At 42.1% G+C, this 121,896-nt stretch overlaps 3 protein-coding genes across 11 annotated transcripts; 1 reads left to right on the top strand and 2 right to left on the bottom strand.

Annotated features, from left to right (window-relative positions):
* Positions 1-7,711: 7,711 nt before the first annotated feature.
* LOC105933289 (dual specificity protein phosphatase 19) lies at positions 7,712-36,575 on the bottom strand. Of its 2 annotated transcripts, none has more exons than XM_036126781.1 (5): positions 36,475-36,575; positions 31,963-32,202; positions 24,755-24,801; positions 17,688-17,840; positions 7,712-8,772 (listed from the first exon to the last, which is right to left on the bottom strand). In XM_036126781.1, the coding sequence occupies exons 2-5, from the start codon at positions 32,189-32,191 to the stop codon at positions 8,590-8,592; spliced, it is 612 nt and encodes a 203-aa protein (XP_035982674.1). In that variant the 5' UTR covers positions 32,192-32,202; positions 36,475-36,575; the 3' UTR covers positions 7,712-8,589. The 2 variants fall into 2 exon arrangements, with proteins under 2 accessions (XP_035982674.1, XP_035982673.1); XM_036126780.1 differs by lacking the exon at positions 36,475-36,575 and adding an exon at positions 36,303-36,444.
* On the top strand, positions 35,528-86,898 carry nckap1 (NCK-associated protein 1). 7 transcript variants are annotated; one of them, XM_036126773.1, is made up of 32 exons: positions 35,528-35,852; positions 52,322-52,339; positions 60,125-60,235; positions 65,743-65,829; positions 66,770-66,826; positions 67,074-67,216; positions 67,442-67,532; positions 67,704-67,841; positions 67,971-68,019; positions 69,215-69,371; positions 69,526-69,582; positions 70,048-70,144; positions 71,994-72,100; positions 72,243-72,375; positions 72,614-72,695; positions 73,621-73,679; positions 73,801-73,946; positions 74,077-74,242; positions 74,609-74,728; positions 75,533-75,672; positions 75,886-76,017; positions 76,930-77,148; positions 77,387-77,517; positions 77,599-77,696; positions 79,064-79,157; positions 79,438-79,520; positions 79,624-79,704; positions 79,788-79,881; positions 79,961-80,077; positions 81,319-81,428; positions 81,980-82,069; positions 85,551-86,898. In XM_036126773.1, exons 1-32 carry the CDS (start codon positions 35,745-35,747, stop codon positions 85,665-85,667), a joined length of 3,432 nt encoding a protein of 1,143 aa, XP_035982666.1. In that variant the 5' UTR covers positions 35,528-35,744; the 3' UTR covers positions 85,668-86,898. The 7 variants fall into 7 exon arrangements, with proteins under 7 accessions (XP_035982666.1, XP_035982665.1, XP_035982667.1 ...); XM_036126772.1 differs by having other exon boundaries at positions 65,737-65,829; XM_036126775.1 differs by having other exon boundaries at positions 35,529-35,852; positions 65,737-65,829; positions 74,077-74,209.
* A 6,544-nt stretch (positions 86,899-93,442) lies between these two features.
* LOC105933290 (protein phosphatase 1, regulatory (inhibitor) subunit 1C) lies at positions 93,443-109,894 on the bottom strand. Of its 2 annotated transcripts, XM_012872764.3 has the most exons (6): positions 109,742-109,894; positions 107,192-107,249; positions 104,552-104,589; positions 103,118-103,172; positions 99,193-99,396; positions 97,688-97,948 (listed from the first exon to the last, which is right to left on the bottom strand). In XM_012872764.3, exons 1-6 carry the CDS (start codon positions 109,820-109,822, stop codon positions 97,893-97,895), a joined length of 492 nt encoding a protein of 163 aa, XP_012728218.2. In that variant the 5' UTR covers positions 109,823-109,894; the 3' UTR covers positions 97,688-97,892. The 2 variants fall into 2 exon arrangements, with proteins under 2 accessions (XP_012728219.1, XP_012728218.2); XM_012872765.3 differs by lacking the exons at positions 97,688-97,948; positions 99,193-99,396 and adding an exon at positions 93,443-94,898 and having other exon boundaries at positions 109,742-109,882.
* Positions 109,895-121,896: the final 12,002 nt, after the last annotated feature.

Below are 121,896 nucleotides of genomic sequence, written 5' to 3'. Positions count from 1 at the left end.
AGGAAAAACTCCCTAACTCCTGCACCAGAGTTGCAATACTTTTGGCTATTGGACCGTACATATTTTATGTAATTTCATCAACTCTCTCCACCCTCACATTATCAATTAGAATCTGTGTTACGTCTGTGTAACTGCGTCACAGTTACGTTTACAATTCCCAAACAGCATATATGTGGTTTTATCTCAATTTAATGATAATTTAATATCAAACCAATTTTTCCAATTTAACTAACTCTAAATTGATTTCTACCAAGATCTGCTGTAAATTATCAACCAAATAAATATGTTTATATCATCTACAAGCAGAACAAAATTAAGTATCTTAAAAACCTTATGTATATATTTACCAATAAAATAATCAGTTTGGTTCCAAAAAACCAGGGGAATATCTGGTGTCGATCGTATGAGTGTTTGTCTACATGTGAAAAGCTCCAACGCAGCAACAGTTGATTCTTTTTTTTTTCCTGTCTAACAATGTGGCAATAAGAATTGATGTCCTAATGCCAAATAGAGCTCGACAGATTTTACTTTCACAAGTGGAGCAATCAGCTTTCGCCATAATGCTCCGCTTGATTTATGCATGTAAATAGTTTTATTGTGATTCCTGCGGGGAGAATTTCAAATTATGTGGACCTACAATGGGAAAGTAGGAGAGTAAAGGAAGAACAAGAAGAGAAAAAAAAGGAAGAGAAGAGGTGAAATAAAGAAGAGATAAAAGGGAAAGAATGATAAAACGTCTTCCGTCTGCTTCATCACCTGGAAAAAGAGATGTAAAAAGAACAGTACAACCAACAGACATAGTGTAAAAAATACAATAGAGTAACAAAATCATGCTAAATCATGTGTATTATTATTTAAGCTGACATGTATAAAGTGATACCTGAGAAAAGAAAGTGAAAAATAAATAAATAAATAGATAAATAAATTACGGGCTTTCTGTATAGAAGTGAACACTTAGAACCTGGACCCCAGCACCTGTGGGTGTTTGTGAAAGTGCACTTGTGTATGTGAAATTAATTCAGAAGAAAAATGTTCATAGTGGTTGTGAAGAACCAAAGGCCCGCCGTCCCTGAGCACTGAGGCAGGCGCCAAAGGACCCATAACCCCAGACTCCCAAAGGGGCCCCCAAAGCAGGGCGCCCAACAGGGGCCAACACAGGATATCTGCAACCCCCTCCAAGGAAAGAGGAGAGAGGATCCTGAGGAAATCCCCCAGCCACCGCAATGCCGAAGCCCCCAGGAGCTGCGGGGGCAAGCCCGTGGGCTCCGCCGGCAGACAGCTACGCTGAAGTGGTCCCGGCCATGGGCCCCCGCCCCAGGGGAGCCCCGCCCCAGACCCCACGAAGCAGTCACCAGGAATGGGCCGACATCCACCCGGGAACCCGCCCCAAACCCGAGGGCCGCCAATGCGCCAGCGGGCCAGGGTGCCAGCCAGCGGAGGGGGGCAGGACGTGGGGGGATGGGCTCCGCACCTAGCGGAGACTTGATATATTCTTGGGAAAGGGAGCGGACCGGACCCGAACCTGGCAATAAAATAAAATAAATAAATAAATCTCATTCACACCATCCCACCCTAGTGCCCCTAGCAGCAGTTGATTCCATGAAATCAATTTTCTCATCAAGTTCTCAGTTTGTGAACGGGGTTTTCCCTTTCAATCTCTGACTGAAAAGGAGACAAAACAACAACCCAGGGCTCCCTACTGTTCTACCGTCCGTCAGTAGAAGCCAGCAGAAAACCATGTACTACTTCAGCAGAAACAATTCCACATCCTGCATGTAAACTACCTCTCTGTATTCCCAAGCTGAGGCCTGCACAGACCGAGATGGCTGCTGGACCCGTGGGAGCCTGCAGATGGGACAGCTTGTGCCATACCGAGGGCCGTCACATCCAGACGGTAAAATGTCACAAAAATGTCAGGGGAGCCCGAGTTGGCTTCAGAGCTGATAGTCCTCAGTGATACACCATTGAACAACAGCAAAGGAAAGGCCAAACTGCCCTACGCTCAAGTGCTGTCACAGACAGAATATTGGCTCTGCTGCCATTAGTCAGACACTGGTTCAATACTTGATTTGCCCGCTTTTCATCTGATGACTATTAAAAGCAGAGTTGTGCATTTATTGGACATTTATCGGGAACGGCAAAACAAGAGGCTCCTAACATTCACTTCTTTACCGTGATGAAAGCTTGATCTTTGTAATCAGTCCACAGCTTTAAAGGGGCGCTAAATAATCTCTGACCTTTATAGGACCAGGAGGAATAGCAACCAATTTGGCTGAACTTATCTCCTCCTGCAAGTGTCTGGCACATAACCAACCTCCACCTCTTCGTCTGCTGAGCGACAGCCCTCTGCAGCTGAATCCAACTATAACGCTGGCATGTGGAAATGGGGATGAATGCACTGCTGGGTGTGGCCAAAACTCTAGCACATTTCTTCTTTTAATGAGGTAGGACAACAGGATCCAAAACTGTGGAATAATATGTCTGATCTTGTTTAGCAGTAAACAAGACCAAATTCCAAGCAGTTTTGCTTGAAATGACATTACTGAAATTAACAAAATCATGGCTTCAGTGAGGGAAAAAAAATGTGGCAAAATGTGGCTTACTTGTCCGTCTGTCCATTTTATTGCAAATAATGACTTTATGGTTGTCTTACCTGACCTTGTTTTTGGATTTTTTTAATCACCCAGTTTTTTTGCCATGTGCCATGAAAGAAGACTCAAAACAGCTCAAAACTTTGCAGAGTTTAAGTTAAACAGGCGCACAGGAGAAAATTGGGCAGGCCATTCTCAGAAACAAAACATAAAAATGTAAACTCCCACTAATATATCTTACAACTTTAGCATGGTAAAATCTAAAACCTCATCACCATGTTGTGTACCAGCCTTGTGTGGAAAGCCGTATGAAAATATGCAGCTTTGAACACATAATACTGCGGCATTGGCTTCAAATCCATTTGACACTGTAGTTTTTGAATGCAATGTTCCAGCAAATGCTCCAGCAAAGCCAGGATGAAACACACTTTTTAGACATCTCAAAACGATTTGCTGACAAAGCTTTCTAATGTATCGCTCATTCATAATACTGCCACACAAATATTGCAGCAAGATCAAATAGTAGCGGAACAGAATCACATGTTGCACTATGCAGACACTCTGTCTGTACCGATGAAGATGTATCAGCTTCTAACTTATGGGACTTTAATATCAGACAAAGAATCAGTGCCGGTGCCAGGGGGCGCTATAGCTCCCTCTGGAAAAGTCATAGCACCCCAATAGCACCCCCAAGAAAATGTTAGATTATTTTATTTTTCATCTAAGATAATATTACTTAACATGTTATTGTTGCGATATTTTCCTCACAAAACACACCCAATTTCAATATACAATCAACTATTATATATTGAGTAAAAAAAAACTATCACACAACAGGAATTGAACTCTGCATGTGTTATGGCAAATATTGCCTCAAAAGAAACCCTTGTTTAGGCGCACAACGCTTGTCGTATGTTCAAATAGCTTTAGGTGTTTGGATGAGAGGAAAAGTGGAGGGAAATGATCACGGCCATAATGTTGTCCTAGCTCAAGGGCTCAAGAGGACCCGAACTGGATGATAAGAGGATGTCTGAACAGTCTTTCATTACAAAAATAAATTGAGGTCGGACTCTGCAAGCTAGCATTAGTGCATCTAATGGGGATCCTGATGCTGCACAGAAGCCTGTATTTAGCTACAGAAAGAGAAGTCAACGTTGGATAAGATGATCCTTTGACTGTTAGTCAAAGGATCAGGTGCAGGACGCTGCTGATGAGAGGGCTGGAAGCACCAAACCAATAAAGACCTGCTGGAGACTTTTTTTAAGTCAGCTGCTACCTTAATTCCAATGTAGGTCACCATCGTTATTTTTAGATGAAGACTATTGTTTTCTAACTAATTATTAATATGTAACATTTTAACATTGTACTGTATGTGCAAAACCTGCTGTTATATTTCAATTATTCAAAGTACTAAAACTGGCACTCATGATTCACATTAATGGCTCATGTTTTCTCCTCCTTTTTGCTTTATCTTTCAGCTTCTGCTATCTTCTATCCATATCTGTTCCTGTGTGTGATGGAAGTGGAGACAGCTTGTTTTTGTTCTCCTCCAGTCGACTGCACAAGTTCAGGCCTGGTGACATTTTAAATTTCACACTTTCTTTATACAGTTCATGTTACCTGTTGGACAATTTGATATTAAATATGATTAAATATTTAAATATGTCAGAGTATGGCTGGTACATATATTGAGTTTTTGAAGGTAGTCACATATTTTTAGATTAATAGTATAATATTGCTAAAATGACATGGGTTTGTTGAATCCAGGCACAGCACTGAAAGGAAATATGTGTTACAGAAGGAAACTGTAACCGTAATAAGCTTATTGAAATCTTAAGTCTAAATCGTATTGACTCTTTATGTTTTTAAGGATTATTTGTTTTAGATTTTTAGGTTATTTTTTATGTTGACACCATGAGGCTTGAAGTTAAAAGGGCCTTCATGATACTTTAAGTTTGGTTTGTGGATTTGATTTGAACTTTGTTCTTTGTCACTTGAAACTACATATCTATAGATTGATAGATCTATATCAAAAGTATTATGTCTCTGCCCCATATTTGTATAATATTAAGGGGAGTACCGACACTTAATTCTTTCCATTTAAAGCAAAGAAATGTGTGATGCAAAAATGTATAATTTTTTTACTGCCTAAATTTCCATCCTTCCACTGCTGCTGACGATGCTAACTCTACTATCAGTGGATGGTTAGGAAGTCAAGATGGACCAAGAACAGCACTTCTGCAAAAAATGGCCATCTTGCCTGTTTGGAGCAACAGCGAAGTTTCAACAAAGGCTGACTTGTTCTATTCAATTAAGGCGTTCTGCTTTTGGTATTATGCCACTTATCCACTTAATTGGTGACTGCTGAAGATGTCAGAGTGCTGGGTGCACTTGTGCTTGCTTCTGTGCGTGTTGAGAAATGTAGGAACAAATGATCCTTTATAACATCTTCAGTAAAATGCTTAGCCCCCCTTCCCCTGTAGCACCTACAGAAAAATAATCTCAGGAGCCGCCCTTACGAAGAATACCCTGAGTTGACACAAAAATACATGCCTCAATTGATTATGTCATGTAATAGAGGGAAAATATGTTAAACCCAACCAGGCCCTATGTGAACATGTAATGACCCCTCTCAGTAAATTGTAAATTAGCTGCAATATACCAATTCTTCCAAGTCGGGTTCACTGGCAGCATAATAGCCTGATTAGTACCTTAAAATTAGGAGTTTTGTTAAATAGAGCATGTACGACAACATGAGGTAGGATAAAGGTTCTATAACAAAAGCAATGCGTCATGCTGAGAGGTGAAGAGATTTAAGAATCTGGAAAAAGGTTACAGAGACATTAATAAGAACCCAAAAAGGTGAGTGCCATTATCCACAAATGAGCGGACCGTCCCAGGAGAAGCTGCCCTACAATTTTATTGAATTCAATTACATTTTTATTTATATAGCGCCAATTCATGAAACGTGTCATCTCAAGGCACTTTCCAAAGTCAAATTCAATCAGATTATACAGATTAGGTCAGATTATACAGATTGGTCAAAATGTTTCCTCTCTATGGAAACCCAGTAGATTGTATGAAGTCTTGACAAGCAGCATTCACTCCTCCTTAAGGAGCGTAGAGCCACAGGGAGAGTCGTCTGCATTGTCCATGGCTTTGCAGCAATCCCTCATACTTAGCATGTATCAAGCGACAGTGGGAAAAAAAACCTCCCTTTTAACGGGAAGGAAAACCTCCAACAGAACCGGGCTCAGTATGAACGGTCGTCTGCCTCGACCGACTGGGGTTAGAGAAGACAGAGCAGAGACACAACAAGACAGACAAAAAAGCACAGAAGCACACATTGATCCAGTAATCTGTTCTACATTAGATGGCAATAGCGGGTGATCTGTCTTCTCTGGATGATGTCACAGCTAACAGAACGCCAGACCAGGTGTACCTACTACAATTATATCTTCAGTAAATGTAACACTGTGTATTAGAGAAAAAGAAAATCATATTAATAGTCAAACTTTGTTGTGGTAGTGTAATGTCTGGGCTTTAACATCTGGAGGACTTTCATTAATGGATGGAACCATGAATTCTGTCTTCTACTATAAAATGGTAAACGTAAAAAGGAGTATCTCTGTCTATCAGGCACTGAGCTCGAGCTCTTTGTTTATGCAGCAAGGCAAGGATCAAAACTCACACCAGCAAGAATGTGCAGGGGCCTTGTCAAAGGCTGGGTTGAAATTGAGATGCTGTCAGTTGGCCTTAAAGAGGCTAGTTCTGCTGGAAAATCCTCCAACGAAGCTAAATTAAAACAATTCTGCAAAAATGAGTTAGGCAGAATTTATCCACGTTGATGCAAAAGACTTATTGTCTGCTTGAATAAATCACTGACAGTTGTGGCCAAGGGCAGCACAAGCAGCAGTTGTTAGGTTTGGGAGCAAGTACCTTTTCACATCGAGTTAGTTCCCTTAAAATGAAAGGATTGTTTGAAAAACACTACTTGAATTTATTCGGGTCATCTTATACTTATATTTAGATTTGTTTTGTGATCTGAAACATTCAAACTAAAAAGACAAAAATCTGCAGTGGGGCAAATACTTTTTCAGTATAATGTTCTTTCTGGCTAAAGGAGCTTATTACTCTTTGAACTCATTGAAAAAAGAAAAAAAAATACCCAGATGATAATGTCAAGGCAAAACTGACAAACTCCAACTTGATTTAATTCTTCACTCTTTATTGCACTCCACACAATATACACAAAGGGGCGCATCAAAAGTGACACAGAAACTGCGAATATGTGACAGAACTTAATGTTCCACAAGATGGACACCGTTCTCTGTCGTTTAGTAGCACGGAACGTGGGAGGATAGCAATCAGCGTGACAGGAGCTTTAGGAACATCAGGGAAGAAGGCATGCAGGTTTTCTTCCAACAACAGACAAAACTTAGAAAACCCTTTAGAGTTAAAAAGCTGAAAATCTTAATTATGTTTGTGTTATGATTCTGGCCTGTCTGCCTGCTCTGCTCTCCCTGTGAGCAATCAAGTCCAGCTGCTGCAGTGCAATCAGCAGCATGCCTCTCAGCTGCTCACAAGCAGTTATAAGTCAGCCTGTGGCAGGCAGACAGGGCCAGATAATTGCAAGCCGACAAGCCAGCAGTATCCAGCACTTCATGTACCTGACCAAGTTTTTGACCACGCCATCGCCTCACGGATTTTCCCTTTTTGCCCAGCCCTCGTCGGATTTCTCTGCCTTTTGGACAACGACCCTGTTTCTGCCCCATGACTTCTGCCTCTTGCCAAGTCCCCTGAATATTAAGCCTGAGTGAGGCTTCCAGGACCTCAAGCCTGCTTCTGTGCTCCACGTCACTATCTGTTAAAGGAGCAGTCTGATCTGCTAAAACTGCCGACCCCTGCTGAAGGAAGGACGCTGAAAAGGTTAGTGGCTTTTTGACTTCATGCATCTCCTCATTGAACTTCAAGCCACTAACCTACGTCTCCCTTCAGTTATCCCTGGTCCTCGGCGGATGCACTCCTGAAGTCCAGAGTTCAGAATAAACTTTTTAAGTCCTACTTCTGTGTTTCTGGCTGAAAATTTTGGGTCTTCTGTCCAGTTCATTACAGTTTGCGTATCAACAATCTAATTTCTCTTCCTTCAGTGTCTTTACACTCGTTTTTTTTTGGCAAAGACTAGTGTTTAAAAGAAAGACTGTAATGAGTTAGTATTAAACAAAGACGAATTCAAAGGAAAAATGCTTCTGAACAATTAAGTGAACTTAGAAAAAAATTTAAATGTACTCAAAATTGTTTGATACCTTAACTTTTAAAGGGGTCTCCCTTTTACAACAATTGTGAGGTTTCCCCAGACTGTTCGATTCCAGGTCTGGACTTGGACTGGGATGTTACTAAACCTTGAGGCCTGCTGCTACAGAGGTGGTCACACTTCTGATGATCAGTTCATCAGGTGCATTTGGTTAGTAGCACCTGTCTGCTACTTCGCCCTTATTTTCAGGTGAAATGGAACAAGGCTAAGTGAGGACACTATCTGAGGACACCTAGAAGCTGACGTTATTAGATGAATGTACACTAAGATAACAATATGACCAAACAAAATAACTAAAGCTGCAAAAAAGCTCAAAATATGGAATAGAAAAAAATCCCAAAGCTCAAGACCGAACCAGTCGTCTATATTTAAGTTGTGTTAAGTTCTCATGAATTGTGTTGCTCCTTCATGCTGCTTGTGACCCTTTAAAAGTTTGTTTCTCTCAGATTCCCAGATAAAAAGATATTTATCTCACTGAAGCAGCAGAAAAAAAATTTTATGATTATTTTTTTAACAATGTAGATGAATGTGACAGTAGGGTTTACATAAAAAAGAAATGTTATTCATGGTCCAGCTGCAGTTTACAGTTTATGGCTAAAAAATAACTGTATCACCATAATGTTTCTATTGTCAACATGCCATGAAAGCTATTTATTCAGATAGAACAGACTGAGCTGTTGTCCTTTAAGGCTTGTAGTTCTGCAGCTGCTGATAGAAGCCGGGGTTTGGTCGAGTCGACAGTCTCGCCAGCTTCACCTGGTTGTAGGCATCATCAAACGAAAGCCCCTCCCTTAGCATAAGGTAACCAATCACAATGGAGGAAGAGCGCGACACGCCAGCATTACAGTGGACCATCACCACACCGTCCTGAAGAGGGAGAAAAAAAACAGAAACAGGAGGAAAACTAACATTATTACAAAACATTGTTCGAGGAAATCAACTCTTGTGTTTCATCATGTTTAGTTGTTAAGACAGTGTGATTTCTGACAACAAAATTATGAACGGTTATTGCTCTTGCTGTTCCATCCATCGTCTATACCCGCTCATCCATGCAGAGTCACCTGTCTCCTGCAGTCATTGGGGGAGAGGCGGGGTCCACCCTGCACAGGTCGCCAGGCCATCACAGGGCAACACGGAGACATGCAGGACAAACAACCACACACACATTCACACCTAAGGGCAAGTTTGAGAAACTAATTTTTGGACTGTGGGAGGAAGCCGGGGTACCAGCAGAGAACCCACGCATGTACATTTGGCTCATGCAAACTCCATGCTGACAGACCCCAGGGTGGGGTTCACACCCAGAACCTTCTTGCTGCAATAGCCCCATTGTGCTGTCCACTCTTGGTGTTGTTTCATGGCAATAATATAAATTATATGGTGATTATAGAGTAAAAAGTGCAAAGAAAGGCCCCAAAATAAAACGTGCTGTCTAACAATAGAACAATTACTTTTTCCTCACTGAAGACAGTAACTTACCCACAGAACAAAAATTATTGTCCTTAGGGGGTTTTACCAATTTTACTTATTTTTACCATCCAGATCTGTTCTGAGGATCTGGATGTGACTTATGACCAAGACCCCAGAGGCATTGTGTGTGGCTGCGTGTGGCGTTTACACCTTCCAGCCTGATTTTTATTGTAAATGCACGGGACCTTGTGCGTAGCTACGGACATTAGGGTGTCAGCCTGAGGACTTCAGGTTCTCATCTCTGCTCCGGTCGGTGGATGGCGCTCCAAGATGCAGTAATCCTCTGTGTCCCCTAAGTTTGAGGTCTTGGGGAATGGTAGAATGCTCCTTGCGTGTTGGGGATGTGTCACTAAAGATGTGCATTAAATACCTTGGTGGCAAATTTGTTTAGTCCTTCTTCTTCATTAGGGAGGCCTGCCTTCAATGAAGGGTAAAGAGCTGTGTAATCTGGGAGAGGTTTGGTGTGTAATGCTGCTCCTTTGAATTAAACTGAGCCAGTTGAATCAGTTAAAACCCCAGCGGAAGAGACCAGAGGCACACTAAGAACTCAAGATAGTCAATTGGGAAAACACTTGAAAAATTCCTCATTATTTGGACAATAAAGCCATTTCCTGTGATGTGTTTTAGTTTTTCCTTCCCTCATTTTGGGGATGTTTTCATTAACATTTTAGGTTTGGAAAAGTGACATTTGGTAAAAATGTCGATATCTTACATTCGGTTCTCATAAAGGATACTTAGAAAATAAGTAACAGGAATAAATTCACCCTGAGACACAGACATATTTACCTGCCATGATTTATATATATAAAAAAACTTCCATTAAGCTAAATTGAGGCAGGAAAACCATAGCCTGCTGTCCCGCCTGGCTAGATACAATAAATGTTAGGTGAGTAAATACATTTGGTGTCATTTAGAAACAATTATCTCTTTCTAATAAATGCTTCCCATGTTTCCCATGGTGACACATTTGGAGAAATCACAGCTGGAAGCATCATTTGGCTTCTCTTTGTTCCTCTAGAAACCTGTAATTTCTGCTTTTCCTACAAAAAAAGTCTGTGAAAACAGCATCAGACAGACCCCATCAAGCAAGTAGAGGAAGAATAAAGCTGAGTCCGAGGCTGTGCGCAAAAGTCAACATTTGCAAAATGATTAATATTAATGTTGTTATTTTTCCGCCTAGAGTGGCTGAAAGGGAATAGATTTTAGAAAATCGAGCCCCGTCGTTAAACAATGCGCTCAGGTCCCCATCTCTGGGGCTCAGCGTATTGACACGTTTGTCTCTTTTGTTCGGCCTCCCATCACAGGATAAAGTCGCTTGTTCAGGCGGAAATGGAGCGGAACTGAAACTCTAAGCACATTTTTGATTTTTCTGTGTCAATCAATAGCCATTGAGGGACGGGGAGATTTAAATTGCCTCGCTGGAATTGATGTGCTATCACTGCTGCCTGCGTTTCGCTTAAAAAAAAAAAAAAAATCAATCAATCAGCTCCTCTGGCTAAAACACAATTTAATCTAATGAAGCGTTGCAAAAACAAAACAAAAACAACAACAACAACCAAAAAAAAAAAAAAACAGCACAGTTATAGTGTTTTTCAAGTTTTCACCCGTCGAGAAGTCTCCTCTGTTTTTTTTTTTTTTCCTGGATGTCTGGAAAGGCGTCTGGAGTCAATCCAGTTACATATCGGGCCTTGTTTTGCTTCTTTAGAAATAAATAAAGTTTCTACAGATGGAAAATTGCCTCAGCAGCATGATCCATCACGGCAAACACAGAGACTTAATTTGGTTTTGTCAGAGTTTCTTGTTTTCCTGTTATTTCATTGCTCTTGAGTTGAGTGTTTTCATATCAGGGCTCCTATCACATTATGTTCTGCTTACGGTCAATCTCCTGACACACACACACACACACACACACACACACACACACACACACACACACACACACACACACACACACACACACACACATCCTTGTTTCAAATACATAGTGAGGACGGTGCCTTGATTTCTTGAAGCCATAGAAGGGCTTCAAGATGAACGCTGACCCTAACTCTAATATTTACCGGTTTATACCTCACCCCCACCTAAACCTAATTGAGACCTTTGTCCTAAAACTAACCCCTAGCCCAGAAACAAAGAAAGGACCAATAAAAGGTCCTCACTTTGCAAAATGAGCAAACAAATGCTCAGCTGCAAGTAGAAGAACACACACACACACACATTATTGTTTTAAAGACTTTCTGTGGACCTTCCATTCATTTTCAACCTTTTCTATGGCCTGTCTCTGGCTCTAACCCATGCAGTCACACCGCACGTCTGTTCCACGAAATGCATGCATTAGTAGGAAATAACTAAAAGACAAAATGGAGCAGGAAAAGTCGGAGCCTTTTAATAAGTAATCAGAGCGCCGTGCTCACCTTCGTGCTGACTTGCAGATAAGCGTGTGCCGTAGACGTGTGTGTAAAGGCATCTCAGCGAGGGAGCCGAATAGCTGTGTGCGCATGCTGACATGTTCAATTAGGAGACAGATATGAAAGGAGGCATTTCCAGGTTGCACCAGCCTCCTGAGAGAAGGTGGATGCAGATATGTTTAAATCCATTTCATTCAGTGGATGTTCCTTCTCCTAGGCGGACGCAGATGAGTGTGTTTGCGTGTATTTCTGTTGTGTTCGGTATCAGAATACTTAAAGCTCCTGCCCCTTTTTACTTCTCGAGTGGAAATATTTCCATTCCCGTCTGTTGAATGAACAGATAACACTGATGATATGAACTCTGATCCTTTTATAATGCCGTACAGGTGATTTACCGTACATGACTCAAATGTTGTACTGAGTGAAAGAAAAACCTGTAGCAGCGATCCAACACTACAGAATGTTGAAGAAGCAGAGATGACAAAACAACCCATTAGGAGACCTGTTGAAGGGGAGTTATCCTTTAAACTGTTGCTGTATGAATGCAAAAGTCTCTACAGGCTCATCCAGGAACGAATGCTGCAAGTCAGTGACTCGAAGCGATCTGCTGGGTTTCCTTAAAGGGAAAACGTTGGAACCAATCTGCCTGGACGACTTGATAGGATCGACTGTAAAATGCCTTGAGATGACGTGTTGTCAATTGGTGCTATATAAATAAACTGAAATGAATTCAGTTTGGATAAGATCTATAGCCAGTAGGAGCAATTCAACAACAGCAACCTTTTCCAGGCAACAGGTTAGTTTTCTGCTGGTAATGATGATATCCAAACTGTGTGCACATTAATTAGGCAAGTGAGCATTTAGAAGATATCATCATATTTATGTGTATTCTTCGACTCCGAGCAATATAAACTTGAATGCTTGTTGGATATCAAGTGAAATGTAACGAGGCAGGCGGTGACCATAGTCGATCAGCCCCTAATGTCAGGGGTGTCCAAAATGCAGACTGGGGGCCATGTGCCATTTTGAGAGGCCTCTGCCTGCAGCTCAAGAATGGTACAAATTTGGCCTTCCAGGAAATGGAGCTGATGACGATGTACGCTTGAAATTTTTCAGAGTGAGATCTGCAATAACAACTTTAAATCTTCTAAAATGGGAATTATGAACTGCAACACAAAGTAGTAGTGAAGAACAAACAAGGTGTTCAGTGCTTAGAGACATGGCCAAGGTATGCGCGGCTGAAACCCTACCGCCACTGAACAAGACAAATGGGCAGGAAGAAGGGGTTTTTCTCAAAGCTTCTATGGATTCATGAGCAGAGAATGAGTCTTGATGGACCAGATGGATGAGCCTGTGGCGGCGTCAGTAACGGGCACAGAGCTAGAATTTGAATCAGACACCAGCTAGGGTGTTATTGGCTGGTAACATTAAAGATGAGCTAGCTGGACCTCCTCAGGTTGATTGGTCTAAACGCCGCTCACAAGCTTGCTGGCAGTTTTTAGAAGACACTTTCTTCAAGCGGTGCCACAGGAAAAAGTTTAGATTTTTTAAGAAGACCAGGGTTTTAACAGGACAATGCTCCATCACAGACCTCAAAGCACTCCACGGCTAGCCAGTAAAGGCTTTAAAGAGGACATATTTTGCAAATGCCACTTTTTTAGTCCTTAAATACATTTTGTTGTGTAGGTGGAATGCAGAAGTTGTAGTTTGCCCAGGTGTAGCATAAACGTGTTTATAATCATTTTGTGTCATATTTTTCAAATTGTTAAATTTTTTCTATTCCCTGTTACATTTTTTTAACAATTACATCTCAGTACTTGCTGTGGAGCTGCTAAACAAGGTCATGGATTCCTGGTTTACCAATTTCGCAATTGCCGTATATATATACATACACACATATATATATATATATATATATATATATATATATATATATATATATATATATATATATACATACATATATATATATATATATTAGGGCTGGGCAACGATTAAAATATTTAATCGCGATTAATCGCCCTGATTAATCGCGATTAATCGTGATTAATCGCATTGTATTTACAAACTCCAAGAATGAATTCAAAAGTAGTGTAAAGAGCACTTTTATTTTAATGTTCTGCTGCCATATGAACAAAAGTGTTGTAGCACTTATTTTATACTGTATATTTTCAACCCATCTATTGAATTTAGTGCACTACTTGATCTTTTCTTCATAAGAGAACAGCAAGCACTGCAGCCAAAATATGGCCTTTTTTGACCTGCTGTATATTAGCCAGTCCCTAAGCTTGATGTATCATGAAACTGTTGACCTTTTGGGTTTTGTGGTTTTTAATAATAATAATAATAATAATAATAATAATAATAATAATAATAATAATAATAATAATAATAATGTTATGTTCAGTGTTTTTTCGCTAATCCACCTCTTATATATTTCAATCCTTATGTAATTTTGTCTGTGTTGTGTGCACCTGCCTGTTGCTTTAATCCTATAAATTTCCCCGTCGTGGGATAAAAAAAGGATTAGCTAATGTTATCTTATCTTAAATAACACTTTTTAATATATGTACTGGGTTCTTTCAAGGTCTTAATTACATGTTATGTGTGGGCTCCAGTAACATCCATCCATCCATCCATCCATCCATCCATCCATCCATCCATCCATCCATCCATCCACTGATCTACCTGGATGTTCCCTGGAGGACTGAAACGCCTCAGTCAGAGACGTCTGTGGGTCTGTCGGGGCAATGAGAGAAGTTTCGTCTCCTCTCTCCGTTTCTGGGGCTCGACGTTTTCATGTTTTTTCACGTGCTTAGATAAATTTGTTGTGTTTCCACTGAAATGAACCGGCTTTTTACAAAACATACAGCTTGATTTCATTTACGATATTAAAATAAAGCCAAACGGTGCTACTTCCCCAGTTCATGTTTTTTCGCTGCTGCGGTCTCTCTCAGCTGTTGGTGTATTAAGTTTGTGTGAGAGCTGAGTGGGCGGGCCAGGCTGAGCCTGCGTGCTGATTGGCTGGCGCCGCTGAGCCATGTACGAGAGGGGAGGGGGAGCGGGAGAGTGCTGCCGTGACAGCGCGCTGCAGTCAGCGCGTGCTGACTGACACTGACTGAAAGCATGTGAGCAACATGCGTTAATGCGCGATAAAATAAATATCGCCGTTAATATTCTAATGAATTAACGCAAAATTAACGCGTTAACTTGCCCAGCCCTAATATATATATATATATATATATATATATATATATTTCTATTTTGTAGTCCAAGCTGAAAGATGCCAAAGCTACAAGTTGATAAGTGAAAATGTTTGGTCGTTTTGGTGTATTAACCCACGCAGTTCATTTCACTGGGCCCCCGCATGCTACAAAATGTCTGAACAGGGTGGAGTGGAAACGCTCTGCGACCAGGAGGATGGCGGGGTGTGAAGTGCCTCATTTGCATTTAAGGAAAACCACATCAAAACCAGTTGATCTCAGACGCACCTCAGAACAGGGGAAAAAGGGGGAAACGTGGGGGTAAATTAATGAGGCATTCAGACCAAAACATTGCAATTCCACTGTATATAGACCACAACTGAATGATTCAGAACTTGAAAAGGAAGGTTTTAAAATGTATATGTCCCCTTTGAAGGTGAACTAAACCCTGATCAGCGTGTGGAAGCCGGTGGGAGCTGATTTACAAAACCTTGATCTGCAGATCAAGAAACTTACAGACTATTATTTGAAGGCTTGTGGCTGTTATTGAACGGAAGAGTTCCAGTGTTAGTCCCTGTTTTCTTAGTTTTCTTCTATCAATTTTGAGTTTGTTTTACTATTCTCACTTCGTCAGATAATAGTAAAAAAAAAAAGGAGGAACGAAAGGAACTCTTAATGATTCAGTATACATAGTTTTTTGGATAATTTCATGCCCTCGCTTTCATGAAAACAATTCAGGGATGACGGCTTCCTGTCCAACATGACGGATTACCAGTATGCAAAACAACATCAAAATACAAAAATCATTATACATGGATGAGCAAGTTTTGGGTGGGAGAACCTGACAGCCATGCACAAATTCCTGACCTCCACTAAATCAAAAACCTTTACGATGAATATGTATGGAAACTGACCTTCTTGTTCCACATCTGGGTCTGACCTCACAAAAGAGCTTTTGAGAGAACGGTGAAAAAAAACCAACCAACTCCAAAACCTTGTGCACAGCCTTCCCAGAAGAGTTGAAGCTGATTCAGCAGCAGAAAGTAGGGCAACATCATATTAAATTCTATGGATCTAGAATGTGATGCCACTCAGGTTCATGCGTGAGTGCTAATGCAGTCTAGGTAGCACTAGCTAGCAACAGCTACCATGTAAATGGCTAATGTTATCTTAAGTCAACAAACTTGTTCTCCACCATGCCCCTGTAATGCTATCATTAACATTCTTCTACAGTGTAATTATACCACCTTACCGTTTTATATTTCATCCCGTGGAAGAGGCTTAGTGAAATTGAAAAGGCAGCTGGTGAAAAATGCAGAGACTATTTCTGGATTCTTCTTCAACCCAACAAACTGGGTCACTCTTTTTGCCATAGTAATTGATTAAGACTACAAATGTTGGTCCAACGGCACGTTGGGTTAAAAATAACTACCCAGCACATGTTTGTGAATAAAACCTGGACAGAAGGTAACTCTTAATGTTTGCATAACCTCAATGAACTGAACTTTTCAGCTGATCTAAATTACATAACAGGAATGCATTATGTGCATGTAAGGTGCATCAGTTGAAAATGATTTAAAATCAAATATGGCTGAGAGAAGAGAGGGGTCGCATGGTGGAGCAGTCTTAACTACTCTTCCCTTGCAGCAAGAAGGTCTCAGATTCAAATTCTGCCCTCGGGCCTTTCTGCATGGATTTTACCTGTTTCGGGTTCTCCAGCTTGCCCCCTCAGTCCAAAACAATGCATGTTAGGTTAAACTGTCTCTAAATTGCCCTTAGGTGTGAGTGTGTGTGCGCATAGTTATGTTTGTCTCTGTGTTATCCTATGATGGCCTGGCAACCTGTCCAGGGTAGGCCCCGCCTCTCACCCAATGACTTCTGGAGATAGGGACCAGCCCCCACAGTAACCAATGCAAGGATAAGTAGGTATAGACAGTTGATGGATGGATGTATCAATAGTAGAAGCTCACCAAAGCTTCTTAAACTAACATAATGTCTACTATTTTGTTTGAAGATTTTCACTAGCATCAGTTTAAATGTACAGTTTTACTGTAAAAATCAACCTAAATCATTCTTATTTGTCACCTGGGATGGGAGTTACATTCCCTTTAAGCAATCAGTCCTCTCCATCAACAATGTCTTTGTCAAGTTTTTTTTCCTTTCAAACCTAGCGGTACGGTCCAGAACTACTTGGGTTCAGAGTGTAGCCCGTGTGCAAAAGAGCAGCAGGCTGCAAAGATGGAAGCCAGTAAAAGAAGCGGACCACAAATAGAACAAACCACAACTTCATATACCTGTCCTGTGTACATAAAACTTCAGTGCAAGAACGGACCATTGAGTAAATGGCGGGTCTCCGTGAAAGGCATCGTGTATGTGTTCTAAATTTAACCACTAGGTGTCATTATTACATTTTGTTCCTTTAATTAACTTGAATTGATAATTGGTCAAAATAATTAGGCCCGAGCAGCGAAGCGCTGCGAAGGCCAATTGTATCTGTAGTGTTAATTTTATTTGTGTTCCTTTATACCTTGTGCGTAGACCAAAGTTTTACAAGCTACGAGTCTCTTTTTTATTTGAAATGACAAACAGAAGGAACATCTTTACATGAAACCACCACTGTGTTGTAAACCCTAAGTATTACTCAACATCTGTCATCTTTGTGTGACAAGTGGGTGCGATGTTGCGTGTGTCAGATGGGTACCTGCTCTCTGGCCTGATCTATGAAGGAGCTGCATTCCTCCAGATGTGACGTGATGTCGGTCTCTGGCAGGTCCAGGATCTGAAATGTCTTATAGACCATCTGATCTGGAAACAGGTTGGTGACTCCATAGGCCACATTTAGCACATGGGACACCTGGAAAAAGGACAGAAACATAGAAAGTAAACTGTGTGGAGGGCTGGCGGGTAAAGAGACATGAAAACCCTTGAAGAAATGACCCCTGAGCATCGACTTGCTTTGAAGGCTCTTTTTGCTTTAGCCAGAGACAAAGAGGGCTGCTTGGTTAGCCATACTGATGACATGAGATGAGCTGAATGTGACAGAGAGGGGGCTGGAAAGAAAGAGGAGAGTAGACAGGGAGGGGGCAGGAAAGATGAAAAGGAAAGAGTCGTGGGTTGGCAGGAAAGGAGACAGATGGCTCCAATTCATTTTGCAGTATCTTTCTACTCTCTCTTAAATTTAGCTCACCTCCGAGGGCAAAGTCTTCTCCTGTGTTACATCTTGGCATCACACTAATGTGCTTTCAGACTTCTCGTATCGTCTAACATCCCTTTCCGCATGTTAGGGGATATGTTGAGCACCGCACAACGCTTCCATTACTGACAGCAAATCCCATTAAAGGCCAAACTAACAGCGAAGTCTTCCTGCTGACAAGTAATGTGGCCGAGGCACAAAACTGCTTTGTGATGATCGATGGCAAACACGGTCCGTATTTTGACCACATGTCACAGGGGTAACACCTGCACCAATATGGCGCCGAATGAACAGCTGGTTGTTCTGCAGCTGAAGATGGTCCGGTTTTTATTGGGGGTTTTTCTGTTGTTTGCCCCTAATTTTCAAAATAAATTTGGATGAAGAATATCAGTGAGAAGCAGATTTTAGGTTTTGCTGCAGATTCTCATTTGGGTTTAGGTCTGGACTTTGTCTGGGACATCCTAACACATGAATACACGTTGATCTAAACTAAACTGGCTCTAGCTGCAGGACCATCTGCCACAGTCTCAAGTCTTGAAGCCTTTAACATATTTTCCTCCTGGATTGTCCTGTATTTAGCTCGCTCCATCTTCCTATTAGCTCTAACCAGCTTCCACGTCTCTTATGTTCTCTAGCAAACCTCTAAGGTCTCCACAGAACAGCTGGATTTCTACTGAGATCAGATTACACACTGGTGGACTTTGATCTAATCAGGTGTGTTCTGAAGGCAGTGGGTTAAGCACTGGATTTTTTTAAGGGTTTCGGAGCAAATCAGAACAAATTCCAAAGCACCCCACAATTCTTCGATTTGATTTTGTATACAATTTCATAAACAAATCGTTTTTCTAGTAGTTTGTAATTCTATGCTACCTTGTGTTAGCCGATTGCATCAAAGTCCCAGTCAAAAGAAAAAACATTTATGTTTGAGGTTGTTTTGTGATGCTGTCAAAATTGTTCAACGGGGCATAAAAATGTTTTTGCAAGGTACATTTTTAGGCTAACAGAGTTGGCTTCCTGGCGGAGGAGCTACATGGTTCCTACCGGATCAGTTGCTCTGAGATACATCTAGGCTAGGCCCATGACCACTGACTGCCTTACACTGATAAATTGATTTTAAATTCTATCCATTTCCAAACAGGTGTAGGGACCACTGTGATATGCTCTGTTTTTTTTTTCTGGTGTTGCTCAGGAAGCTGGCAGCAGAATTATGAATGAGATAAACCTGACACTGTTGCTGCAATCTAACCTACCGAAAATAAAAGCATGCACTGGTTGATCTGTGTCCTGTTTTGACAGGAACTCATTCACAACACCTAGGTTTTTTTTCTTGCTGTAGCCTCAGTGGTTTATCAAACGGCACATGGCAGAAAAAATGGCTGCTCAGGCATTTTCACACAAATGTCAGGTTTTATCAGTTTTAACCTGAGTGCAGGATACGTTCAAATCACATGGCAGGTCTCAGATTGTGCGCACCAGTTTATTCCCCACTGGATCCGAGGAGATGAACGTGTGTTAGGTGTTCAGCAGAGCAGGTTCCTGGTACATTTACTGTGAGTTATATTTGATGGACGGAGTTTCTTCGTCAATTTACATTAAACATTGGAGAGGCTAACTGTATAAACGTGCCATATACAGTGTAATTTTTTTTTCATTACAAGAACCGCCTAAATTATATGCTTAAGCACAAGTGATTAAAACCATATGTTTACTTACTTATTGGACAGAATGAAGGACATTGGAGAGAAAAAGAAAGCATTTTTGTTTCGTTGTAACTAAAACAATGTTAGCGTGGGAATCTAAACTCCAGACTAGAATCTAGAATATGTATGAGTGATTAACTGAAGACCGTTTTCACTAGGATGTGTTGAGCCGGACATGAGTCATGGGAGAGGGCTGCTGTAGTGAAGTGAAAGGGAAATGTGACTGCCTTTGATCGGCAGGAGGAGCTTTGCTGTACCTGCCCAGGGAAATGTGTGGCATCATGTTGGCGTCTTCAGTTCTGTACAAAATTACACAGAACAGTCACATTTCATGTGGTGCTCTGCAGGGGTATGCTCTGATAGGGATCTTAGAGCTGTTACACAGTACCTTATCCAGCACTCCCTAAATAGGAAACTGGAGACTACATTTGAGGCTTTAACAAGATCTGTCAATACTAATATTGCTCACACACACACACACACACACACACACACATACATACAGTATATATATATATATATATATATATATATATATATATATATATATATATATATATATATATATATATATATGCTCCTTTTTCTTGATGTTTCCATCACTCGGGATGGCCACATCGATCACAATGGCTGTCCTCTGCTGCTTATCAATGATCAAAATGTTGTTGGCCATTACCATTTTGTCCGTTTGTATCTGAAACTCCCACAGGATCTTAGCTCTGTCATTCTCCACCACCTTGGGGGGTGACTCCCATTTTGACCTGGGGGTCTCCAGTCGGTATTCTGAACAAATGTATCGGTACACTATACCAGCCACTTGGTTATGGTGTTCCATGTATTCCTTCCCTGCTAGAATCTTACACTCTGCTGTGAGATGCTGGATGTTTCATGGGCCTCTTTGCATGGCCTGCACCTGGGATCTTGCCTGGTATGGTAGATCTGGACCTCTATTGCTCTGGTGCTCAAGGCCTGCTCCTGGCTGCCATGATCAGTGCTTCAGTGCTGTTCTTCAGTACAGCCCTCTCTAGCCACTGAAATCTGTGATCCTATCTCAATATGGCTGAACCTAAAGGTGTGACACCTTCATTTTAAAATCATAGTTAAAGTAAAACTGTAAAGGTTAAAAAAAATTATTTTCTCCAAAGGATCAATCAGTTACGGTTTCTCTGCACGCACATATCATCATCAGACATTCTTCTTCTTCTTCTTCTTCTTCTTGTTTTATGGCGGTTGGCAAGCAACTTAATGATGTGCATTACCGCCATCTACTAATCATCAAACATTGATTTGGTATGATGTTGTTATTATTCTGGCCTGGCTGTCTGTGCGTCTGCCTCAGCACCCAGCAATTATTGATCATCATCTGCACCTGCTCCCATCTGACACTTCCTAATTAGCTGGATTCAGTTCACCTGGAGCTCCGCCTTTAGAAACTGGGTTTCCACAATCAGCTGGCGCCAGATAACTGAAAACCATTTAGTGAGGTTGTGTTTGCCGTTCATCCTTGCCTCCCTGTCATGTTTCTGATCAGAGGACTCTTTCACAATGGCAGAATTTAGAGATCCAGGATAAGCGACAGAGCCAGGCTTGACCCAGTGTGATCAGTGCGTCCTGGCTTTGTCCATTTCACAAAGGCCAACCCAGGCTGAGGAGGTGTGACTATGTCAAACCTGGTTCCGCCTCCCCCTTTTTTCCACCTTGAGGTCAATCAAGGATTCAGTGTTGCTCCAATGGACGAGACCAATTGTGCTGTTAAAAACTGAAATGCTGCAGCGGGAATTTCAAGAGAGCTGGACAGAAATAAATGTCTGCAAACCCTAGAGGACCCGAAGGAACGTTCTCAAGAAGAGTGGGCTGAATTTCCCCCACATCAATGATTGAGAAAGTCTTTCAATGTAGTAAAATTAGTGCAGCCCATAATCCTAACTCAGTAATGTTGCTCATGCAGAGGATCTTTCTGATTTGAATTTTAAATAAAATCATCTAAAAAAAAAGTTTTAGCAGCGCAGACGCAGCGAGCATTGCTAGATTATTGTACAGAACTTGAATTACAGCAGAATTTAGTATTTCTAAGAGTTTTCTGAGTTCTCTGTCTTTTTCTAAAAGCACAGGAATGAGCTATGATAACCAGGATTTCTTGGGGCTCTTTCTTCTAAAGCGATTGCAAATGGCCAAAATCTGCTCCTTGACAATTAGGGTTCTGGATCAGATTTACAATCTGAACTTTCAGCAGAGATTGTGCGCCATCATCTGATATCATCAGATAACACAGCCGGATTTATGAGAAATCATTTGCTCTGGGATCTGGATTCTTTCTATTACGTTTTTTTCTACATGGACACTGCATCATGTGAGCTACTGAAATACATTTTAAACTTAAAATACCAAGTTCAACACTTTTCAAATGACTGTCTGACCAGAGCATGTGCTTCCCTGTTGGGATGGGAAATAAATCCAAACCAGGTGAATCTTTTGTTCATTCTGCTCTCCTCTGATAGTTTGCCAACAGATTCAGGAATCAGCGCTTTTAGCGTTTCAGTCAGTGACCACTCATTCGTCAACATGACTGGAATCACAGACTGGAAAATAACACCAACAAATGTCCTTCGGGCAGTTTTTTTCCTCTTATGTGAGACTGATGTTGGACCAGACGCCACCGTGACTCAAAGAGTACAATAAGAGCGGGCCAGACTAAGCCGGTGCATGACCTGCAGAAGGACCAATAGACCATACCACTACTACCGTCACCATATTTTACTGTCGGTAGGCATATCATTATGTTCCTTAAATGCTGTGTTAGTTTTCATTGTTGATTTATAAACACTGACTGTAATTTCACACATTTCACATGGGCCCAGGTTAGTTTTGGGTAGCTTTGCTTCTTTAATAAATGTTGTTTTCTAAAGACTGCCTCATGCATTTACTCTGGTTATCTGTGCTTGATCATTTGTTTAATTACCTGAAACATTTCAATGTGAAAAAATAAAAATTTAAGGAGCAATACGTAATAATGACACGTAGTGTTGCAAATCGGAACAACACATACACACAGCCTGCCACGGAGAACAGCCGTTTCCTCAACGGTCCATTGCTGTCGTGAAACCCCACTGAAGTTTCACCTACTCAGGACAGGTATATGATGCTGTATTCTGTTGTATTGACTAAGACACTGTTAATGGAGAGGACCGATTGTTAATAGGGAATGTTTCTTTCATCCTGGGTGACAAATGAGAATTTTGCAGTAAATTTCATTCTCCTTTAGGAGAGTAAATGTTTTTTCAATGAACTCTAACCTTTGTCAATACAAATGTAGGGTTAACAAGTAAATAAAACAAACATTAATAAAACTAATTTCTTATTTCTAGCTCCCTATAAGCCACTTTTTAATACAGATGAAAACCAGGTCACCAAATCAACTAAAACTCTCTCTCGAGTAAAAAACAAATAATCATAGAAAGTAATTTTATGAGCTGGAATTGCACCTCAGATAGCATCTTCACTGCGCTGTGAGTTCATCAGTGTTGGGTATTAGGCTCTGGTTGTGGAAGGTTTGCCGACTGAGTGAGTTTGTGCATCAGATTGTGGGATTAATTTGATTATGTCCATCACACCTAAAAGTTGCTACCACGTATTTGCTCTGTAAACATAGAGAGTGAAACTGGTGCATTGTGTCAGGGATACTGTGCCACTAACACACAGTTATCTGCTCAGTGGTGAAGTGGCTGGACTGAGGGCCTGTTCTTCTAAGTCTGAGGTCCTGGTACTTACCCACAATGCTTTGGGTACTGTCAAGGTTAAGGCAAGAAGCAAAGCTCTCGATTTACTGGTCAATCTAACTGCCAATTCTCAACTATGGTCAAGAGATATTTATCCTGGCTGTAAGAAAGAGGCCATGGATTCAAACAGCTAGAATTAGATTGTTCTCCAGCGGGGCTGGACTCCACTATGAGGAACTACCGGTACCTTATTTTTTTCTATAAGCCTCCAACTGTGAGTAGATACAAGCGCAGAACCAGAACTTGCTGGTTGGACAGAATACCTCTTCTAGTCCCAGAATGCCTTGGGATCCCCAGAATGAGCTGGGGTGGAAAAGATGTCTGGGTTCCATCGTGGACCTGTCACCCCTGCAACTCAATCTCGGATGGATGGATGGATGGATGGATGGATGGATGGATGGATGGATGGATGGATGGATGGATGGATGGATGGATGGATGGATGGATGGATGGACAGTTCTTGATATTAAAGATATTGATAAGATATGTGTGCAGGTGCACAGAAGCTTTTTCAGGACTTTGAAACTGCTTGTTGATTAGCATGAAATGCTCCTGAAACAAAGCAAACAAGTTCCAAAAGATTAAGGATTTGCTCAAATCATACTCCCTGAATTATCCAGGCAAATAATTTCTGTTTAGTTTTTCACCTCTGCTATGAGAATATACCTCGGTTCAGATATATTGTTTGACTAGTAGGAAAGGATTTGTGTAAAGTGCCTGTAGGCCAACCGTCACATCTCCTGTGCATTAGCAGCTAGCAGAAAAACCTACTTAAGGCAGCCAGGGTTTCATCCCAGAAACTGGAAGGGAAAGGTATTTGTAATCTTTCTAATTCATCACCCTGAGACTGCACAGGCAGCAATATGCTCATGCCTGGGAGCAGCCACTGCAGAGAGGAGCAGCGCTGAGACATCCTGTAATCATTTACTCCCTCTGCTGAGCTAAACTGTCACTGCATGAGTCATGAAGCTCCTCAGGCAATTCGCAGGGCTGCAGGAGGAAAGCTCGTCTACATGGCCCACTCTAAGCTCATGTCACTGCACATGCTATCCCGGCAAAGGCAAGGTCACGCCCGCACTATTGATCCTCTTGTACTGACCTTAAATCTCTGCAGGGTGTCAATGTCGTGGGCTGCATCCTGAGAGGCTGAAACGGCAGAAACAGCTCGATCAGAAGACAGACAGCAGGGCATGTTCCCTTAGCAGCATATTCATCAGCTCCTAAACATTTAAAAGCTAGGCTAAATCTGATTACATTCACTTAAGAAAGACAACATTTATCTGTCTCTGCTTCCTCTGTGGGATCTTAAGCTCCGTAGACAGATGGATGGAATGAAAACAAGGCTGGGTGCAAACATCATGTTGGTTTTTCTATAATCTTCTGACAGTTTGAGATCAGTAAGGCAACAACATAGACTCAGAAATGATGAAGGACGGTCTTTGTTTTCTATTTTGTATTATCATAAACCTGTAACTGATACTTTGATAAAGGATCCTTTGGTTCACCTTCAGCATTCAGTCTTCTCTGGTAGGAGTTAATCAGCATCCAACATGTTGAACTGGTAAATATTTGCCCACATGCCTTTGCAAAAGTTCTCCAGATCTATCAGACAGACAAAGACTTCCTGTCTGATGTAGTCTTATCTTACTAGTCACTCCATTTTCCTCTCAAGGAGGCGACTTACTTGTATCTGAGAATGTAGTTGCCCTCGCTGTGATAGTGAAAGTTAAAACCCCTGGAAAGCTGTATTTTCAGCTTTCCAGCGGCCAGCTGATGATTTTAACTCCAGGTATTGTGTTGTTTTGGTGATGCTCAGTGTTGTTTGTGCAGAACATGCGATTTGGAAATGTGGCTTAAACCTTCAAGTCAGGTTTTATCTGCCTATAACGCATCCTCCCATAACGCTTTAGGAGATTGATCTGAATGATTTCTTTGACTAGTTGCATTGGTTGGATGGGCATATGGAGAAAACCCCCTTCTCCTGACCTTTCTACAATGAGACCCTTGTAAACTTTTTTTAAGCTCCCTACAAAATATTGCTTAAAGAGAAAAATGTTAAAAAATTTGGAAAGTACAACAAGTGACATTTACTTAAGATTAATTGTAGTAGATGTGAACTAATGAAAACCGAATGATGAAACGGAAACTTCAAAGAAAGCGTAAGTTTAAGGGCAACCCGCTTATTTACTTGAGTTGTACAGGATGAATGCTGCATTATGTGTGCTAGAGGTTTTGAAAAGATCCATCTTGGCCATATTTATTACCAATAAAAGGCATTTTTTAAGCGTGTTTCAACTTTAAAGACTCTATGTCTTTTCACTTTTAGGGAAAAGTAAAAAAAAAAAAATTCAATAAAATAAGTTGGAAAGCAAAAACTGCAGAGTATCAGCAACATTATCCCTTAGTGGGAAACATCCAGACACAAAACCCCTTCTGCACAGCTGCAGCTGCAAGCGGGGAAGATATCGGTCAGCAAAAACCAACAGTGAAATAGCTCAAAGCTTCTGGGAGGAGAAAAAAAAAAGGGTTAGATCTGAAATTAATTGTATAGTTACACCAAACGTGGCTTATAGGAAACTGCTGAGATAAACATTCAGTGCTATCTACAACTGCATAGCGGCACATTGGTTGGGGGGTTTTTTTTCCTGAGAAGACAGAGCGGACGCATTGTCACGGCGGCGCTTGAATGACTAACGCAGCCGGGGAAGAAGGTCACAGAGCAAAGGAGGAGGTGAGGTGAAATAAACGAGTGAATATTTCAGCTGAGAGGCAGAAAATCCCTGACAGCTAAATAGAAAGAGCAGCTCTTTCTCCATTTGTCAAACGGCTCATCATGACAACACCAGCAGTAGTCCTGAGTAGTGAAGCTGGAAGGAGATATATGGGCAGGAAACAGAGGATGATGGAAGGAGCTCCTCCAGGTCTCCTGCGTGGATTCTCTGCGGCAGCTTACGTCTTCAAAGTGCAACATTTGCACTCTCTACATAAGCCAAGACACTTTGACATAATGCCAAACTCCTGGTGCCGGGAAGTAAATCTAAACCCAAGTGATAGAAAGGGAGCGTGGAAATAAGCCAGCTGTGTGTCACCAGTGGAGAAAGAAAAGATTTAAAATGACATATCTGTGAAAAGATGCGAGGAGGCCTTTAATTCTTCTTAACTGCGGAACACAGACAGCACTTACTTTATTTTTATTATTCAGCTTGAGAAGATCTGAAAAAATGTTTTGGCTCAATTTTAATTTCTTTAAGAATGCTGACTCGGCCTGAAACCTCTCGAATAAAAGCTGCAGTGCATGAGATTTGATCGATTTAAGGGCAGGAATCCAAGATGTACAGTCATTAAAAGGGAAGAAAGAAAGTGCACCCTTGGCAAATTCCAGGCTCTTATGTATTGGAATATAATAATTAAAAACAATCCCTTAGCAGGCTCAAAATATATTCAAATCTATTCTAAATGAATAGAATACTCAAAACATTCCACATTGTCATTAATTGTTTACCAAAGATGACCGCATCATTGAAAAGTTAAATGAAAAACTAAGTACACCCCATGATTCAGCGATTTTTCCCCCCATCCGTTAATGGTTGCGGACATTTGATTGTGTAGAGCCAGGTTCCACCGCAGTGTTTGAATCAGGTTGAGCTCCATACTTTAACTAAGCCTTTACGACGCCTTGAATCTCTTCTCCCTCAGTTATTCTGTGATAGTTCCGTCATTGTCCTGTTGAAGAAACACAATTCTGCAAAGTTTCAGCTGCTGGACAAACCGCCTCACATTTGACTCTGGACTACTTTAGTATAAGCGTGGTTGAATACTTGGCTTTTCTTCAGCAGAGACAGGAGACGTGCTCCGAGTTGATGGGAAGACGGGTGGAACTAAATACGTGGGCAATCCTGAAAGGAAACCTGCAAAAGGCAGACGAGAAAAGACTTGAGGCTGGGGTGGAGGTTCAGTTTCCTGCTGCCTCACAGCAGGAGGTCTTGGGTTCGAACCCCGGGTTTGGCCTGAGGTCTTTCTGCATGGAGTTTGCATGTTCTCCTTGTGCATGCGTGGCTTCTCTCTGGGTACTCCGGCTTCTTCCCACGGTCCAAAAACATGAGGATAGGTTAATCGGTTACTCTAAATTGCCCTTAGGTCTGTGTGTGCATGGTTATTTGTCATGTGTGTCTCTGCGCTACTGTGTGACGGACTGGCGACCTGTCCTGGGTGTACCCCGCCTGTCTCCCTTTGACTGCTGGAGATAGGCGCCAAAAAGAATTTTTAAGGCTAGGTATCATTGTCCTCCTACGATCATGCATATTATGTGCCGGTCTGGCTTATCAAATCCTAATAAAATGCATTCAAGTTTGGGGCTGCAGTGTGACAAAATGGAAAAAGTTTAAAGGCTCTGAATATTTATGCGAGTGGCTCTGGGTGGTAACCTCACAGGCTTTTTTAATGAGGTGAACTAGGAAAAATAAACGTGTTCTGGTATTCAAATGGCGGGCTGTGAGGTCACCATTATATTAACCGCATTTTCAAAAAAAGATGGCTGACACGGTGGTTCATCTGCAACCCCCTTTGCAAGAGCTGCTTCTTAATGGCGTCATCACAGATTGCTAATATTTGAAGCAATGAGCAGGCGGCTACATTACCGTCGGCTCAGACAAAATGAACATTTTGACTCCATCAGTTGTAATGGCCGTATGAGTCACCTCCATGAGCCAAACAGACGCAATTTCTCCATGAATCCCTGTTGAGGGATTTGCTCTGTGATTCTTGCTACGAGGTCAAGCGTTTGCACCTGAAGTGAGCAGCACTTCAGAGCTCGTCCGGGATTCAGCGCTGAGCTCAGGGACACTTCAGAGCGGATGGATGCACGCTGACACCTTGAGACATCAACCTGTGTCCTTCAGCGGCAGGACAGGTCACTGTCTCCCTGAGACAAATTTAAATTTAATGACATTGATTTATTTGTCATTAGGGATATATTTATTTAATACAGAGACAATGACCTTTGTGGACTTCAAGGCTGAAGATTTAGAGTATCATTAAATCTCAAGAGTGACCGCGAGGCCCTCCCAGCATGCAAAGATTTTTTTTTTTTTTTTATAGACGTACTGCTTGTGTGGTAAATTAGTTGCATCAAGAAAGGGAGTTACGTGCACACCAGCAGGTAAAGGTGCAGGGCTGAAAAAGCTTCCAATAGATAAAGAAAAGCCTGCACGCTTGACGGTCACAGCATTAATGGACAGCGCCTCGGTCCTGCTCTGGTCCTCATCCAGTCAGACGTTTCCATGTCTAGACACTCCACAGGTTCAGGCTCAAAGACATGACAACGATGTAGATTTCAAAAATACCTATCCGTATCTCATTTTCATCACGCACCTCAACACAATAAAGAAACTAAATACAGGCAGATAAACCGCGGGCTTCTCCTTTTTTACAAAGCTCATTGCAAAAAAGGTACAAAAAAGGTGAAATGGAGATACAATGACAGAACTCTACGTGCCCTCAAATTAGGAATACTTGGTATGGTTTATATAGGTTTAATCATTTTGTGAAGTGTTTTGTTTTAACTGTATGATTTTTTCCCCTAATTATAAATATTAAAAAACTTGTTTTTATGTCATATTCCTGATCTCTGTGTTTGGGGGTTAGGCTCTGCGATTTGAAAATGTAAAAACGGTCTCCTGTTTTCATATATATATATATATATATATATATATAAACACATACATACAGATAGATAGATAGATAGATAGATAGATAGATAGATAGATAGATAGATATAGATAGATAGATAGATAGATAGATAGATAGATAGATAGATAGATAGATAGATAGATAGATAGATAGATAGATAGATAGATAGATAGATAGATAGATAGATAGATAGATAGATAGATAGATAGATAGATAAAACAAGAATACTGAGGTCTATACAATATTTGTCTCACACAAGAAATACAAATACAAAACAAATTCACATTCCCTACTATTACAAGCATGGAGAGTGATTGCGATCTGTAGATTAGACTAGTTAATTGTTCATATTTAGAGCATAAAATCTGTTCAGAGCAAATGCCAAGCCTAGTATGTGAACTTTTACAAAGTAATGACCTACTTGAGGAGTTTCAGTCAGGCTTCAGAGCTCATCATAGCACTGAAACAGCTCTGGTGAAGGTCACTAATGATATTCTCATGGCCTCAGATAATGGACTTGTGTCAGTACTTGTCCTGTTAGATCTCAGTGCTGCGTTTGATACAGTTGATCACAATATTCTCCTAGAAAGACAATTTCTGCGACTGCAGGCATGTCTTGACATCAAAACCTAGATGACTTTAAAGTTTCTGATTTTAAATTCTGACAGGACAGAAGTTTTCATCTTCAGACCAGTCCTTAAAAAATAAAAATCTTAATCAATCACTTAATCTGGATGGCATTAAATTGGCCTCTGGTAATAAAGTAAAAAATCTTGGTGGTATTTTTGACCAAGACATGTCATTTAAATCTCATATTAAACAGGTTTCCAGAGTTTCCTTTTTTCACCCGCGGAATATTGCCAAAATTTGAAATATTCTGTCCAGGGGTGATGCTGATACTGTTCTCCAATTTGCATTGCTTGATTGTTATTTCATCTTTTACCTGTTTGTTCTCTGTCATTTTATTTACTTCATAGTAGGTACACCTGGTCTGGCGTTCTGTTAGCTGTGACATCATCCAGGGAAGGCAGATCACCCGCTATTACTATATAACGTAGAAAAAATTCCTGGATCAGTGTGTGCTTCTGTGCTTTTTTGTCTATCTTATTGTGTCTCTGCTCTGTCTTCTGTAACCCCCAGTCAGTCGAGGCAGATGACCGTTCATACTGAGCCTTGTTTTCCTCCCTGTTAAAGGGGAGTTTTCCTCTCCACTGTTGCTTCATGCATGCTCAGTATGAGGGATTGCTGCAAAGCCAAGGACAATGCAGACGACTGTCCCTGTGGCTCTATGCTCTTTCAGGAGGAGGGAATGCTGCTTGGAGAGACTTGATGCAATCTGCAATCTACTGGATTTTTCTTACATAGGAAACTTTTTGACCAATCTGTATAATCTGACCCAATCTGTATAATCTAATTGAATTTGATTTTGGAAAGTGCCTTGAGGTGACATTTATCATGAATTGGCACCATATAAATAAAATTGAATTGAAATTGAAATCTTCCTCTGTTGGGTTTTCAATAGTTGCAATTTAAGATGAATACCAACACATAGGAGTTGATGCATTGCCATGTATTCAGGAAAAATTTTAAAAATGCTGCTGCTTCTATGTAACAAAAACTTTCTGCAAGTCAATATAAGAAATTTAAGGGCTTTTTTTTTATAAAAAGGTTTGCGGTCCCCGGCCAGGTCTGAGCATCTTGCCCCTGAGCTCCACTGTGTACCAAAGTATTCAAAAAGCCAAATATGAGGCTAACTGATAACAAAAGCTTGGTCCATGTTGGGTCATTGATGAGATGCAGCAAGAAATCTACAACAAAATGGCTGAGAAAGAAGAGAATCAAGGTAACACCATGAAATGATGTGGTGGGAACATAAGACAGCTGTGCACAACCAGATATATTAACGGGCTGCACGATATTAAGAAATGATGTAATTGCATTATGGTTGTTTAGTATTGCTCCCTGAGAGGCCATAAACTGGCCAAATATAGTATTTTCGTGCAGTGTTATTTTGAGTGACTTGAAATATACCAACCTGCAAAATATTACACCAAGCTGTCCTTTGTGATTGGCATAATACCCACACTGATGACTGTGATTTTACATATTTTGCTCCCACACATCAATTTGAGAAGAAGAGTTGGTCATATTGCTGAAAATTATTTTTATAAACCAAACATCTATTTTTTTTTTTTTTTTTGTATTTTTAGGAGAAAATAAGATTTACTTTCTTCCAATGATTTGTTATTACATTTTCAAATAGTTCTACTTTGAAGGACATCCGAGCATTTCTCATTTTCTGTCAGCTAGGAGTAGCACCTGCAACAAATGTGGAAAATGTGTGGAATAGTGGCAACTCGTTCAGCTTTATGGATGTTTTTCTTTTTTCATGTCAGTTCTTGTTCAGCAAGATTATCTGGGATTCACAGTTGTTTTAATCATTAAAAATATATTCAGGAAACATAGCTTTATCCAAGATCACACTGCAGAAGCAGAAACCCCAGCGTTGTAATGTCAATAGGACTGTGCCATCTCTTGCAGAAGCTAGTTGGTAGTGAAATGGGAAAAGCTTTTATAAAATGCAAGAATTAAAGCAGCTGTAATAATCAAGAGTGTTACCTAGCAGCAGGAAGGGTCTGACAACACCAACTTGCAGATCAAGGCTGGTGTCTTCTACAAAGCCACATCCACTCTCCTCTGCCAGCACCTCAACCTCCTCCACCTCTCCTTCTGCTCCATCACTCCTCCTTTCCAGCAACGTCTTGCCAGTCACTGTGGTCACGCGGGTCGACTGCTTCTTCAGGCGTTTTTTGGAGAAGCCCTGGATTTCCTGAGACAGCGAGTGCATCACACCTGGCTCTGCAGGGAGCAGGTGGAGACAGAGGAAACATCAGATTTACAAAGGAAAGGTTATCTACCAATGAAGGCGACATAAAGGTTAGAATGTCGTTGGCAGACAGAAAGACTCACTCTCTGGTTTAGTGAGGTCAAGAGAGGTTTGACTTACATTAAAGCTGCTATGCTAAAAACAGTTTGAGCAAGTCCAGATGATGACAATGTCATGGTTTTGTAAACATTCTAAGCTTGTCTTACCTAACTGGACCCACAACTGTGGGTGTATATCAAGGCAACACACACAAACACACAGCTTCTGAGTGGGACAGCTTGGAAAAATCTAAAAGAATCAGCCAAGATGTCAGGAAGGAACTCCATGAGTCTAGTTCATCTCTGGATACAGTCCCCACATGCCTGAATGTGCCACATCCATCTGTTAAAATGATTATATGTATAATCTATCTCCCATCCTGTTAAAGAAGACCGATTGTGCTATTAAATAGGTTAGGATAGGTCTATAGGCTATATAAAACATGCTCATAAAATTTTTTTTGCACATCATTCTCAGATGATGAGATTTCACCTCCCTAGTTTCACCTATTTTGAGCGCCTTTCAGAATCGTCTGTTTCAGGACTTTAATGCAAATAAGCTGTTAGCTGGCCACGTCCCACATCTCAATATTTACAGTCACCCTTTATACACGGGAAAATGGCTGCAAATGGATGCACAATGACACAGCCGTACATTTTTGACCTAGAAGCAGAAGAAGCGGAGCCTCCTGCTCAACCAGCAGAGATGCATCAAGAGGTTCTGCATGGTAGGTTTCTACACAGACAGGGCGATCCGTAGCCTATTGTTAGTGATAGCTTGTGTTAAATGACGAATCCTGTTCATGTCGAGCAGCTACTGTACACCATATAGAGTGGTAAAACCAGTAGATGAAGTGGATGGAGCACGCTTGTGTTGCTCGGTGAGTGGTTGGGCTCGGCTGTGGTTGCTAGATGCCCGCCGATTGTGACTTAATAATTGGGAGGTTTTTGAAACGACTCATTTCCTAGACACTGACAAAACATTTACCTATTGCCAAAAAAGCTCAATGTTGTTGTTTTTCAAGCCTTGGACTGCTTCTAGAAGAAGTACAGAGTCAAATGGAAGTACAGAAACATGCAAAAAGTGAATTTTGCATTATAGGTCCCAAGAAGAGGGCTGATGTTGAGCGTGTGTTAATGAGGAATGTGATCATCAACCTCAGAAATAAAGCAAAAGGCCTTTTGAAGTTGCTGCTCAGAGTGTAATTATCCACAGTGAACCAAGTCTCGTATCACTATGAGCTGGAAGGACCACCCAGAGAAGAAGAAGCAGTTACTCATAAAGCCATGTAAAAATCCAAATTACAGTTTCCAAAAACTCAAGGTTAGAGACTTTCATTTTTGTAGACATGTCCTGTGATCTAATGCAGATATAATTTAAGTGCTTAGCCGAAATGATCATCACCACATTTGGAAACTTTAAAAAGCTTGAAGCCTGAGAACATCATCCCAGCTGTGGGGTACAGGGGTGGCAACATCATGTCAGCGGCCCTATCATTTCTATGATGCTGTAAACGTGCATGAAATTGCAAAACTTAACGAACAAAAGGGAACCCACTACAAAAAATGAACCCTCACATAATTCTCTGGTATAGGCAAGTAGGGAAAGATATACAGTTGTTTCTAAAGAATTTTGGCCCCTGCAGCTCCTTATTCCTGTAGTTAACTGGTTCGACAGGGGGTAATCTTGCCTGTCCTTTCCAACCAGATGGAAAAAACACAACCAGTCATGGTAAAAAGACAACAGAGTGCTCCCAGAAAAAAAGTTAAAAACAACTAAACACAAAAACTATCAAGGTCTCTAAAGGAAGATATTCTTTTTAAATGTGTTCTCTCCATGCAATTCTTTATTTTTCACAGGATGTTTTTGTTCTTTATAAAAATTAGGTGAATACCTGAAAATGCCTTGCAAAAGCACTCAATGTCCTGCTTAACCTCAGCCCTTTGTTACATTTATGAAAGTTGAACAAATGTGGAACTCTGGCAATTAGTTATCTTCCATTCAAATTTCAAATTTTTTTGGGTTGATAAAAATGGTCATATTAAACAAAAGTGGAATTCAGAAAGATTAAAAACAGAAAAGGCAGATTTGGGGAGAACACAAAAAAAGGCTACATGTTGTGCTGTGTTTTGCTGCAGGGGGTGGGGAGGCACTTTACCTTGAGAAAATAACATTATGTGGAAATACTGAAGTAATGTCTTAAGACATCAGCCAGAAAGTTAAAGTTTTGGTACAAATGGGTCTTAAGAGGACAACGCCTGATCACACAAAACATTGATCTCTATCCCAAGGAAACTTTACAGGCAGGTCAAAAAAAGGTGTGTGCCAGCAAGCCAGATTACAAACCTGACTCACTTATACCACTTTTGTCAGGAGGAATCGGCCAAAACTCAGGCATACCGTTTTGAAACGATTGTGGAAGAATACTTCACAATGTTGGACCCAAGTCATACAGTTTAAAACCTAAATCTCCCAAATATTAAATGTATAATATATATGAAATGTATATTTCATATAAACGTGTTCTGGTGTATAATATATATGAAATGTATATATATATATATATATGGAAAATGTATATATATATATATATATGTATGTATTTTTTTTCCCCAGACAGATATTTTTCAGACAGATATGCTATAATGTGTATCTGTATTGCCACCCAATGGCATTTCGTTTAGTTTTTACAATATAAACAAGATTTGGTCCTTTGATTAATTTAAACCTTAATAAGATAATTCTTTCATTATTAGGTGGATAATGAAACAACTGCTTTTTAAATTTCACAGGCAACATCCAAACAGGGTCCTTGGTTTATTCATCTTCTCTGTCATTGTAGCTATTCGGTGTCTGGAAATTTGGCTACCACTCCTCTTATTTAGACCACACTGTCTCTCATTTATTTTTTAGAAAGGTCTTTGTAGTATAATGTACCATGGTATAGGCCTACGTGTAACTTTGGCCAATATTTCTCTATGTGGGTATATTATATTGTGTATCTTCAATGCCACCTCGTTTTTAAGAATCCATCATAATTCGTGCCAATTTTTTACACTACAGACGGGATCGCGTTTCTCTTTTTTCCGTTCGTTGATGAATCAAAATCTTAATCACAAACTAACTCATTCATTTGGTAAATAAAATATTAAATCGACTACTTTTGAATTCTTGACGAGAACACGATAACCCGAACTTTACGACGGTCAGTGAACGCACCACGCACCAGTCTCGTAAAAAACCAGGACAACTCCTCATCCCTGTGACCGAAAAAAAAAAACAGACAGGGAGACAGAGGGGTGGAGTACAGGAAGCTGCTGTGCCTGAAAACCTAGCTGACCATGGGCGAAATCTAAACACTACAGAAATCACGGCTTCGCTTTTTCTTCATTTTTCGGACCCTGCGGATATTTTCCTTTTTATTTTAGTTTTTTTCTCCCCCTCTGGATCAGGATTGGAGATTTAAAGCGAGAAGATGTCTCGGGGAGTGATGCAGCCCAGCCAGCAGAAACTGGCAGAGAAACTCACCATCCTCAACGACCGAGGCATCGGGATGTTGACCCGTGTTTACAATATCAAAAAGGTTCGCACACACATACACGGATGTGTCCTGGTTGAAGGTAGAAACATGTGAACAGTCATTAAATGGACTTCACCTGTATCCCAAACTGCTGCCACTGTTAGCCCTAGCAAAACAGGAACAGATATCAACTGAGTTGGGACTTTCCATACAATTGTAGCTTTATATATAACATCAGTATTTTCTAATTAAGTGGGTCATTCAAAAATAAGGATAAGCTTGTATTTACGGAGACTCGCGCTCCTAAATATCCCCTCCCATCATCCCTGCTTGTGGGTACAGCTAGCAAAAGCCGTCGCGTTAGCTTGCGGTAAAAGTTGTCCACCGGTTTTCAGATTTAAACTGGTTTTTAGGTCGAGTTAAACTCAAATATAAACTGTTATTGTGAACATGTTTTCACCCCCAACCCATTAGACGCCACAAATAAAAGTGAAACGAGCGTTCTCGCCAAACCTTCAGGCCTCCGCTGGTGCTAACAGCTAGCTAGCGTCGGCTGGTAATGGCGGCGGCTCCTGGCTAATCCAGCAGTCGGGGCGTCGTCTCTGCTCCACCGAAACCCCAACCACGAAGCACCAAAACACCCAGAAACAAATCCCCCCCCATCCGTCCGCCTCACGGCTCTGACCTGGGAGGTTGAAAATGCCGAACCCGTCAGCTTTTCTCGGGCCGAACCTGCAGCTAGCAATATTTAGCTTGCTATACCAATTAAATAAATAGGAAAATGAAAATACTGCACTGCCAATGTTTTTGTTTTTAATTATAATTTTAATTTCTTAACCTCATATTTTTTCTCAAAGTTCTCTGCTCACTTTGACGATAAAATACATACATCTCATTAAGTATTTTCTTTTAATGTTTTGGTTGAGACGTGTACGGTTTTCTGAACAAGTATGTTTTAACATTTGGCAAGTACTCCATTAGGTTTTAGTTTAAAATAATGGATTGCATCGATTAGGTAGGATCATGCATTTTATACCACTTGTATTAAAGTTGTTTGTTGTGAAATATTAATTGACTCGGAAGAAAAACCAATACAGGTGTTTGGCTGATCACCAGTAAGAGCCAGTCAACAGGGTTGCCAGATCTGACTGGCAGTTTCCAGGCCAAACACCACGTAAAACCCGCCAAACTCCAAAAAAAAGCTCAAATCTCAACCTCTTTTGAAAGTATGCTATAGGTGTAGTGTTATTGTACACACAATAAAGACCATACATGTCATTAGCAACAACTGCACCTAAACAAAGAAAAAAAAACCTGCATATACAGGCTCCCCACAAAATGTGTAACCAGAAAACCAAATAGGCTAACCTGCACACAAATATCACTTTCCCAATCATGCCGTTAACCGCAAAAAGTTAGTATTAGTCTACTAACATAAGTTTTACATCTAACTAAATACAAAATGTATTTATTTCTGTTACAGAGTATAGATCAATTTAACATTTCTCTTTCTTAACCCCATTTAGGGTGTTTAAATGGACAATGACCAAAATCTTTCATAGAGACACTTGACTAACCAATGATCATTAACCATTGATGCTGTCAGGTTCGAAATTAAATAATAAAGTGATTGCAAGAAAATGGCATTTTGTGTTAGCTTTTTACTTTTCTGCCACACATTGAATATTTAGCTATAAACGGTGATTGTTAAAAACCCACCAAATCTTGAGAAAAGCTGCCCAAATTTTAACTACCTGCCCAAAGCTATTATTTCCAGCCCATCGTGTGCGAACGAAGCCCAAACCCATCCAATATGGCAACACTGTCTAGCTGATAGATTCCAGCCCAAAACCAACATAAAACCCACCCAACTCTAAAAAATAAAAAAAAACAGCCCAAATCACATCCTCTCTTGAACTCATGTTAAAAGCGAGTAATTATTTCACACACATTACTATTACACAAATAATATAGAACAAGCTATTAGCAAACCATAGCACTAAAACAAAAGAAGAAGAAAAAACATTGCACATACAAAATGTGCAATCAGGGAACCAAGTATCACGTATCATTGCAACGCAAAAAATGCTTTCAACAGCCTCCCGACATGAGTTGTAAATCTAACTTGATATATAATCTATCTTTCTCTCTCATGAGTAACATTTCTCTTTCACACGCAATGGAAGCCATGAAACGAGTTGATCAGTGGAAATCTTATTGGGGTGTTTATAATTTAACATTTAGATCACACATAAAAAGGCCTTTGACCATAGACAATGTAAGGTTATGCCACTGAAACTTTCTGAGCACAAAAGGTTACAGCTGTAGAAAAACTGTTTGATAGTATGTCTGGAGCCCCATAATATATTTTATCACAATCATCATCACAGTATTATCCACCCATTGTCTTCCACTTATGAGGTCGGGTCGTGGGGGCAACAGGTCCAAGACGGTACCCTAGACATCCCTCTCCGCGGCGTCGGCGCCAGCCCTCTGCTGTGCCAAAGCTGCTCCTCTTAGGCTACGTTCACACCGCAGGTCTTGATGCTCTATTCAGATTTTTTGCTGAATCTGATATTTTTTGGGGTGTCCGTTATTAATAAATGCGACCGCCATCATACTGCTGTCTGAACGGTTCATGGCTGCAAAGCTACCCGCTAGGGCAGATAACCAAAGGAGACGTCACACATGGGCGCGTTGTTCACGGAGGTAATGGTTAATGTAATCCTTTCTAGAAGTGTTCAATACGGCTGCAACTAACCGTTACTTTTGTCAACTACTCTATATGAGTCGGCTAATGACGATTATTTTTTGTATGCACGATCATCACTTCATCATCACTTCAGTTGCTTGTAAAACTATTTTGACGCACCTGTTCTTGTCAACGCACCTTTGAACTCCTCTTTATTGCCTCTTGTTGTCACTCTCCTTTATTAGCTTTATAAATGATCCTCCATAAAATGTTCATTTTAAATTTTAATTGACTTAGTTTATTTTTAATATTTCTATCAAAGTAGATTTTCTTTTTTTTTCTTTTTTTTTTAAAAACACACAACCTTTCGACCCTCAAGCTTTTAACGTTGCTTTATGTTTAAAAAGATTTTAAACTACTATAGTTTTTAGATTACCCAGAATGGCATCCATCTTATTTTGAACCAACAACGTGAACTAGGCCTGAACGATAAACAAAGTTTCTTCTAGGATTTTTACTTTATTTTTTTAACCGTGGTGGATGGTCAATGGGATCACTGTCCTTAAAATTTCATTGAAATGCAACATACATTAACCTTTATGAAATAATGTAGGAATTTGTATACATCGCTTGAATGCCCACTATGTACATCTAATTTGACCAAAAACAGTATTCAGAGGCGCACACACATTGAACAAGGTACGTGATTCAAGCTGGGAGGTAATCTGGTAATTATTTTAGTGCAATAGTTCAAGAGAAAAAGAGACTAGATCAAAAACTATATTTATTATATTTATACCCGTTTTTGTAATCCAGGGCGGAGTCATCATCAGCTTTTGACACGCGTTATACATTTGCATTCATTTATTTTTGTGTATAACGTTTGCCTTGGTTAAAAGCACTCTCAGTACAATCTAATAATAGAAATAGCTCAATTTATTCTTCATTTGGAAATTGAATGTAAAGGAATTTCAAATTTTTTGCATAAATTGGTACTTGCAACAGTAACTAGCTCATTTTAGTTAAGTAACTTTAACAAAGCTACACAACCCAGTCTTTCACAAGTCCTTTCCTTAGTTGCGTCAGTATTCCTGATGTGAATGTGATCCTGCCATCGTATAGCAGTAAAAGCCGTAGTGATGCCAGTCAAAACTGCATGATATTAGCTCCATTTCAAGCGTATGAATAAGGTTGTACACAGTGTCCGAAATTAACTTTGTTATTCACCGGCCAAGTTGGCCGGTAGATGTAAAAATCAACCGGCCAGGCATATTTTTTACCGGCCAAAATATTAATTTTGACCAGACCTCAACTTTTATAAAAATTAAGAGTGAAATTATGTTAATTATGGGGGGCGTGGTTGGGGGCGTGGCTGACTGGAACCTGGAAGAGAAATCTTTGTTTCCTGAATTAAAAAAATAGATATATTGTAGTTGATTATAAAAGACACAATATGAATTATCAGATTCACATCCAGCCGATAAAAAACACTACAGATTATCATTATTCTATCCATGTTGGTCTTATTTGTGAATGAGGCAGAGTTTCATCAAGCCTGTACGGTCAGTGGGGGTTCTAGACCAAATTTAGCAGGGGGGGCCAGGGTGGGGCCAGTGTTTTTTCACAGGGGCACAGAACAAAAGATTGGGTGGGGGGGGGACTTAACAGGTCAACATTTCATCGTTTAAAATATTAAGTAAGCCAAAGAGCCAATTGTGGCTCTGGAACTGCAGGTTGCAGACCCCTGATCTTTTCTCAATACAGCGGGAGCTTAACGTGAAACAGCTTGATTTTAATTATTGTTATTTTTTTTATATTTATTTTTTAATTATTTTATTATTGGGTAAAACCATAAACGAAAAAAATGCAACTGATCCAAATGACCAGTCAGTCACGTTATCTTTGTCAGCATTTATCATCCTAAGAAATTTAACATCATGTTTTTAGTAAGGGGCCATAACAGGGGCCAGGAACAGTTCTACAAGGGCATAGGCCCCTGTTGGCCCCTGTTCAGAACCGCCCCTGTGTCTGGTTCAAATTTTTCCCCTCAGCTGCAACACTTAAAGCACTCAGGGTTCACGCTGCGTCTTTACGCTGATCTCGCTGCTGGATTTTACCCTCGTGCGCTGCGCCCCCGATGTTACAGGTTACATGTAACGTAATTTTGCACACCTGAATTCAAGCGCAACGCACCACGCCCACTGAAGCACCGCTGGTTCTGTGTCGTTAAAAACAAAAGAGCATGAAAAACAGTTACCGACTCTCCTACTGACTTTAATTGGGACATTTTGGTACGAGTGGAAGGACATTAAACGTAGTGATTCACGTTTTGAAGGCTGGCCGCTGATAAAAGCACCTTGCTCTGAAAGGGGGGGCAGGGGAGGCGCAGTAAGAGCGGTGAAGCACAGAGCCGCAGCGCAGGTAGTTAAAAAAAAAAATCTGAATAAATAAGAACGAAACTTATAAACAGACTAATTGGCGTTTTAGACTGTATCTGGTTAGCAGATCTGTTTTCTGATCCAGCGTTCAGCCATGACTGGTTCTGAATGTGAAAGAAGCTGAACCAGCACCGCAGAAGGCGGGTCTAGACTGAGCTCTGGATGGACAGAGCTGTGAACGGATCGTATGGGTTTTGTTATTTTTATGCTACTTTTATTTTATTTGGTACAAATATTTACTCGCCATGTGGCAGCTAGCCCTCTGAAATTCACTCGCCAAACGGGAAATTTACTCGCATTTGGCGACTGGCGAGTGTTAATTTCGGACCCTGGTTGTACATGCGCAAACACCCAGGATGGCATTTCTCAAACTTTGGTAATTTAGTGCTGCACTAACATAGTTTTTTTTTTTAGATGCTTTAAATTAAAAAGCCTGCAGATGTGTCATCATTCAAAAGATGACATGAAGACAAAACATATATTTCTTTCCTTACAAAAATGGACACTTAAGGAGCATTCAGTGTATTCTGTTTAGTTTTGAACATCCAACGTAGTGTCTTTGAATTTCATAATAGTGAATATCACACCTCTTCCTCTGTCCATCCGTTTAAAATACAATAATGTTTCTCTCAACCCCACAGAGTTCATACAGCAAAGTAAATTCTGGACTTTGACGTCAGATGTAAATGCGCTCTCACTCTCTTGCTGTGTTCTACATGCACCCAGGCGTATAATCGTTATTTTAGCAGGTCTGGGTGTGACACAAAGCCCAAACTATTGTTGTGTTGGTAGAAAAGTGGGGACAGGCAGACGTAATTGCAAAAACCGCACAGCAGAGAACATTTGGGAGACATTAAAAACCTTCACCTCAATCAGTGTTTATAATAAAGCCGTATTCATCTGCCAAAAACAGTTCTTCAAGACGTATATTGATAACAAACAAGTCCATATTGAGAATAGAAGAAAAAGTAGCTCCGTCTGCAATATTTAAAAATATTTTGTCATCGATATGCGGTTGTACTGAGCGAGGCGCGTTGCCGCTACAGGGCAGCCATGCAATTCTGTGCAGGTATGCGCTTTTCAGCACAAACTCCGGCTGCTCTCATCAAAAAACGAGCCAGTCGCCAAACTTGCCATTGCTACTTATTTTCCATGCGTCGTTTAAAATAACGCCGCTAAACTTTGGGTTCTTTCCTTTGCTCCTGAGAAACGTTTTTGTTGTCTGCTGTCTTGACACGATAACCTCCCATTGCAAAATTTACTGCTTAGTTTTTCTTCTGTTACTGTGTGAATACATTTAGAACAGGCTAGCTGCAACACGGCCACACTGCTGCCCCCAACAGGCCAGTTAAACAAACTGAATGCTGTGTTTTCTGCAAACTCCGCCACTTTGGCTGATGGATTCTTCAATCTTAGCCACGAATTTCCATCCCTGCTGCTCTCTTTGCTCTGACTGCATGCAGGGCTTTCAGGATGAGGCAGCCGCCTGTGAGACAGCGCTGAGGGAAGTAGGGATAAATCACACAGGTCTAGCAGCTGTCACGAGACAGTAACGATAGACAGATTGCTGACTGAGAAAAGTCACTAAATTGGTTTCTACTCTCTTTTTTTAATTAAAAGTTGTTAGAGGGGTCTGAAAAATCGCCAAATACAGTTTGGCAACACTGGACTGTCCTTTGTAGTTTTCCTTCATTACAGAGAGCAGCGCAGTAGCCACCTGTAGCTTCATACACTGACAGTTACACAGCGAGACAGACAGGAGCCAGAGGGGTTGGTTTTTCAAAATAAAGTACATTTTACCATTTCATGAAATTTAAATTCATTTTAAACTTTGTGGCTGTCACAATTCATTGAATGATTCAAGGATCTCAACTCATAAAATTCATTGAGGAAAAAGGATCTGCCTCGAAGCTTCGTTACATTATTTATTTAGCGCGCTGTGTTCCGGCCAGACGGCTAACGCTAACGATAGCCTAACCTGCTACTACATGGATGCCAAGTGTGGTTATCCGCTATGGAGACAGAAAGCAACGGCAAAAGGCGGCGCAGAGAAAGAGACCTGAAGTTTTAAAGGCGTAGGGACACTTTAAATTTACCAGAAAAGAAAACTGTGTAGCGAGCTAGCAACATCGACTGAGTTTCTAGCTGCCGAATATTAGTGCTTCTAGTCAATGCTAACCTCTCACATTTCCTCTCTCACCTGAGCTTGATTTGATTGGTCAACACCAAACGGCCAATCACGTGAGGGCCATACCATTATGTGAAACCAGTGAGTGGTGCATCTGTGATTAGAGGTGAGTTTGTTAGGTTAAATAACTATGAGCGACAGGAGGAAACAAAGTGTCTGGTTTTTAGTTTAAAGATGTTAGAGACAACAAAGCAGAGCTGCTTCACTACAGAATGAAAATAACCTTTCCAACCCTGCACAGACCTACCAGAGCTTTTAGAGGATGGGTTGGTTCTGGTTCTGTTCAGGGGATGTTTTTGCAGTTTTTAACTTGTGCAACAAAGAAGTCTATTGCAAATATTGCATCATTCTGTAAATCACCTGATGTTTTATTCTTCAATTTTGAAGTTAAACACTTAATTTTTATCGGAATATGCTTTTTTCATAATTGCACAGTAGTTTTCTTTCACTTCTGCTCTACAACTTAACACATTTTTTTGTTTGTGACCATTATCACTGAAAAGGCACCGTATTGATGTTAAGTCAACCAGAAAGGGCTGAACTTTAAACATTTTGATCCTAAAACTTTTTTAGCTGCAGATTTATCCGTGTTATTCAAAAATAATTGATTTGCTAATTAGCATTTTTACATTTATTTCTATTGCTCATAAAATAAGCGTAGGTAATTATGTAAGAAAACGTCACAATGTGTCAATTTGTATCGATCACTCAATTTATCGTCAGGATAATCGATAGAATAATTGATTACTAAAATAATCGTTTATGACAGCTGTAATTATGATTTAGAATAAGTGCGCAAATATACAGTAGCTTTGCTATATCATATGTTTTATATGGTTTTAACATATTTATAAATTAATTCTGAAGGTGTGGCGGCTTTTATTTTGGTGTGGTGGTGCGCCACGATCAAATGCATGTAGCAGAAACCCTGCAACACATGATATTTATGACAATAACCTACGTCATTCTGGCCATGTTGGTATTTTAAAAAAAAGTATTTTTTTGGCTGTGTATAGGTAGGCTATGCTCATGTCCCTGCAAACCTGTAAGGTCCAAAGTCCCGTGACCCACCCCATCTCGTCTGTAACCAGAAGTGAAAGAGAAGTTAAGCTTGAGATAATGGAGGAAATTTTAAATGTGTCGGCGGCGGTAGAGTAGGTAGAGGTGGAATTGGAGCAGGGTGTTAGTGTTGTCGTCCATTTATGTACAGCTCAGTATACCATGTTGATTTTAGGCCACATCGCCTACGCCTACCGTGGAGAGATGAAATTGAATTCTCACTTTAGATATCTATACTTCAAATATTAACTAGAATATGTATATGAGCTATGGCCATTTTTTTTATTTGATGTTAAAACCGGTTGTTATAGTTGCTTGTTGCTCGTTGGGCATTGGGCTCAGCGGGCAGCTTGTTGTGCTTTAGCCTTCAAACATGCACTGTTGTAAGTCGATGGCATTGTCTCAAGGTGGTTTTGCTCCCTTTAAGAAGTGCAGTAAGAACATGAACCGAACCAAATGTATTTTTTTAATTATTATTATTATTGATATTTCCTGCTGGAGTGACCCGGCCCCTGGCTACCAATGCGATAATATCCTTAACCGTCAAATGCACGAGCAAATACAAAACATTTTGGGTTAGAATACTCCTTTTCTGAAAAGCTTCTGAAAAGTCAGGGATAAAACGATGAAAAATTGCTGAATTGCAATATGGTTAAATGACAAGTTTCTGGGCCGCTAATCTCTCAGCACGTAGTGGTAAAATGGACCCATTTTCAGATAATAATGTAATTGGTGTGAGCTACCATCTAAGACTGAAGTATTTGTGTAATTCTGGTGAAACCACGCAGTGTTTTTTGTCAGCGATCAGCTTATTTTCCCCAGCTAAACTAATAATCTTGCCCTTGTTGCCGGTACAGAAAAACCAAACACACAGTAAGACTACCAAAGTGGAAATCCTTTTCTGGAGTTTCTTGTGTGAGGAAGAGTGCTGCGTCTGTTGGGGAGGCTTTCCTTTCTGTTGGGGGATGGATGATGAGGGAAGGAGAACAGGGTCTGTCATGTCTGACAGTTTCTGGGAGTACAGAGTAAGAAGTTAAACTATCTGAAAGCTCATACTGTTTCCTAACCTCGCCGTTTGACTCATTCCTTATTCAACACTACAGTATTAGTATTTGCCACGTTTTCTGTCTGAATTTGTTCCAAAAGTGTCTAATATTTTTTAATCCTTTGGGAAAAGTCATAAAAGTTCTGTATGCTCAAAATAACTTTTTTTTTTTTTAAATCATCATAACGTTAGGGGACAGTATGAGCAGTCGGACAACATGAAGATTCAGCCTCTGATTACTCCTCTTATTACATCCTTCCTTTCCTCTCTCCTCCCTTCCTTCCTCCCTGTTCTCTCTGTTAGACTCATCCTCATAACTACCCTGACTTGACAAACCACACGTCTTCTCGGCATATTTTTCTCTGAACTCCTGATCATATTCTCTCTTAGCACTGAATTTTAAAAACAACTGTGACTATTGAACTCCCACTGCTTTTGCGTGGATGCTAGCACTTCCCCAAACAACCCTGGAGGTGATACGGGTGTGTCCAGGAGGTCCTCCTCCTCCTTAGTTGACAGTGTGCTGATATTTAGCCAGCTGGCTCTCCTACAGAGCCATGAGTCCCATGTTTCTGCCCATAGCTTGGTTCGCTACGTCACGGAGAAGCGGGCAGTAATGAGTTATGATGCACACCTGGACCCCCAGCGCAGCACCTTTCCACATCGTGGAAAAATGAAAATGCAGCTCCCATGAGGCCCGTCATGACCAGGTTGGAGCGAGTTTTGCAGCCCAACCTGAGGCGGAGGAGATGGATCATAATCCTCATTTGGTAATAAAGAAATCGCACTTCTTAACGTAACTAAAGTCCTGATGAAACATATTTGTAATTTGGTTTTAATATGTTAGATTTTTTAATGATTTTTAAGGAAAGTATTAGTCCTTTATTAGGCAATAATTGACATGCAGTTACAGCCTCACAGTGACTCTGAGTGACTGCAAAGTCAAAAAATTCCCAGTTATGTGGCGTTGCATCACACTATTGTTTTAGCTATATAACATTACGTCATGCACCAAACGTCAATGACTTGGTAATTAACTTGTAGGGTGGTTTGCAGGCAAAGTTCAACATCTTTCCTTCCCCATTTCGTCATCCTCATTTGACATTTCAAAACCGCGAGCTCATTTTATTGAGAAAGCTGTCAATTTTTGCACATTTAGCAGAGGCTGTTTTCAGAGCTTTCCTCTTTAATTTTAGTTGTCTCCGCCGCGACATCCTTGCCCTTTGTACACCTTTCAAACACCATTGACCAAGAGCATTGACATCATGTCAGGGTGCGCAAAAAAAAAAGCTGCCGGTGGAGGCAGAGGTAGCCCAGGGATGGGGTAACAGCGGAGCGACGTGATCCACTCTATAGTGTCATGACTGAACAGCGGGTCAAAAAAAAAAGAGACCGGCCCACTGGGAATTTTGGCTATCCCCCCGATTAGCCTCTCTGGGCCTGCCCATCACTGAACATGGTGGTGGGAGTTTAACAGCGTGGGGATACGCAGCTGGAATGTGACACCAGGCAACGGTTTGAGGGGTGTGGAAACTGGTACGGCAATGTAACTCTGTTCATGACGTGAAGCTAAATGCATTCTTCTGGAGCTTTCTAAACATGAATAACTTCTGCATAAGATGGAAATGTAAGTTGACATTCAATCTCAACCTTAATATTGAAGGAATATATTAAAGGACAATATCCAGGAACTTCCCTGCAAACTTTATTAGTCTAGCTGCATAAAAAAATACATATTTTCTATTATAAAGTAATGATAGAGGCACTACATAGATTTAAAAGTGAGTCTAACATATCTAACGCTGCGGGGATGTGGAAAGAATATTACAGTGGTTTGCATATAAATACCGAAATAAAGAAAAAGAGAACAGGCAGCAGAAAAAAGTGACCTTTGTTGCTCTTACTGACATGATTAGGGTTCCCTGTGCTGTTCAGGATTAGTCATTTCTGGCCTGCATTTCAGGATCTCGTGCCAAAACATCTTGTGATAATGAAACGTTAAACTACCTGCCAAGGTGAAGTCTTGTTTGACAAAGCGCTATCCAGCTGCTGCCAACATGATTTCATCTGGTTAGATAGGCATTAAAAAAAAAAAACACAGCTATTTTTTGAATTATGTGGCAGGTGTTTGCAACTCAGCAATATGCAACTTAAAATTTGAAGGAAAAGGACTATTTACATGTTCTTTGTTTACATTTTAAAGAATCTGGCTTCATTTTAGAATCCTTAGTTGAAAATCCCAAATACTCCCTCTGGTCGAGTCTGAACTAGAAGACTAAACAGATGAGCAATTCTGGGAAAGTTTTACATTTTTGAAACTGGTACCAGGACCATCTTTGATGGGAAACTCTCCAATGATTGAAGACTTCATAAAAAAACAATTCATGATTTTATGAAACCTTCACTTGATTTAAACAAATGTGGAACTTGTTAATTATTTAAAGGGTAACTCACCCACAAACTGACTTTTTTTTTTTTTTTTGCTAATAAACTGTTAACATAGTTGTGTTATAGTACTATCTGCATATCCTGGTCATTATTTTTGACACATTTTTGCATTTATTGAAATCCTACTTTAGTGTCTAAAATTGTCAGCGTGGCATTCTCCTAAGGTTTAACGAGTGTCTTGCATTAAATTTCTAATCTTTAACACTATTGGTTCAAATGTTTTTGTGACATCATCTGGAATAACTGACGTCTGTACTTCTACCACTGTGGAGTATAAAAGCAGCTCCGTCTTGTACGTGCCTCTGCTTTGTAGCAAGCACTGTTGCCAACTTAGCGACTTTTATGCCCGTCTAGCGACTTTTTTGAAAAAGGAAAAAAAAGTGACTAGCAACAAATCTAGCGACCTTTTCTGTGTTTTTGGTGACTTTACGTGAAGGCACCAATCGTAGGTAGTGATGCTACCGTGAGCTTCCCTATTTCCCTCAGCATTGTCTCACAGGCAGACAGCTGCTACCTCGTCCTGAAACCTGCCTGCAGTCAGAGCAAAAAGAGCAGAGAGGAGACCCACTCCAGTCCGTTTCAACATTGAACATTAATCTTGCATGCGCAAAGCTGTCAATAGTCCCGCCCTGGATTACAAAGCGGATAATAAATATGATGTATAATTGGACCGATCTTGAGACAGCAGCTCAAATTGAAGCAGTATAAAGAGGGGCGTGTTTTCACCGGATTTTCACAGAATTGCTTTGTGAAGCAGGCTAATAATTGTGGGCCTCGGACAAAAAGATGATCATTATCGCAAAATCACCTCAAACGGCTTTGGGTTTAAAGTAAGGATTCAAGTTATGAGTTAATCTAAAGTTGATTGAGCTTATCAATCTACTTATTTTCTTAAAAACCCTAGTTTTCGCTTGTATCAAGAGAGTCTTTCAATAACATGAAGGGCTAATATACTTAGGTTATGCTGAATTTTAAAAGAGGCACATCATTATATTTTAAGTTTGAGCCACCTGTATTAAATACTGACTGAATAAACAAAAATTGTGGTTTTCTCACACGTCATTAAACTTAGACATATTTACAAAATAGAACAAAACAGAAACCTATTAGGTTACTAAAGAAACAAATAAATTGAATAGAATAAGAAACATTAGTAATCCCCAGAAAGTTCCTCACCATCAACTAGGCTTTTGGTTTCATGTCTTTTTCTATCATTTTACAAATTTATTTCTTTTGTGGCGTATTTCCCTCCGCTTTTCTATTATCACATACTTGTCTTCTGAGCACATCAGTGAGTTTTGGTTGTGAAACTGATTCTGCTCCGCCAGGCAGCCCGGCCGAATGGGAGCTATTTAGATGACCTCTTAAGGAGCTTGTTGAGTGTTTATATTTAAAATCTGGACCACATAAAGAGCATTTTGCATCCTTGTCGTCTTTAAACAGTGCCAAAATAATCCCGTTTAGACCGCTTCAGGTTGCCTCCGCCACAATGTTCTGGCTCCACATTAGAATAACCAGTAGAACCCTCTTCTGGATGGCAGCCATACTACAACACAGAAGGAAGGTCCGTCTAAGTAGACGTTATCAGTTAAGTGGATTGAGCAAATTTTAATCTAATTAACCATTAACAATTAACTGTAAATCAAATATTTGTTTGCATCCCTAGTTTAAAGCTGCTAAGATGATGTTCGTATCCTGTTGAAGCATACTTTACACACACCAAAGATCATTGAAGTCATGCCCAGACATGTCCTGATTTAACTCATTTGCACAACAAACATACAAATTTCTGTCTTTTGCCTGGGCTATATCTAGTCAAACAATTTACTTTAACTGGGATCTGCATCACAAGAAAACAACACTTTTTTTCTATGATTTTAATTGAGTTCATGGGGTAAGGCTTGACATGTTTCAGCTTAGCAACTGTTGAGTTGTCCTGTTCTGCTGACAGCATCACCTTGTAAAGACTTCTCAACAGACCCTTTTATGGTTGCTGTAAGCTTTACGCACATACGTTCCGCTGGGAAATAAGACATGTGGACTAGACCTGCAACTAACGATTATTTAGAAAATCCATTAGTCGGTCGATTATTTTTACGATTAATCGACGAATAGACGCAAAAAAAAAACAAGTTGCTACATAGGTTTTGTTACAATAATATTAGGTAATACTTATTTTTGCTTCAATTAAAGTTTATGTTGACTAGATTGTTAATCAGTCCTTTAATAGTCAATGTTGTCTGTATGAACAGTGATTTAACACAACAAAAGTGAATGTAAAACTGGGGTGATGTTTGGTTGAACCTCATCCTCATACTCGTGCACCTAGGGGACAAAATGGGCATAACAATGAAACCAGAGCAAAAACAGCACTTCTGATAATTAAATAAACCACCGGCCCATTTCATAGACTGTTTCAACACAAGCTGCATTTAATGCAAATACTAAATGCTACATTTATCCTTCTACATATTTTTCTTCCAAGAATGTTTATTCCTTAAAAAAATTCTAATTGTTCTTTGAAGAGTCAAAAAGGGTGTTAGATATTTAAAACGTTGCATTTCTTCTGAGGGTTTTACATTTTGAGGGTGTCCTTTAGGGTTGATTATGTCTATCATTCTGAGTGTCTCACCAACATTTCATTATGGTCACATAACAACAATAAAGACTCTTGATTCTTGAAAAGTTAGCTTAGAGCCTGGCTCCTCTCTCCCATACAATACCTTCATTCAGACTTTGTTGGCAAATTAAAACTTAAAGCTTAATCAACAAATTATGACCATCAGAATTAAATTGTATTTAATTAAATTGAGTTTCTACTTTGAATAAAGCTTGGCTCAAGTAAATACACGTCAGGTTATTTGATTATTTGCTTTTAATCCAAACACATTTCCATCCGATCAGGGAACGTGGCTCATGTAAACAATCTCCTGTCATTAAGTAGCTACCAAGCTAACAGCCGTATTAGACGAGCTACCAGGCTGACATTAAGAGGTCTCCCTGAAGCAGGACTCCGCTCACAGCCCCAAACCAAGAGCTGTCAGCGTTTCCTCACTTTGAAACGGAACAAACGGCATTGACAACAGTCTGCAGATGACGTAAATGGCTCTGCGACATGGCGAGTGTCACAACAAATCGATGAGGAAATTCGTTGCCTACGCTTTTAGCTGTTGATTTCTATCGATTCATTGTTGCAGCCGTAGTGCACACACAATGACTGCCATGCGGCTCTTCCCCTGAACGTAGCACTTTTCTCCTAGACTGTAGAGGGCAGTGTCGCCCTCCTATGCTGAGTACTCTACACCCCACTACATGTAGAAGTAGAAAACAGTCCTTCAACATTATAAAGACTCTTACCGTCTTCTAAGAGTGATGGCGATTTCTGTTCAGGAATTGTTAACAATTTGTTGATCACAGTGATCTTTTTGGGCCAAATCATAACAATGTCTATATTTACAAACCTCCGCCAGAAGGAGCACTTTATCTAATAGCGATCTATATTGTCATTATGTAACGATAATTACATTTTGGTGAGACTCCGGCTCAGAATTCATAGTTAACATGCAAAACAAGACATGATGTTCAAGTTGAATGCACCAACAGCACTTCCTGAAAAGCTAAAAGTGTGCAAATAGTTCGTAGCATCTGCTAAGTTTTAAATGCTCCAGTGGAAAATCTGAAGCATAGTGGGAATACCACAGCTGGGTGGCCGTTAGCTGCTAACTTCGCTGAGGGAGCTTCCTGTCGACATTAAGCAACAATACCTGAATTGTTCATTTCTGGTTTAAAACATAAAACGTGGACATTGATCAAACCTGAACTGGATGAATCGACATAGAACAGTTTCTAAAACCCAATTACTGGTCCATACTTTTATTTGTGAAAACCACTGATTTAGATGCCCCCGCGTATTTTCACCCAAGCAATGCTGGCGCGCGTGGTTTGGACACCACTGTTTTAGGTGAATGTCTTAACCGTCCCCTGCCTCAGAGACAGACATGAAAAGAACGGACGCCATGTGTGAAAGGACATGGACGCCTCGGGTAGTTTGCCGTTACCACCAGGAACCTTTACAGAGGCCTATGTCTTCAGGGAAGGGGAATTAAAATCTGTAGAAAACGTAACCGTGCCGCGGTACGCTCAGGAATACTTCATTATCAGTTGCTAGGCAACAGCCATGACGTGCTGGAGATGGCGAACACTACAGGTGCCTTTAAGTTTGTCTCTGTCGGTGGGCGTGAGACGCCGCCACCGTCGCCGCTGCTGCTGCTGAGTGCAGTGCCAGCCATGTTATTTCAGGTTTCCCACACCCTCAACATGGATGTGATATTTCCCCCGTCTGTGTGCGTAGGTGGCGATTATACTCTGTGTTACTTTCACGACGGCGTGCATCCCTGCAAGTGTTAATGTGATAAATGTCGGCCCAGCGTGTCTTCTTTTTCATGCGCTGTGTTAAATACCTGCCTGAAGGGCTGTCCCTGTTTAAGCTATCAGATGTATAATAGCAGTGGTTCCAGAACCTGTGTGTGTGTTTCTGTTTGTAAAAGTGTGTGTGTATGTGGACTACTAGTGATGAATCCGTTTGTTCAGGTGGACTTTTTGTTTTGATTTTTTTTTTCTCTTCTTCTCTCCGTTCCAATGCTTCCCCCCTCTCCTATGCAGCAAGGACAAGTTTGGAAGGTTTGCAAAATTTATCACCTTCCACTGATAAAACCCTGTCCTCCTCCCTTTCACCCTTCCTCAACTGCCTCCTCCTCCTCCTCCTCCTCCCCACGTCCTCCTGGCTACCCGTGCTGATCTGTTGGTCCCCACCTTTGTACCCCACTCCTCTCCATGTTTGAATCTGTAATGTTGAGAGTAAGGCCTGAGCTCCATTCACCGTCACGTTGCTCTTCCACCGATGCCGATTCTTTTTCCGTTCCTCATCTGTTTCCATATTTGATTTCAGCACTGTTCCGCAGAGCCAGCCACTTTAAATTATATCCAGCAATTAGACCAGAAAATCTCCACATGTGCTTGTTGGACATGAATCAACTTTAATCTCTTATGCACTTCTTGTTACTGTGCACTATTTTATTTTTATATTTGTATCATGTTCGAATAAATTTCAATCTGAAATTATAAATCTCATCAATAATTTATAATGTTTAGCGTGACTTCCATTTTGTTAGATACTGATGTGTTAAAAATTGAATGAGTTAAATCTAAAAGAAAATATTGCTAACACCTATGATGTATTAATCATAGCTATCTTATTTTGGTGCTGGTTTTTTAACGCTGTATATTTTACAGCCAAGCAACCCTACAATGACACAGGGTAACGAAACGCTGCTTGTCTGTAACAGACCAGCAAGATGGAGGTCAGGATGCTTTGCTGCCAGCATGTCTACGTCTCTTACTTTGAAATCTCCATGTTTACTGCGTTTGGAGTAAAGACGGATAACTTGGGACCCGAAGGTTGCTGGTTCGCTTCCCGACCGGCCAAGCCAAAGATTCCTGTCCCTGAGCTGTTTTTAGTTTCAAATAAGTTTAAGTACATATAATTTAAGTTTTGCAGCATACCGTTGCCAATTTAAACAGAAGCTACAGAAGGAATTATGTCAGCAGGGAAAAAGTTTATTTCTGTATGATAGAAATGTTGACTTTCCATAGTTTAGCAATGGTTTTTATACCAAAATTCAAACAAAAATCATCCAGTTACTTTAATTTCTAGCAGAAAAGCATCCATTCTGCTACAATGTTTCTACATATTGATTATTACGGTTATCATTTTTAGTTTAGTTCTTAAGGTTATCTATAAAATAATTTTGCTCTAATTACTTTTGGTAGCAAGAAATATATTTTCAAATATTGGCTTTGGGTTTTCATTTACGCCATGAAAACGGATAACTGCTTTCTTTTGAAACAAATATTTTAAAACTATGGTGAGCCTTGATGGTGGTAACCAGCCCATACCATGAATGCAAGCTGGTTGTAGATGAATGTAAACCCACCTTCTAGCACTTTGCATCCTGGCTGGATAAATGAGGGACATTTTAAACACAAAGACAATCTTTGCTACAACACAGAAATGTTATTTAGGGAGCACAACAACGAAATTAGGTGGAAGGAATGTTTTTGATTCGAGTACAATTTTCTCTTGCTTTTTGTGTTTGGGTTTTAAAAAAACCTGGACTGTCTTTACAAACAACAAAGCAGTTTTCATTTTTTATATATATCACAAAATGAAAGGTTGACTCTTCGTCCACCTTAAGCATGGGTTACGTAAGTTAAGTACTCAAAATGTCAAATATGATGAGATTAAACTGCAAATAATAAAAATAGTTCCCCAAAAGAATAAATATTTTTTGTTAAATGGTAGAATAGAGACTGTAACTCTCACCCTAACCTAACCCAACCAACATATTGAGACAGCTCTGCTCTAGAGACCGTTCTAACATAGGACCTGAGGTAGTTTGTTTAAAAGTTGTCTCTTTTTCACACTCAGATGGTGCACAAAACCTTTGCATTTACCATTTTACTTCTGTCCTAACTTCTAACAGAGTGCATTTCTCTACCTGTTTTATTATTGGCAGGCCTTTTTCAGAAAGCAGTGTTTAGAACAAAATCAAAACTTCTTGAAATGTACATAATTTGATTTGAAAGAAGTCCGCTTTAGAATAAGTAAAGTAATGCCTTTGAAGTGGGACTGTTTTTTTTGTTTTTTTTAATTAGAAGAGATCCATTCTTTAGTTATTGTTCTTTTCTTTTCCTAGCCGTTAATCCAACTTTGTGAAAATGAGAGGGCTCACCCTGTGAGAAACAACAAATGAAAATGAATTCCTCTCAGGGAGGAGGAGGTTTGCAGCAGAATCAATAACTGCATCTAGTAATTAGCAGACTTAATTACTTTTCAGATGGATGAAGCCTGGCTTTCTGCTGTATATTCTGGGGTTCCCTGTCATGTCCCAGTCTGTGTATAGACCCTTTGAGAGACTCAGCTGTGAACCGGTACCCGGAGTGTTGAAATGATGGTGGAGGCCAGGATCAGATCTGTTCTGGTATCCAGGAAATCCCCCCCCCCCCCCCCTTATTTTCTCCTGGCCACTACTGCTTTTTAGTTTCCTCTCATACCCTGTCCCTCCATTCACTGCTCCCCTCCTTTCATCCATTTCTCCATCCCTAACTCAAATGCAGCCAACTTATCACACCAGTCTTCACCAGCACTAATGGATGAAACCGCACCATAACACATGATTTTTATCTCTTATGCCATGTGGCTAGGTCCACACTTCTGAAACAAAGGATTAGTAATGCGATCTAGGTCGAATCAACTGATGAGGAGCTGTGATTGTGTGTGCTAGTTTGATTGCACATAAAGTATTATTTGGGGGAAAAAACTATGCATTTTTATCCCAAGAACAACTTGTGCACCAGGTTGAGATCCAATTGAAATGTAACAAACCAGCACCATACCCTGGGATTTAAAAGCTCTGTGTGGCGAACGCGTTCTGCCTATAGACTAAGACTGCGGTGAAAGGCAGATTGTGACCGAAGTTCAGAAAAGTTGTTGTTTTCGTAATTCTGCTCTAATTTTGACAAACATTTACTTTTAACACACAAATGTTAGCGCTCGATTTTCTTCAATAGTATTCACCAAAACATTATTTATTTATTTTTTATAAATAAGTGGATAATGCAAGTCTTGCGTTTAGCAGGGAATGGAAACAGACAAAAGTCTCACTTAACTAGGCGTTTTCAGTCGATGAACTACCCGAGGCTTTGATTGTACTACAGAAATCTAGCTGTCAAAATGTTCTTCGTTGGGCAGCGTCTGTCACAGCTCTAACGGTCTGAAAGAACATCTACTGTTAGTTTTCTCACACCAAGTCATTAAAAAAAATCACTTTGAAATAGTGCTGCACATGTGGCAGTAAAGGGAGTCCGAATACTGACCATGTGTCATTTGGCTCAGACACAAGAAAACAATTTTTTTGCTGGAGCTTGTTGAGGATAAACATGCATGCGCAAACGTTGGATTGTGCAGCCATTTATTCTAATAACTTGATCCATGAATGATGTGATCTATGGCCATCACCGCACATTTTGTACAGAGACTTCTTAGCATAAGAAACTGCCCAGAAACCATGGTGTTAAAAGTAGAAAAAAGAAATCCTGTTTAGTGGGTGAAGAGAAATCTACCCTCATCCTTAATATACATCTTACTCTCACCCACATTACCTGTATAGGAGGAAATTTGCAGAAGGCGAGAGGGCTCACTTCATCACGTTTCTCTGCCATCGATAAGCATCCACTTTTCCAGGGTTTCCTCCACCGTATAATAAACCTGGCTGGCCGACCAGGCTGAGCGTCATTTGCTTATTTCAATTGCCTCTAAGTTTGAAAGCAACATAAAACGTTTAGTAAAATTCCCGTCTGGGAGAAAACCTTGCGGTCAACTTAAGCTAACGCGCTAGCTGTCATTAGCTTGACACACACTACGGTGCCTACGCAAAGGGCTGCGCCCATCCTTCAAGCTGCAATGCTCCTCGCACCTCCAAGCTCCACGGTTCTGTGCGCCCCTCCCACCAGGATTACCTCGTTTTCTGGGGGAAGCCCTGTTATCCATTTACCAAATTACCATTAGAAAAGCATTCGGGGAGAGTCAGCAGTCTATGTGTGCTGTTATGTCATCATCTGTATTAGCTGTAACTTTCGGGTTTAGAGTTTAGAGAGGCGGGTCACAGAGTGTCCAAAAACATCGTTATAGGGTTGCCTATCTGCTCTGAAAAACTATGGAAACGCCAAATGGAATCTATTTATTTAAATAAGTTCAGTTTTTTAAGACGACTCAAGTTGAATTAGCATTTAAACTATAAAGTCGCAGCACAGTTTTCTATTCATTATATTCACACTTGTACCACTGGTGCTGTTTTTGGATTTTTGTAATGGTGTCACCTTGCTATTGGCAAATCCTACTGCCAAAAATTAGATGAATAAGGTTTTGACAACATGGTTGATTGAGAAATTGGCTCAAATTAAAACATATACTTGTATTGAAAAGAGATTTTGCAACAAGTTTGTCTTGTTTCCAAACCCAAGACCAGCTACACATAAGTCAAGTATTTCCTCTAGTGGTATCTCTGTGTTGTAATTTCAACCTTGTCTTAATTTCTATCTATGCAAGATGTGAAATAAGCATTCTTTTTATTTTGGACAAAAATGCACAACTACAGCTTTTTGAATTACCCCTTGGCCTCATCAGCAACAGCACACTAATGATTGTAGCTTCAGATTCTACATGCCCCTTTTTTTACATGAGGGGCTAAAGGAAAAGTAGAACTAACAATTACTTAACACACAACAAAATCCCAGTTTTAGATTCAATATTGTAGCTTTGATACCTTCAATGGCTCCTTAATCAGTGGTTAAAACTCCCAACTTTGCTCCCACCTTGTCACATTTTAAGTAGAAAAGTCTGAGTTTTAGTTTTGAGTCATGGTTAAAGCTATCAAGGTCTTTATAGTGAAGATGCCAATGAATAGTAGCAGTCAGGTCTTTTTCCTAGTTTCCCATTGTGAGTCAGAGGGCCACTACCTTGTGATAACCAAAGCAAAAACACGCCTGTTGCGTTTAGAAAGGCTGAAAATGAACATTGATGGCTGCTGATTGCAGTTTTTAATCAGCTCTTACAAAAGCTAAGAATATGGAAACACCGATACTCAAGGTTGAGCCTTTCTGTTGTCGTCTCATTTCTCTGCACGTTGTGTGGGCCAGAAATGGAGAGCAATCAGAGTTTTGTGGCCGATTCAGGACTTTGGAAAGCTTTGATCTGGGGCATTGGAACTTCATTCTCAGTTGGTTGATTAGTTTATATGGGAAAATAATTAGGAGACCGTGATGTCACAGCAGCAATAACATAGTAAGTCAGGGGTCTTCAACTCCAGTCCTCAAGGTCCAGTGTCCTGGAACTGTCACATGTCCCTGATCCAACACATCTGAATCTGATGGATCAATTACCTCCTCAGTCTGCAGTCCAGTTCTCCAGAATCCTGCTAAGGACCTGACTATTTGACTCGACTTTATTGAAGCAGGGACGCAGATAAAAGTTGCAGGGCTCGACCTTGAGGACTGGAGTTGAAGTTCCCTGATGTAGTTTAACGTTGTGAATTCCACAACCTTGATCTTAGTAAACACATTATTCAGAATGGGAGCATAAAAGCAGAAGACATACTTAAAAGATGTAAACAAGCTTGGTCTGCCAGGAAATCCTCTTCATTTTTCTATACACAAACATAATTGGCAAGATTAAGATGTTACAATAACTTTAAGAACTATAAAAATATAGAAGAACAGCATCATAATTATTTTTAACCTCTTCGGGCTTTGACCGGCCCTTAATCGTTTTTAGGCAACAGCACGTCCCCGTGTGGGAGAGTAGTCACTGTTAAACATGATGTTAAACTGCTATAATATCAATTAGCATGGTTAGCGCAGCTAGCATTGTTAAAATCGCAGTTTTGGTGTGTATTTCCTAGAGACCGCATAGAGCCTTACCTCAACACTAAACTGCTCCCAAAATTTCACAATCCAGCATGTTTGCAGATAGAGGTTAAAAAGTCACAAGGATCAAATAGATTAAAAATGTGCTGTAACTCGGTTTAGCCTTTCTGTTATCTATTGAAAACCTTGCTCTCTCCCTGTTTCACCGCCTGAGTGAACAGCAGACAAGTGCAAGCATGGCATTGAAAACATCTTCCATTTACACAGCTTCACCAATAACTAAAGTGCGTAACTTTTAGTCTTCTCGCACTGACAGCTTTCCCACAGAACAGGGTTGCCAAGGCAACCTGGCAAAAAGGGCAAAATATTTGTACATTTGTGAGCAGCTAGTGCCAAACAAGCAGAGAATCATCCAGTTGTGGTTTTGCAGGTGCATCCCATGATGTCCTGGTTGTTTTTGCTGCGTTAGATCCTGCAGTGGGGACCAGGTTTCACTCTTGGCCATAGTGTTAGTCAGCAGAAGTGGGTTTTAGATGGTAGCACACATCCCTTAGGTTATGTCGCTGCATTTTAACTCTAAGATCCAGGAACTACATCCGTGTGAAATTATATGAATTTTTAGTAGGATTAAATTTGATTAATTTGATTTGTTTTATTTCCTTTTTCGCACTGATTTGCAATGGGTGTCCATCTGTGTCCTGTTCTGTTCCTGCGCAGCATTAAATCAAAATATCCCCAATACTATATATTATTATCATTAGCATCGTTTTCAGGCTGCATTGTTCAGCTCAGAAACCCCATGTTGCTAGTTGCCCAAGGGGGGGGGGGGTCGGGGGGGGAGTAGTGGATTGAACTTGTGTGATCTGTGGTTGGATGTTTTTGTAGCTGGGACCTGATGCGGCGCAAACCTAAATCCATCGTGGTGGTCTTGTGCCTAGCCCGCTGGTTTATTAGCTCTCAGTGCAGGTTGAGTTTTAGTTTTTAAGGATTTTATGTTGGTTTGATTTTTCTCGTCGACTTTTCAAAAGAAATATTTTTTACGCTCAAACCCTAATCTCAGTTCACTATAAAACACCCAAAGACGGTGACCTCTGTCTCGGTGCTGGCAGTCAAAACCTGTACTTTCACGCTGTTTAGAGCGCATGCATGGGCCAGGTCTTCCTGATGATCCAGAACTACGCTACCCACAATGCATGAGCAGTGCTGCTTCCCACCAGTCGGCAGATGCTGCCACACTTCTAAATGAATGAATGAGTGAGATGCTTCAGTTCTGCCGAAAATCCTGCTGATTTAAAGATATGAAACACTGGGGGGAAAAAAACATTTTACACTTCTTTTTTTCTTGCCTAATCTTCCTTCTCTATACATTACCTTCTCACCTGTTTCATTTCAGTTCTGCCTGTAAGTCACTACCCGTCATATAGTTGCATTAACCACTCAGACTACTCAGATGTTCTCTCAGTGGTTCTCACCTTGCTTAAATCTTGTGGAGAATTGTTTTCCCTACATTTCATACGTTAATCTCTCCCTAACAATTATTAAACTACTCCCTTTAATATGAACTACTGTGTAGCTGCCCCACAGTTCAGAAGCTGAGAACCACTGATGGCATCAGGCTCCTGCTCCGACCTTTACAGCTAAACCTGGTTTATCCGACCATAAGCATGAAAGCCAGACTTTAAACGCTAAACCTGGCCTGTTTACCGTGTAGGCAAACGCACTTCATTCAGTGTCTTGCTCTGAAAGCGTCATTAACCACACGCCTCCTTAAACTCTGGCCTGGGATAAACCAGGATGGGCTGTAAGCACCGACCGCATCTCTGTGGAGTAACTGGATCTAACATGCCTGATGACGAGGAAAGCCATGTTGGAAGAGCTGAAACAAAGCGCAACAGGCCGCGTGTTTCAGCGGAAACAGTGGCTGCACGTAGATGGAGTCTGAGTTTCGTTTCTCCTCACCTCCTCCTCTTCTCTCCCTCACAGGCATGCGGCGACCCAAAGGCCAAGCCCTCCTATCTGGTGGACAAGAACCTGGAGTCGGCTGTTAAGTTTATCGTCAGGAAGTTTCCTGCCGTGGAGACGCGTAACAACAACGTAAGTGTTCGAGGATATGTAGCTCCAGAGTGTTTTCAAGATTGAAGCTACCGCCCGCATTTACCCAGGCTAGAGATGATCATGGGGAAAATAGATTACGGCTCGCTGATATTTTGAGACGCTGAAAAAATCGATTGTTGGTATTGTCACGTATTCAAAGCATGTGAGATCCCACAAGTTAGGTCAGTAATTTAAAGGGGAGAGGAGGGCCCCAACAAGGAGCTGAAATAAGCTGCATGTAAGGGATAAGAGTGTTTTTTCCTGCGCTCTGTCAACTCATTATTTGGTAACAGAGGTGGAACGTATGATTGCAGCGCAGCGGGGAGTCCTGCCCACAGATCCGTGGGTGAAGCACACATTCACCGGGAAAGTCTCCTCCACCGCATCTATAGACGCACAGGAGAGAGAAGCTGCTGCTCCCTGTAGCTGCTTTCAGCCTCCTTCTACAAACAAGATTCATAGCCAAAGACATGAGGGGGGAACATCTCATTTTAGGCTTAGGTAGGAAACCAACAGGGAAAAAAATAATTTCCCCCCTCATTTACACGTTTTAGAATCGGCTGCGTAAAAACCAACATCTGTTGTTAAAAAAAATCCCTTTCTTGTCCCTCGGAGGGGAAATTAGTCTGTGGGTTTGACCCCTCCCTTAAGGAGCTGGGTGCTGGTGCAGTGGGCGGCGCACAGGGAGCAACCTGTGGTTGAAGGGTCTTCCTCAGGGACCCACAGTGACCAGTTTTGAACCGGCGACCTTTGCAGCCTCTCCAGAAGGCAAACTCTTCCTAGCCACTAGAGCAGGGCTCCCTGAAAGGTCCGAGCATTTCCTCCGCAGTTCCGTTCACAGCTCCTGCCAGTCTTACTGCCTGTACGGGCGAGGCATTGCTAGCGTTGCCTTCAGCGGCAGAAGGCTGCGTCTGAAGTCACAAACAGGTACGATGACACACCAACAAACTGCTTATTCCTTTTGCTCATGCATATTCTTCTCTTTTTAATTTATTTAATGGCTTTGCCTTTATCAGACAGTTGGGCTTTATTTAGCCAAACCTAACTCAGTAATTGCTCAGAAAAGCAATTCTAGTCACTCTCTTAAAGAATAACGACATTTTTAATCAATCTGTCCCCTCGCAGATTGCCACATGAAACAAAGTCATCTGTTGTTTTGCAAAGGAAAATCTGAAATGATGAATGTATCCCGCTGTTTTAGACCCCCGGGTAGTTTAATATGGTTGAAGAATGGCAGTTTTCCACAGTGTCTGTGTGCGTTTTCATGCATCCAGCGAATTAAGCTCAGATTGTACTCATCCTAATAACTCTGTCAGCTTCACATGTTAATTTGTCCCTCCCGGCCCCCCCGCTGCTAATGTGAGCCTCATTTAGCGGACAGCGTTGTTTATCTGTGTGCAATGCTAACTGCTTTATTCAGTAGAACTGTGCAACGGATTGTCTCTTATGTTGTTGTTTTTTTTTCTTTGTTTCTGTGTTTGTTTGTGTTCTGCATGCTAATCTTGGCTTAATCCGGACTTGTGCTTTTTGGTAAGTTTTTTTGTTTTTTGTTGCTTTTTTTGGAACCATGTTTCTGTAACCTTTGCATTTGCGTGGATGTACCTGAGTTTTGTAATGTAAATGACCAGCAAGCTGCGTTTGAGGCCGAGATGAGGTGGGTTTGCTTTGCTCTGCTTTGCCCCGTGTTGTCGGCAGCAGCTTCTTTCTCTCCTCCATCCCCTGTGTGACTGATTGTGTGGCTGGAGAAGGAGCCGGTGGGGAAGCTGCTTTCCGGCTGCTTGCTAACCTGATGACCAGCTGACTGCACTGAGGACTTTTAAAGGGCACATGTACTAGTGTTAAATGCACACCTTACAAAAGTCTTGAACCTTGAATTTATGTGATTGGACTCAAAGTAGTTCATAGTAGTGAAGTGGAAGGAAATTGAGACATTTCTATTTAAATGACTATTGCGTTCAGCCCCGCCTTTATAAAACCAGCTTTCGTTGCGATACCAGCTGCAGCTCTTTTTGGGCAGGTCTCTATCAGCTCTGCACCTCTGAAGACTGAGATGCTCTTTGCTTAAACTCAAGATCACTCAAGAGAACTATTTTCAAGCCTTTCCACTGATTCTCAGTCGGATTTAGGTCTGGACTTGGACTGTGCCAGACCAGCACAATAATTTACTTGGGTCTAAACCAGTCTATTGTAGCTCTGTCTGTGTAGTTCCTGCCTCGAGTCATTTGCAGCTTCTAGCAGGGCGTCTTCCAGATTTCTACGCTTAATTGGTTGCATTAGACTTTATTTAGGGTTATTAAAGGAGAAGGGGCTGAATGCAAATGTCACACATTTCCTATTTTTAGTTTTAGGAGGTTTTTGATAGAGCACCTTCCACTTCCCAGTTATGCACTACCTTGTGTTGGTCCATCCGGTAAAGGTTTGTGTTTATAATGGGATAAAATGAGAAAAAAGTAGAAGCGCTATGAATAAATAAAGACCCTTTATTTCCAGTTTATTGCTGATTTTGTATCTGGATGCATCAGCAAAAAAAATACAAAGATGCAAATAAATGGACATCTGGCAGATGTGTTTAAGGCGTAGCTCCATGTTGCAGCTGCACTGTCATCCATCCTCTACCTTTTTGTTTTGTGGACCTATGTCCTGCGAAGGTTGGGCTAGCTCTCTAAGCTTCTTTCCTGACCTTAGATGGTGTTGCAGCTGCCTTAAATTCACCTAGCAGGCTTCAGTATCATCTGCGTTGCAACATCGGCGTTATTTGTTTTTTATTGAAGCTCCATAAGCCTCTTCAACAAAAGACACGCCGTGATCTTTTCAGCTTAAACTTCTTCTAGCATTTCGGTTTTGAAAATGCAACGATTGCACATCTAAGTGTACAACCACCAGGCTTTGTCTCTCAAGCCCTTCCCTGTCTTGATAGTCATTATTCAGCAGCTTTTTATTGTTTTGGGGTATCCACCATGCTTTGATGGCAAGATATTTTTTTCTTTTTGCTTTTGGGAAAATCTTTCCAGCATGAGCAGCTTTGCATGGAGCGCTATGGGATTCTTGCTGGATTCTGCCCTGCAGTAAAAATGTTGTGGTTTCATGATGATTTATGAAGAAAATGTATGTCCCTTAAAAACAGCTTGCCACCTGTCGTTTAAAGACAGCGTCGCCTTCAGAAAAGTGAACGATGGCACGCTCCAGTTTCACCTTGACTGTTTGTGAGTTTTGCAACCAGAATCGTTTCCAAACAGATGAGCTGGTCTTCTCTGAAAGCATGAGTAAAAACGTAGGTGCCTTTTATTTCAGCCAGCTGACCAGCTGTGCACAGCAGCTGCATTATTCTATGCTCCAAACAGGCAGAAGAGGCCTCTGGTCAGCTTGCAGCTTTCTCTGCCATCTTATTGGAGCAAAAAACAAGCATTTGTATAAAGAATATTTGTATATCCTTTCCTATCCTCGAGAAGTTGTTATTTCTTCCATCCTATTTTTATTCCTAATTTTCTTCCCTTTATAGTCTGTAGCGTCCTCCTTCCTTTCTTTTCATCGTTCTCTTCATCCTCGTCAATTCTCGTCTTTACTTCCTGTCTGTCCTTCTGGTTTTTCTGGTTTACCAGGCTGCATATTTAAAGCCTGCTAAGTGTAGAAATATCTGCTAAACAAGTTAAACCTTGTGCTTTTCTGTTTTAAACTGAACCTACTGCTCTGGGAACTGTGTAAATGTGTAGGTAAAAAGACTTTGAGCCTTTTTAAAACAACAGGCTCATGCCTGGGGACTCTTGTTTTGTCCTGAGAAGAACGAGCTTCTGATTCAGTTCGGTTTATCTATATAGCACCACTTGACAACAAATGTCACCTCAGGGGACTTTACAAGACAAAATGATCTAGTTCAGGCACTGAAATCAGATCAGTCCAATAATAAGAGAAGATAATATCGTTTTTCATTACATTTACATTAAAAAGAAATTTCTAGAAAGAAAAGTCCATACAAATAAATCCCAAAAAGCACAAAGCACATGACTGAAAATAAATAAGTAAATATCTACACGTATACTTAAATAAACGAGTAAAAGTAAGATTCCTTAATAAGTTTGAAAGTGAAGCATGATTTGTTTAGAAAAAAAAAACAGCCAGAGGAAGAACAGATGTGCTGCAGCAGCTTTTCAGGGCCAAGACTGAAGTTTTCTGTTAGAGGGCGACCAGGAGGAGGAGGAGAGGAGTCGTGATGGACCTGAGTGCCGTTCTTCTGCACTGATCTATCCCATCATTTCTGCCGTGAGAGCTGCCTGTATTCTCACTGGCCTGGTTTAGTTCATGCCAGTGTCTAATGAAAAGGCCATGTACCAAGATGTTGTATTAAAGGAGAGAACCCACTCGGTGAATGACCTAAAACCCATGGTCAGCGAGTCGTTGTCTTAACTTTTTGTGAGTGTAATCTGGATGGAATTGGAAAGAAAATATTTTGTCCATTAATTGTACCAATAATATTGGCCTAAATGGCAACAGACTCTGTTGTAGGATCTTCCACCCCTTCCTAGACACAGCTCTCTGACTGTTTCATATTAAGCTGCATACACTCCAGTCTGATCCTATGTGTTGGACAATACACCCAAATCTGATGCTTTGAAACAGGGAGTCCAAACTGCTGTTAGAAATGAGAAATTAGGCTATCTGGATGGAGCATATAATGACACAGCACAGCCCCTCCCCCACTTGTTGCTACGTACTGCTTGTCAGCTGGCTGACACAATGCGTTCAGACTTTTTTCTGCTTACGTTTGGAAACATTTCTGGTTGCAAATTAGGGCTGTGCCATATGGCTAAACAATGTATCACCATATAAGCCTTTCACATCAGTCAGTATCGATAATTATTGATTTTGTTCTTTTTTTTCCTTTTACCTATGTGAAATAAGGACCAGGGGGAAAAAAGGCTGAATCTAAATTGTAGCCCTAATCCTATTTAAACATAACCTTTAACTTTTAAGTAGAGCTCACCTTGCTTAGCTTGGCCGTTAGAGGTTGACAGGCTAAATCCTTTCTTCTGCCTACATCCCCCAGAATGCCGTGCAGTTCTGGCTCAGAGTTCAGTGGAATTATAGATCATTCTGACGTATTTTTTATTAAACACTGAACAGGTATCTATTATGCAATATATAGTTTTATTGCCCAGCCCTGTTGCACATGAATAGATAAATAATCTAACATTATTATCCTCATAAGTCAGTCTTAATCTAGCAGCAGTAGGAATAAATTTCACTTTTCTCACTAAAATCAAAGCAGTTGGGTCATATTTTACATTTTTCTTTAAAACTCTTGTAGATGAGATGAAGGTATGGTATTCTTTACTGAAGGTTATTATATTGAGAATCTTCGTGTAATGTATGTCTACAGCCTAGAGCTGAGTTTCCTCCTGACCAAAAACTAAGTAAGGACGCTCATGTGGAAAGAGGATTTTCCCAGCAAACAAAGCAGCCGCAACAATATAGCAAATTCATCGCTCCCTTTCATGTTTCTCCAGCAACAGCTGGCTACGCTGCAGAAGGAGAAGTCAGAGATCCTGAAGAACCTGGCTCTCTACTACTTTACCTTTGTCGACGTCATGGAATTCAAGGTAAAAAAAAAAAATGCAACCATGTCTCTAATAATAAAAACTTAGCACAGAAAGTAATGATGTTTGTAACAATACTTTGACAATGTTGAAAGTTTTCTTATTTGTGAGGACAATCCATCTTTGGGGGTTGGACCCATGAAAATGATGCCAAATGGTCTCTGCTGACGGCAGAAAGCTGATTGTGCCGTTGATTCTCGTTTGCCGTTCATTAGATTGAATCATTAAAGTTTAAAGACACAAGGCTCATTGGTAATTAGCAGTTTTATTTGTTTAGCAAACAGGATGTCAGTTGTGCATGGAAGAAGCGTAGTCGGCTACCGCAGCCTGGCGCCTCCTTTTCACGCTGGTCACACACCGCTGCGGGACGCCGTTTCATTCTCCAGCCGCCGTTTTTCGCGGGTCTGTCCATGTGGCTGTGTTGGCCGCTCTGGCATGAACCACTTACCTGAACCCACGAGTGTTCAGTGGGGCTGAGGTCAGGTGTGTGGGCAGGCACCTCCACTCAGCTGGAGGTCTCTGTTGGACGTCAGCGCTTCCATCTTGAAGGACAGAGTCCAGTTGCTCAGATTGGGGAAATCTGCTGGATCAGAATCTCATCTTGATGTGTCTTTTTATTGAGATTTCCTCCAATGGGAAGATTTTCCTGCATCAGAGAGGCTGGCCCACACATCACAGCGTCTCCATCTACTACTAGCTACTTGGCTCTGGGGGATGGGGGGGGGGCAGTTTTGCGTGGACACATACTCAGCCCTGCAGCTCAACTCACAGGTGCATTTGTTGAGAATGTTTTGGGGTTGGTTATTGGCAACATTTAAGGGCAAATAAACCAGCTTTCCCGCAGTGAAAAAACCTACCGCTCTCAGTATGTAACGCCTCATATCAAAGAGCCGATGCCATTCCTGTGATTTTAACCTGTGTTTTTTTTATTGCCCATCAACAGGACCACGTGTGTGAGCTGCTGAACACGATTGATGCCTGCCAAGTCTTCTTTGACATTGTAAGCCGCGTTGTTTTCTTTTTCATGTCTTGTTTTTTTTTTTTCCTGGATGTCTGTGTGAGAATAAGGAAGTTTTGACGTTTACTTTGCAGAAACATGAATTTAAGCAGAAAAGCATGCTTCACTTATCATCCCAGATAGATTTTGTTTCCTCAGCTCTTTTTCTCCAGTATGTCCCTTTGCACTTTGTGAAATATTATAATCACGCATTGTTATCTAAACCTTTCTGTTGTGGCTTTATTTTTAGACCGTGAACTTTGACCTGACCAAGAACTATCTGGACCTGGTGGTGACATACACTACTCTGATGATAATCCTCTCCCGCATAGAGGAGAGGAAGGCCATTATAGGACTGTACAACTACGCCCACGAGATGACCCACGGGTCCAGGTGACTGACGGCGAGCAAAGGCGCAGCGCATTAGAGAGCTGCCGTGCGCATTCGGAGCTAGAGACGCATTTAGAATCGATCTGTGAGGCTGTAGTCGTATCCAGTCAGCATAAAGTCCACCTTTTGTTGTAATCATTCGGTGTTACCACATGTACTGCTCCATAGCACCCAGCTGTAATAAACGTCGTCACAGGTGATCATCTGTGATGTTTGTGTGTGTTTCAGTGACAGAGAATACCCCAGGCTGGGTCAGATGATCGTCGACTACGAGAATCCTTTGAAGAAGATGATGGAGGAGTTTGTCCCACATGGAAAGGTACCAAACCTGCTCCAATACAGTATAAGATAACGAATAATATATCAAGAGAAATGGTATTTTCATCCCTGGCCTGTGGAGTGGTGCAGCACTAATTTTGTTGAAAATGATTTTGAAATGTGTTTGCGGCGTACATAGTTAATCAGGCATTGTTTTCTGTGTTGTTCGTAGTCGCTGTCGGACGCGTTGATCAGCCTTCAGATGGTCTATCCCAGGAGGAATCTGTCCGCCGACCAGTGGAGGAACGCCCAGCTGCTCTCTCTGATCTCTGCTCCCTCCACAATGCTCAACCCTGCTCAGTCAGACACTGTTAGTACTCAAACAGCTCAAGATGTGTTTTGACAAAAATGCATCCCGTGTCTCTTCTTTTGTTCTCATAACTTCTTATTTTTCTTCAAACGCTAACACAGAAACCCTCTTTGCTTCATCTGTCTTCAGATGCCTTGTGAATACCTGTCATTGGACGCCATGGAGAAATGGATCGTGTGTAAGTCCTATCCCACCTTAATGAAGGCCTCTGCCAGAGCACTGAATGAGGCTCCTAGTAGATGTATCTTCACCATGGACAGGGTTAATAGAAAACGTTGTGGAAGCGCGGACACAGACCCTGAAACAGCCATGCTAGGACAGCAGGTGGCAACATGTGGGCTTTAATTACAGGCCAAATTAGAGATCCACTGGGTCACTGGTGGGGGGCTGAATCAAGCTGTTTCCAGCTCAACTTAAGCAAGTTTCTTGTAAAACCTAAGCGCTACTGGGCAAAACTGTTCAGCTTGGAAGTTGCTTCTAAATGAAGAAGACTGAGAGCCGACTGCTTTCAGCATCACTGAACCCGAGCAGCTTAAAAAGAACTGCTGTCTTCTCCAGCGCCATGTTGGTTCCTCTCAGGCTGCTGCAACCAAGGGCTGGACTTCAGCAGCAGCAGGTCCTTTCCTTCCCTCTCCACCTCCCCCTTTTAGTCTTTTCATACTCTAATTAGTTAGGTACGCATTACCTCACCTTAGTAGTGCTGGCGAAGGAGCAGGTAACCCCTGTGAGACATTTTTAGGCTCGAGAGCAGCTGGACGTGTTGCAGCAAACATGCTGTTTTATCCTTTCAGCCTCTGTCTGTCAGGAAACCTGCTGGATTTGGAAATGTTTTGGTTCTGGAAAATTCACCGTTATGGGAAGCATCAGAGAGTATGCACAGATGCTGCTGTGTAGTAGCAATGGGAATTGTGCTAATCGTGTTACCTGCTGATGTAAGATGCTAAAGAGGATTCAAATATCGACTCTGAAATCATTCTGTCGTCGTATAAATGAGTAAAACCCTGTTTCACAGCGACTGCATGCTGACATAAAGAGTTAAACTCTGGGGGGGGGGAGTTAGTTTTGATCTTTAAGTATAGATTTTAAAGAGAAATAGGAATCAATAAGAAAAGACCTCAGTGACAAATCTCTGATCAGTGCCTCTCTAGTCAAAATGTCTTTGGTAATAATTGAAGGTTTTATTGGTTGAGGTCTTTAAAAGCTTCCTCTCGACGATAAAAAAAAAAAAGCCCATGGCTGCTGCAGATGGAAACGGTGTCATGACCACCTAAAAGGCCGTCTGATTCGGGAGGAGACGTGCAAACGCAGCAAAGTTTTCGTAGTGAAACCTCGGCCACCCCAGCCTGACGTCACGGTCTCTGTTCCCCTTGCAGTCGGCTTCATCCTGTGCCACGCGGCGCTGAACAGCGACGCGGCGGCGCTGTCTCTGTGGAAGCTGGCTCTGCAGAGCTCCACCTGCCTCTGCCTGTTCAGGGACGAGGTCTTCCACATCCACAAGGCCGCAGAAGACCTGTTCGTCAACATCAGAGGGTAGGAGCTCTGTGCACTCTTTAGCTCTGGGATCCAGACCGCAGGCATTTTCTCCTGCTTGCTGGTATTTGATGAATATTTGGAAGTTTCAGACTCTTGCAGAGACTAGAGGAGGAGTCTGAAGAGTTTGATTCCCCCTTTTGCTTCTTGTCAGGTATAACAAACGCATCAATGACATCAGAGAGTGCAAAGAACAGGCGCTGTCTCACGCGTAAGTCTGACTATAATCCTGTTTGTGCTCCTTTCATCATATCTTAACTGAAACTTTAAACACATAAAATCTTACAGTTTAGTTTTATTTCCTTTCCCACTGTCTACATTTTGCGTATTATTAATTTATATGCTTGTTCTCTTTATGGCTGGGCTTTTTCTAACCTGTCATATCAGCTGCTCTTCCTCCCCGCTGAGCCTTCTTCAGGGAGCCTCACTCTGAAACATCACCTTCTTTACCCCGTTTTATCCCCCCTTCTTTGTCTCATCTCAGCTTTTATCCTTATTACTTATGCCATGTTTCCCTTTCATCTCCACTCTCATTGTTCTGCCGTCGCTCATCCTCTGCCTGCTTTCTCTCCTCTTCGGGATTGTCCTGAAAGTGTCAAAATAGCGTTTTAATCGCGCCTCTCGTGTTGAGCGCGGCGCTCTGACAGCCTCCCTCTGTCTGCGTGTCTGTTTGCAGAGGCTCCATGCACAGAGAGAGGCGCAAGTTCCTCCGATCAGCTCTGAAGGAGCTGGCGACCGTTTTAGCCGACCAGCCCGGACTTCTAGGCCCAAAGGTGACATAAAATCGGCTCCTTTTGTTTGACACCCTTCTGAACTGATCGACTCTCTTGCCCCTGAAACTGCTAAATGTAGCATCTGTTGTTTAGTTGAGGCTGTTGAATGGGCGTCACTGTAAACCAAGCCAGCTTATATCCATACTTTTTTTTTTCTTTGAGAATGACTAATAAACACTAAAGCTGCAAATTGGATTTTTGGCCCCAAATCCATCCTGTAGAGCCTCCTGTGACGCTGAAATATCACTTTTAAATGGCTTGGTGTTCACCAGCCACACTGCTAACGTGTTGCTCCTTTTTCACTCGACTAGTTTTCATCACTTGGAGCTAAAATATCACATGTTTTTAGATGTTTAGATCCTGAGGCGTTTAACCCTAGATCTGCAGGGAAGTCCAGCAGCTACAGATTGCAGCATAAACACCAAACTGGTTGCAGTGCTAAAGGGGTGCTAGCTCATGCTTTGCTCTGTTGCTTATTCATTATTTTTGGTAAATGTTTAAAACTGTAAACGTTGTTTAATTCCCATTTTTCAAAGAGTCTGGTGCCAATCAGAGATCAGCTGATTGTGAAGCGTTCACAAGCGTAAATGCCCCCTAAATGAGTTGTTCTTAGAGAAAACCAAAGCTGCTATTTTAAAGAGCCAACTAGGAACCGGCGCTGGTTAGGATCTGGAACCAGCCTTATTTCTATGCTAAGTCAGTGCTGGTGCTGCAGCATGTACCGAGGAGTACCGTTGGACAGGAACAGTTCTGTCCCAACCGGTTCTGTTGAACAGCTTTAATGTCCTGCTCCAACACAGGTCCAGTTCGATCAGCAAGCTACCATGATGCCGTAGTAAAACGTCGCCTGAAACGTCCGTAACTTCAGGACTTGTTTCTGAACGTGTGTGCGACTCAACACACACAGCTGGTCTGTAGTAGGTTCCCGTTTGCCTAGCGACGTTTTCACGCTGCACGGTTAGCCGTCCGGCTAAGCTAACGCTAGCATGTTCCTCTCCGTGTCAATGTGACTTGATCATTTGGCTCACCACAGATTTTAAACGCAGTTCCAGGAAACAGCAGCTGCCAACACAGTCTCTCCTCGCGGTGAACATTATTGTGAAAGGCGATTGTTTGGTAGGCGGTAGGCTCCCTAATCATGTGCCAGCAGTGCAAGCAAAGTGCTGAAGCCACACAGGCTGATGCTGTGGGTGAGACGGACTGACGAATGGCCAGCAGGACATCTACAGTGCTGGGCTACTGGGATGGCTCTGGACTGCTCTAGGTGTTGCTCTGCGGCTGCAGAGTGGATAAAAAGATTCAAATGTTTCAATGCTGCTCTGGCAGCGCAAAGAGGAAAACCCTTTCTAAGTAGCCACCAGCACCGATTTGGCAGCAGAACCAGTTTGTCACTGTCAGCTTTATTTCTTCAGTGCTTTGCATTAAACAAGCTGCAACAAAGTGCTGCCCAAAAATGATGGTAGGTAAGAAGAGAGAACGCACAGAAGACATGAATAAAATGCCTCATTAGTTCAAGAGAAATAACATTTAAAATAGTAAATATATCAAGCTCTAGCTGATGTCTTAACTAACAAAGGATATTTGGTGACTCTCCAACCCCCCCTGACTGCTCTCCTTTCACACACAGCGGACATCTCGACTCATATAGAGACTTTTAGCCAATTCAATAATGAAAGCAGCTCTGTGAAAAAGCCATGGTCAAGATCTCTGGGAACACTAACCATTAAAAAACATGAAACCCTCTCAGAGGCTCTGCTGAGTTCTGCTTGGTATCATTTGTCTTGATGGGTATCTGCCCCCCCCCCCCTCCTCCACCTCCTTCAACGTGTCCTGGTTTGGGTCCATCCAGGCATTGTTCGTGTTCATGGCGTTGTCGTTCGCTCGAGACGAGATCATCTGGCTGCTACGGCACGCAGACAACATCCAGAAGAAAAGCACCGACGATTTCATAGACAAGTAAGCCTGAGCACACGTCTGAATGAGCGTGACTGCACGGGTCTTCACTCAGTGGCTTGTCTTACCGCTGGTTATGGGCCCGTTTGTTTGTTTGTTTTCCTCTTTCATCCCAGGACTGATGTGTTTATGTGTATATTTTTAGGCACATTGCAGAGTTGATCTTCTACATGGAGGAGCTCCGAGCTCACGTCAGGAAATACGGCCCTGTGATGCAGCGCTACTACGTCCAGTACCTGTCCGGCTTTGATGCCGTCGTTCTGAACGAGATGGTGCAGGTAAGGATAAGATGGCGACTGAACGTTCTGGGAATGGAGTGTTTCCCAGTGTGGGGACCCTATTGGTCCCCACACTGGCGTCATTAGGACGTTTTCCTTCAAAGCAAACGAAGCACAGAGCTCAGTCTCCGCTGTTGTTCGTCTGGGAGATTTTCTGTAAAGCGCTGAAGGTCAAAGCTGTTCTTTCTGATCCGCATCTCTTCTCACCTCAGTTCTGTGTCTGGGTTTTATCTAACAGAACCTGTCAGTTTGTCCGGAGGATGAATCCATAATCATGTCTTCGTTCGTCAACACCATGACCTCTCTGAGCGTCAAACAAGGTAAGCCCGATGCCTGAACTGTAGCGATGTGGATGAGGAAAGCACCAGAGGGAGGAAGCAAGCACGACGCAGCCTAGAACACAACCAGAAGTTTCACAACAGGGATTTGTGGACCACCAGGTGGAACATTAGGCCAAAAACACTGGGCGATCATAAAGAAGGTAGATGGAGTCAGATAAGGCTCCTGTCTGATGCACCACTCGCACTAGGGATGGTAATGTTAGCGTCAAATGTTAGCATGATCATTTGAGTTGTTCCAATAAAAAGTTTTAACCAATGAACAGCTTTTTTTAACAATAGATTATACGGCTACCACTGTATGACCTTCCTATAGTAAAGCACAATATCCTGCTCTCAACAAAAAGGCCTTCTTATCAAAGTTGTGACCTCAGTATACGTTGCATTATTTAGTGCAGTTGTATTGCTGAAATAATTGCGTTTAATCATATTTTCAAACACTTGATGTTATCAGGAAAGCAGCAGTTATGATGTAATAAAAGTAAAAAAAAGAAAACCAACTATGCTCTCATTTACAGCTTTTTATTATTGCGTTAAATCCTTGAGTTGTTATAGCAGTAAAAAAGCAACAACATGCGGGTTAGAAGGGAAGTCGGCGTAGAGTCTGCCGTTGGTTTGGCCCAGACACACAGAAATGGAAAGCAGCCGCAGTAAAACGGTGCGTCGTCTTATCCGAGGAGTTTTATGTTCACACGCACCGCCATCTTTCACCGTGGTCGGCTCAAACAGTTTCTTCATGTCAGAAAACTTTGTTTTAAAGTTACCTCTGTGCTTTGAAAAACAATACGGCTGCTCCACAGACTAAGGCTGCTGTTTTCACATGTCGATTTCCACTATTGGACAGAACAGAGCTTTTGAAGGGCTGTGGGTTTTATTTTGGGTTAAATAAACACTTGGTGCCTTTCAGTGGAAGACGGAGATGTGTTTGACTTCAGGGGGATGAGACTGGACTGGTTCAGACTGCAGGTAAAAACATTTTTTTGGGACTTTTGGACACAGTAGAGCAAAAAATTTTCAAAAAGCATCTTTTTTTTTTTTTTTTTCTGGATCCTCTTCAGACTTAGTTTTCTTCTCTCGTCCCCCCCAGGCTTACACCAGTGTCTCCAAAGCGAGTCTCGGCATAGCCGACCACAAGGAGCTCGGCAAAATGATGAACACCATCATCTTCCACACAAAGATGGTGGATTCCCTGGTGGAGATGTTGGTGGAGACGTCAGACCTGTCCATCTTCTGGTAAAATCCGCCTCTAATCGCCTTAGATGAATAATAATAAAAAAAAAAATCTCCGTTTTTTTTTTTTTTTTTTTTTTTTTTTTTTTTTTTTTTTATTGCCATCTCGCCGTCACTATTTCCATGTGTGCAGTTTCTACAGCCGCGCATTTGAGAAAATGTTCCAGCAGTGTTTGGAGCTTCCCTCCCAAAGCCGCCACTCCATCTGCTTCCCTCTGCTCTGCGCGCACTTCATGTCCTGCACACATGAGCTCTGTCCTGAAGAGGTGAGAGAGCTGGGGAGCTGCACACCCGGCTCAGTAAGAGATGATGCTGTGGGTGATGGATGCATTTTGAATACGTGGAACCTCCAGTCTGTGCCTTTTTATAATTGATTAGAGCATGCAGATCACCCGCGGGGTTAAAGATGACGTACAGAGTGAGAAATGTGACGCAAAGAAGCAGAAACGTTACATGACTGCGGGTGAAGGATAATGCATGTCTCATTTTTATATATCTGAGAACCAGCTACTTTGTGTTGTTGTGCTACAGAAGCGCAGGTTGTAACTGAAGCGGTTTGTGTAAACATGTAGACGGTTATTACTGGAGATGAATGTTTGGCCTGGTACTGTGAGTCAAAGCATGTCCGGCCGATTGGCAGCTGAAGGTTTGTCTCTTCTCTCCAGCGTCACCACATAGGGGACCGGAGCCTGTCGCTGTGCAACATGTTCCTGGACGAGATGGCCAAGCAGGCCAGAAACCTGATCACTGACATCTGCACGGAGCAGTGCACCCTCAGCGACCAGGTGGGAGCGCTTAAACAATCACAGTTCTGCTTTTATCCCCCCCCCCCCAGCATCTAATCATTTAGCCCGCAGCTGCTGACTTTATGGCTTTATAGGCTGAAAACAGGAAGCTGTTCCTCTTGGCTTGTTTTACTGGTCCCAGCATCAGGACGCAAGTTGATTATTAAACCTTAATAGACCCATTTGCACCAAATAAACAAACCTGGCGGGCATGTGAACACTTTTCACTGATTAGACACTCAAATTGTTACTGCGTTAAATGAGAGAAAAAGCAGCATTTGCAGGAAAAGGTTATAGATTGGGCTTATGGAAATCTTTTGTGCTCTCAGGTGTTTTTTTTTTCCTCTCCATATCCCACGTTTATCGGCCCACGTTAGCCTTAAACCATAATGGCTTACGGTTGTTTTCTGCCTTTTAACCACCTCACAGCACAGAGGTATAGACAGTTCCCCTTTTTATGGTGAAGTTACCAGTAGCTCTGGACCATTTCCTGCCTCAGTCATAAAACTGCATAGTTTAATATTCCTTTGAGTCGCTTGACCTGAGGCAGCGTCCGTGAGCAGCATCCAGCACCTGGGTGCACGGAGGGCAAAGTGTGTTTCCCGACATTTTAGAGCGAGCACTGTCTGAATTCCTTCCATCAGCTTGTACTGTCCTCCGTGTTTTACCAGCTGCAATAACCCCCGTTTGGCCTCCTGGTTCAGAAGCAGATGGTTCATTAATAATTAGGCAGCAACGCTTGAAGCGCAGCGTCGTTAACGCCGTGTGCGGTTCCTGTTTTTGTTTCTCCGTTTGCCTCCTCAGCTGCTGCCGAAGCACTGCGCTAAAACCATCAGCCAGGCCGTGAACAAGAAGAGCAAGAAGGCGACAGGAAAGAAGGGCGAGCCGGAGAGGGAGAAACCCGGAGTGGAGAGCATGAGGAAGAACCGGCTAATGGTCACCAAGTCAGTACCAAGAGCCTGGATCACAAGTTTCTATGTCGCTGTCCATCTGCATGTCTTTACAGTCCAGTCATTGTGTCGGGTTGGGCTTTAGCCAATCAGTGTTGGCCTTAATATATTCAGTAATGACACATCCATATTCGTCATCTTGGGGTAAACGGCCAATCATATTGTTAGAACCCGTTCTGACTCGCTGCTCTTCTTCTCTCCTCCCAGTCTGGATAAACTGCACACAGCGCTGTCAGAGCTCTGCTTCTCCATCAACTACGTTCCCAACCTGGCGGTGTGGGAGCACACGTTCACACCGAGAGAGTACCTCACCTCGCACCTGGAGATCCGATTCACCAAGTAAATCTACACGCAGCTTGAGCTGTTGCTTCTGTCCGCTTTAGAGTTCCTCGCCCTGCAGCTTAGTCACCAAGTCTCAATGATTTTAAATGATTTAATTACCCTAAATGCTGATTTTAATCCACAGGCCAGTCTGTGACACACATGTGTGTTTAATCACAATGCCAAGCTGGAAAGATCTCAGCAATGACCTAACAGAAGCAATCGTTGCTGCTCATTAATCTGGCACTGCTGGTTAAAGAAAAATAAAGTCCAACTTTTCTACATAGAGAGACTATTTACAAGTGGAAACTATTTTTAGACAGTTTCCAGTATTACTAGGAGTGGAAGTTTTAGCAAGTTCAGAGTTCAGACAGAAGAGCTAAAAGATTAACATGTTAAACAGAAACATTAATTTTAGACTGCGTGGTTTGGAGTAACACCCCTACTGTCTAAAAACAACATGGCAGCCCGACTTCAGCTTGCTGAACTTCATTTAAATGAACCAGAAAATCCACTTTGGTCAGAAGAAAGCGACCAGATGTCTGGCCGTACCGCACAGCAGCGAGTTAGGAGAAGCCAGACGCCTCAAAGCAGTGGTCCACCATGGTGGTGTTGGTGCCCCCCAAACCAGATTATGGAGAAAGATTAAACTTTAACCACTGCTTCTATTCATGGTTTCCATTTAGTTAAACAACGATACGGTGCTGTGGTTTAGCAGGTGAACATCTGTGTTTTGTCTCGACCTTTTCAGAAATCACACGTCAATCATGCAGCTGTTTCTAGTTCCTGTGCTTAAAACCAGAGAAGATTCAGTAAATAGTCAAAACGGCAATTCCTAGCATGATTATTAATTAAGAAGCAGTGATTATACGTAGATTAATATTGTGAAAGGCCTGACCGTCTGAGCCGCCCCCCCCCGCGTGTCTCCAGGTCCATAGTGGGGATGACCATGTACAACCAGGCCACCCAGGAGATCGCCAAGCCCAGCGAGCTGCTGACCAGCGTGCGAGCTTACATGACGGTGCTGCAGTCCATAGAGAACTACGTCACCATCGACATCACCCGAGTGTTCAACAACGTCCTCCTGCAGCAGACGCAGCACCTGGACAGCCACGGGGAGCCCACCATCACCAGCCTCTACACAAACTGGTGGGTGGGCCTGAACAGGGGCCATCTTCACACACACATCTTCACACACCTGCACTTCACAGTCACTGCAGCTGCCGAGGCTGGAATGCAGCTTCCCCCGTGATCAGGGTCGACTCTTTAAAAAGCGCTGCAGTGACTCCATTGTCCTGCTGCCTTTTAGGGTCCTAATCTATCTCAGTGGTGAAACGCTGATGTTACTGTTCTGCTGGTTGCCTGAACCCGGTGTGTGTTCGCGCAGGTACCTGGAAACACTGCTCCGCCAGGTCAGCAACGGACACATCGCCTACTTCCCCGCCATGAAGGCCTTCGTCAACCTGCCCACTGAGAACGAGCTGACCTTCAACGCCGAGGAATACTCAGACATCTCAGGTACGCCCAGCCTGGCGCTCTGTCGGCTGTCCAGGGGGGCGGGGAGAGGTTTTAACGATGCTAAAATGTGCTTCTGTGCAGAGATGCGTTCGCTGTCTGAGTTGCTGGGGCCGTACGGGATGAAGTTCCTCAGCGAGAGCCTGATGTGGCACATCTCGTCGCAGGTTGCTGAGCTAAAGGTAACAAACGCAATGACAGAGGCGTTCTCACAGAGCTGGTTACAAGCTGCTAGTCAACATTGTAATGTTTGTTTTACACATTCAGCAACAGATGAATGTGTTTTATATTGTGAACCCTCTACGTCTTTCTGAAAGTCGAAGCAAGAAGGTGGAGAGTGTAACGGTTCTGAATTGATTGAGCAGACGGGGTCGACTCGGCTCGAAATAGAAGCCATTTCCTCTCCCACCAAATGAACAATGTTCTGGTCATGATTAGTTGTCCCTGATTGATAATCCCATCTGCGTGCATGTAAACGCGTGTCAGGATCAACTTATTCCCAATGTGGCAAACTGACCAGAGTGTGCCGACGTAAACGTGACGCATTTCTGCATTTAGTGGTGGAAATGCGTCGGGTAGCAAAACTGTCGGTCCTCCTGATGCAACCTGTCTGTTCGAAACATTAAAAGAGCTCAAAATAGTTATTTATTCAGTAACGCCTCAGCCATAATTAGAACATCATGCAAGTCCAGCCTGGCGCTCAGAAAACAAACTCATAAAATACTGATTTGTTTACTTCTTTTGTTGTTTAGCAAAGACAGAAGTTCCCTTTTCTGTGTTTTTTTTATTTTTTTGATAACTGCATATCAGAGTGGTTCTAGTCTGAATAAAGCCATGTCCACATACACACATTATGATCGAGTTAAGTGCCTTATAAACGGTACAATCAGATTCTTTTTTTGGTTTTTAATCTGAATACATTTCAGTCTGATGGTGAGATTTTGTGCATGGAAGCATAGCTACTGAGTCCCTTCATTAAAATCCGTGCCACTCGTCTCCTTAACTCTCTCGCTTCAGTTCAGCAGCTGTCGGTGCGACGCCGCCTCACATGGCCTCCTGTCAGAACATGGCATTAAGAAAGACTTGCCTATTGTTTCTGCACACACAGACCCAAGAGTCTGATAAGTTTATCCAACTTCTGGAACATTTCTGTGTCAGCAACATTGTTTATTGAAAGCGTTTCCCTCCGACTACTTCCTGTCATATTCAGATGTCATGTGGTGATGTTCTGAGGATGATAAATGTGCTGTAATTTGTGCAGCTTCATCGCAGAGAGAAAAAGGTGTTAGAAACATCCAGATGTGTTGGGTGAGCAACACGCTGTGCTCCAGCTGCTGTAAAACAGGAAGTGTTTTTAACTCTAGCTGTCCAGAGGACTCCAGCAGGTTTAGCTGGACGTCTGCCCGTCATAAAATCACAGCCGGTGTGCAAACGTCACGCATCAGGAGCTGGGTTTGGTCAGGGACCCAAACGTCCTGCTGCTCTGGGCCCTGAATCCGTACGTTGAACGCTAACTGTACTTCCTCATCTCTGCTTGCCTTGTTTGCAGAAACTGGTGGTGGAAAACATGGAGGTGTTGACCCAGATGAGGACCAGCTTTGACAAACCAGACCACATGGCTGCGCTCTTCAAGAAACTCACCTGTAAGCAGGAACACGTGCTCCATCAGCCCCGCAGACACCACTCACTGAATACCGTGTGTTTACACACTGAGTGTAGACGCCATGACGTGTGTGTGCCGCTAAAGGCTTCACACGTTCACATTTTCATCCCACAGAGGCCCCTCTGATGAGCCGCCATCTTGATTCCTATCAGATATCTCCAGATCTGTGGTTTCTCCTCTTGTCGAGGACTTTTCTGCTTATTTTTCCCTTTAATTTCTTAGCAATGAAGCGCATCCTGAAATAATCTCTCTGTTTGTAGCTGTGGACAGCGTTCTGAAGAGGATGACCATCATTGGCGTCATTTTATCCTTCCGCTCTCTCGCTCAGGAAGCTTTGAGAGATGTAAGACACACACACACACACACACACACACACAGAGCGGCAGGGTGGGGAGCTGAGATGAATGAAGATGGCTGTCGCCGTCTCACCTCTTTCCTCCCTGTAGGTGTTGTCTTGTCACATCCCCTTCCTGGTCAGTTCGGTGGAGGACTTCAAGGACCACATCCCCCGGGAGACGGACATGAAGGTGGGCCACGCTCACACGCAGACCCAGCAGGGGGATCCCCTCTCCCTCTGGTGCTGACCTGAGGGAATGTGTGCTGTTTGCAGGTGGCCATGAACGTCTACGAGCTGTCCTCGGCCGCCGGCTTACCCTGCGAGATCGACCCGGCCCTGGTGGTGGCGCTGTCCTCCCAGAAGAGCGGTACGTCCCACACGGCTTCCGCACGTCGTCACACAGCGCGGCCTGTAGCTCACAGCGTGGCGTGTTTGCTTGTCTGCAGAGAACATCAGTCCAGAGGAGGAGTATAAAATCGCCTGTCTGCTGATGGTGTTCGTGGCCGTTTCCCTGCCAACGCTGGCCAGCAATGTGATGTCGCAGTACAGCCCCGCCATTGAGGGTAAGCCGCTGAGCTGCGGGGTTGCTTGTTGCCGTGCGTTTCAGCAAAGGAGACTAGAATACCTGCAGGGTGATGGAGAACGTAGTCCTGATGAGCAGATTGACTCTGTAAAGTCAGCAGCTTTAGTTCCAGTGGATTCAGGAGCGCTGGTGGAGAACCGGCTCAGTCTTTCAGTGAAACCATAGATTTCTGTAGAAATCTGGAGATGTTGGAGTCCAGAACAGCTTTGTGTCGCTGCTGAAACGTTTAGCCACGATAGAGGCAGCGTGCTGCTAACTCCCCGTACTCCTGCTGCATGTCATGGAAATAATCCGCCCACAGCTACTTTAACAGGGACAAATGTCTAACGCTCAATTGTTTAATTTTTTTCCCCTGGTTTCAAACTGTTGATCTTCTTATATCAAATTACTGAGCATTTTAAGCCTTAAAAGCATCAAATGCTCTAAATTACCGTTATGTTTAGACCTGAAATGGTTTTCTCTGGTGTTTGCCTCTGATGTCTTTGAGCCTTAAAGCTCAGAGCGGTTCAGAGGCTGAAAGCAGTAAGGAGCAGCATCCACTGCGCTATTCTTATTTTGATGTTTGGAATGCAAAAAGGACTCCTGGTCTTTTCAGCGTGTAATTCCTATACCGGCTGTGATATTCAACGACCTGTTTATCCAGTTAGGTTCATGAAACCTTGTGTGTTTTAATAAAGGGATCAGTCGGGTTAAAGTCAGCTGAACATCTGGCCCAGCAGAGTCCCTCTGTTGTCGTTAAATGAGGCTTTTGATAAGCCATCAAAGACATTTGTCACTCAGAGGATGAATTATGAAGGCGCTGCCTCCTAACAACCTTGAAATGAAAGGCCGCCCTGTTAATAAGGGGCTCTTAAAGAGGATAATAAGTTATCAGAGGCTGCGCTCTGGTTAGTATGCAGACTGCGTCGGGGGCCAACAATTGGTTTTACTGACGCCGTTTCTTTGTACATGGCCTCATTACCGGCCCGTTAGGCGTTCTGTGAGTTCACACTCCCACCCTCACGCTTCACATTTCTTAGCTTTTTATGCAGCTAAGGCTCCGTTATCTCCGTTATACATACAGCTGACGTCCGTAGTTCTCAGTCTGCCCGGTCAGTCCCACACGCACTACCAAGCATTTCTCAGCTCTGAAAGGCAGGGTTTTTTTTTTTTTAATGGGTATGGAATTAAAAGAAAAAGACTTCGTGGTCTTTAAGAGTTTGTATTTGCTGCCCCCTACAGGCCACTGCAACAACATCCACTGTTTGGCCAAAGCCATCAATCAGATTGCTGCGGCTCTCTTCACCATCCACAAGGGAAGCATAGAGGACCGCCTGAAGGAGTTCCTGGCTGTAAGTTATTTGATTTCGCTCCTTGAAATAGGGTTTCTATCTTGACTAAATGTGTGCTACCTTGGTGTCTGCATCATGTTTCAGCCTTTTAGTCTGGCAACAATGTTCAAAATGACCAGTGTTCTTCCTCACTTTCTAAGCCAGCTGGGCCGCTAGGATTTACCTCCCTGCTGTTCTTGATGGAATGAAGTACAGCAGACACTATGTTCTCACCGTTACCCAGAAACGCCTCACTTCCTGCCATCTTGATTCTCTATTTCTACACTTTGTTGTTGTTTGTTGTATTTTCAGCGTGTTTGGCAGATCTGTGTGGAGCACCTTTTGTGAAAGTGCTAGAAATGTTTCCATGATTCCTAATTGTCGTGCCTCCATTCTGTCACCGCTTCTCACCCAATCCTCACGCGGAGCAGAGAAGATGAATCCTTTTAGTGCAAACAGCCGTGATGGGACAGATGTCAAGTCCCTGACACGGCGCTGTTCTGCCAGCTTGTAAATGTGACGCGCCGAGCGGCACCTGTGAGTAACCGCTGCCTCCCTGTGCGTCTCTGCAGCTGGCCTCATCCAGCCTCCTGAAGATCGGCCAGGAGACGGACAAGATGACCACACGAAACAGAGAGTCTGTTTACCTGCTGCTGGACATGGTGAGAGGACGGCATGGGCATGAAGCACGTTAATATGGGGCTCTGTTGTTTTTAGCCATTCTTTCACTGACATGATTAGACAACATAGATCTACAATGAATTCTTAGAGGTTTTGGGGTCAGCCATGGGGTTTGGTTATTACAGCGTTTTGGACTGGGATCCCACAGACCGCATAGATCCACATGTCTTTTTACAAATATGTGTGAGTGATGGTGTTATCGTCCATTTATCGTTATTCATTTTAGGCCACACCTCCCTGCCCCAGTTTGGGTCATATTTTTTAAGCCGTTCAGTTTTCTCTGTTCTCTATTATGTTTGTTGAACAATTGTGTCAGAATATTTGCTGCTGAGCTGTTATACGAGGTTATTGACTTCCAGTTTATCAACCTCATGAATCCACCATTTCTGCTGTGAATTTGTAGTCCACACAATTCATTAAACTACAAAAATGGCCCCTTTTGGCCAGTTTTGTAGTTCCATATTTTCCGGACTATAAGTCGCTCCGGAGTACAAGTCGCACCAGCCATAAAATGCATAATAAATAAGGAAAAATCATATATAAGTCGCACTGGAGTATAAGTCGCATTTTTGGGGGAAATTTATTTGATAATATCCAACATCAAGAACAGACATGTCATCTTGAAAGGCAATTTTAAATAAAAATAGAACGGAGGCAACAACAGGCTGTATAATTGTACGGTTAGCTTACGCTACATGACAACTGAGAATGTGCCTTGTATGTTAACATAATATATTAAAAGCTATTCAGATAACTATAGCATAAATAACATGCGTAGAAGTTAACCAAAGCGCCCGTGTCACTCCAAATAACTAAAATCCAGTGAAATCTTCATCCTCTGGTTCACTTTCAAATAACTCCGTTAACTCCGGAGGTAGAAGATGCGGCACTTCCGCTTCTACGGCGCTTACGTCTGATTCAAGACAGGCCTAGAGCGCCCTCTTGCGGTTTGGTGTGAAAATAACAGGTGTAATGATATACCGGTAAAAATGTGTAATAATTTCACACATAAGTCGCTCCAGAGTATAAGTTGCACCCCCGGCCAAACTATGAAAAAAAAATGCGACTTATAGTCCGGAAAATACGGTAGTTTATGTATGTAGGGGTAAATGAACAACGATTTCAAACCAAAGCATGGTAGTTCCACTTTATATAGACCAGAACTGGATGATTTCTTTGTGAAAAGGAAGGATTTAAAAGCGTGATATGTCCCCTTTAAGCTATGAGGTTGATGTGATAATAAATATGTAGGAATAGTAAAAGCGAGGGGCTGAATGCTAGGGTTAATATTTCTGCCAGTGGTGCTGGTGTTAGGCAACAGCAAAGAGGAGGTCTACATGCAGGGTCTTCCACTTGTCCTCAATAGGGGGTTTTCAGCTGACGTCACGCTCACGTGACTACTCAGCGCGTCCGCCATATTGGGTGGCAGTCGTTTCGCACCGTTGACCTGCATTGTATGACGCCTTAGGCAGTATTGGAAGTGAACAATGGGGAAAACGTGTTTAATGGTTGGTTGCACGGCCCGTGGAGGTGGAGATCAACGCTCTTTCTATCGCCTACCAGCCCTAATAGTGAATCAGTGTGAAAAAAAACAAAACAGCTGTCTGAACAACGCCGTCACCTATGGCTGACACGGATATCCAGGTCCGATTTGGACGGTGTTAAGCTGGAATACGCCAGAGTCTGCGGTGCTCACTTTGTCACAGGTAATTAACTGTTAAGCATTTAAAACATATAAGAAGAATATATTAATAATAGGGCTTGGGCGTTATGACTTATTACTTTCCGCGGCTGTCATGTTGACTGCCTCCGCCGCCTCTACTGCCTATTACTACCGCATACTGTACTCCCTCTCAGCCGTGTTTTAATTTGATTAATTTCACCTTAACTTGATTTCAACCATGGTAAACCGTTGCTGTATTGTGGGCTGTAACAGCGCAACACATGATCGCCATGGGAAAAACATAGAAACAGATTAATTTTCCACCGCTTTCCTGCCTGGAGGCGCAACCACGGAGAACAACTGTTAGCGATAACAAAGAGTCGGCTCGCTTGGATCGCGGCTGTAAGTCGACCGAACATAACTTTCCACAGTATCCCGATGTCAATGAGAGTGTGTTCTAAACGTTTGAAACACATAGCAGCAAGTTAAAAGTACATTACATGCGCGAGTGGTTGTTAGCACTGGCGGTTAGCAGCTACTAAACTAGCATGGGCCAGAGCCCGTCTGAACGCAGCTTACCTTTGAACGAGTTGCTGTGTTCCCACTGTTTGCTGGCTTTATGATCTGCAGCTCCTACCGGCGCCAATACGGTAAATACAACTTAATTTTGCACTGGTCATTGTTCTGCTTAAATAATTAAAGCCGCGAGCGGCGTCGATCGGCCCTGCAGCCAAGCGCCTTCGCGCACCGCCCGCCGGCGGCGGGCGGTGCAACACATTTGCAACACATTTGCGTCGGATTGTTTACATTTTTACCATCTTATTAAAACTCACCCGTCCACGTATGATGGCGATTTCCTTGATGTACATAACCAGATGTGAACTGGTTGTGAGCCTCTAGATCCTTATAAGCTCTCATTTCCTCAAGAGTGTGCAGAGGGTTTTCACTGAACACCAGGTAATGCACTATGTCGCTGTGCTCTACATTTGGCCGATCATCTGGATTACTGCTAAACAAGGCACCGTGGAGGGCATACGGGTCCATATGGTCGATCACGGAACATTTCCTCAGATATACGTCCTTATCTGGTCGCTCTAGCGTGCTGGCGTACTTATCCATTCGCGATACGATAATACGTGTAAGACAACTAGAGATAAGGAAGTGTGCCACCCAATATGGCGGACCGGAAGTTGGCCAGTGACGTCAGTGAAAACACCCTATTCAGAAGCTAGATGGTCAAATTTGAACCTATTGTGTTGCATCATAGCAAAGATTTAAAGTCCAGAATGAATGGGTCAAAGCAAGCTAACATTTAAGCTTGTGGAATAGCGTCAGCAGAGCTCTGACCTCGATCCTGCTGAAGATTTCTGAGCTAGACCTTTAAGTTGAGTTTCTGCCTGGAAAGCAGCTGAGTTAAATGAAATTACCAACTAAATGTTAGTGGTTCTGTCCAAAAAGTAAATTATTAAATTAAAGTATTATGCACTTTCTAAAACTAGCAAACTGGAGAAATGAGTTTGCAACTGAGTAGAACGGATTTAAGAAATGTGCAAAACAGGACGTTGTTTCTGCTGAAGTCCTTCTGTCTCCCACCACCTGCACTGAGTCCAGGGGACGTCCCTGAGCAGAGCTGGGGGGGCCACGGTAGAAATGGGTCGTTTTACCTAGATCAGTGCTGGATTTCATTTTCTGCTTTCATTTATTGTTTCAAATAACAGTTCTAATGATTTGATTGGAGAGGTGACTCTGATTTCCCTAATGTGTGAGTTTGATGTTGTTTTTTTATCTTTGTACCTCAGATTGTGCAGGAGTCTCCCTTCCTGACCATGGACCTGCTGGAGTCCTGCTTCCCTTACGTCCTGCTGCGAAACGCCTACCACGCCGTCTACAAACAGAGCCTCAGCGCCAGCGCATAGACGCAGCCCAGGCGCTCAGATGTACATACAAACACTACAGCTACACACTAATCCATCAAGGCCTCAGCTGACTTCTCTGACCAACCAACCAACACTATCCACACGTAAACAAAAAGCTTAACACACTACAGAAGCCCCTAATTACTTTAACCAACACACACACGCACACATCCAGCTGGAAAAACTGGGGGATCAGTGTCTTTATTTCTATCATTGTTTTCCATGACGTTGCCAGGGACCATGACCACTGCAACACTTATTATATGAGGTTTTAATGAACAAAAATATAAAGATTATAGTATATATATAAAGCTGACACTGAACTATTCCTTTTTGTTCTTATTTTAATAGACGTTTTGAGATTTCTATTGTCCAGCTGAAACTTCTCTGGTGATTCGGATGCTTACTTTTGGGAATGCAATGGTTGTGACGTGCTGTGGGGTTCTTCTAACTTTGTGTCGTGGAGGACAGCGGGCGCAGGGCCCAGAGACATGTTCCACACTGACAGGCATCCCGAGCCGATACCATGCTACTTACCTAACAATCTTCCTACATGTCATGGCATAAAAACTCACATTTGTATAACACGGTGATGCTTTTTTTGTTTGTTTTTTTTCTTTTTTTCTAGGTAGTCGTAACGAGCTGTTTGTGGGTAAAGATATGCTGTCTGTATTCTACTTTGATGTGACCTGAACCTGTCTGTTTTTAATGTTTCCGTTTTGTTCTTTTTATGATGACGACAATGATGACCATTTGCCAAATGTGTGACACTAAAAACTTGTGTATGAGGGCTCGGAGGCGCTGCGGTGTTCATTAATGGTGTGCGACGGCATTTTCAGCGCGACTGTGCGGCAGCTTTGTTAACAGGAACAAAAGAGCCGAGCTTTCTCTGAGGGAACGGTTCTCCCCCCCCCCCCCCCCCAGCGGTTCCCTCTTCTGACCGTCTACGGCCTTCGAATCGAGGCCCTCGTCAGAGCAGATTCGGGGGTTCTCCTCATCCCACTTGTACACTCTTGAAGCTGAAAGGCATTTGAAGCAGCCGCTGTCTAAAGCTGACCATCCACACTCCGAGGTTTTATTAATCTGTTGTGCTTAACTTTATCGAGAGGAAGGGAATCGGACCGGTTCCTCTGCTGAAAAGCGACTCCGTCGTTCTCCATCTCTGACCTGTGAAACTCTACAAAAACCTGGAGCTGCGATCAGACAAAAATAAATATATATATGTAAACACCCCTGGTGATGTTTATTACTGGATTCTTCTTCAGCGCGGTGGATGAAACGTCCGCCACGGAGTCGTACGTTTGAAACTTGCTATTTAGGAGCTGAAGTGGCAAACTTTTGATCTGGTTTAGACCTTTTTGACTTAAAATCAAAACATGAGGCACTTCTCCACCTTCTGCCACGTTACAAGCACCAAGAAAAACAAGAGATTGAGTTCAAATATTTTTGCCCGTTTGCAATATCATACTGATATTTACATAGATTTAAAGGCATTAAATACATGTGCATATTACATGAGGTTAAGGTGACCTCTGCAGCTTTAGTTCATACGTATGGCACAGTACCAATAAAGTAGCTCTCAGTTTCAAAAAGGTCGGTGACCCCTGGTCTACAGCTTTTGGTTGTAATGTGACAAAATATGGAAAAGCATGAAAGATTTAGCAACACCTTTTTAAAAAAAAAAAATGTTTCTGGATAAAGTTTGTATTTTTAATCCACTGATTTGTAGGTAAAATGTGGACCTGTCACGGTTTGAAGCCACAATGCGCTCAATCCTAGAAACAGATTCCATGTTTTTGAACATCTACTGATTTGCCTTGTGGCTTAAGGGGCATAGCTGCCTTTTTCCGCCTGAACTGATTGATTTTTACAATATTAGTGAAATCTGTCAGCTACAAACTTACCGTAGGTTTCAGAGCTGAGCAGTGAGTGTGGAGACACCTCCTGTTCCTGGAAGCAAGGGCCTCTGATGGATGTGCTGACCTTTGAAGCCGAGGTAAGTAGCAAGACGTCTTCAGTGAATAAAAACAGTCCGTCATCCAGAAGGAGGGCGTTTGTTACAGGTCCAGACCAGCAATGGGTGTGTGGATAAATTACAGGGTTGGCTGGTCTATGGGTACCTGGGAGCCTGTGTGGAGTATTAAAAGGCAGCTGTCTAACCTTCACTCCTTAACATTAACTGAAGGTGACCACATAGACAGTAGCTCGTATATCCATTATGAACCCTTTATAGAGTTGATGGGCGTCACATTTTGGGTTTTCACAGAGCCAGGTGGACCTATCTTGCAGTTACCTGGGATGAAACGATGTGTCCAGGAGGCCCTGTTGCACTGATATTGCTCATTAAAACCAGCCGACCTCATGCAAAGCCGCAGTGAAAGCCCTGTCGGCCTCCCTGGGGTGCTGGGACCGCGGTCTGATTGATCCCAGGCCTCCTCTGAGTCTGCTGACCTTCACTCACTGGTTCTCAAAGGCTTTCTGAGGACTGCCTGCTAACACTTGCGTCCACTCATGTCCTCGCAAACTGGATTCCTACCAAAGAGAGCCCAAAATTATTCACACCCCTGCTAGTTCAATAATTATTTTCGTTCAATAAAGGAAATTTGTTTCTGGAAGGAAATAAGACAGGCATCTCTTGATAGGTAAACAATGTGATAGGATCAGTTTTTAAGGAAAAGGTTTATTTTACATCTTGTTGAAAAGGCCCGCCAAAATTTTACACCTTTTGAATTTATCGTTAGAAAAATCTTTGCTGGCCTTCCTAGCCTTTTTATGACTAGATGACTTTGACTTTATAAATGTTTCAGCTGGTATTTTGACACAATGCATCTTTGGTGACATGCTTCAAGTTTTTGAAGCTGGAAGGCCTCCTTACCATCACCCTAATGTTTAGCTTCCTCCACACATGATCAGATTCAAGTCAGGCTCCAACACAATAATATAACGTATCGTCAGAAGAAACAGAAAATTAAAAGATTGCTTTGAACCTCTATCTGCCAATATAGCACCACAGGTGGTGGCCAATCGCAAATCACTATTCTGGACAACATTCCATCAAATCAATGGTCAGATTGATTTGAATGAAAACTAAAATAGGACATATGAAATGAGTATTTGATGTGTAGATTAAGCAGGTTCCTGCAGAAGCATACAGCCGCCACCCCAGCAAAAAGAACAGAAGCGCTACACTGAGTTATAACAAGAAATATTTATTGTATCAACATATTTCAAGTTTGTTCAGTATACTATCAATGTATTACAATATAATGATTAGAATGTAGATATTTATGGTGTTTTTGTGTTCTAACGATGTATGATAAGAACCTGATCATATATAGTACAAATGTCAAAAAGATTGTTAGAGCAAAGCGTTTTATTGTTGGAATGTTAAAAATTCCCCATTCAGAAACACCATCAACAGCTCCATTCGTATATATTTGGAACAGCTTCTGTTTGTCATAAGAGTAAAAATGACACAAGAATTTTAGCCAATTCTGTCTTTTCACAACCCTAGATAGGTCCAGATATTTCAATCATTTATTCTGTGTTACAACCTGCCTGAATGAAGTTCAGGCAGGTCAAGGCAAGTTTATTTGTAAAGCACATTTCAGTTACAAGGTTATTAGTGTTGTACATGAACAGAACATAAAAGGAAGAATCAAGAGAAGTTGGACTACAAACTTAATCGAATGATGTTTCAGTGAACTACAAAAGTTCATGTAGAAAATTCAAAGACAACTCTAATGTGTTTTTAATCTTGATTTAAAAGAACTCAGGCTTTCAGCACTTTTACAGTTCTCTGGAAGTTTGTTCTAGATAATTGGAGCATAGGAACTAAATGCTGCTTCTCCGTGTTTGGTTCTGGTTCTGGTTCTGCAGAGTAGATTAGAGGGTTGATACACTGATAACAAGTCTGTGATGTATTTAGGTGCTAAGCCATTCAGGGATTTATAGACTAACAGAAGGATTTTAAAGTCTATTCTCTGAGATACAGGGAGCCAGTGTAAGGACTTTAGAACTGGGGTGATGTGCTCTACTTTCTTAGTCTTGGTGAGGACGCGGGCAGCAGCGTTCTGGATCAGCTGCAGCTGTCTGATCCACTTTTTTGGTATACAAGTGAAAAACGTAAAGATAAACACATGGATTAATTTTTGAGATCATTAGTCCTTTAAATCTTGAAAATTTTCTTAGAAGGCCAACTTTGTAATTTTCTTTAAATGCCTCTGATGGTTCAGGTCTGAGTCCATCACTACACCCAGATTCCAGGCCTGATCGTTGGTTACTAACTGAAGCGACTGAAGCTGTGTGCTAACTTTTGATCTCTCCTCTATTGGTCCAAAAATGATTACCTCAGTTTTGAAGAAATTTTTTGCACATCCAGGCATTGCTTTCTTCTAGGCATTTACTCAGTGCTTGAATGGGTTCATAGTCACCTGGTGACATGGTGATGTAGACCTATGTGTCGTCTGCATAGTTATGGTAGCTGATGTTGTTATTTTTTATGATCTGAGCTAGAGGGAGCATGTAGACATAGAACAGGAGGGGACCCAGGATGGACCCTTGGGGAACCCCACATGTGATTTTTGTCATCTGATGTAAAGTTACCTACTGATACAAAAAATTCCCTGTCCTTTAAGTAGGATTTAAACCAGTGGAGAGCTGTACCAGAGAGGCCGACCCAGTTCTCCAGGCGCTCTAACAGAATGGAGTGATCGACAGTATCAAATGCCAATAGAACCAGCACTGTGGTTCTTCCACAGTCTGTATTTATATGCATGTCATTAAACACCTTGATAAGGGCGGTCTCTGTACTGTGGTGAGCACGGGGGGCGTGTGGGGGGCACGTTTGACCAGTTTTCCAAATATGTTTGTAACCAATCAGAGTGAAGTCAACTAGGTAGAGCTGCACATTATTACCTAGCCCTTTGACTGAAGAGGGAAATCTGGTCTGACAAAACAAATTTCTTTGGAGAATTCACATATGCAGCAAAAAGCAACTACTTGAAAAAAGTTTAAACAGTGATGTCATGGCACCTTTAACTACAAAATCTTTTACATGTTAACATTAAAATATTTTTGTTATAACTTGATATTGTTCAAACATGGAAAGCATATTGCTACAACAATAAAGGTTTCAAATTATAACGTGATATCTTTTTTTTTCTTTGCCTGGGAGGCAGCTCTAGGCTTCCATAATGTTCATCCAAGTTCTGCTCCTTAAACAGAAGACCAACAATGCTGTGAAAATGTATTTCCCCCTCACATTTTTTTTCTGTTATCACACCCGAATGTTTACATCAACAGACAAAAATGACCCGAGAACATACAAAATGCTGTTTTTAAGGGATGGAATTTGATAAGGAAAAGCATCTGCCATCTAGCATTTAGGACATTTAGGACAGACATCTTTTATATTGTGGTTTGATTTTTAATCCACTCTTCCTAGCAGAAGGGTTTATATTCAGTCAGAATGAATGACTTTCAGGTCCACAGCATCTCAGATTTAAAAAAAAAAAGGTCTTGGGGAACATCAGTGTGTGTTTTTGGGAAACGTGGAGCCTGGGAGCTCACCAATGGGTGGCACTTTTCCCCTTCTCTTTCTGAACACTTTAACGGATGCAAGGGAGGCCTGCAGTGTTTGAGATGTTGATGTAGATCTTTCTTGCTCTCTTTAGAGGTTGAGGTATCAGGCAATCTTGGAGAGATTCTGGTAGACCAGCCACTCCTGATAGGGGTTCAATGCTATTCCATTTTATTGCATTTGTGGATAATGGCTCTGGAGTCCCACATGGTGATGTATTACTCTTTGAGATCTGTTTTTCCACTTTATGTTGTCAGACAGGTTCTATTTTGGTGATTTGATTCACCAAAATAGAACCTAAATCTGATTCTACAGATTTAGCCCTAATTAGGCTACATTTAATCATGCGGGTTAATTTTATTTTACATTGCCTGGAGTGGATAACTGTTTTTCTTCACAAATCCTAAAAAACAGTTTCTTGGCTCATTAATGTATTATTTATATATCAAATATAAGGTCTAAAACATTTAATTGTGATTAATAAGAAAAAAAGAAACAATTTGCAAAAGGCTGTAAATCATATTTCCCAGCAATGTCGGACTAATTTGTATAACCTGTCCCTGCTACCTAAAGATTTATTTCAGAACGTTCACAGTCACCTCTAATGAATAGGCCTAAAAAAGCTGCCATGTCAACCCAGCTACTACAAAGAAATCAGAAAGGACAAGCTTTGTTTTTGTTGTTTTTCTTTGACTGAGCGCTGGGGTCCGTTCTTCGTACGTCGCCAACTCAGTTAGCTGGATTTGATTGTTGACGATTTGGCATGATCTTGGATCGTTTGGTTCTTCCAAACTCATCCTGCACTTGATGTCATAGCAACATGTGCGCCAGCTTAAGCCTGCTTGCGAGCAGGCTTATTTCATGTAAACAGGATTAGATCTCAGCTTTATAAGCGGATAGGGAAGTCTGTCCATCCAGTGCACTTGGACCACCTAGTGGCAGAGGACGGAACAGAATTGTGGAACACCATTTTTTAATGTTTAATAAAATAATGTTTAGTTCCTGTCGTTTTATTTAAACAATTCTTTATAAAGAAAAGACAGCCAGTCATATTTTGCCTGCAATAACAGATAGTTCTGTAAAGTCAGCAATACTACTGTCAAATGGTCTATTAGAATTTACTCTGAACGTCCTTTTGAATCAACTCCATCTCTAGTGCAATTTTTCTCTATTTTAAGTTGTGGAGTTCAATTTCTCCTCTTAATTTGTGTTTTTTCAGGTCAAAATACTTTTTTTTGTTGAAGATGCTGTTTATATATAACAGATGGCACCCTGCGTCATTTTGTGAAAGAAAAAGAAAGGGTGAAACATGCCTCACGCAACAAAAGTAAAGAGAACCTGTTTTTTTCCCAGCCTTTTTCTTGGTGGCTGTTATAAACAGACAAACACATCATTTAACAGTGGTTTTTAAAAAAGAGGAAGAAGTTGCTTTTTAAAATAAAGTATAATAATTAAAGGCTACCATTTTGTAGAATATTCTTGTATTTCACTTTTATCCCCATGTTCTAGTGGCTCCCATGGAGGCTCTGATATAAAAGAACAAAGTAAATATGAAATTATTAAAAAGCAAAAATACATACTGTAGAAAGTGATAGAAACATCTATCATGGACAGTATTTACGCATTAATTTGTCTGCTGCTTTCTGCCAGCCCTCTCTCCTAGCTTTAGCAGACTTTGAGATGTCACCTGTCGTTTTAATTAATGACTCAAATTCAGCATAAACTTCCATTAAAAGCTTTTGTTCTGCTTGGGAGAAAAACTGTTTCTTCATTGTTTCTACTATCGATACATTTCCCCTTTTAAACAAACGCATGAATGCGCAGTTATCTCAGATAACTCAATCCAGTAATACTAATCGTAAACAACAGGTGTGTTCAAAGAACCCAATTAGCCAGATCATGATTAGCCGGATGAAATCATCTTGGATGTCTCATTTGATCTTGGATGTTTTAAGCAGCGTACAAAGAACGGACCCCTGCTGTCTGGCAGAAGCCCCCCCCCCCCCCCCCCCCCCACACACACACACACACATAAACTCTTACTATGATGCAAAAACTAACAATCAGCACTTTTGTACATTTCGTGTACATGTATGTTTCAGTGTTAGCATTACAGATCTTTTTATAGATGTCGGTGATAACACAAAATTAGGCCATGCTGTATATTTAGAATATTATGCCAGAGAAAACAGACTGAAAACAAGAAATGAATCAGGATTTATTGAAAACATTTAGTTTGTTTTGATGTGATACAAACTGTTGCAGTTTACAGCGTCCACTGAATGTAGCTGCTTCATGTAAAAATGGCACATCTAATTCCCTGATACATTTAAAAGAAAGAAACGTCTGTAATCAAACAGAATATAGTAACATTGGAGAATGCTACACCAACGGTGTCCAAAGTGTGACCCAGGGGTCATTTGCGGGCCTTCGGGAGATTTTGTGCGGCTCTTATCTCCATGGTACAAAGTTGTCAGCAAATGCTATTCATTGGAAAATGACACTTCATATTTTCACTTTTCAAATAAAAATCTTAAAATGGAAATGTTAGGTACAACATAAACTACACGTCTTTTAATGAACCACATTGGTATTTTTTCATTCTAGTCTCATAGAACATCAGTGACTTTTACTTAAAAGTTAATTCCTTAAATTTATCTAAATGCAGCAAGTGTTTTTGAAGAGCAACCCATAGCCCATACATGGTGTATTTTTCTTTTTAGATTTTTACATGAACCCTCATTTACAGATTTTTAATACAGGTCTGGCTACTTTATTTTGGCCCATGTGGCAAAAGTTTGGACACTACTGTACTGGACTGTCAAACGTCAATATGTTTGGTGCTGGATCTATAGTAACTGCTACGATTTTGACGCTTCAACTGTTGTTTACTAACTACACTATTATTAGCTCAAGCTAGTTAGTTAGCATTATTAGCTAAAGATAGAAGTGGGAAGGGGGCATTTTAACAGTCTATTTTAGTTGAATTGTATACTGTTTCCTTTATAAGATATGATACAAAATATTCTATAAATATTTTTTGTTCATTTCAAATCTCTGGCGTATGTAAGTGTAGCTAATGTAGCTACCCTTTAGCTGAAAGCAATCAGCTAACTACCAAACAAAGTAAATACGTTCTTTACATCTTAAACATTTGTTTTATTGTTTGCTAATTTGTTTGGATAAGCTTGAAACTTAAAAAATGTAAAGCTCTTAGCTTTTTGCTGTTTTAAAGGCAACTGTGTTTTTTTTGTTTTTGTAACGTTTAAAAAGGAACATTTAACAAAGGATGACAGTGAAAAGATAAGTACGCCATTTTGTATGTTAGTGATACAGAAAGAAGGATGGAGCATTAATCTTGTAAACTGTGAGATGCTTCTAGAAAACCTCAGAAGGTGTTAATGTTGAACACATTTCTTCAACAGGTCAGACAGAAAATGACCTTTTTCCTTTTGTAACACTTTGTGAACTCTCGCCCCGGTACGTTTCCTGTCCTCTGCTATGTTTGATTGACGTCTGCGTCCATCTTGATTCTCTTGAGGACATCAAAATACATTGGCTGCCTCTTCTTTCCCAGTGTGTGTTGATCAGTCATCCCTGATGGCTGCTTTCTTCCTCTTCTTCCTCAGGTACAGTGCTTTCCAGTTTACCTATGTACAAACATGCACAGTCAGCATAAAGACATCTTTACTCTGTTCAGCTCAGCCCAGACAGTGTTCTGCCCCGGTGAGCTGATGATGAGAAGGTGCAGCTCAGTAAACCACAATATCATCAGAAAGTTCATGTTTTTCAGCAATTCACTTTGAAAAGAGAAACTCATAAATGCTTCACACATGATGAGCAAAGTAGAGAACCCATTTGTGAAATTGAAACTAGAATACAGGAAATGATGTGAATTTGTTACATAAAAATACAACGCTTTGCTAAATGATCCCACTGCCCGGGCAGTCAGTCAGTCTGAAGGGAGTCCTTTTCTTACCTTTGAACAATTACAGCTGCCAAAAAAGGCCTGGAGTCTACGTTATCTTTCAGTAGGCCTATAATGATTGATTTTCAAACAAATCTCAAGATCAACAGAAAATCACCACGACAATCACCACTTGTAGAATCAGTGTACACGTGTTATCATACATTCCCCATATCTACAAATTAGGAGTGCAAGTAACAAGCCAAGCTAACAACAAAGACTAACTATAAAAAATAAAACTTCTGTTAGGAATAAAATGGCAAGGCAAGGCGAGTTTATTCATAAAGCACTTTTCAGCAACAAGACGATTTAAAGTGTGGTGAGTGTTTGAGGTCATAAAGGATGTTCAGCAGGATTATTTCATTAGACAACGAATGAACAATTTTCACTTAATCTAATTTCTTTCTGATCTAGAGGAAAAGGGCAGCAAAGCTGTTCGTGTCCACTTTGTCAGCATGCAGTACAAGGGATTCATTCCAGCTGGAGACCGGGGAATGTAGCTGTCTCTCTGGCTCTAAGCGATTAAGAAGGATCCCCAGTCAGCTCCTTATCTTTATGTCGATAGCGACTTCACCTGTCACTCTTAGAACGGACCTGCATGACTCTGAAGAAGGACAGGAGGCAACAAGTGTCTGTCCAATGTTTGGAAGGACAGGTCTTAAGTTCCCAGCCTGGGACCCAGAATGAGTTCAACAGCAGATGAAAAATGGTTATTTGTTGGGTTCACCAGAGGATGAGAAGGCAAATGAGGGATGCTAACAAAGACATATTGAGTGCTTTTCAAAATGCTCTCACTGGATCAGGCTGGACATGTTGCTTACACAAGTTTACACACATCTGACGTTCATAAGCCTTTCTCCCGCTCCTGGATGATCTGGACATGTCTAGAATGTAGATCGAGTCAGGTGGAGGCACGAACAGAAGATCGCTGGTAGGATCGTCTTTCTACCCACGAATGAAAAATATCGACCAAACCGGTCAAACAAGAGATGTCTTTCCTATAAGGCCCCAGAAAATCCTCCAAGGTACAAATGAGAAGCTATTTTTGGTTAAAATCAATTATGGCCCCACAAGAACAGATCAAATCAACAATTCTTTACTTGTTTTTTAGGAACCAAGATTAAAATTTGGATTCCAATGCCAAAATAAAACAAACATTTTTTGATCAGACCTACAGACAACATACAATAAAGGACAAATCTAAACATAGAAAGTATTTTGCAGTCCTTTAAAGCTGCAGTAGGTTTTGTATAAATGTATTTTTTTTAAATGTTTGTTACAACTGTCACTATATCCTGACAGTAAAATGTGAGACAAATAACCTGTGAAAAATAAAATCCAGCTCCTCAGCCTCCTCCCAGCCATCTGCAGAAATACACCGCTCCCGGTCAGAAACAACCAATCAGAGCCAGGAGGAGTGTCAATCACGCTCACACCTCTCCCCACACATCCAGTACCGTCGTTCAAGTTAAAGGTAGCCGGCTGCAGCTGCGTGGAGAAACAACCTAATGTAACAGGAAAACTGCCAATTTGTCGAGTGGCAGCTGCAAAGAGAACAAAGACACATAAACAAAAAAAGAGCGATGACAAAACGCTAGCTAGAAAGAAAGAATTAGAAGTAGCCCAAAATACGAGGGTAAATATCGGAGGAGGCTGTAAAACCTGTAACCTGTGCTTGTTCAGGTTTTCATGCCAAGTCCACGGTTTTCTAATAACTCCCTACTGCAGATTTAAAAGAACATTAAACGCTAACGCTCCGAGGTTTGTGGATTTAAGAAAACAGGATGCTTTTCCGCCATCTCCTCTGGCGAATCCTATGTCTTTTCGTGCAGCACATCCTGTCTGGAGGCGTTCAATCTTTCGAGGCTGTGTACATATAAACTCTCTCATGCACCACACACTCCCCTTCAGAAAAACACTGAAGTTATTCCAGCTGCTAATGCAGCCACATGCAGACTGGATCACTCTCCTAATGGTTCCCCCAGTGGTTTGTTTTATGCCTCTCTGTTTCATATAGACCAACATGGCGCCCGCAGGCACCAGGTGGCCCCCCAGGACCATATGGGGTGCCCTCAAGCCTGTTCTGAAAATAGCACAATCCTCCAGTGAGCTGCATCTAAAATGGTATTTTATTCAGTTGCTCTCTCTTTTTAATCATAGTTGTATTTACATTGATTTAAAAAGTGACAAAAGCGTTAAAAATATGTTTATATTACGTAACGTTAAGGTGAGCTTGGACTCTTGTAGTTCAAAGGTCAGTAAAGGTAGCTCTTCGTATGATACAGTATCGATGAAGTAGCTCTCTGTTTCAAAAAGGTTGGTGACCCCTGATGTAGATTATTCCTAGGATTAATGGTGGAATGTTAGTACATTTCACTTTTATCCAAACCCTTTTTGGTGTGTATTTTTCTAATACTGGGCGACTATATTCTACCTTACTGTTTAGAGAGACAAAAAACACTCAAAGATCCATTTTCTTGCCCGTAATATATATTTATTCACAGCCACATTTTGAAAATCCAGACTGACCTAATTAAACAAAACTCAAAATCAAACTAGTATTTAAGTGGTGCGTTTTAGCAAAGCAGAGTGTTAATGGAATAAGTGGAAAAGCAGACAGGAGTACAGCCGGTTAATGAGACACAGAAGGACAGAAGTGACGTTAGACGAGAAGCAGCTACCGGGAGATGGAGTCGGGGCTGGGCGCTTCCTTACTTTTGGTGCTGGACAAATCTGAGAAGGTGGAGGAGAGGGAAACGTGCAAAGCCACAAGAGAAGGGAAGCCCAAAGATAGAGACAGAGAGTTAGTACCAGTAGTAGAGTTTTATCTGGACACAGATGAATGCTGAGATAGAAAGCACAGAAAGACTGGTGCATATTTAATTTTATTTGCCAATAAAATTTGCTTTTTACAGCCATAGAGAACAAAAAACTTAAGTTTTAGATATTTGTGTTTTTATTTTAATAAAGACTTTAGCAGACTTCATTCTTTATATGGTTAATTACTGGCGTGTGGGTTTATCAAGCTCTATATGCAGAAAAACAACCGTCTGCTGTTACTGATAAGACCCACTCTGGCAAAACTGCCAAATTTGAAGTACATTTTAGAAAATAACCGTTTGAATTCATTTAAATTCAGTCGGTCAGTAAAAGAAAACTTATTATTATATGATTTAGGCCAATTAAGCTGACTGAGAAAACAGAAAAACTGCAATTATGCAGAGACATAATATTAGCTGAATGAAACATACTATTTGAAAGAGGAAATGGAATAATAGTTATTCATTATTGATAAAGATGTACTAGATCTGTATAAACACAGGCCTATTCATGGAACTGTATGTATGTTCTTTCTACTAGCACTACTTTTTTACAATGAAACAGGATGGATTATCATTTTCAAATATGAAACAAGGACAACTTTTTTAGTTCAATACTAGAAAATAATGACATGCTTTCTCAAGATGAGGAATTAATGCACAGTCTATGACTTAATTGACTGTGATTCTTTGCAAATCAGCCTTAAGTGATCAACTGAAATTGATAGTATTGTTTCAATTTAGGAATAAATGAGGCTGTATGATTTGAGTAGATTGATCTGAATTGGTTTTTAACAGAGTTGTATTCTATATAATTGAACAAATATCTGTTGGTCCCATAGAGTCGCTTTGAGATCGTAAATGTTGAGAACTGAACAGCATTATGGTAGATTCGGTAGACATTTTTCTACATTTTATAAAGTTTTTTAAAATAATGCAATCACAATTAACTTTGGTAATTAGCGTTTTGGGAATTAAAAACATGTTTTTAAACAGCATTTTGTGTTCACATTTTCCCTTCTGTAGAAGCATTACTTTTCACTTTGGCTAAAAGACAATTTTTTCAAATGCTTGTCCATAAGATGTCGTGCAGACTTATTTTGCTCTATCAAACAAATAAATTCCTCCAAAACGTTACAATTTCAAAAAGCAGTTTACCCCCTGAGCTGTTGCTCTCTGCCACGCCTCTCTCCTGATTGGCTAACAGCAAACACGCCTCATTCCCATTGGCTTCCTCTGGCTGATTGTGATTGGCCCACGTGTAATCAGTGGCATAGTGTTCTGCTGTGATTGGGCTTAGCAGGCTGTCTGTGTCACAGAGCCCCGCCCCCAGAAGATGTTGCTCCACCCCCAGCGTAAGGTCTGAGGAGAGAATAGCACCTCTAGTGGAGAGACATTTGAACTACAGGTACATTGCTGCAAAGTACAAACAATATTTATTTTAAAGGAAACTAGATATTCAGAAAAGAAAAGAGGTGCTGTAAAATAACTATAATGTTAATAAGAGATTCCAACTTAAAATAAACAACAAAACAGGAAAAAGGAAAGAGTCCAGCTGTGGATTGTTTTTAATTTTTGCCTCATTGTTTGGAGCAGAAATATTACATTACGTCAGAAGCTTCAGGAAAACCCACCTGACTGGAATACATCTCTCTTGTGGATCTGTAGTAGGTTTTGTTTAGAACGTAGTCTGTTTATGTTACTATCGCTGACTATCCAGTAGAGCACGAACGTGTTGCTCCTAATCCCCCGCTTCATTTCTGTTTGATGCTTTCAGGATCCTGCGCTAGGAGCCGATCCTCCATCCTACCGTGGTCCTTCTGTGTGTTTGGTGCATTGGCAGTTACTCAGGAGGCTTTTAGCAAATTCACATGCCCACACTCACCCAGCTGGGATCGATTAAAGAAAAGCTTTTACACTCCGTCCCTTCCCAGAATCCACTCAGCGCTCTTTAATCGTGTGTTGCACATCTTCTTTCCTCTCTGCTTTTTTTTTTTTTTTTTTTTCAAACAAGCACCTTTCCCTGCATGCAGTTATCCACACTCCCACATAAATGTATAATGGAAAACATGAAGCTATTTTAAATTTCTTTATTTAACCCCCTTCAAACTGTGCTGCAGGAAATGGTTTTGCTTTCTGCATTGCTGCAAGAAGCTCTGAAACGAGTTGATAAATTATTTAGGGTTGAAAGCCATCATACAGGCACACTTTGCATTGTTTTGTTGCCTTAAGAAGAGTCAAAGCTCTACAAAATGTGTCAACACTTGTGTTCTCATTGTGTGTATTTCAAGCCACTGACTCCATTAGGAGTGAGTAGTTACACTGCCCTGCAAAGGTATTCATACTTCATGTTCTTTTCTACAATTTAACCACAAACTACAATGCTTTTTATCTAGGTTTTATGTAATGGACCAACGTAAAGCAGAGCATAATCATGAAGTAGATGGACAATTATTCATCATTTTCAAAACTACTGTGTTGAACCTCCTTTTGCTGCATTAAGAGCTGCTAGTCTTCTCGGTTAATATTCCACATTGTTGGCCCGTCTAGAGACGAAATTTCTTCCCCACTAGTGCTGTCCATTTCTGTATCGCCTTCTTTACTCTGATGCCCTAAAATAAAATCCAACTTGTGCAGGTTACTTTCACCAGTCGCCTAATTAGTCATTGGAATCCAACTGGGTGTCATTTGACCTCGGCATAGACCCAGATGTTCTGTTTGTGGCTTTGGAGGCTTGTTAGAGAACATTGTGGAGACCGAAGAACACCGCAGACAGGTCGGCAATGCAGCTGTGGAGATGTTTAGATTATAAAACAGCATCCTGAGCTTTGAACATCTCAGGGAGCTCCGTTAAGGCCATCATCAGAAAATAAAAAAGGGTGCAAGGCAGCGTGGCAGGAAGGGAGCCATCGGTGGAAAAAGCCATTAGCAGTCTTTGCTGTAACACGTGGAAGAAGGCTCTTTGCTCAGATGGCAACAAGCTTCAACTTCTAGACCTACTTGAAAAACACCGCGATGTGGAAAATAACACTGCATACCACCCTGAAGACGCCATCGTTACAGTGAAGCACGGTGGTGGCAGCATCATTGTGTGGGTGTTCAGCAGGGACAGGAAGCTGGTCAGTGCTGGGGGGAAAACTCCAGTATCACAATAACCCTGGATATCCCAGAACCACAGCAGAATGGGGTTTGGCAAGTTTAAAGTACTAGTGGGCCACAAGAATTTTTTTATTAAAAAAACATCTGTTTAAGATTAAAATAAATAGTTTAGGTTTGCAAACTGTAGTTATCTGATTTTTGTAGAAAAGGAGATCAGCAAATCACTGCAGGTCAGAAATGTAAAAAACAGTTTGTGTTAGAAGAAAGGCTGTTGCAAAGATACAAAAAAAGTCTATTCTCAGCAACAAGAACAGGTTCTGGGTCACCTTTTCTTTGAAATATGTATTATCAAGTTTAATAACTGGGTGCCCACTTCGGCTTTTCAGTAAAAGATATTTCGATGTTTGTGATATTATTTACTATGAACCTGAAAGCAAAACAAAACTCTGGTTGGTCAGTACTGTTTGTTTCCCCCAATTATTTTCTATTTAAAGAAGATTTAAATATGTCAGTAAAAAAAAAATCCACCCCATTTTTTCTCTTTTTAAAGAGTATCAACTGCCTTGATTTGTTGGCTGGGGCCGCATAAAATCCCTCTAAACGTTGGAGAGGGACTTCTAACGTCGTGCTGGTTTAGACCAACGCTATGTTAGAAGGTGGCCTAGTTAAAGTCCTGACCTAGATCCAGACAGGAGCCTGTGGCAAGACAGAAGAGTCCACAGATGGGCTCCACCCCATCTCTCTGAGTCAGCGGTATTTTGCAAAGGATGATGGGCAAAAAATTTCCATCTTAAGAGTTGCAAAGCTGTTGTACACGAACTGGATCTGCGACATTTGTTGTGACTCAAGGCTTGACAAATAAACTAGATAGAGCTGAATAGGATTATCCTTTCCCAGAAGACTTTCAGCTGTAATCACAGCGAGAAGTGGTTCTAAAGAACATCGAGTCAGGGGGGGCCGAACACACATCCCAGCCACTCTGATTTTTTACTTGATCGTTCTCCCTCTGCTTCACAGTTATGAACTTTAAATAAGTTCTCAAACACTAAGGAGTGGTTGTTTGGCTTAACATGATGATAAAGCCAATTTGAAGAACTTGTCTGATCACGGATCTAACCTCCTCCCCAGCGTAACACCGCCAGCTGGACTCCACTGACAACAAGACCAGAGGCTAAAAGAAAATAAAAAGCTCAGATCCAGCCTGAAAAAACAGAAACCATGAAAACAACAGAGAAAGAAAATGGCACGTCAACCAAAGCAAACAAAAAGTCCAGCTGGACCAAACTTAAAAGGAAGAAAGCCATGTCCCCAGCTGGAATGAAGCGCTGCCAAACTCAGCAGATTCACACATGGGTTTGAAAAAGGCAGCAAAGAATAAGACAGGTGAAGCACTTCAGAATATCCAAGGTTGTTAGAAACACACAAGATTAACTGAACATCCTGATCTTCTAATAAAGAATCTGCCACAGTCATCTGAGCAACTCTCTAAGAAAATACATTTATTTTAAATAAGAATACCCTCGAGCCAAAGGCTAATACACAGGCCCAGTCCCTGGTTAGGCCTTTAAATCTAATAATATAAGGAAACCTATTTAAAACTAGCAGTAAAATACGACTTCAGTACAACTGGGAAGTTAACCTGTAAAACTACTATCCCACAGAAACTCGTTTTAAGCAGTTTAATAAGACTTTAATGAAGAAAGAAAAAAACTATCCATAAAAGCTGCTGAGCAACGTAAGCTGTACCCGTTTCAGTGTTCGCATATTTATCTCCGCTTGAGCCATTTTTTTAATCCTGTCTCTGCAGGAAGCAGCAAAACATCCTTCAATGTAGCCAAGAAAACAGCCCCTCTCCCCGGTCCTTTTCTCCCCGCTAAAAACGGCTTCCCTCCTTTCTTTACGCATTGACCGGCTTTGACCAGCTTTACACAAATGTTGCACGCCTTGCTAGCTGTTGTCAAGTCAGAATAAAAAACCCGTTTACCTTTAATTGATGGGGGGGCATACGTGCTCTGCTTCCTCTGCGTCCCGTCCGAATCCTGCGAAAACAAAACCCAGAAACTGCTGAAAAAGGTCCTGAAACAGTCCCCACTGGTTGAGACCTTATAAATAAAAAAGGCAGCTGATTATAAATCTACTCTTGCTCTACAATTTAGGGGAAACCTACCCCTGCAACTATTCTGCAACTACACGTGCTGTTACTAGGCTTTGGCTTTTAAAAACTGCTGATCCGACTAAATCTTTAGGCTTAATTGTTGATGCCACACAGTTTCATTCCACCAGTGGGGGGGATAAGCCTGGGAGATGATTAAGCCCTTTAAACGGGAATGATAAGAAAAATGGAACACCTTCTACTCAAGTCATTAATGTTGTCAACTTTTACTTTAAGGTTCCCATGATAAAGTAACAGCAAACATGTTTTAAATGCTTAGAAACAGCCGAGCTCCAGCTGCAGGATGCTCAGTGCGAGCCACCAGAACTGACTCGTGGATAGGAGTCCAAACGTTTTTTAGGAAGAAAAACTGAGCCAAAGTCCAGTTGCCTCCGATTTAAGCCTGCTTTCTGTTGCGATGACCCCGATATATGAGAATTTGCACAGCTATGATAAAGTAACTTCCTGGATCTACCGAGGATTTTCTGGAACAAAGCAGGGTACATGAGTCCACCAATCAGAGCAACACGTCCAGGTCCTGAAGCAGCCCCAGACCATCACTCTACCACCACCAGCATTGACTGCTCGTACAATGCACTTTTTCTGAAATTCTTTGTTCGTTTTATGGAAGACGCAACAGAGCGCACACCTTTCAGAAAGTTCTACTTTGGTTTTATTGGTCTGCAAAACGGAGATGTGGCTTTGTGTTTGGTTTGGTTTGGTCAGCAGTGGTTTTCACCATGGATCGTTTTGCCCAATCGCGTGCTTACTGAATAATGTACTTTGACCTTCACTGGGGCCCAGCCAGGCCTGCGGTGTTCCTCTGTGACCTCCAGGATGAGACATTGGTAGTCTGGCCGCTCCTGTTCAATAACTTCTCCATATGTGGATAATGGCTCTCGGTGCGGGTCGCTGGTGTCACAAAGCCTTAGAAATGGATGTGTAACCTTTTCCAGATGGATGGATGTCATTGAGCTTGTTTCTTATCTTTTATTTTATTCTGTTTATTCCATCTATTGCATGGATGGATTTGTCTTTTCACTTTTGAGTCAATTTTTAGATGCAAAATCAGTTGAGAGTGGCTCATCCAGTTTGCAGACATGGTTTTAGTATAAGTTTGGGTGGGGGAGTAATGGCCGTCTGGACGTGGATGCCTCAGAAAGGCCTCTGGTCTGCTGAGGGAATCATTTTTTTTTTTTTGCAGCTCTGGGACTGTTAAAGATCGTCTCTGTGACTCTGTGTGTCATTACAAGCATTTTTCCAAACCTGTGACTCCCCGCTGGCGTTTTGTGGATCTCCACCATCTGCAGGAGAGATGAGATAGCAGCAGTGAGTGATTCACATTCAAGCAAATCAGTAACAGACTACATCCCTTCACACTGATCTGCTGTGTGTGCTCAGAGCTCTGCTCCTTGTTTCTTTTAAAATCAGATTGTTTATGTCACTTCCAAGTCATTTTTCTCCAGGGCCTGAAAAGTCTTGCCCTACTCTTCTGGTTAACATCCTTTCAGAACATGATTGTGGAAGGAGATTCTACAGAAGCTGGTACAGTAAATCAGACTGTTGCAAAAAAAAAAAAAAAAACTCAGAATGTCCAGCCATCATCCCGTCCAAGAAGGGCACGGCCGACGTTTCCCAGAGATGATTGTGTTTTCCTGGGAAATATGAGTATCAGCCCCAGAACTGTAACAAAAGACCACGTGAAGATGCTAGCTGACACCACAGTCAGTGTCCACAGTGAAACAAGTCCTGTACAGACATGGGCTGAAAGGCCACTCAGGAAGGACACGGCCGTTAATCCCAAAATGAGATAAAATGCCAGACTGCAAATAAACTCATGGACTTGTTCTATTGTTCTATGATTGTCACTTTCGTTTCTACATTTGAAGGCACAAAAGAGGGATGCTTTCAAGCCTGAGAACAACAACCCGACTGAGAGGTACGGGGGTGGCAGTGTTGTGGGACCGCTTTGCTGCAGGAGGGACTGGTGCACATCACCAAAACAGACGGCCTCATGGGGAAAGAACATTATGTGGTGAAATGGATGCAGCGCCTCAAGAGATCAGCCAGGATGTTGAAGCTTGGGTGTCTTCCAAAAGGACGATCACCCTCAGCATGCCAGCAACTTAAGTGGCTTCAGGACCACAATATGATGTTTTGGAGCGGAGCTCACAAACACCTGATTTCAGTCCCATTAAATATTTGCGGGCCGAGCGGAAAAGAAGCGTTGCCATGGCGGCTCGCAAACCCAGTACAGTTACTGGGCCAAAATCACAGCAAACCTTTCCTCGTGGATCACCAGAAGTACTTGCCTTAAGGTATACGGTTTAAAAGGCAGTTATGGCAAAGAAAATGCATGGATAGAAAAAAAGTAAAAAAAAATGTAATGTCAGAGCTTGAGAACAGATCGGTTGTGTCTTTATACAGATATAGTCTCTGCTTTCTGACAGAGACCTGGCAGAGTCATAAAATGTGCTTCATTTCCTCACATTTGGGCCCATGCAGGACAGGAATCTGTGACAGCAGTTTGAATAACGATATTATTAGGAGCAAAAGTTGCAAATGACATCTGAATAGCACATCTGTGGGAGACGTACGTGACCTTTGCTGGTGGTGGGACACCTTTCACAAATGTTTCTTGTAACAAATGAAACTGACTGTGAGCCAAAAACAACAAAACTGCATCTGCTCATCTAAAAGCAAGAATGTATTTCAGTGCAGTTTTTTTTCTGCACACTTTTAAGCGCTTTTGTCAGGGATTCTGAACGCAACAAAAATATAATATTTGGCAGATTTGTCCTAGATCTATCAAACAGACTGAGTGTGGTATAGCGGGCAAAGCATGATGGGAGACAGCGGTGCAGGAGTCCGTTCATCCTGCAATTGGCAGGTTGCTGGTTCGATTCCCTCGAACCATTGTGTCCTCAGGCAAGACATTTCACCTGAATTGCCTGCTGGTGGTGGTCAGAGGGCCCGGTGGCCAATGTATGGCAGCCTTGCTACTAACATAGCTCACCACCGTCAGGGTGTGAATGACTGACTGTAGTGTAAAGCGCTTTGGGGTCGTCAGACCAGTTAAAGCGCTGTACAAGTACAAGCACGTGCCTTTAAATCCTGTTCAGTTATTATTATTATTAAATCCTGGTCAATTATTACTATTATTAAATCCTGGTCAATGTAAAAACTGGCAAGTTTGTCCAAGATGTACTGACTTGTGGCGAGCCCTGAATAATACAGCAGGTGAATGGACCTGCCTCACCTGAACTTAAAAAGACATCTTTCCTGTTCAGTGTTAAAAAGTTAAGAATCATCTTCTTAGAGGTCAAACATGAATCTAGAAGTGGAGGCTGTCATGCACATCCCTCTTTAAAACAAATCCTTTCTTTAATTTTAATGTTCACATTTATTTTAGCTGTTATCTTAGCAATCAGATAGTAAAGTATCAGCTGCAGAGTTCTTGACCTTGTTTGTTTCCAGACTGGGAACATGAACCTGCTGCTTGTTTTTCCAGCTGCCAGCAGGAGGAGAACCGAAGGAACAACTATCCAGCTGTTAGAAACCCCGATCGCTGCCATAACGAGGAGGAAAAGCTCGTTAAGCTCATTTGTGTTCGGACGTTTGCTGCAGACTTTCCTGACAAACTGGCAGCTGGGAGGCCTGCAGAACTGGACACAGCAGTGCTGGAACCCGACTCGGAGAGAAATCTGGCAGATCATTCAATCAGTCCGTTCCTCTGTGCAGGGATTTACAGGAGCTGAGAGCAACACTCGCTCATTCTGCATCCATCAGTCCGGCCCGGATCACTTTACAAACAGTAATCTAATAAAGCTTCCATTATTGCAGCTGCCGCTCTGCTTTCCATCCATCTCCCTGCCTCCCTCAGTCTGCCCCCTGCTTTTTTCTCACCTGTCCCAGGTTGTCTGTAGATCTGCAGCGTGGCCGGCGTCGGTCTTCTGCGACGGATCTGAGGCGAACATTTGGAGAACGAAAACAAAAACAGTTACAGGTTGAGCTGGCAAAGGTGCTCTTACAGATTTTTTTTTTTTTGATGATTATGAAGTTTAAGACAAACCCATTAGTTACAAAATGTTATTTTTTTTATTGCAGCAGCAGGATCTCACATTGAACATTTAGAAAACTCAAACCTTTCAGATGAGTAAATTTATCCAGTGGAGAAAATCCAAATATCAAAAAAAAAAACAGTGGCCCGATGCCACCTGCTTTCATATTTCATCTTTGAATGTGTCTCCAGACCAGGGGTCTGCAACCTGGGGCTCCGGAGCCACAAATGGCTCTTTGGAACTTCCACCGTGGCTTTAAATGGTTCTGGCTGAAAATGGTCCAGAACCAAATAACATTTTTCAATGGTATTTCAGCAGTTCAGTTCATTTTTTTTTTTTTTTTAATAAGTGAATAACACTAACCAGTATCATACTTTGACATCTATTTTTCTTGTCACTGGGTTGGAAACTATGTTGTTTTTGTTGTTGATTTTACAAAGTTTTCCACAAATATCCAAATCCCATAGAAGAAGACACATTCCTGTTTTTGAAAAGGTTTTACGTTCTTTGAGCTTTGATCAGGTGGACTTAGAACAGCTCCCCCCCCCTCCCAACTCTAGATCATCCAGACTCCTCTCCCATGTTCTCCTCTCCACAGTTCATCCCGCTGATGTTCTGTAGGACATTTTGTGTTTATTTGGTCACGTGTTATACATCACTGTCCTGTTGAAAGACCCAATTATAATAATCCCTGTTCTGTTTTCTAGGAGAGTCTACCAGAGTTGGTTTATTTCAAAGAGGTGATGATGCTATGGACTCTAACCAGGATCTGGGGTCTTTGGAGCAGGAGCAGGCCCACAGCATCACTACTCGTCTCCCATACCTACCAGTGGGTGTCAGGTGGTTTTCCACATTATGGCCCTTTGGTTCACCTCTAACCATCCTGGACTGTCTGCTGCTAAAAAAGCTGAAGTCTCATCTGGCCAAAGCACACAGGTCCAGTTTGAGTGCCAGTAAAATTCACACACGAAGGTTTGAAGACTTCTTGCGTCCTCCACCACTGTGTTCATTATTTGGGTGTCCAGAAAAAAAAAAAAAAATCAGCCTCCATCCAGGCCTTATTTAAACCCCAGGAAAACAGAACGTCAACGATTACTAATTAAGAGCTCCTAGAAAGTACGCTATGACTTAAGAAACGCTTCAATTACACAGTCACAGGCTGTTTTAGGGTTTACAACAGTGCAACTGCTGGTTGTGTTACGATACAAAAAAAAAAAAAAAACTATAATTTCCAAACGGAACAGTGAAGCTGTTTTTATCTTAAGGGTTTTTTTTTTACTCATCTTTTAAAGGAGTGCCAATAAATGTGTCCAATATCTGGATGTTAGCATAGTTAGCTGTTGAACAGACTGTTGGCGATTATCAAGTCTGCAGACTGAAGACCCTTTCAAGTTGTTGGATTTTTACAGATACCTAAAGTCATAGATGAAGAAGCTGCTTTTTATTTATTGGGGTCATTTTCCCCTCATTTGAGGGCTTCAGGGGCCTGATGACCTCAGGGTCATGGCAGTAAACAATGAGCCTCCAGCAGGAACCTCTGCCTGGTTTAATTCATTACCTGAGTGACACGCTGGTGTAAAGACCAGGCTTGGCTTAAGTCACACCCCGCTGCACTGTAGATGTTCACTATTACCTCAAAGGTGAGACCAAATGGGAGGGCACTGAGCCTTTAATGGCCTGTGAGGGCGTTGAGGGTAACCCCCCCAAAGCAACCACAGCAGCGAGCCTAAGCCGCTTCCGTGGGCATCTGGCCCCCATCGCCCAAACGCCTCGTAAAGACGGCAGCCAAGCAGAGGCCAGCAGTTCAAACTCCCTGAAGCGTGACGTGTCGGCTCTTCATGAAAGAGCAGCCTCTGTTCCTTCCTTCTGGAGTCTCCATTCAGACGCAACACCACGCAACGCTCGGCCTTTTCCACCCCTCCGCCACATTTCTACACTTTAGCGATCTCCGCTTCGCTCAGGAAAGAATGTAAAGCACCTGCCATGGAGCAAATAAACTAACTTGCCTCTCCGTGTTTCCAGAGAACGAAAAACAAGGCAGCCTGTGTGAGTTGGGAGAAAGTTGCAAAAATAAAAGCAGCACAGACCTGAAGTCAGTGACAGCGGATTTGGGTGGGAATATAAAAATATTCTACAGATTGCAATAAACACTCACCAGACTGCAGGGCATGTAAACAAAAGTTACAAAAAGCACCCCCCCCCCCCCCACACACACACACACACACTAATATCAGTTTTCATAGCACTGATTTTGCTACACACGCTGCTCTGCACCCACACAGAAAATTCCAGACAAGGCTCCCTAGAAAGAAGCCTCATTCAGCCGCTGACATGCGTGAGCCTCCTGCAGCCCCCCACGGACGTCTGGAGCTCTAGGACACGCTGAGAAACTCACATGTTCGGCGGCCTGGGGGTCAATCTGTCCCTGCAGCGGAGGCGCAGCAAACTGGATCTTCTTTGGACTACCGGGCTCCATTCTCACTGACTGAGGGGTAGAACGAAAGGAAGACGGACAGAGAGAGAGAGGGAGAGAGAGAGAGAAAGTGTGGCTGCTGCGTGAAGGAGGGAGGGGAGGAAAGCAGAGAGAGAGGGAGGGAGGCAGGGAGGGAGTGGTCTCCTCTCTGCCGATGAGCTCCATTATCACTAATTGACAGACTTACAGAGATGGGAACAGCAGCCAAGGCATTGCAGCATTTTCCAAACCACCATCTGATAAGTAAAAACATGAAATTGTGTTGCTGCTCTTCCTGCTGCCTTGTGACGTTCTGCAGAGCACATGTTCAGGTCTCAGAGCTGCGTTTGTGTCCTCAGTCGAGGCCGCGGCCCTTAATTGTTATGAGCGTGGCATTGATTTGGTGATGGGAGCGATCGTGTGACAGACGAGGACAACAACAAGCCTCCATCGTGGAACCTTTTCTTGAGTTACAAAACAGAACTGTTATTATTAGCAGAGAAATGTATGGATGAGACTGTGTTGACTTGAAGGAGGGGCCAGGGAGCAGGCCGCATCCTTTTGGCTCTGAGCTTGAGTAATATTAGAAATCAGCTCTATTTACGCCCAGTCCAAATCAATCTGAGTTTTGTCAAGCTACTCCAATAGGTTGCCTTTTTCTGATTTAGGGAGACGTGGTGCAGGTTGTCCAAAGCGTACATGTGATTGGCTGGTCAGGCGTCTCCTTCTGGGATGCATAGAGCTGAACTGGGTCAGTTGACCCACGAGACAAAAAGGTGATGATCTCAGTATCACTCACCGACTTTCTTAGAGTGCTTGTTGTTCCTCCTGTTCCTTTTGCAGTTCCAGCTCAGACTCATCGAACCTGAGAACCCGTCCAAACCTCCTGTGACCTGACCTTCTGTCTCCCTGCTGCAGAACAACCTTCAGGTTTAAAACCCGTTGTCCTGAGATTCAGGAAACGGGACAGATCAAAACCCCCGTCGGTTCGCGGAGGCGTAACACAAGATCTGGACCACAGCAAGGAGCTCTGCTTCTTCTTCTAAGCTGAGGAACAGATGTGTCCAGGAGGTCTAGAAAAACTTTGAATACCTCCCTCTGTTTCTTTCCCCAAACGTTTCCCCAAGAAAATGACCGTTACATATTATTAAAACTCCGACAACTATAATGAAAAACAAACCTTTAATCAGCTAAGATCAAAGTTTGAACATTCAATTCTTAGAAAGCTCTCGCCTTCTGCTTCTGGTAGAATTAGATTGTAAAATCAGCTGTTAGTCTGTGTCTTAATTGTTATTTTTTCTTAAATAAATGACAAGGAAATAGACCTCAGTTTGCATAATTATAAATAGAATCCTTGATTACGTGTATCCTACGAAGGACGGAACTGTCTCTTTGGGATCGATAAAAGATGTTGCTTAACAGATTTAGTGAGATTATGAGATTAGAGACCGATCCTAATGATGCAATATGAAATCATAGTTCAGTTTAACATATGAAATCCCAACACAGGTTATCTGGCACAGAACCGTCCGTCCGTCCGTCTTCTTCCACTTATCCGGGGTCGGGTTGCGGGGGTAGCAGCTTCAGTAGGGAGGCCCAGACGTCCCTCTCCCCAGCCACTTGGGCCAGCTCCTCCGGGGGAATCCCAAGGCGTTCCCAGGCCAGTTGGGAGACAGTCCCTCCAGCGTGTCCTGGGTCTTCCCCTGGGCCTCTCGACCTGGAGGAGCAGCGGCTCTACTCTGAGTCCCCCCTGGATGACTGAGCTCCTCACCCTATCTCTAAGGGAGAGTCCAGACACACTACGGAGAAAACTCATTTCGGCCGCTTGTATCCGGGATCTCTTTCTTTCGGTCACGACCCAAAGCTCGTGACCATAGATGAGGGTAGGAACATAGATCGACCGGTAAATCGAGAGCTTTGCCTTTTGGCTCAGCTCTCTCTTTACCACAACGGATCGGTACAGCGCCCGCTTCACAGCAGACGCTGCACCAATCTGCCTGTTGATCTCCCGCTCCATCTTCCCCTCATTCGTGAACAAGATCCCAAGATACTTGAACTCCTCCACTAGGGGCAGCACATCCTTCCCAACCCGGAGAAGGCACTCTACCCTTTTCCGGTTCAAGACCATGGTCTCGGATTTGGAGGCACTGATTTTCATCCCGGGCGCTTCGCACTCGGCTGCGAACCGCTCCAGTGAGAGCTGTAGATCACGTCCTGATGAAGCCAATAGGACCACGTCATCCGCGAATAGCAGAGACGCAATCCTAAGGCCACCAAAACGGATCCCCTCAACACCTTGGCTGCGCCTAGAAATTCTGTCCATAAAAGTTATGAACAGAATCGGTGACAAAGGGCAACCTTGGCAGAGTCCAACTCTTACTGGAAACGAGTCCGACTTACTGCCGGCAATGCGGACCAGACTCTGACACCGGTTGTACAGAGACCTGACAGCCCTTATTAAAGGGTCCGGTACTCCATACTCCCAGAGTACCCCCCACAGGATCCTTCGGGGGACATGGTCGAATGCCTTCTCCAGATCCACAAAGCACATGTAGACTGGTTGGGCAAACTCCCATGCCCCCTCCAGAATCGTGCTGAGGGTATAGAGCTGGTCCAGTGTTCCACGGCCAGGACGAAAACCACACTGCTCTTCCTGAATCCGAGATTGAACTATCTCCTTTCCAGAACCCCTGAATAGACCTTACCAGGGAGGCTTAAGAGTGTGATTCCTCTGTAGTTGGAACACACCCTCCGGTCCCCCTTTTTAAATAGGGGGACCACCACCCCAGTCTGCCAATCCAGGGGAACTGCCCCCAATGTCCATGCAATGCTGCAGAGCCGCGTTAACCAACACAGCCCCACAACATCCAGAGCCTTAAGGTACTCAGGGCGAATCTCATCCACCCCCGGGGTCTTGCCACCGAGGAGCTTTTTAACAACCTCGGCAACCTCAGCACCAGAGATGGGAGAACCCGACCCAGAGTCCTCAGGCTCTGCTTCCGCAATGGAAGACGTGTTGGTGGAATTAAGGAGGTCTTCGAAGTATTCCGCCCACCGAAACACGACGTCCCAAGTCGAGGTCAGAAGCACACCACCCCCACTGTAAACGGTGTTGGTACTGCACTGCTTCCCCCTCCTGAGACGCCAGATAATGGACCAGAATCGCTTCGAAGCCATACGGAAGTCTTTCTCCATGGCCTCTCCGAACTCTTCCCACGCCCGAGTTTTTGCCTCGACGACCAGCCGAGCCGCCTGCCGGTACACATCAGCTGCTTCCAGAGTCCCACAGGCCAAAAAAGCCCGGTAGGACTCCTTTAGCTTGACGGCTTCCCTCACCGCTGGTGTCCACCAGCGGGTTCGAGGGTTGCCGCCGCGACATGCACCGACAACCTTGGGGCCACAGCTCCGACTAGCCGCCTCAACAATAGAGGCGCGGAACATGGTCCATTCAGACTCAATGTCCGCCGCCTCCCTCGGGACGTGTTGAAAGTTCTCCCCGAGGTGGGAGTTAAAGCTCCGTCTCACAGGGGACTCTGCCAGACATTCCCAGCAAACCCTCACAGTACGTTTGGGCCTGCCCGGTCGGACCGGCTTCCTCCCCTGCCATCGGAGCCAACTCACCACCAGGTAGTCAGTCGGTGGAGAGCTCCGCCCCTCTCTTCACCCGAGTGTCCAAGATATGCGGCCGCAGATCAGATGAAACGACAACAAAGTCGATCATTGAACTGCGACCTAGGGTGTCCTGGTGCCAAGAGCACATATGGACACCCTTATGCTTGAACATGGTGTTTGTGATGGACAGTCCATGACGAGCACAGAAGTCCAACAACAAAACACCACTCGAGTTCAGATCAGGTGGGCCATTCCTCCCAGCCACGCCCCTCCAGGTCCCACTGTCATTGCCCACGTGAGCGTTGAAGTCCCCCAGCAAAACGAGGGAGTCCCCAGGAGGGGCACTCTCCAGTACCCCTTCCAAGGACTCCATAAAGGGTGGGTAATCTGAACTGCTGTTTGGCACATAAGCACAAACAACAGTCAGAACCCGTCCCCCCACACGAATGCGGAGGGAGGCCACCCTCTCGTTCACCGGGGAAAACCCCAACATGCAGGCACCGAGATGGGGGGCAACAAGTATGCCCACCCCAGCTCGGCGCCTCTCACCAGGGGCAACTCCAGAGTGGAAGAATGTCCAGCCCCTCTCAAGGAGACTGGTTCCAGAGCCAGAGCGGTGCGTCGAGGTGAGTCCGACTATCTCTAGTCGGAACCTCTCAACCTCGCGCACGAGCTCAGGCTCCTACCCCACCAGAGAGGTGACATTCCACGTCCCAGGAGCCAGCTTCTGCAGCCGAGGATCAGAACGCCAAGGACCCCGCCCTTGGCGGCATAGAACCGCTCCCAGATTAAACACTTGGTTCACCATGAACAAGGGAGAGAGAGAGAGAGAGAGTGTGTGTGACTTTGAATGTGTCCTGATTCAGTGGCTGAGTGGATAGAGAGAAGGAAGGTGAACAAATTGAATTGAGAGTAGGTGGAAGAGAAGCAAAGCCATAAGCAATGGAGGTAGAGCCAAGAATCTGTCTTGGAGTGTACGATGAGGTACACGGCTAAGAGGACTGGAGCTGAGCTTCCAACTTATTCCATCGCTCAGGAAAGACGTAAACATCCATCATCCATCTGATAACCCACCAACCCAAATCCTTGGATCTATACGCCTAAATTGCCGGCAGAGGACCTCTACAGATCTCTGCTAATATTCGAGTCAGGCGTGTTGAACATGTTCAAGAGTCACGGGAACTCCCTCGAGGACTGAAGACCCCTACCTCTGACGGTCTCAAAATAAATCAGCCTGAGAGCGACGAACCGTTTAATCAAACGTTGGAGCTGCCTTAGACACCAAAGCTGCAGGGAAGATTCTATTCCTATACCTGAGAGAAATGTGCTATTTCCATCAAAGTCACTGAATGTCAGCAAAAATATGTGGAGAACTCAAGTCAGGGATGTTTGCTAAGGGTAGAGTTGCTCCCAAAATAAGCTCCTGCAGCTGTGTCTAAAGTTCTGCCCCGAAGCTGACAGAGAGCACAAAGGCCAGCAAAGAAATGGAGATAGCAGAGAAGGCAAAGCACAGGAACCTGAGGAACACATCTGCATACCAACATGGTGGTGGGTTTTCCCCAGAGGGGGAGAGTGGATGCTGGAGCCGGCTTCAGAGAGCAGGTAGGTGAAGGGAAGAGAACTGGTGGAGTTGTATGGTGTCAAGGACAAAAATATGGAGAACATGCCCAAAGAAAAGAGGGAGGGACAGCCGGGGCGTATGAGTGGAGGATATACATGTTTACAGGTGGGCTACATGTTATGCAGAAGACCGCAAGGGGTTGATGATTTAACTTTCAATTGTATTAAATTATCTCAAATCCATCAGTCTCATAAACCTGGAATACCCAGAACCCGAGGAATGAGTCTACTGGGTTTCGTTTCTATATCCGTTACCCCAGGACCCGATCATTTGTTCATGGTCACAGACGGAAGGATAGAAAACACTTAAACAGCTATCCAAAAGAGGGATTCTTTCCTGATCAGGAAAACAAAAAGCGCATTAAAAATGAATGATGGACATTTTGTAAAGTCATCAAAATGTAGATTGATCTACATAACTTAAATTAATTACATATAATTAAGGACGATATTTATTATAAAGCACACTAAGGTCTATTTCCTAATAATTAAATATAAAGAAGCACAAGCAACCTGACAACAGTTATTTATTATCCAAGCCGATTAAAGGATTACGTTTCAATCAAAGGTGTCAGATTTCTCGCTAGAAGTTTTAAAGGAATTGTTTGATGCCTTTGAGCTATGGCATCCAGCAGAGTTAGGAAGAAATGAAAAATGAAAGAAGAGAAAGGCACTAAATGTTTCCCACACACCTGACCACATCATTTCTCAGCACCAGGAAACCACCCCATCAGAGGAACCAGGACACCTTAGTGTGGTCCAGATCATCGCTGAGGGAACCAAACCGGTCTCTTGACCTGCTCTTGTCACCATCTCGTTTCTCTTTTCTGTCCGGCCCGGGTTGTTTAGATTTATACATGGCTTCCCACTTTGATGCCGAGGACATCACGGCGTGGAGGACAAACAAAACTGTTTGCAGGAACTTTACACAAAAGTTACGGTAAAGTAAAAAAAAAAAAAAACAATGCATTGGAAGATGTTACACAGCATAAAGAAATGATACGTGACAAGCCGATCAAAGTAATGAGTGGCAACATCACATTTCACAGCTGATACAAAGTGCCATCAGTTTTTTTTTACCTTCTTCCACATTGTTTAAACTTAAAGAGAAAGTAAACCATCAGTCTGTTGGCTGGGGATGTCTGCACACATGCAGTCAGTGAAAAGATTTACCATATTAAAACACTAAAGAGCTAGGGCTGAATTTATAAATAATACAAATTATTCTATTCAAAGGACACTTTAATAGGAACATAATCAAAATTCCACTTTTTTTGGCCCTAAATATTTTTTTCCCTGTGTTTGGAGTCTCTAGGAGTGCAGCACATTTGACTGTTTGTCAAAGTGTAGGTTACATTTTTCAAGCCATTCGGTTTTCTCTGTTTATTGTGTTTTTTAACAATTACGCCACAGTATTTACTGTGGCGCTGCTAAACAAGATCATGGACTTCCAGCTTACCAGCTTCGCAAATCTGACATTTTTATTTCGCGGAGTGATTTTGTAGTCCGAGCCGGAGGATGTCAAAACTACAAGCGGATAAGTCAAAATGTGCGGTTGTTCATTACACTGTCCCCCAGCTTACTACAAAAATGGCTCTGTGCTGTGCGACCTGGAGGAGTGCGCGGTGTGAAGTGCCTCCGTTAGATTTAAAGAGATGAGTTGCTGCCAGACACACATCAGAGCAGGGGACATGCAAACTACATGTCCCCTGATGTCCCCAGGCTGGGGTTTGAACCCAAGACCTTCTCACTAACAGGCAAAGGTGCTACCAGTTGTGTCGCCATGCAGCCTTGATCTGATTAGATCCTAAAAATGATGATATAGTCCCATTATGATCTAACCCTTTAGTGAGAAAAACATTCAGCATTATTTCCTCATCTAAAACAAAAAGGCTTCACTGCTGTGGTCTCTGACTCTCAGCTGTTCTAGGATCGATTTACATCCTCGGTCCCCAACTCAACAACCTGCATCCGTTAGTCCACCCTGACATCGAAGTGCATTTGCATGTGTGTTGGCACTGGGTAGTGGAAACACTTTCCTCTCAGCGGAGACATCTGGAGAGGCTTAGCACTTACTGTAGGTGGAACAAACTGCACTCAGATCGCACAAAGAGCCTCTTGTTTTTCTCTCTCTGCTGGAACCTCTCCATCTCTGCTCCGTTAAGGTGAGGCAGAAAACACTGCTCTGTTGTCTGCACCAAACAAGCTCCTGGATTTTCCACTCCTAATGGTGGCCCTCCTCAGCGTGGGGCATGCCGTCACCCTCTGCCAAATATGATTTTGATGTAACTGTATACTAATAGCGCGGGAGCAAAAAGAAAGAAATGAGATGCTCTCACAGCCGTTTCTCGTCCTGGTACAGAGTCAGAAAAAAAACAACAACTGGTGGCCTTTGAAGGATAAAGACATTATGAAACCACATTGATTTCTCATCATCATCACATGTTTAAAGGATGAAAACAATTATCTGGCTACTGATGTAATTCCTCCAGGATGTTAAGGGGTCAGGCAGCGTCTCTCCTGCAGCTACTTGCAACTCCACCAAGGAGCCAGCATTCACCACCACCCCTAATTTACGGCCCAAAGCTTTTGTGGCTGTAAGTGACCAAATCAAATTGCCTTCAGGGTTTCTTCTGGCCTGGTAACAGATAGCAAAAAGACAATAACGGGGTCTAAAATGCAGATATAATGAAAGAAAACTCACTTGTATATAAATAAGGGTCGGTTGGAACTTTAAGGCTTCCTGGGTCCCTCAGCACAGCCATACATCACAAACACAAGTTCAGGATATAATTTACCTTTCTTAATAGGCCGCACGCCTCATCATGCTGCATTCACTGTAACACGGAATTAGGAGGTCCAAAGGTTTTTGGTGTGTGAAGCTAACATTGCGGCAGAGGTGCATTAAGAAACAAAATCAGGTCATCTCTGGTATAAAAAAAAAAAAAAACTGCAGTAAAGAAGGTTACAGTTTAGCCAACACATTTTTTTTTTATCTAACATTGTTTTAAAGGTTTGAAAAAAGGATGAGAATCCATTTGTGTATTGTGAACGAAGCACCCCACAAAGTCTACTTTATAGGCACCTTTTTAAGGTATTCATTTCCTGGTTAAAACATGTGTATCATAAAATGTTATTTGATGCCACTAAAAGCGAAGAAATTTGCTCCAAAACATCCTGTACTAAGGATAAAGGGGGCTATTTTGTAAAGCTTTACCCATACACATTAATCTAAATCAGCAATAAATATAAACATATTTCCTGATAAATTGAGTGGAACTACCCTAACCACAAAATGTTGATTGATTTTTCAGAAACAACCCAAGGTTAAGGAGCTGTCTCTGTCTGCGTCACAAAAAAAGTGAGAATATGGTCAAATCCTTTGGGTCATGGGACAGAAGTTTGGTCACAATTATCGGATCATCCCAACGAATCTTTGAATCACTTCCGCTGCCTCAGGTGAACAAGATCCAGCACCTCGGCAGGCAGGTGGCTGCTGGAAACCAAAGAATGGCTCGTTCTCTGGAGTTCAGTGAATTCCACCATGGCAGGTTAAAGTAAAAGGGGAAGTGACTGGGAAGCAAAGCAACTCTGCCACAATGGGGATGTCAGCGAATGCTAAAGTACATAGTCAATAACTTCAGCCTCCAGATAAGCTATAGAAGACGCGTAGCGAGATTCATGGGATGGGGTTTTATAGCTGAGCAGCTGTATGGAAGCACCATGTGCAATTCAAAACAGCAGATTCTGCCTTAAATGTGCTGCCATTGGACTCTAGAGCAGGGATGTGTTCTGTTACATGACCAATCATGCCTCTGTGTGGCAAACCTTCATCTGGGATGAAGGGTGGAAGACCTACACTGTGCTATCAGGATGGAGAAATGTTTTGTTTTAAAGGTGTAGTAGGTAGTTCTGAGAAAACCATGGACTTTGCCTGAAAATTTTAACAAGCACACCTCACAGGTCCCTCCCACTTGCAGCACCCTCTCCCTCCATAGAGCGGAGCCCGCCGTCCTGCTCCTGTGTATAACTGCCTTTGTTTTTTGAGAAGGTGATGCTCCAGAAATTGGCCGGTTTCCTGTAAAGCAGGTTGTTTCTCCGCCATTTCTCCTCAGAGCTGCAGACCACCGGCAAGAGTGATTGACACAGCTAACAACCAATCAGAGCCAGACCTTCTTGGCTTCGATTGGTTGTTTCTGACTGGGAGTGGTGTATTTCAGATAGCGGTAGGACCACTTGGAGCCAGTAAGATGGATTTTTTTCACTGATTATCACTCATATTTTAAAGTCAGGAAATAGTGATGTTTTAACAAATATTTAAGAAAAAACACATTCAAGCAAAAGTTACCTACTGCAACTTTAATGATACAGTTGCTACCATTCCCCTCATACTTGATAACAGCCTAAGCTCCAAGGAATGAAAGAGCAATTCTCTCTCTCTACAGTTTGAGTCGCTGCCCCAAGTGGTCAAACAGTTATTAGCTGAATTAATTGGCATGTAGTCCAACATCAGTGGCAACCACTCTTAAGCATTCGGCCTGCTAATCTAAGTGAATCTTCAATGCTGCAGACAGAGTACCTGCATAGCATAGCATGAGGTTCATTAAGGTAAAATACTTGATAACTATTATTGGGTCACTACTACAACATCTGAGTCACACCTGTGTAAATTCTGCAGAAGTGGCACTTGTGTATCTCTAAAGTCCTGACAGCTGTGAACAGAAGGAACATAGCACAGGTTTATGCAAGAGCATTGACAGAAAGGGTGGGTGATGTTTGTTTTTTCCGACAACACAAGTTAAACATTCACTGATAGTTAGGGGGAAAAAAAACAGAGTTCCAACATCAGCTTCAAAAACTTTATTTAGACAATAGAAATCAGATGTGATAAAAAGGACTCTTAAGGCGTCTCCTGATATTTGGCTAAAATAAACAGGCTGTACTTTAAAAAAAAAAGAATTCAGGAGATGAATTATTTTGCCTATTCTTTGAATATATAAATCAAGAACCATCTGCTTCAGCTTTAGTCTGACATTTTTGAAAGTGAGCTTAATAAAAACCAATTCAACAGAATGGCACCACACACAGAGCCCTGCCCAGAGAGCCCAAAGGTCAGGCTAAAAGGGCATCTATGCAGAAACAAAATGTACCGATTATTTACCAAACAAATCTGAGAAATTCCAAGTGATCGGACACTTTCCTTTGGCCAAGATAAATACTGAGTGATTAAACACTGCAATAAAGAAATGTTTATTTAAGAATGAGATTACCACCAAAGCAGTAACTCCAAGATGAACGAGTCATCTTCAAATGAGATTTCTTTTGACGGCATCAAAGTTTCTTCTAATCTCCGTCTTCAGTTATTCACACAATCCCTTCCAGTGTTTAAATAAAATATCCGTTTTCTGGCTAAATCACAATAATGAAACTTGACTGGTATGACCAGATTCTACTTATTTGTATAATATTGAAAAGCAGTTCATCATGCTGTTGCAAACAATGTTACAGGCAGCAACAGAACATTAAGCAAAGCAGCGGCTAAATTCAAACTGCGACTGCCGGGCCCCGTCTACACAACCATCCACTGAAAATGGGATTGGTTTGCCATTTCTGTTAACACATCTACATGACGTTTTAATTAGCATCTCAGTGCACACAACACTAGCAGAAACATGGGTCAGGGTGGAAATTATTTTTTATTTGGACATTTTTTTGTGGACTTTTACAATGGATGGATGGATGGGGGCAGGTATGACAAATGTGCAGGAGGTTAATTGGTAATTGATAGGGGGGGGGGGGGGGGCAAGAGTGGATATATGTGGGGTTTGGAGGCTTGATATATTTTAATCCTTGATTTAACAACGGAGAATAAGAATACTGTAAGAGGCGAGTAGCTAGCCTGGCCCTGTCAGGGGTCAGAGGATAGAAATTAGCCGTGGCTATAATACTGTATTTTTTTGTATTTCTACAGATTGTATGTATATTATGTGAATGCACTGTCCCTTTTAAACAAATTAATACAAATACAAATTAAACATAGTTCAATTTCTCTTCCATGCCACTAGTAGACGGTATGTTCTTTGAAATTCAACAAAGTACTAAGGCTGCCTCTGAAAAAGTCTCTTTAGTGCTGTCCGAATAGTGCAGTCTGTAAGGAAGGGGGTAGGAAAAGGAGTCTGTATGCTTCCCGTCATAGTTCCTTTAGCATAGGGAGCTCGCATTGTCCCTTACGGGTGCTAAGGACCCATAAGGAATCCCACAATTTATTCTGTGACATAAATTAAAGAAAGTGTCTGGAGAGAAGAAACCCGATAGTGTAACAATGTAATGGTAACAAAGGAAGCAACGAAATCGCCTGCTGTGATGTGATGAAATATAATGTATACAACACAGATGTTAACCATGAAATTTAAACCGATTATTTGTTAATGTTGTACACATGGTTTATTTTGCATATATATTTCTCTAACCTGTGTTTTATATAATTATTTTTCATGAGGCTGTAGGGCCAGACTTGACTAGAATCATCCATGTGCGTTTCCATTGCGTAATGAAGTCGGTGTTAAAGGCTGTCCGAAATCAGCACAGCAGTCTGAAGCTCCTTTCCTAACTATGATAGGGTTCCTACTGTTGACCTCATGAAAGGTCAAGGAAAAGGAGCTAGGAGCTATAATTAGACATTTTCAGATGTAACCTGAGTCTCCACCACTAAGTCACTCAGACCACAGGCAGATTCAGTTTTTTCCTGTTAACATGAAAACAGAGACTGGGATGTTTCCAAAACATTACATTCTGGAACCCGTTTACAAATCATGCCATTTTCAGAGAAAAGGTGTGATGTTATGGCGTACACGAATAGTAGAAGC

Source organism: Fundulus heteroclitus, chromosome 22, assembly GCF_011125445.2.
Source record: "Fundulus heteroclitus isolate FHET01 chromosome 22, MU-UCD_Fhet_4.1, whole genome shotgun sequence".
Lineage (NCBI taxonomy): Eukaryota > Metazoa > Chordata > Actinopteri > Cyprinodontiformes > Fundulidae > Fundulus > Fundulus heteroclitus.
The sequence above is the reverse complement of the archived record's forward strand: the minus strand, read 5'-3'. Positions and strand labels throughout refer to the sequence as shown.

Coding starts and splice junctions, on each gene's coding strand:
- nckap1 (XM_036126772.1), top strand. CDS start 35,745: ATGTCTCGGGGAGTGATGCAGCCCAGCCAGCAGAAACTGGCAGAGAAA. Junction 69,372..69,525: donor CTGTTCGTCAACATCAGAGG/GTAGGAGCTCTG, acceptor GCTTCTTGTCAG/GTATAACAAACGCATCAATG. Junction 72,696..73,620: donor CTCTCTGAGCGTCAAACAAG/GTAAGCCCGATG, acceptor GGTGCCTTTCAG/TGGAAGACGGAGATGTGTTT.
- LOC105933290 (XM_012872764.3), bottom strand. CDS start 109,822: ATGGAGCCCGGTAGTCCAAAGAAGATCCAGTTTGCTGCGCCTCCGCTG. Junction 99,397..103,117: donor TGCCCCCCCATCAATTAAAG/GTAAACGGGTTT, acceptor TTCTCTCCTCAG/ACCTTACGCTGGGGGTGGAG. Junction 97,949..99,192: donor AGAGAGCAACAGCTCAGGGG/GTAAACTGCTTT, acceptor CCACCTTCTCAG/ATTTGTCCAGCACCAAAAGT.
- LOC105933289 (XM_036126781.1), bottom strand. CDS start 32,191: ATGCACTCGCTGTCTCAGGAAATCCAGGGCTTCTCCAAAAAACGCCTG. Junction 17,841..24,754: donor ACACCCTGCAGAGATTTAAG/GTCAGTACAAGA, acceptor TCCTTTTTCCAG/GTGTCCCATGTGCTAAATGT. Junction 8,773..17,687: donor TAGATCAGGCCAGAGAGCAG/GTACCCATCTGA, acceptor CTCCCTCTTCAG/GACGGTGTGGTGATGGTCCA.